This window comes from Eulemur rufifrons, chromosome 10 (genome assembly GCF_041146395.1).
Source record: "Eulemur rufifrons isolate Redbay chromosome 10, OSU_ERuf_1, whole genome shotgun sequence".
Taxonomy (NCBI): domain Eukaryota; kingdom Metazoa; phylum Chordata; class Mammalia; order Primates; family Lemuridae; genus Eulemur; species Eulemur rufifrons.
The window spans coordinates 13,144,330-13,258,604 of record NC_090992.1 but is presented as its reverse complement, the minus strand read 5'-3'; the positions used below and the strand labels follow the sequence as shown (position 1 = coordinate 13,258,604).

Genomic DNA, 114,275 nt, shown 5'->3' with positions numbered 1-114,275 from the left:
CTGCAAATGTCTGGACACCAACCGAGTATCTTCCAATTCAATTATAATGCAAACTCTCCGGAGTTAGTGCAGGCCCCAGAGTTCAAGGGCCCAATCCCACAAGATTGTGTCCCACTTCCGATGCCAATTGCAAGTAGTGCGTCCCAAGGTTACTCAGACTTCTGTCTGACTTAGCCACAAATTGGGAGCTCCCACAGTCTCCTCTGTTTTGATAATTTGCTATGACGGCACACAGAACTCCCGGAAACATGTTGGCTCATTTGCTACAAAGGAGATGATAAAGGATATAGATGAACCACCAGCTGAAGACGTACATAGGATGAGGTCCAGAAGGTTCCCAGTGCAGGAGCTTGTCTCTGTGGAAATGGGATGTGCCACCTTCTTGGCACATGGATGTGTTCACCAACCCAGAAGCTCTCTGGACCCCTTTGATTAGCACTTTTGTGGAGGCATGATAGAGTCAACCCTTGGCCTTTCATGATTAAGCCTGACCTCTAGGCTCGCTCCTCTCTGAAGGTCGAGGGATGGCGTTGAAACTTCCAACCCGCTCGCTCATCCTATGGTCGGTTTCCTTGGCAACCGGAAGCCCCCCATTTTTAGGGGCTTTCCAAAAGTTACCTCATTAACATAAACTCAAGTGTGTTTGAAAAGGCCTTGTTATAAATAACAAAAGGCACTCTTTTAATCTATCACAGAGTTTCAGGAGTTCTGTGCCAGAAGAACAAAGTATGTATTTCTTATTATATCTGCATATCACAGGTAGACTTTGAGTAAAGCAGATTGCCTTGCACAGTGTGCGTGGGCCTCATCCAATCAGTTGAAGGCCTTAAGAGAAAAATGATGGGGGTCCCCTTAGAAAGAAGGAATTCTGCTTCCAGGCTGCCTTTGGACTTGAACTGCAGCATCCATCCTTCCCTGGGTCTCCAGTCTGTAGGCTTGTTTTGCAGAGTTTAGATTTATTAGTCTCCACAGCAGTGTGAGCCAGTTCCTTAAAATTTCTCCCCCCTTCGTTCACACACACACACACACACACACACCCCTATTGATTCTGTTTCTCTGGAGAGAAAAAATTTTTTCTGAACTATTCGAGAGAATGATGCAACCCTGATTCTACATTTAAGATTTAGGGATTTAGGATTCAGACTCTTAAGTCTGACTGGCTGGGTTTGAATCCTGTCTCAGTCACTTACTTCATGATTTTAAAACATTTTTAATTGAAATGTAATCTACATGTAGAAATGTGAACATTTAATAAGGAAACAACTTGATGAATTTTCAAAACAGAACACACCAGTGTAACCATCACAATAAAAAACCAGAACATTAGCTCTGCACCTGTGGGTCCAGTTACGAGGGAGTCTGAAGGGGGAAGATCCTTTGAGCCCAGGAGTTCAAGATAGGCCTAGGCAACGTATCAAGACCCTATCTCTTTAAAAAACAACAACAACTGGAACAAAAACCTCCAGAACATTAGTAACACTCAAGAAGCTTTCCTTATGCCCACTTGCAGTGTTCCGACGACTACCCATACCCTCAATTCAGTAAAGGAAACTATCATTCTGTCTTCTAAAAAAGTAAGCATGTCTCACTAATTTTGTACTTTTTATGCAAGGAAGCATACAATAGGTACTTTTTTGTATCTGTTGTCTTATGCTCAACCTTTTGTTTGTGGGATTCATTTATGTGATTGAAGTTGTAGTTTGTTCGTTGTTGTGTAGTATTTTTATATATTATCTCATTAGGTGACACTATAATTTATTCATTCATGAGTAGAGCTACCATGAACATTCTAGTGCATGGCTTCTGGTGAGCATAGGTAGGCGTTGCTGTTGAGTATATAACCAGGAACGGAATTGTTAGTTCATAAGGGGTACATATTTCAGCTGCAGTCAATACTGCTAAACAGGTTTCCGAAGTAGTTGTGCCAATTTACGAGACCATCTCCAATGTGTGAGAGTTCCAGGTGTTCCACATTCTCACTCACATGTGACATTTCTCCATCTTTTTCATTTTCTGTGTTCTTGTTCTTTTTTCTACAGCTTTATTTTTTTAAACAAACTCTTTTGAAATCATTTTAAATTTATAGAAAAGTTGCAAGAATAATATGAAGAATTCCTATATCCTTCAACCACATTCCACACTTGTTAACATTTTGCCACATTTGTGTACACTCTCTGTATATATGTGTTGTGCACAGGTGTATGCACCATGCAACCATTTTCCCAGATTTATTAAAGTATGATGTACAAATAAAAATTATACATATTCAAGGTATACACTGTGATGATTTGATAAACATATACATTGTGAAATCTGATTACCACAATTAAGTTAATTAACACATCCATCATCACACATAGTTACCATTTTTTTGTGTGTATGTGAGGTGAGGGCACTTAAGAGCTACTCTCTTAACAAATTTCAAGTAACCAATACAGTATTATTAACTATTATCATCATGCTGTACATTAGATTCCCAGAACTTATTCATCTCATAATTGAAAGTTTACAGCCTTGGACCAACATCTTCCCATTTCCCCTACCTCTAAGCCCCTGGCAACCACCATTCTATTCTGCTTCTGTGAGTTCAGCTTTTTTAGATTCAACATGTAAGTGAGATCACACAGTATTTGTCTAGCCATTCTGGTTCTGGTGAGTTTGTTTGTATTTTCCTGAGGACTAGCAAAGTGGAGTACCATTGCATGTGTTTGTTAGACGTTTGGATATCCTCTTTGACAAAGAGTTCTTTTGTACCTTGTTAAAACTGGATTGTCTGTTTCTTTCTAGTTTATTAATAAAATGTGGACACTTAGACTATTGTTTCAGGTCTTTTCTGATGCAGATATTTAAAGGCATATATTTCCCTTTAAGCATTGCTTTAGCTGCATCCCAAAAATTTTGATATGTTTCTGTTTTAATTGTGTGTGAAATGCTTTCTAATTGCTCTTGTGATTTCTTCTTTGACCTATTGGTTATTTAGAAACTTGTTGTTTATTTTCCAAACAGTTGAAGAATTCCCATATTCCTTTTTGTTGTTGATTCCTAATTTAATTCCACTGTGGTTAGGGAACATACTTTGTATGATTTCAGTTCTCTTACATTTGTCAGGATTTGGTTTATGGCCTAGCAGCCTAGCATCTGCATCGAATTTTGACTCCCAAAAGCTTTCAGCTTAGCTCTTTAGCCTCCCATACTCCTAGCCTTAGGATTCAGTGAAAGTCTAGTGAGGAAAATCAGGTGTGTCTGAAGCTCCTCAACTTCTCAATTTTGTCACTTGGTACCTATGCAATAGCAGAAAACTCTGATGGTTTCTCTTTCCCCTACTGGTGCCTGTCTGCCTGGGTCAAATCCCAACCCCAATTCTCAGCACAGATTTGGCAACTGCCCCCAGGAGAAACTATCAGCTGCCAATCTAACAATTCTCTGAACTATACTCTCCTCTCTGGTATCTTTAACCCATCCAGTGCTGCCTGCTTCCATAGCCCACTGACACCTTCAAAATGCAATTTCTAGCCACTGTGACAGACAGGCCTGGCCCTTTTGCTGTCCGGGTTGACTGTGGTTGGATTCAGGGTTGGGCCTGGGGTGACTGATGTGCTCCTGCACATCTTCCTTTTATTGGTGATCTTCATCCCAATTTTGAAGTGGTGTTTCTCCCCCCAAACACCACCTCTTTGATCCGACCAAGGGATCAGGGAGTTGGAGCAGCTTTTAAGGCCTACATACTACCTGAGCAAGACTTTTGCCCAGGCTATTGCTGCAAATGAGGAAGGCACTGAGAAGACACTGGTGCAATTCTGGAAGGATTACAACATCTATGACTGCATCAGGAACCTTACTTGGGCTTGGGGTGATGTCACCAAGGCGTGTATGGCATATGAATGATGTCTGGAAGAAGACACTGAAGAGCTTGATCCATGGTGTCAAAGAATTTGCCAATGATGAGGAAGGAGTTTATGAAAATCAACAAGGCTGTGGTTGAGATGACAACTTTAACCTGGGCGTAGGTGAGGACTCCTAGAGGTGGTTTTCCTGAGGAATTGACTAATGAGGAGGTGTTGGAACTGGAACAGGAACACATAGCTGAAGAAGAGGCAAGAGACAGAGAAACAGCAGGAGAGGAAAAAGAACCTGCAAGAAAATTAACAGTGAAGGGTTTAGCAGAAGCTTTTGCAGACCTCAACAAACACCTTAAAAAGTTTGAAAGCACGGACCCCCACACTGAAAGGTTTTCATTAATAGAGAGGAATGTTCATGGTATTAGTAGATTATCTGCTTACAAGCAAATCTATGATGAAAAAAGGAACAAACCAAGGAAACTACCCTAGGCATATTTGTATGCCAAAGAGCGGCACCTTCTCGAGAAGACCCTCAGGCAGGTTTTTCAGGAAGTATCCAGAAGAGGGCGTTGCTATCGTAGGAGATGACTGCTCCATGCCTGCAGGAACGAGGTGTTGGGGTGGAAGACAGTGATGTTGATGATCCTGAACCTGTGATGGTCTAGATTAATATATATGTTTGTGTCTTAGTTTTTACCAAAAATAAAAAAACAGTTAAAGTTCTTTTTTGAAAATAAAAAAGCTTACAGAATAAGGCTATAAAGAAAGAAAATAATTTTGTACAGCTCTACAAAGTGTGTTTTAAGCTACGTATTATTCCATAAGAGTCAAAAAGTTAAAAAAGCTGAAAAGTTTATAAAGTGAAAAAGTTATAGTAAGCTATGGTTAGTTTATTACTGAAGAAAGAAAAATATTTAAAAAATAAATTTAGTATATGCTACAGTGTTTATAAAGTCTACAGCAGGGCCGAGGCCTTCACATTCACTCACACTCATTTATTGACTCGCCCACAGCAACTTCCAGCCCTGCAAGCTTCTTTCATGGGAAGTGCCCTATAAAGGTGTACCCTTTTTTAAAAAAAAAAAATCTTTTATACCATATTTTTACCATACCTTTTCTATGTTTACATATGTTTAGCTACACAGATACTTACCATTGTGTTGCAATTGCCTACAGTATTCAGGACAGTAACATGCTGTACAGGTTTGCAGCCTGGGAGCAATAGGTTGTACCACACAGCCTAGGTGTGTACGAGGCTGTGCCCTCTAGGTTTGTGTAAGTGCACTCTACGATGTTTGTGCCACAACAAAATCACCTAATACTGCATTTGTCAGAACATTTCCCTGTCATTAAGTGATACAAACTGTGTTATAGTTATTCAAGGTCCTTCTCTGCCAATTCCAATATTTAACTCATCTTTGGGTCATTCTCTTGTCATATTTCCCTGGGTCTCTGTATGCTAAGTCACTTTTGGTTATATGTTTATTGTGTGTAACATACTCTATGGAGTCTCTGGATTCTGTTGGCTTTATATGAAAAGTATTAAGTTCTGTCCTAGCAGATGTTCAAATCATTGACAGATCACGTTCGTCCTGCGGAAGCTTAGTTTTAACCTTTATTGGAGTGAGTCTCTGTTTTTTCCTTATTCTCGGGGTGCAGACCTTAGTTGTAGGATGTGGTCCTTATTCCTAAGGTGTGGGCCTGAAAGTGTTTCAAGGAAAAGGCCAAAGCCTCTCCAGCTTGGCAGGACTTGAACTCCAGGCTCTCCGCAGCCTTTCAGTCTTATCACAGTTGCTTTCTTCTGGGTAACTTAGTGTCGCGCCCTGCGTGTGAACCATTTAGCAGTCAGCCAAGGAGGTGAGGAGCGTTGGTACACAGACTTTAGGGCACCTCTGTGGCTCCCTCACTTAAAGCATTTCCCCCCAGAGTTCCAGTCACTCTCTCCCCCACGCACAGTGTAACGGGGACACGCCTTCAGGGGAAGAGCGAGTTAATAAGGGTTCCTTTCGAGGGTGGATCCCCTCCATTTTGGCCTGTTTGAGTTGCTGTCTGGTGCTTTAAAGCAGTTGTTTTTGAAGCTATTTTGTCCAGATTATATAATCGTTACATGTCAGAGGGCTGGTTTGATATAAGCTGTTCTGCCGTCACCAGAACCGGAACATCCCCCTCACTCTCACCCTAGAATCTCAACACCAGTGGGTGCGGGGAACTGGCAAGTCAGAGCAGCAGGGGTGAAGACGCCTGGGGGATCTCACCAGAGCTGGGAGGAAAGAGGCAGAGCGATATCACGCTTAGGAGTTTAGGCTTTGCAGGTGATCTTGGGTTTCAATCTCAGCTCTGCTCCTTATCAGCTGTGTGACCTTAGGAGTGACGCATAGCCAGTTGGGACCCTGCGTTCCCATTTGTCAAATGGAAATGATAACACCATTTTCATGCTTTTTTGTAAGGATTAAATGAAATGCCTGGCACCAGACTTGGCGTCCAGTAAGGCTGTAACCCAAGGTGGTCACTACTGTTATTAGAGAATCGTCTGTGGCCAGACCACGCTGAATGCGCCTGATCCCCTCTGACCTCAGAAGCTAAACAGCCTTGGGCCTGGCTAGTACTTCCGTGGGAGACTGCTGTTATCAGAGAACGATGTGTTCTTTCACGGGGCCTTGATGGAGCAGGAAACAGGGCTAAAGGACTCTCATTCCCAGACCACAGGGGGTACCTTCTGTTGGGGCTAGAAGTCTGTGTCTCCAACTCTGGACATTCACAATTGTCTGGAAATAAGCAAAATCCCAAATGTCAGAATTTCCTTCTGTTCCAGCTAAGGCTTATCAAGGGCTGGAGGGTCTGAACTAGATATATCAAGAATTTGAAAAGAGAAGTGACAAGATGATGGAGTTAAACAAGAAGCTGTCCTGAACTGCATAGTTAAGGGCAAAGGCTAGGAGCCGATCCCTACCCCCTAACGCTGCTTCAATGTAGATTTCTCCCTTGAGCTCTCCAACCAGAGATAAAATGGTCCTAATGACCAAACTCAAGCACATCTGGATTTTATGAAATAAAATGCACATAATTCAGCACCTTAACAATGACGTAGTATAAATTCAGTGACTTCCAGGACACTCATGATGTTGTACAACCATCACCATTATCTAATCACATTCTCACCATCCCAAAAAGAAATCCTGCACCCATTAAACAGGCACCCCATTTTTCCTTCCTCCTAGTGCCTAGAAACCACTGATGTACTTTCTGTCTCAATGGATTTGCCTATTGTGGACATTTCATATAAATGGAATCATGTCAATGGAGCCATACAATATGTGGCTTTTGTGTTTGGTTTCTCTTAATGTTTCCAAGGTTTGTCCATTGCCTGCAATTTCTCAGCTCTTCATTTTTTTTATATAAACTCTTGTGTCTTTTTGGCTTTTCCAAGTAAACTGTTTCCCAGTTTCCTGAAGAGGCCAGGGAGCCTTGATGGAGTGAGGGTGTGGGATGGGTGCAGAGAAGAAGGGGCCCTGGACAAACCTCCGCCTGACAGCTTCCGTCTCTGCAGTCTGTTGACAATGCTCTTGAGGCTCTGCTATGTAGCAGAGTCTCAGTTTTTCTACCCGACAGTCTCCTCACCCCAACTGCAGTCAAAAGATTCATGTCTGTCTAAGACACCGACTAAATCCAACAAGGTACTGTAGTGTAGGAAGAAGCACCTGCGCTTTCAAGTCAAGTGTGGACTTGAATCCTGCCTCAGAGACTGCGTCTAGTGTTAGGGTGGAGAGCTTAGTAGGTGCTCACGGCGCGGCTGGAGAAAGATTTCTCACGCAGAGATTAAGATATAAAAGTAAAATTTATCTTATCCTTTAGAAGGACAGAGAGAATGAGAGGGAGAGAAGGGGGAAGAGAGCAGAGAGACAGCGTGGCATCCCAAAGAAAGAGCAGGGAGATGCCAGCAGCGAGGCCAAGTGGCTCGCTGATTTTAATGGGCACGAAGAGAAGAAAAAAATAGACGGCTGTCAGTTGATAACAAAAGCGGCAGCAGGTAGATAATGAAAACTGCGAGGATGTCAAAGTCCAAGCGTCGGTTTCCTGCCCTTCCTTGGAGAAGGGGTCAGCACAGGAGATGCGACTCTGTGGTTGAGGCTGCGGCTCCTTCTGCTGTTTACTCGGGAATCTGTAAAAGCAGATTCTCAAAAAAACAATTTTGAAAGAGAGAGCTAGATACCTCTTTTCTGTTCATTCAGCTTTTTCAGAAGTTGTGCAAAACGGAACTCCTGCAGGGTGCCTGTTAGTGAGACACCGCAGAGGGTCGATCTGTAACCGTTGCTGGGGAAATTGTAGGGTTAGGTATTTCCCTATGTGGGGTTAGGTGTTTTCCTGTTGTTTTTGCAAGGCCGCCCCTTTCAATAGGATCAGGGAATCCCAGAGTAGAGCACACCTGTGCCCCTGTGGCCGGTGGAACCTGGGAAAGGGGGAGATACTCGGATCTCTTCCTGGGCCACAACATGACATGAAAAAAGTGGGGTAGACATGGAGGCTGCATCCTGTGTCTGAGTCCGTCCCGAGAGTTCCCAATACCCTGGGTAACGCGGGAGCAGTAGAATGATCTGTGTGTCTGGGAGTAGCAAGCGAGTGGGAGAGCAGCCTTAGCTCCACCTCCTTCCTCATGGGGTCAGCATGGCCTGGGCGCCACCGCGTGCTTCCAGACACCCGGGGCAGCAGCGTGGTGGCACAGGGCCTCCCCCCAGACCTGGAGAAGACTTGCTGGAGAGACAGGCAAAGGCAGTCTAGGTGTCCAGCTGAGGCTCAGGACATCTCGGCAGCCGGCACGAAAGAATACGTGACCGTGGCAAGGAGCAAACGTCTTCATAAGACCCGAGACTGGAATTGAGGTGAGACCCTGGAGAAAGGAAATGGCAGATGCTGAAGATTATTCAGTTTTTGCTATGCAGCAGGACGGGGGCTCAAACAGGAATTAAGTGCAGTTTAGAAATGTACATTTTTAGCCCTTCCGAATAAGTAGGCTGAGAATCCTACATTAAAAAAAATACATGTTTTCCCCCACTGTGCCTCATGGCACTTCATTTTTTTCTGATACTGAAATAGGTGGGGCCTCTCCCTTTAAAAACATTATCAGGGAAAAAAGTCCAAGATTGAGCTGATGACTGGAGAGGCGGAACTTTCTTACCTTCAGGGGCCGCCCAGCGGGCTCAGGGCGGGATTCCTTGGCTGAAGCTCCCGGGGAAGCTGCTCCCTGCATTGAGCCTGCGGCGTTGGCTTGGCAAGGGAGGGGTTCGTTTAGAGCAGGCCCTGTGCTGTGTCTCAGCCAGCTCGGCTGCAGGGCTTCCTGCCTCTTCCCACCTCGTGCTGCCTTTCCCCTCTTTCTTTCTTCTCTCTTTTTTTTTTTTTAAATTGGGGTGAAGTTCACATAACATGAAATTAACCATTTTAAAGCACACCATTCAGTGCCACTTAGCACATTCACAATGCTGGGCACCTATTACCTCTATTTAGTTGCAAAACATTTTCGTCACCCTCAAAGGAGACTCTGTCCCCATTAAGCAGTCACTCCCCACTCCTCCCCCAGCCCCTGGCAACCACCCATCTGCTTCCTGTCTCTATGGATTTACGTACCCTGTGCATTTCACACAGACGGGATCCTACAACATGTGGCCTTTGGGTCTGGCTTCTTTCTTCACCCCTTCTGTACCCTTCAGTCCTCCATGTCTTTGCAATTGTGAATTGTGCTGCTATAAACATTCGAGTGCAGATGTCTTTTTTATAGAATGTCTTTTGTTCTTTTGGGTAGATGCCCGATGGCACCGTCTAGGGGATGGACATGCTTGAAGCTCTGATGGGGGCGGGGGAAGAGCAACATACATAACATAACCTTCAGTCCTATCTCTTCCTCCAGAAGCTTTGGGGCCCACCCAAGCAGTCCCCAGGCATTTCCAGACTCCATTTTCCAGGAATGAGGCCAGAGAAAGAAAGGAAACAAGGTTAGAGGGCTTGGGGGTGGGAATTAAATCGGTTTAGGGAAAAAGAAACCCAGCGGTTTCTGATCAGACCCCGGCAGCTGAATGTGGTTTGGAGGCCAATTATCTCGGGCCACGAGGATTTCAGTACGTGGCTGGGCCTTCCGCGGCCGGCCCCATGGGCGACAGGCTTGCCTTGGCTCTTGACTGGAAACCGATGCTCTATGCCCAGGAAGGAAAGTTGAGTTTCAAAAAAAAATGCAGCTTGCCTGAGACTGTGGTGGGCTGGATTTTTCACAAAGCTGTATTTATAATCGGGAAGAAAAGCATGGAGAAACAGCTAAGGATCAAGTTGCCCTTAAATTCCTAGTGGCTACACCTGGCCCTGAGAACCGGAGTCATTTCAGAGACGCACATCATAAACTGCAGGCCGGACCGCGCTTCGCTGCTACCACCACAGGGCTGGAGACTGTAAGTGGGAGAGATTGTAGGGGGGAAGGGGGAGGCGGGAGGCCTTTCTCAAACTGTGTGTCTGGTTAAAGAGATGGCTGGTGACACACTGTTGACGCTCTGATTTCTTTCTCCGGTTTCGATAATTTTCCTGTGGTGCTAGGTGCCTGCCCTCTTCCGCCCCTCGGGAGGGAGAAGTATGGGTTGGGTCTTAGAGCATATTTTGGGCAGGCTTCCTCTGGACTTTGTGCAGGGTGGGCTTGTTTATCTGGGTCTATGAAGGCTTATTCTCTGATACATGGTCTCTGAAAAGCCAGACCTGCCTCTTTGCTCTTTAATAGCGTTTATGCGCGTGGCACTGTGTAAAACCGGATGACGCTGGGCAGCTCGCTTCCCTTTGCAAGGCCTCAGCTTCCTCAGCTGTAAATGAAGACATTACATTACATGGTGGGTCGAATAGTGTCTCCCCCAGAATTCACATCCATTTAGAACCTCAGAATGTGACTTTCTTTGGAAATAGGGTCTTTGCAAATGTAATTAAGGTGAGGATGGAGATGAGATCATATTGGATTTAGGCTGGGTTCTAAATCCAGGGAAAGTATCCTTATAGACAGAAAGGGTTACAGACACGTGGGGAAGAGGGCCACGTGAAGACAAGGTAGGCAGAGCTTAGAGTGATGCAACCACAAGTCAAGGCCTGGCAACCCTCGGGAAAGAAGGTGGGAGAAAGGCCCAGGTGGCTTCCTCCAGGAGGAACCGGTTCTGCTGGCACCCTGGCTGTGGACTTCTGGCCTCCTAAACTGCGAGAGAAGAGATTTCTGTTGCTTTCAACCAGTGTGTGGTACTTTGTTACGGCAGCCCTGAGAAACGTATACAGACTAGATATCGTTTCTTGGATTAATTCATGTCTTTATGGTGCTTATAGTTTTTGCAAAGTATATTCACATAAGTTTATCCCTCATGGCAAGTTGTTGCCAGGTAACTTTTCTGGGATGCAAGTAGATTTTTATCATTCCAGTCTCCTTTTTTTATTCCTTCTTTTTTTGCATGTGCTCAGAGATGACACATGTACTCATGTGACATAGCAAGTCAGTGGCAGCCCCAGGACTCCAGTTCACGTGCTTTTTCTCTAGTGCAGGAGGGAATAGGGGATAACATTGCATTGGCCGCCATAAGCTGGAAAGTTCTAATTGTCCACAAGGGTGTGTGTGGGCAATGCCCCTGGTGGGCATGAGCTGAAGGCTGGCCTTACCAGCTGTGCCTGGGTGATCATGGGCTGAGGCCTACCTATGAGACGCAGGCCACTGCCCTGGGCTTCCACGGACTCACAGTCTTCCTCATTCTTTAGAAACACTTCTTGCCGCCCCTCGCCCCACCCATGAACAAGGTAGACTAGAGATCACTGTTCCACCACCAATGGTGGGGCAGAATGGCAGAGCGGAAAAGCTTGTGCTTTCGACTCAGCCGGCCTAGGTTTGAATCCCAGCTCTGCAGTTTGGTAGGTGTAGAACCCCAGGCAATGACCCTCTTCTCCGAGATTGAGGATCTTTATAAGATGGGGATAACAATCCCTACCTTGCAGAACTTTTACGAGGGTTGGGGATAAACTTGCCAAATCTCTGGCACACAGCAGTCACTCTGTAAAAGAGCTGTTCCCGTTACTTCCCCCAATAGTTGCGTTGGCTTTACTCCAACACTTACGCCAGGTCTGGTTTCAGGCTTCCAATTAATTAGCTCGTCAGCTTTCCTTAATCCCATGAGCTCCAGCATCTTACACACGACACCCTGTAAGTGGGAAGGCGTCCGACAGCAGACATTCATCAAGGGCTTGTTAGGTGCAAATCATGGTGTTACAGTGGAGCAGACCTGGCATTGGGCTTAGCCCAGCCGGTTCAGATCACCCCTCTGCTGTGTCTTCGCCATGTGATTCGGGTCTTTCCCAATCACTGGTTAAATGGGGACAGCTGAACCTGCTGGCAGCTTTGCTTTGGCCTTTCAAGAAAGGACGACCATCATTAATGACCATCATATTTTTCACCTCATTCTGTGAATTTACCCTCTCACCTGTAACTAGGCAAGCTTTTACTTCTCCAGTCGCTACATCCAGTCAACCACAATCAATAGGATACGGAAGACGAAGTCATTTTCATACCAAGGTCACAGAGCGGAGTCACCCTGAGATACACTTGAAAGGTGAATGAACCTCTCTTCAGCTAATTAGATTTTATTCCAGGACTGAGCAGGGTTTGGCAGCTGTTCTCTTTCTCCCCTTTGTCCTCCTCCAATTTAGGTGAAGAGATACATTTTAGGCTGCACTTTTAAAATTTATTTTATTTTTCTGAGACACGTTCTTGCTCTACTGCCCAGACCAGGGTGCAGTAATGTTGTCACAGCCCACCGCAGCCTCAAACTTCTGGGCTCGAGAGATCCTCCTGTCACAGCTTGGGGAGTAGCTGGGACTACAGGCATGCATGACCACACCTGGCTAATATTTCTTTTTTTTTGTAGAGATGGGGTCTTGCTCTTGCTCAGGCTGGACTCTAACTCTTGGCCTCAAGCGATCCTCCTGCCTTGGCCTCCCAAAGTGCTAGGATTACAGGTGTGAGCCACTGTGCCTGACTCTAAATTTAATTTTTAATTCCAAGTGAAAATAGCATTTTGAGTCCAATGAAGAAAATCTCATAGATTTTCAAGGATGTTGACAGGAAACTTAGTGTTGTTTTTCAGTTGCTAACATGATAACATCTTTATATGTCACTTATGTATCTGGTGCACTGGAGATTCTCCAGCCTCGTCACATCGTATCCGTGTCATATATTTTCTAGGTAACTACCTATGGTGAGTAGTCGTCATCTGCCATTTTTGCAGGCTTAGCCTCTCGTCCCTCATTTCCTTGGGAAACCTCCTCCACCCCCCTCGACTACCTGTTTCTCAGGTGACACAGGCTTGGCCAATCAATTCCGTTTAGTCTCTTGACTATAATGTTTCATCCAGTGCTGAACGTGTGCCCCAAGCCCGGCCCGTCAGAGCCAGGGATACTCAGTTCTGGTCCATCGCGTGCAGGTATGGAGATAGAGAAGCTCTCTTTCCCTCTAGGCTTGAGGTTAGGAGCATCTACTGCTTTCAGTCTGCAGCTGCTGGGAGCCACTTTGCCACCAGCTCAGGAGAGGCTTCCTGAGAGTGAAGTCAGGGCGACAGAAGGCCACGCACGAACGAGACCCCTGAGCCCCATCACACTGCGTGAGCTCCAGCATCCAAACACTCGTGCCTGCTGCAGTGAGAACCACCCTCGATTTTCCAGTTACTTGCATCAACACGTTCCTTTTCTGGCTTAAGTCGGTTTGGATTACTTTTTGCCTCTTATAATTTACAGAGCCTTGGTTATGTCAGGTCTTGCCGTCCTTGTTTTCTCCATGGGGAAACTCTAGTTCATAGTGATGTCACCAAAGTCAAGCAGCAGGGTGGGGGGAAGGATGGGGGGATCTCCAGGCAAGTGGAGCTGGAGGAGATGAGGACTGTTCACAGAGACCCTCCCTAACCCTGCTCTCAAGCCCTATGGCCTGCTCATCTCCCCTCCCCCTGCAGGGGCTGCTAAACACGGTCATCTACAGAGTCTAGTTACACAGCCCTAGTGGGGAGCTGAGAGCATCTCCCGTCCTCGCGTCACCTTACAAGGTCACTGAGAAAGCAGGGTTACTCTGACAGTCAGTCCTACTGTCAGTTACTGAGAGTTCACCCAGCATCCCTCGCTGCAAATTGCAATTGGGCTGCTCATGCCTTTTGAACCACGATTTCTTCACTCGCCTTTGACAGACCACAAACAAATCCTCAGCCCGCATGTCTTGATTTAACCTGATGACCTTTTCCTGTTTCTTCTGCTAGGGACTCGATGAAGGGTAGAGTTCAGAAAATAGAAACATAGCATTTTAATCAATTCTGTTCTTTATTTCTCTGTCACTAGCAGGTCCAAAGGTGAGTGTCACATGCTCCACCATATTTTATGTCATCCTAGTATGTAAAACCCAAGACCCTCTGCTCTGCATGCATTTGCAGTGCCGGAGTAGTCAGGGCAAAGAATGGCAGAAAGGATCACGGTGGTTCCCCTGTTGCCAGAAATGTCGTCTTGGTCCCAGTTTCTCACCGATAATGGTATTCTACATACAAGTATAGACGACCAGCCTGCAGTGTGTTCCAGTTAGGGCACCCAAGGAGCTCACTGTTTGTTGCCTTTTTTGCACTCCTGCATCCTTCGTCCCTTGTAAATGATTCCATCCAGGTATCTAGCGGAGGATGTGGTCAGACTGAGCCAGGGCAGCTTAATCTTAGCACTACAGGCATCTTGGGCAGGGTAAGTCTTTGTTGTGGGGGCTGTCCTGTGTACTGTAGGATGGGTAGCAGCACCCCTGGTCTCTAGGCTTCCGGTCTAAATGTAGGAGGTGGACACCGTAGGTTCCAGGTAGGAGCTCCTGCTGGCAGGGACACGCGGGCTGTCTGATGCTATGTGTATCAGCACCAAATCCACCCCCTCCCACATCAGATTCCTGCATGCTGAAAGGTATGAAACAAATGTCAAGGGCATCTGTGATGGAGGCTCAGGGACCCTGGCCTGTGTGGTCCGGTCTGGCCCCCTTTGCCACACTTGGCACTTTTGCTGCCTGCCAGTGTCTTGCTCTCAGTGGGTCTCGGAGATGAGAGGCCATCTGCCAGGGAAGTGAGGGTGGCCTTCAGCCAGCCTCCAGACCCTTAGCAATCTTCCCTCTGTGAGTCCACAGCCTCTCAAGGATGCCCCAGGGCTGAGGGTGGACTCCGCCTTCCCTCCCGCACTCGCAGCCTGTGTAGTGCTGTCTCGCCCAGGCCATGCTCTGGCCTGCTGGGATGCCTGGGCTACCCCACTCCCTTGGATGTCACCCCTGTGAGGGCAGCTGTCTAGTGGGTGCTGCATGGCCGGGCTTCCTTCTCCTTTTTCTTGCTACTTTCCCCTGCCCCGTGTCTCAGTTCTTCATGTATAAAGCACCCACTGAGCCAAGCTGGCATGTCTATCCCCTCTATAGTGTTAATCTAAAGTGAATTTATCACCCTCTGACGTTATTTGTTTGTTGATTGGCACACTTCTGCAGTTAAAGTTTAAACTCCTAGAGAACAAGGACTTTGTCTTGATCCTCTTTGGAGTCCTTGATGCCTAGAACAGTGCCTAGCACATAGTAGATGCTCAATAAATCCCTGTTGAAGGACTGAATAAAGAAGACACGTAATTAGGCAGTGGAGAGAATCTTCCTTCACATCTCAGTGTTCTCTTCCTCTGAACTGGAGTGGCCTCCTCCCCCGTGTCCCTTGGCACCCAGTCTGTGGCCACATGGACCACATCCCCTGAGACCCTGCATGTGTTGAGTCTCCTCTTCCACCGCTCTGGGGAACTTGGGATCCATCTTTCTCATTTCATGGCCCACAAAAGTGATTCTTTCAACCAATTCCACACTGGACTTGTCCCAAACCCCATGAATGCAATCATCTTTGTCCCGGGGTGTGAAAGTCAGGGGTGAAGATGAAACACACACCATGGCGCAGGGCTGAGATATGGCATTCACAAGAGCCTCCAATAGCTCTTCTGTGACTCATCTGTTTATTTTAATGACATCAGAATATGACAGTCTCTTTTTTTTTTTTTTTTTTTTTTTTTTTTTTGAGACAGAGTCTCACTCTGTTGCCCGGGCTAGAGTGAGTGCCATGGCATCAGCCTAGCTCACAGCAACCTCAAACTCCTGGGCTCAAGCGATCCTACTGCCTCAGCCTCCCGAGTAGCTGGGACTACAGGCATGTGCCACCATGCCCGGCTAATTTTTTCTATATATATTTTAGTTGTCCGTATAATTTATTTTTAGTAGAGACGGGGTCTCGCTCTTGCTCAGGCTGGTCTCGAACTCCTGACCTTGAGCGATCCACCCGCCTCGGCCTCTCAGAGTGCTAGGATTACAGGCGTGAGCCACCGCGCCCGGCCCAGTCTCTTCAAAAAAGAATGCACATTATTTATTTCATACTGGGGAAGTGGCACTACAACATTGTTTTTAAAAACATCTTTAAAATTTTCCTACTAGAACCTATTGTTGAGTTAGAGAAACAAGCTTTGCCAAATGCCCAATTCTGTTTTTACTGGTCCTGCTAGCTGGCATCCCTCACCGTCTGTTCCCAGGTGTTTCCAGGGCACTGTTTAACCCAGACTAGAAAATATAAATAAGTGCCACCCCACAAGGCCATGCCCCCAGCTTCCCCACCATCTGAGTGTGCACGGGGCGATGGCTGCAGGGGAGGCAGGGGACATTCGCCAGGCCATCAAGAAGGGCCTGTCTCTATCTGGACACCCATTGTGGGGTAGCAGGAGGAACTTTGGCCTGGGAAGACACCTGAGTCTGTCCTGCCGCTGGCAGCAATTAGCTGTCTGACTTTGGTCTGTGGTCTGGTCACTTCATTTCTTGAATTTGCCCCTCAGTTCTCCTGCCTACCAGTAACCGCCTAGGATTCCTCCAGCTCTGAGATCTCGGATCCTGAGTCTTGAAGGACAGGTCATTGTTGCTTTGGACTTTTGGTCCCAGCAAGGGCAGTGGGTGACTGCTTGGCCTTTGGGCTCAGTCTGGCCACAGCCTGGTCTCTGGTGTAGGGCAAGGTTAGCTCAATCTCAGTCCTGGCCATTCCTGCAGGGCACCCTGGGGGCTTTTTGCCTTCCTTTCTCTGGCCCTGGGAGAGCTCCCTCTTCTTGCCCCTCTCCTCATCTTTCTGCAGTATCAGACCTGGGCTTCTTGCTATGAAATTGAAAAGGCAAAGCCGTCTTCTGAAAAGGGCCTTTTGGCATATCTATAATAGCAACAGCAACAGAAATAGTAACAACAGCATCTTACATTTAAGGTTTTTAGTTTACACTTTACAAAGAGCTTTTAAATACACCATTTCATCAGCCATTGTAGGTCCCCTTGGTTGAGTCAAAAGGAGACCCTCCTTCCCCTTTCCTGATTCCTGCTCAGGGGGAAACAGATGGAGTGGCATCTTCTGTACATGCCTGTCCCCACACACAAACGTTGACCATATTTTTTTGTTTGTTTTTGGTTTTGGTTTTTTTGAGACGGAGTCTCTCACTCTGTTGCCCTGGGTAGACTGCAGTGGCGTCATCATAGCTCACTGTAACCTCCAACTTCTGGGCTCCAGCGATCTCCTGCCTCAGTATCCCGAGTAGCTGGGACTATAGAAGACACCATGCCTGGCCAACTTTTCTATTTTTTTGTAGAGACACTGCTCTTGCTCAGGCTGGTCTCAAGTTCCTGGCCTCAGGCGATCCTCCAGCCTTGGCCTCTCAGAGTGCGGGGATTGTAGGCATGAGCCCAGGCCTGAACCATATTTTTTAAGGTGCAAATTAACCATCTAAATTCTTCCTATCCTAAGAAACTTTCCATTTCTAGAATTTGGCTGCTCAAGGAGAGAGTTTTAACCTTCACTTATTAGGGAAACTTGATTTTGGGGAGAATTTTCTTAATGGTCCCTGCATTTGGCATTTCTTAAAGTCATGGCTTCCAAAATTGAGGAGGAAGGCTCAAAATCCCCGCTAAGCCACGCTGACAGACAGGCCCGGCCCTTTTGCTGTCCGGGATGACTGTGGCTGGATGCAGGGTTGGGCCCGGGGTGACTGACAGAGGGAGGTCTTGGGTTCCTCGGGGAGGCAAAGGGGAAGGCCTGCAGCCCAGTGAGTCCTCCCCAAATGCTAGTGGCCCTGGACAGGCTCAGTGGGCTTCACGCTGGGTGGGGAGAGGCCGGCCAGGGTGTTGGTGGTGGGCTAAGGCTCAGGTCCACCTGCAGGGGGTTTGGGGCTGGGAGGGGTGTCAGCAGATCCCGGGACACCCCTCCCAGGGCAGAGCTTCTGAGCTGCCATAAAGACTTTTGTGATCCCCGTGGAAAGCAGTGTTTTCTAGCCACAGAGTGAACCCCTGGGAGCCCCCAAGACCATTTTGGGTGACAGAGCCCTATCTGTCTTCTCTTCGAGGCCTTTGTCTACATTGCCACAGGTCTCTTCCTAAATCAGAGCTTGTGTTACTAGTCTCCTCAAACAACCCCGCCGGCAGGCTCTGGCCTCGCTTGGCTCGCGCAGCTCTGAGGTCTCACATCTACCTTGGTCTCTCTGCTCTCCAGTGTGCGTCCTGCACTCCCGCCACCCTGGACCTCTGACTGCTCCCCACACCTGCCAGGCTTTTCCATGGTTCACTGCCTTTTAATGGGCTATTCCCAAGGAGGTTCAATTCCCTTTCCTGCCCCTGGCAAACTCCTATTCATCCTTGAAGATCCAGGATTGGCAATTCTGTCCTCTGGCCAGCTACTTTGTTTACACTGCCGTTCGAGAACTCGCTGTGTAGTAAAGCAGTAGTCCATTTTCATGACAGCTTCTGCTCCAACTGTAGGATCCTTAAAGGCAGGACTTGTTTCTCTCCCGTAAGAAGTAGTATGGTTTCGTGGGTAAGTGAGCAAATTTGGAGTCAGACAGCCTGGGCCCAAATCCTGGCTCTACAATTTATTAGACATCTACTCTTGTGCAAATTCCTTAACTTCTCTATGTCTTACTCAACTGTAAAATGGGTAAATAATGTTTTAACTATAGGGTTGTTTTGAGAATTCAATGAATACACACACACATATATATCACAATTAGGTATCTGATGTATAATGTAAGTACAAAATAAATCTATTAATATTTGAAAATAAGCCATCATAAGGCACAGTACCTGGCACATAATGTATATTAACATGCATATTTTCAGGTAAATTCCTCCACCATCTCCCTCCCTCCTTCATTTTTCTATTCCTTCCTCCCTCCCTTCTCTTTCCCTCTATCCCTCCCTACCTTCTACTTGCCTTGTGTCTTTTTTTTTTTTTTTTTGAGACAGAGTCTCACTCTATTGCTCAGGCTAGAGTGAGTGCCATGGCGTCAGCCTAGCTCACAGCAACCTCAAACTCCTGGGCTCAAGCGATCCTCCTGTCTCAGCCTCCCGAGTAGCTGGGACTACAGGCATGCACCACCATGCCCGGCTAATTTTTTCTATATATATTTTTAGCTGTGCATATAATTTCTTTCTATTTTTTTTTTTTTAGTAGAGATGGGGTCTCACTCTTGCTCAGCCTGGTCTCGAACTCCTGAGCTCAAACGATCCGCCCACCTCGGCCTCCCAGAGTGCTAGGATTACAGGCGTGAGCCACCGCACCCGGCCTGCCTTGTGTCTTTATCCCTTGAGTCTTTGGCCACCATTGGTCCTCACAGAGCAGCCAGGCTCCCCTGGGGAACGTCAGAGCTGACAGCGCCACTGAGTTCCAAATCCTTCTCTCTGAAACCTCTGCAGTGGAGGCGGCTGGAAGGAGGGCTGGGTGGTGAGCCTGAACGGCTGAGACCCTGGGGGATGCGCACTAGCCCGATGCTGGGGGGGGGGTGCGGGGTGCGGGGTGCGGGGAGAGTCCCCTACAGGGGTGGAGGCAGAGGCTGGCTGCGCTGCCTCTGCTCACATTCCCTACATACCTAAGGCCCTGCCTCTGGAATCTTTCCAGACTGGGGTGGGGGAAGAATGAAACAAGGCAGAACAAGAACAGAAAAAAAATAGGAAAAAACATCCACTTTTCCTTTTCTGGTAGGGCTTTGCTGGTGAATTTAAATGGCCCGAATCTCCACTCTGGAGAAAGAATCTAGAGCTTTGAGTCTGGACCCAGGTCTGGCTCTTCCAATGATCAGAAGTGTGGCTTAAGGACACTGAGGCCCCCCTTGCAGGCTCTGTAACTTGCCTTATCTATGAAATGGGCTGTGCAGCCTCTACCTTTCCCAGGGAGGCAGGGGTTGCATAGGTAAGGTAGCAGACAAGAGGTACTTTGTCATTATGATGGTGGCCCGGGGGGTCAGGTGGCAGAGGCCTGTCCGTCCTATAGCAGGACCCTCCAGGAACCTTCCAGAGTGGGACGTCTAACTGGGGCTGTGGGTGGGCTTGGCTCCAAGGCCTTCCTCCCCCCGGCAGGCCTGGCTGCCGGCCCTCCCGGCCCTGCGGTCCAACATGAAATTGGCTGGAGGGAGGGAGGCAGCTCGTGGGGCCTGAGGAGACGGCGTGACCTCTCTTCCTCTCCTGGGGAGGGGCAGAAGAGCAGCCGTTTGAAAAACTGGTGCAACAGTCCCCGATTAATCCTGTAGCAGAGTTCAGGTAGTCAGCGCTCGAATGGGAAACAGGGCCGGCCAGGAAGGAGAGGGGATTCCCAGTGGGCTCAGACCCCGCAGCGAGCCCTAGGACAGACAGGCGGCAGTTGTCTGGGTAAGGGCCAGCTGTTCCTAAAGAACTGGGCATCTGACAGCCAGGACTCTTAAAAGCTGGGTGCTTTTAGGGAAGAAAAAAGGGAGTTAAAAACAAGAAGAAACAAAGAGAAATCTTTTCCTTCTCTCTTTTCCTCTTATCCCTCCTTTTCCTGAGCTAGTTAGCAGGCCGTGGTGTCTGCCACCAGGATGGCATTTCATAAATGCGAAAACCTCCTCCTGCCTCAGACAGGCTATCATTTTTTATTCTTATCCTTTTGTTTTAAAACATTTTTATATTAGTCTTTTTTTCCCTTAAAACTTTTAACAGCTGTTTATAAAAACACAACAAATACACAACACAAAACTCGGTAAAAATAACTCACTATTATGATATATATACTCAGACGCTGTGATATATTTATATAATAAAAGATGAAAATAGTCACTTTCATAATAAAAATAAGTTCTATTTTTTGTTTATTTTACAATATACTTAATATTCTCTTCTTCTGTTTCCTCTCCAGCTTCATCTCCTTCACTCCGCATTGCAAGGGGGTCCCGCGTGGCTGTCCCAGCCCCACCGAGCTCGAGTCTGAGGGGCTGCGGGGCAGAGGCTTAGGAGCAGGCGCGGCAGCCGCACTCCGAGTGTCTCTCCACCTCCTCCACGAACGACGAGCCGTCCGTGCACTGGAAGACGTATTTCCGCCGCTTGCTGCGGGTGGGCTGGCAGCACTGCGGCCCGCAGCCCCCGCGACACTCCATCACGGGCACCTTGGAGGCCGTGGCACATGATGCATAACCTTTCTGGCAGCGGATCACCTCTCGGACCACCTCCCCCAGGCACGGATTCTCTGCAGAGGGCAGAAGGGGCAGTGTCAGGGCCCTGGCCGTGTGGTGGCTGTCGGGACCACGAGCAGAACCCAGGTAGGCTGTTCTGGAACACTTGGCATGTGAAGACCATGAGAACTTATCCATCCACCCATCCAGCTAACTAGTTCATGACTGTTAGGTGCCTTTTCTGTGCTAGGCTCTGTACTGGGCTTGTAACTGAGCCCCACGGATAAAACGGTAATACAGACAGACTGTTCCTGCTTTCAAGGAACTTAACGTCCAAACCAGATGAGGCAAACTGGCGGACTGTGGGCTAAGTCCTGTCCCCAGACAAGTTTTGATTCCCCCACACATGCTTAAAACCTAAACCAAATGCCAACATTCAAATGACAGGAGATTTCACCTAAGTTTGGCTTTCTGGCTGCTTTGAAAACCAGGAGGTCTGGTACAGCTAAGCCTGCATCCCTGCATTGCAAGGATGAGCCGAGTGCCGTAGGTGGGGCAGGAGAGCTCCCGTGTGTCCTGGTCCCCACCCCTCCCAGTAGCCTTTCTCCCTCGGTCTGGAGTCTAGACACTAATTATGTAATAATGTACGTGATGTATTTGTAATGAGACGGGTAGATGCTACAAAGAAAAGGAAAGTTCATGCAAGAGCATGTAGCAAAGGCACTTGGCGGCAGGGAGGTTCTCTGGAAAGTGGTGCTGGGGTTGAGATCTGAGTAAGCGGCAGGAGTGAATGAGACAGAGTGTTTGGGGAGGGACTTTTCCAGAAGTCCTAGGAATAACTGGAGGGAGGGAAAGGGGACCCTGTATCTGCTTGGATGCTCTTGATCCTGACCTAACCCTCTATCTCCACCCCCTGCTGTCCTTGCTGCACTGAGGAAGGGAGCCACGGAACGGAGCCAGGGTCCTCGGCCACACAGCCTTGGTAGGTCACTCGTCATCTCTGAGCCTGTTTCCATGTCTGGAACATAGTGACACATTTGCCTTTCCTTCCAGCTAACTCACAAGCTGTTACGAGCACCGAGGAGACTGTGAAGGAGAAGAGGCTATATGCATTTTAAAGCTTTAGGTGTTTTAAAATGACATAATGTGAACTGTATTAGGATTGAAACAAATCTCTAAACTTGTGAGATTGCTGCAAGGATTGGATCAGAAAGAGGCTAATGCTGATGGTGTGTGCGCACGTGCGTGTGATGTGGGGTGGGGGAGAGTGCAGATGTGGCAACATGTCACGACTGGGGTAAAGGGGTGATGAGAGCTGCTTATGCTGTCCTGATAATTTTTCTGTAAGTCAGAAATTATCTGAAAATAAGTTATTTAATCCAATTTTAAAAAATGAGCAGTTTTGGTTAAGAAGAGTATTTCCCTTAGGTATAAAATGTGGAAGAGCCCTCAAGTGACGGGGTGGCCTGCCTGGGACTCTGGTGGCATGGAGGAAGACTTCTCAGTGTCCATGCAGGAGAAAAAACTCCAAGGGGACATAGAACCATTTTAATGTTAGTATAATTTAATTTTAATTTTCCTTTTTTGAGCTCGTGTCAAAATTATACAATACAGGGGCCACTCACTGAGATAAATTTGATGTTTCTGAGACCAGATCAGACAAGGAACTGGGTTCTGCTGACCCAGTGGCAGGAGGGCTGGATGAAGACCGGTGCACCAGCTGCAATGTCACTGCGCATGCGAATCACCGGGGCCCTTGACAAAATGCAGGTTCTCAGGCCTGGGGTGGAGCCCGAGGGTCTGCATTTTTAAGAACTCCCAGGTTACGGGGATGGTTCCAGTCACGGGCCGCCCTGCACGGCTGGGGTATGAATCAGTTTTGAAGGCACAGCACCGCCTGGGCCCACAGCTGGAGGAGAACAGGAGCGAAGAGACAAGAACCATCCAGATGGTTCCTGCTTCCTCCCCCAAAGAGCCACTGATGGTCATTTTTGACACTTCACTCGTTTCATCTTTAGTTTTTGTTTATAAGTTATTATTCATGGGATGTTAAAGTTCACAGTTTAAGAATCTTAACTTCTGATGTTTTATTTACTAGGCCCTCCCTTCATCCTCACAATAAACCTACGGGCAGAGGTGCCATGAGTTATTTGCACTTTTGGACGAGGAAATGTGAACCAAAGAGGTAAGACGTGTTCTTCGAGGTCACACGGGTTCTAAGTGACAGAGCTTGGCCTTCGTCACAACAACCATGGTGCCTCTTAAGAATCTTAGTCTGGATTGTTCATGAAATTAGGCTCTAATGTAGTTCAGCTGCCAAACTCTCAGCATGGTGCCAGATACTTTACAGCCTACGTACTCCTTCCAACGACCCTACTAGGCCGTGTGGCAGCCAGCCTCCAAAACGCTCCAGTGACCCCTGCCCCCTGGTATGGATGTGCTCTATGTGTCCCCCTCCTGCAGTGGACGTGCCTGACCCAGGTACCCGAAATGGTGGTGTGACTTCCAAGGCACTATGTCATGTAAGACTTTGTGCTTCCTCCTTGCTCTCTTGGGTCCTTCCCTCTGAAGGGAGCCAGCTGTCCTATCTCAAGGACCCTCCGCCTGCCCCTGCAGCCACTCACATGGGGCGGGATGGAGGCCTCCTGCCAGCACCATGGGGGTGTCCTGTATGGGGAGCAGATGCTGCCGCCTCAGGTTCGCCTGCAGGTAAGTGCAGCCCTGGTTGTGCTACATGCAGCCTTGAGGGACCCCAGCTGAGTTGCTTATGAATTCCCAACCCCCAGGAACTGTGTGGGATAAAAAATGTTTATTGTGGCTTTGAGCTGCCATGTTTTGGGACTAGTTATGCAGCAATAGATAATTGATATAGAAGGCAGAGTATTGCCCCCATTTTCAAGATGAGGGAATTGAGGCTCAGAAAGTGACAGGACCAAGGTCGTGCAGCCTCTCGGTGGCACAGCCAGAACTGGCGCTAGGCGGTATGGATGTGGCGTCCAGCTCTGACCCTGCTTCCTCCCCAGCCCTCTCCCCTGTGCGCCGGCACACCCACCTTGGCGGCAGTGCTCCCCGCTAAAGCCAGGCCGGCACACGCAGTAGGGCTCCCCTTGGTCTGAGACGTGACACTGCCCATGGTGACACTTGAAGGCTGAGCAGGCGTTGGCGGAGTCATTCTTGTGGTCACACAAGGCCCCTCCATAGCCCTCGGCACACGTACGAGGTCCCGGTTGCCACACATTTTCCATGGCTGCAGCTGGGGGAAGAGGGGAGCGTGAGAAGGGAACCACATCGGAGTTAGTGCTGCCAGAGGCTTCCCCTCTCCACCCCAGCCAGGGGCCAGGCTGGGGACCTGGAGCTGTGGGGCCTGGTGCTGAGTGTGGCCAATAGGCCTTCTCCATCCTCCCCCCAGCCCGTCTGTCCTCTGCCAGCCCAGTGGCTGAGCGTCTGTCTTTTCTTATAGACCCTGTCCCAGGGGCCAAGCAGCTGGAAGCTCGTGAGCATCACCCACTGTCCACTGCCAGCTGTGACCACAAGAGGCTGGCTGGCTGTCTGACACGCACCAGAACCCACATGGCCAAGTGCACATCACTGCCTGGAAGAATCTAAGCCTGCACTCAATGTCTGCATTGCTCTACTCAATTAAATGATAATAAAAACACCACTACTGCTGCCATAACCACGAGCAGGTACCCCTCGCTATGTGCCAGGCATTGTGCTAAGTGCGTCACACCTAGTGTCACTCTTAATTTCCGTAACAGCCTCTCCTCTGCTGCTCCTATGCAGGAGATCGTCTTATCCACATCTCATCCATGGGAAAACTGATGGTAATGCCTATGTTCTTAATCATGATGCATTCCTGCCCCTGTGCGGATGACAGAGCCAGGATTCATGTTAATTATAGTCACTCACTCACACACACGTATGCTCAAGAGCAACATAGGAAGCTCAAACCCTTTATATTAATAACTGGCTCTCATGCCCGATGCAAAATATCAACTCCCAACTTGTACAGCCAACCAGATCTTAGCTCCAGTATTACTTTCGGCTGACTCAGAGCTCTTTTTTTTTTTTTTTTTTTTTTTTGTTGAGACAGAGTCTCACTTTGTTGCCCAGGCTAGAGTGAGTGCCGTGGCGTCAGCTTAGCTCACAGCAACCTCAGACTCCTCGGCTTAAGCGATCCTACTGCCTCAGCCTCCCGAGTAGCTGGGACTACAGGTGCGAGCCACCACGCCTGGCTAATTTTTTGTTTCTATTTTTAGTAGACACGGAGTCTCGCTCTTGCTCAGGCTGGTCTCGAACTCCTGACCTTGAGCGATCCACCCGCCTCGGCCTCCCAGAGTGCTAGGATTACAGGCGTGAGCCACCGCGCCCGGCCAGACTCAGAGCTCTTAACACTGAGAATACTGGATCTCTATACTTAGCATACAGCCTGGCCCTCAATAAATACCTGTTGAATGAATAGCTGATTAAACTATTAAGTGTGGTTTGGCTGTGTGTGGTGATACACACCGGGTGTCTGGCACAGGCGCTGCAGTCAAGTTGGGGCTGAAGGTCACCCTTGTTGTACGTGCCAAGGTGAGTGCCACCCCAAGGGTTACCTTTTCCAAATTCCCACAGGGGCAGCGCGGTGGCTCACTGGGGCTCTGGACAGGGTCTAGAGCAGGGGTGGGGAACCTGCAGCCTTAAGGCCACATGTGGCCTTCTAGGTCCTTAAGTGGGGCCTTTTGACTGAGTCTACATTTTCCAGAACAAATCCTTTTCTTGTGGGTGGAGACAGGTGTTCTGATGCCCGAGTGGACCTGCTCCTTGGAGGTGGACGCTCAGCCTCTGGAGCTTTTAGGCGGTTGTACTCACACAGATCCTGTCTACCTGCAGCCTGAGCACAATTCCTCCGGCACCTGCCCGTGCCCCCGTCTCAGCCATACTGGGAGCCCCAGGGGGTAGCCTGGGGCTCTTGGGACACTGACCTGTGGCCGAGGCAGGGGTCCCGAACCTCTTGGTCACACAGTGGGCCGGTCCAGCCGGGGTGGCACTCACACACCACACTGTCCTTCTCCACGGAGCGGCACAGGCCGTGCTTGCACACGGTGCAGGACTTGCAGCCTGGCGAGACCCCCAGGGACTGCGGCGGGAGGGCCTTGAAGTCCTGCAGCTCGTTGTTGATGCGCACCTCGTGGATGCAGCCGTGGAAGCCACCCAGCGGCCGGTCGGTGCCCTGGCGCAGGGCGGAGAGGCCCGTGGAGGTGGGGATGCCTGCGGGAAGGGAGCCAGGACGGCGGCCTAAGGACCCTTCTCCTGCCCACCTGCAGTCCCTTCCTCAGAGCGAGAATGTGCTCTGCACGTGTTCACACTTACGTGTTCAGAGCTCCGGGCTCTGCTGTTCAAACCAAGGTAACGTGCCAAAACCCGGGGCCCTGTCCACGCGAGGACGTGCATCCTTGGTCCCACATTGAGACTCTTTAAAAAGACTTATATTCATTGATAATATTTAGATATAGAAAATATCCCATAAAAAGTTGTATTTTGGGCTTCCCTAGAAAAAAAATGAGACCATCTGGTCACCCACTGCCATGTGGCCCCCTGGGCTGAACGGGGGAGGACCACCCCTTAGGAGTGGTGCACAGAATTACCCCCGTCCCCACCAAGCCCCCTCAGCCCTTTGCTCCAGGCCTCACAAGAGAACCCGGGCAGGCGAGCTGGAGTTTGGGAGAGAAGATGGGGTTTCAGGAAGCGCCTGATCACGGGAACTTCGAGGTTCAAGGTGGCTGGACCACTTTGCTGCTTCATGTGCTGCGGCCCCCTCCTCCGTCTTCAGGAGACCACTGGGAAAAGCACTTTGCTTTTCCATGAAGTCCGATTCGTGTTTCCTCTCCCCTTCCACACCACTCCCTGCCCGCCGCTGCAGTCGGGAACCCGGGAGCAGCCTGGGCGCTGGAAGCAGAGGGCCCAGTTTTGTTCCAGCTACAACTGGGACAGGTAAAGGGAGGGGGCAAGAGCCCTCCTGGGGGGCGGGGGGGAAGCTGTGCCCTTCCGGGACTGCTCGGGGCCAGACACAGCCCTGGGCACCCTGCATCTGAACTGCCAGCAGCCCTCTGGACAGGGACTCTTTGGGTGGAAGGCTCAGGAATCTATACTGAACACGATGCTCTGGTGGCTTTTTTTTTTTTTTTTTTAAACACACAACCCTTGAGAACTATTGACCCTGGGGCTGCATTTCAGGCCTAGACTCTGCCAAACTGGTGGCCACTTCCCTTTTTGACCTTCAACTAAATCTCCAACTTGCTCTTCTGCCATTCATCAACTGACACAGTGTCCAAGGAGGTGGCAGAGCAGAGGGAACGTGACCTGAAGCTGGCAGACTTCAGCAGAGCTTGGACCTGCTTCCGTAGCCCATCCCCCCCCACCACCACACAATTTGTAGTTCCCAGAAGGCATCCCACTCTGCCTGCTTCCCAAGCATCTGTCCAAAGTCATCTTCTTTTCCCCATGGCTAATAACAGACTTGGCTAATGCCTATTCATATATTTAGGGGTCAGCCTGGTTGTCACTTCTTCCAGGAAGCCTTCCCTGATTGGCTTTGGTAGTGGGTGCTGAGAGGAGGGCAGGGGAGTCCCTGGCAGTGGGCCTGACGGTAGCAGGGGAGGAGGGTATTACCTCCAAGGTAGCGGGGCTGTTGATCCCCACACTCCTGGCTGCTTCTGGAGCTTCCCCAGGCTCTTGGGCACACCTTTGTCCACCACCAGGTTCAGGGTCTGGTTTAACATCACCAGCTCCATGCTGTGAAACTGCCCATCATTCACGGTCTCCACGCTGGGCAGGAGAAAAAGGGAGAGAGCCAGAGAGTTCACTTGCTGCCTTCCGTGGCTGGGCACTGGGCCTGAATCTGACCTGCGTTACCTGCATTTTGCTTTACTTTTCATTTGGAAATAACACAGAACTTCAAACTTACATAAGTTGCAAAAATAACAGTACGGAAAATACTTGTCACCCAGATTCTACCATTATTATCCCCATTTGCTTTAGGATTTATCTCTCTCCATTACATACACACACATATACATACACATACATGTGTACGTATGCATATACATACGTTTCTGAACCACTTAAAGGTAAGTTACATCTTGACACTTTATCCGTAGATACCTCCGTGTGCGTTTCCCAGGGATAGGGCTGCTCTCTCACACAGGCACAGCAGTTGCCAACTTTGGCAAATTAACACTGACATTATACTTTTATCTAGTTTATCATCTGTATTCTAATTTTTCAGTGGACCCAATGTCATTACAGCATTTATTTCCTGCCAGCACAAGATCCAGCCGAGCGTCAGGCAGGGCGTTATCACTGTTTGCATTCTATTCCGCCATCCCATAGAGCTCAGCAAACCGCATCCTCAGACCACTTCTCAGTTTCTGCTCTGCCTGCACACCGCCTGGACCATTATTTACTCACACATGTTTTCATTGGCCCATTTCACCCTTAAGTATCAGTAAAGCTATAAGCTTAGCAATGTTCTAAGAAATAAAAAATGTTTCGATGTGATTTTTATGTATTTTTTCCAGTATCTATGAAATCAACTTTTTCATAGTTAAAATTTCAATAGTTTGTCACACCTAAATTCATCTCATGTGCCACCAGTGGTGTGCATAGCACATGGGGAAATGATGGCTTGTCACACTCCCGCAAGGTGGGTTTGTTCTCCCCACTACAGAAATAGGGAAGCGGAGGGGCTCGGGGAGGTTAAGCAATTTGCCCAAAGCCCCACAGTTAATAAAGGATGGAGTGGAGGGACTGGAACCAAGGTCCAGGTTTCCTAACGTGAAAATCTGAAACGTTCCACAATCCCAAACTTTTTAAGCACCAACACGCTGCTCTAAGGAAATGCTCACTGGAACATTTTCCAATTAGGGACGCTGAACTGCTATGTACAATGCAAATGTTCCACAATCCAAAACACTTCTGGTCACATACCTTTAGGATAAGGGATGCTCCACCTGTATATGCCCCTTCTGCAGGGCAGTCCCAGCTGCCACGTGCTGAGGGCTTAGGCGGGCCAGGCATGGTGCTACATGGCTCTTATATGAGCCTCATGGTAATTCTATGAAGTCGGTGCCAGATAGCCCATTTCACAGATAAAGATACTGAGGCCTAGAGAGGTTGAGTGATTTGTCTGAGGTCACCCAGCTGGTACTAGCCAGAGACAGAATTTGTAGGCCAAACTTTTGACTCCAAAGTCCTGCTCTTTCCAGTCCTCTACCGTTGGCAGGGCTGGGAGGAAACTGGTGAGAGATGACACGAGTTTGGGGATGCGACAGCTCCTCCTTCCCTGAAGAAAGGAGGTCTCTGAGGAGTAGGCAGAGCTCGGTCTCATCCATTCAGGTGTGGGAGGTAAATACAGGGGCTCCCTCTCTCCTTGAAATGTCCCTGGTCAATCTCTGTTGGCTCCAAAAAGAGGATCCCAGCAGGGAGGGGGCACTGATTATCCAGGCAGGCAGGGACAGTGTCAGTAACTGACTCAAAGTTAGAAATTTCAGCAGCCAAAGGGGCCAGGGAAATGCTTAGGAGAAGACAGGCGAAGCTGGGGTATAGTGGAGAAAGGGTGAGACCACAGCCAATCACAGGAACAGAACCCCCTGTTTTCAGTTTCCTCATCTGTGAAAGGGGGAGAATAACTCACAGAATTATCGTGATGACCAAATCAGAGAAGATACACGAAAGTGCTTTGTAGCCAGGTGTGGGACACGTGTCTGTAGTCCCAGCTACTTGCAAGGCTGGGGTGGGAGGGTTGCTTGAGCTCAGGTTTTTGAGTCCAGCCCAGGCAACATAGCAAGATCTCCTGTCTCTAATTAAAAAAAAAAAGTTCTTTGTAGGCTAAATTACTGGGAAAATATGAGTAGTTATTACTGTTAGTGTTGTTGATATTAACATTCTAAGTAAGAACCTATCATTGCCTCTAATGCTGAGTAACAATCTCTACCACGGCCGCCCGGCACGTGCCCCGTCCAGCCGGCCCAAGCCGGCTCTGTGTCCAGACCGTGGCTCCTTACGGGGGATGGGAACCCCCTTCCCCACCAGGGGGTCCTTCAACAACAATATTAGGAGACATTTCTCACTGTCACTACCGAGAGCACTGTTGCCACTGTCACCTAGTGGGTAGAGGGCAGTGACACTGCTGACCACCCTACATAGGATGGCCCCACAGAAACTGGCCCCAAGTGCCAACAGTGCCAGGTTGGGAACCCCCACCCTGACCCCCCACCCAGGCAGGCTGCTGTCCTTCCCTCTGCCCTCACCTTTCCAGGTCCACACCACCCTCTACCCCAGGCACCTCAGCACCCCCAGAAAGGCGGCCCTGCTGCTTTGGTGGGAATGCAGGTTACAACACCTGAGCTGCCCAGAGCCGCTGGGTTTGCAAAGCTCCTTTCCAGGTGGAGTGCCCGCCTGCTCCTTCCATACCCCAGCGAGGTGGGAGGGTCGCCCGTGCCAGGATGGGCAAGCAGAGTCCCGGGGAGGGAAGGGACTACTGAAAGGAGATTCCAGATGGGAGATGCATGGGGTGGTCCAAACCCTGAAAGCCACCACTGCGCCATTCTCTCTCATGCGCTGAGCAGACTCTGCCCTGGGAACGCAGGCCGAATTGGGCCTCATTGTTCCTGGGGTCTGTCCCTTCCCTCTCTGACCACAGGGCATGGGGGCAGGGCGCGGAGGGCAGCAAAGCAGAGCCCAAGTGCCTCTGATCCCACAGCCTGGGCTGAACCCCAGGAACATCCCCAAGCCTTACTTTTTCCAGCTGTGATGTGGGAACCACAATAGAAACCACCTGCTAGGACACTGTTTTAAACACCGGTCACATGAGGTCACTTTAGAGACTGGCTCATCCTAATTAACACTCAGGGAAATGGGGTGGTCAGCCCCCTCAAAGAGCTGCCAGATGTCCCTCCCTAAGACACAGACCCGATCACGTCCCCTCTGCATTGAACTACTCTGTTGCTCAGGCCGCTGCAGAACACAGGCTCAGAGTCTGTCCTGGGATTCGTGCCTTCCCAGCCTGGCCCCAGTCCCACCTTCAGACTAGTGGCATCCCTCCTCCAGCACACCAAGCTCTGTCGTCCCCAAGCCCTCATAGAGGCTGCCCTGCTGCCCCTATTCACACCTTAGGGCTCAGCATTCCTGCCTCCAGGTGGCCTCTGTGTCCTCTCACCCAGTGCCACCCTGTGGTGCAGAGAGCTCATCTTGATGAGCAAAGCAGGGCCATTTAACCACTTTTGCCCAGCTGGTGGGCCTGGGTCTGCTCTGGCCCCAGATCCCCTGCTCCTACCCACGTCTCTTGTTCACAGCCAGCGAGACTCCGCTGTGGGCAAAGCAGGCCACCGCGCGTCTTGCCAAAGACTTTTCCGTGGCCAGCCCGGAGGGAAAGAGTTGTGGGCAGGGGCTGCGTGTCCGGGAATTAACACTTGGAGGACTGTGGTTCCCACCTTCCTGTCTAATTCCCTTCCCTCCCAGGCACAGACGTGACCTGGAACCCTGTGCCAAGGAGACGGGTCAGTGACCAGTGATCAGCAATGCTACTGGAGGACACGCAGGAACTGTGACAGCCCCACAGTGGGTGTCAAAGCCCAAATGTCCCCACAGCAGAGCTGAAGAGTGGAGGGCCCCACGCGCCTCAGACAAGTCTTCTCCTCTCTGGACGTGGTGTCCCGGGTAGCGAAACAGCAGACTGGGCCTGACCCCTGAGACCTCCAGTGTCGGCAGCTGGTGTTTGAAAGACACAGAACCTACACGCCTCTTCACAGCGACACTCGCACTCAGTCTAGATGACACGGCGGAGCCAGAGAGGCTGGACAGTCGGAGGTGAGGGCCCCGCTCACACCTGCTTGGCCCAGAGCCTCCAGGTCAGAGTGTACAGTCTACACGGACACCCATGGAGTGAAGGAGCCAGCTGGGGCCCGCAGACTCATGCACTTACGGGCTTGCACAGTGACCCACAGGTGGGACAAGGCAAGCCAAACATCTGCAGCAGACAAACTGGGGTTGGTGACAGCGGCGGGAAGTAGGTATCTGGCAAACACGAGTGCCCCATGGCCAAGCAGATGGAGTGGTCAGGTGTAGTCTGGCTCGGGGAGGGCACAGCAGCACCTGCAGAGGGATCTGAAGATGGTCTCTCTCCCGAGTGCTTGTGTTCAAGTGACTTTCAAGACACGCATGTTCACCTCCCACGCCAGCTGCAGGGGTCTGGTGTGCTGAGCTGACACTGGCGCTGCCCTGACTGCACTGGCTGCTCACTGCTGCTGGAGAGCACCCAAGTCCTACGACATCACTCAAAACCCTCCTGCCCCTCAGCGGGGGGAACCTCCACAGGCTCAGCTGTCCCCCTGGAGCAGGTACAACACAGGGCCTCGAGTGCCCCACCAGCCAGGCACCCTGCCCCGGCTTCTCCTGCTACTACTTTGTTCATCCTCCACCTGCCCCCTGGGACTCGTGACCTCCACCACGCTCGCTGCAGCTGTCCCAGAGCCTGCTTCCCCACAGGCTGGCAGCCTCCCAGGGCAGAGGGTGGGACTCTCCTTAGATCCTGTCTCCCAGCCTGGGCCTGGCACCAACAGTGTCCACGACTGTCTGCAGAGTGAACTGATGCGTGCACTAGCAAACACAGGGTGCAACCGTGACTGTTAGCTGCCCTCCAAGTTCCCACACTCCCCTGTTCCCTAGGCAAAGACACCCGGTTTTTTACAGGGTGTTAAACTGCATAGAGAGAAAACATTTCCCAGTTTCTCTTGCAGCTAGTGTGGCTAATCAGCAAACTTCTGATCAATGAGACGTAGGTGGAAATTATTCTTCTAAACTTCTGATAAGGCTAATAAAGGAAACTAGGTCAGCTGAGAGGTGAGCACTTTCCCCTTCAGGCTATGTGGAATCCAGATGTGACAGCTGGAGCTGCAGCAACCATTTTGGACCATGGGGGGGGGGGGGTGGCGACCTAAAGGATGCAAGCCACATAATAAAATGATGAAGTGGAAAGACAGAAGCCTGGATCCCTTATGAATATAGACCAGCCAGACTAACCCTGCATGAAACCTCATGTGTGACAGACAAATAAACTACTCTACTGGTTAAGCTCCTGTCATTTTGGGTTTTGTTCCCTATCAATTACCTTGATTTCAAGGTATTTATGCACTGCTATCTGTGCATAAATAAAAACTAAATGATATGAGACCCACACTCATCTTTCTCTATCGTTTGTCCAATCAGGTAGCCACACTGCTAAGGGACATGTTTACCATTTCCTCAACCTTACAAGCCAGCTCATGACAGTGAGCTCAAGCATTGGCCTCTGCTGCTCCAGCCCAGCAGCCAGGAAGGGCCCTAAAGAATCTCGCCGCCCCCCCCCCCCCCCAAGGCTCCCGGTGAAATGCTCCTTCTCTTAGAAGGAGTGGCAGGGGGTCCCCAAGAATAACTGCTGTCCTCTTGGGGATTTCTGTCACCTCCACTCTGCTCTCAGAACACTTGCACCTGCTCAGGGAGGGGATTTGACCTCCTCATTTTAAACTGACTCCCCCATCACCCCGGCATGCTTTCCTTTCTCCATTGCCAGCAGAGACAAAATACATTAGTTCTTTAGGTCGTTTACGGACCGACTCTCTCTCTCTCTCTCTCCCCCCCTGCTTGAATGTCAGGTTTCTATGCGTTTTCTGCTCTGCTGCATCTCAGGCCTAGAGCAGGCACTGGCACAGGAAGGTGTCATAGATAGGTGCTGCGTGACTGGATGGCTGGAGCAGGAGGGACAGGGCAGACACCTGCAAGACTTGCTGTGTTTGCTCTGGTGGTCAGGAGGCCTTGGTATGAGGCCTGGCTGGGTGACCCTGGACACATTCCCTCACTCATTCATTCTAAACAAAACCACGCTTGGTTGGTATCTGCTCTGTATCAGGCACGATGCCCAGGGCTAGAGGGGCACAGATGGAAGATCCTAAGGTCACTAAGCATGCTTCTGATGAGAGAGAGGGAAAAAGAATATTACAAACTACGGGGACCAGCGCCGTCTGCGAGGTTGACCCTGGGTGGCAGGGAAATGTGAGGGCTGCCTGGCCCAGCCTGGGAGGGTAGGGGCTCCTCTAGGAGCAGGAACTCCCCACCAACTAACCCGCTCTGGCCTCTTGTGGACGAGGCGGGGTTCAAACACAGTGACAAGTGCATTCAGCAGCCCACTGTGTGTAGCCCTTCTGTGAAGCCTTCACAACCACCCTCGGAGGAAGGCCAAGTTGTTTATAGTCATGTTTTACTAACTAACCCTTGCTGAGCGTGGACTCCCTACCAGGCTGCTTTCTAAGCCCATTCCATTTATTAGCTCAGCTCACCCTCAGCACAACCCTATGGGGCAGGTGCTGTCCAGCCCCATTTCCCAGGCAGGAATGTGAGGCCAGAGAAGTTAAACGAGCAGAGTACACAGTGGCTGTGCAGCAGCCCTGGACTCAGGCTCGGGAGCCGGTGTGGAGGCTGAGGCCGTGTGCTCCACATGCACACGCTTCGACTGCCTCCCTTCTCAGGTGGGAAGAGGGATTCACAGACATCAGGGAAGTGGCAGAATCCACCCCGCACACAGGTCCCGGGAGGGCCTGGAATCGAACACACCAAAGGCCACTGTCCCAATGCTGCACACCTGTAAGGACTCTGAAGGGTAACTCTGGAGTGGGCCACAAGCGCCCCTGTGCTCTGAGCCCTGTTGCAAACATTTCGAAGCCTTTGAAGCCCACGGTCCTGCCTTCGTCAGGAGAGCCTGGCAGGTCAGAACCCTGCCACGCCTGCCAAGCGCTGTCTCATGTGATCACATGGGGGTCAGCAGCCACTGTCCCCGTGGGGGAGGCTCTGCTCCTTCTGCATCAGTTCCTGCTTTCAGCCGGAAGGTCACAGGGAGACCGAGTTATGCCAAAAGCTACTCTGAACGATTGGGTTTTCATACAGATTTGTCAGAGCAAGTGAGTGATTCCCATCAGGGAAGGAATGGGCAGGGTGGGTGGTGAAGGGCAGGGCCCCTGGCTCACCTTGAGGGGCAGGTAGGCCCCGATGGCGATCCTGGCACGCAGGTGGACGTGGCCCTGTTTGTAGCTCACCAGGAGCGTGCTGGAGCCCTGGGCCTTGGCTGTCACCATGAAGATGCTGCATTGCTTAGACCCCGGTGGCAGCCTCTCCGCACCAAGAGGATCACACGGTCACTGTGAACTTGCTTTTGCTGGGGAAGGCAGGACAGGCTGAGGGTTCCTCTTTCATCCTGGGCTTGATATGCAATCTGATGTTTTTAAATTAAAGATTTTTAATTTCAGTATAATTCACACAGATATAAAACTGACAATAATTTTTCCCCACATATTGAACACATCCTGTACCCAGATCAAGAAACAGATTATCAGCACCCCAAAATCTCCTGAAGCCCCATCTGATGTCTAGTCCCTGCCCCGGGGAAACCACTACCCTGACTTCTACCAGCAGGGCTCAGTGTTGCTTGATGCTGCACTTTTCTATAAAGGGAATCACTGAGGATAAACTCTTCTGTATCTGGCTTCCTCCGCTCAGTGTTGTTCACGAGATTCCTCATTTGCTGCACACTGTGCATCCTTTACCCACATTTCTATACATTGTGCCATTGTGTGAATACAGAGCAATGGGTTTGCCCCTGCGACTGTGCACACGTCGGCCCCTTCCAGTGTGGGGCTCTGATGCACAGGGCTAAGAACATCTCTGCACCTTCCCTTTTGGGGACACACTTGGGCATTTCCTTTTGGTGCATTCCTAATGAGACTCCTAGGCCATGGGGCTCGCATCGTTACTGCAAATATCTTTCCCAAAGTGGTTCCATCAATTGAAACTGCTACTAACAGTTGCCCTACATCCCTGCCTTTATTTTCCATTCATGTTTTAATTAAATTTTTGAAACCTTATTTGATTCTCATAAAATACACATAGCAAAAAACCTCCCACTTTTGCACTTTTACATGTAGCGTTCGGGGGCGTGAAGGACACGCACACTGTTGTGCAAGCATCGCCACCGTGTATCCACACAACTCAGCTCAGAACCTGCAACTCTGTCCCCAAGAAGCAATAACTCCCTCATTCCCATCCCCCGGCAACCACCCTTCTACTTCCCATCCCCATGAATTTGACCACTCCGGGTACCTCAAATCAGTGGAATTAGACAGTATTTACCTTTTGTGACTGGTGTATTCACTCAGCACAATGTCCCCAGGTTCATCCACGTGGTAGCATGCGTCAGAATCTCCTTCCTTTCTAAGGCTGACTAATAGTCCACTGTGTGTATGGACCACATTTGGTTCACCCATTCTTCACTGGTGAACACTCGGGTTGCTTCCACCTTTTGGCTGTGGTGAAGAACACAGCTATGAACGTGAGAGGACAAATACCTCTGTGAGATTGTGCTTTCAATACCTTTGGGTATTGAATCCCAAACCCAGAGGTGGCATTGCTGGATCACAGAGTAATTCTATTTAATTTTCTCAGGAATGACTATACTATCTTCAGTAGCAGTGACACCATTGTACATTCCCTCGACCAGTGCACGAGAATTCCAACTTCTCCACATCTTCACCGACACTTACTGTGTTTTGTTTTTTTGAGACAAAGTCCCACCCTGTTGCCAGGGCTAGAGTGCCCTGGCATTATTAGCCTAGCTCACCTCAAACTCCTGGGCTCAAGCGATCCTCCTGCCTCAGGCTCCCAAGCAACTGGGACGACATGGGTTTGGCTAATTTTGTTTGTTTCTATTTTTAATTGTCTGGATAATTTTTTTTCTATTTTTCAGTAGAGACAGGGTCTCGTTAATGCTCAGGCTGGTCTCGAACTCCTCACCTCTAGAGAGATGCTCCAGCATTGGATTCCCAGAGTGCTAGGATTCCAGGTGTGAGCCACCGTGCCCGGCCAGGCACCAGTTCTTCTCTGTAGGTCTGGCACAATTCCTGTGTGAAACTGTCTGGTCTGGGAATTTTCTTTTAAGGAAGGTTTATTATTGCTGCTTCCATTTTGATACCTGATATTGGTCTGTTCAGGAATTCTATTTCTTCCTGATGGAACCTAAGGAGGCTGTGTGTTTCTAAGAGTTTGTCCATTTCCTCCACATTTTCAACTTTATGTGCATAGAGGTTTTTATAGTATTCATAGACGATATTTTATATTTCCGTGACAATAGCTGTAATTTATCCTTTCTCATTTCTGATTGAGATTAGAGTCCTTTCTTTTCTGCTTCTCATTAATCTAACGAGACGCTGTCAATTTTATCTTTTCAAAGAACCAACCCTTTGTTTTATTAATCTTCCATAGATTTTTTTTTTTTATTATTGATTTCATTTAGTTCTGCTCTGATCTCTGTTGTTTCTTTTCTTCTGCTGGGTTTGGGGTTGCTTTGCTCATCCTCTTCCAGTTCTTTGAGTTGATTCATCAGATTCTTGATCTGTGATCTGTCTTTTGGATGTAGGCAGTTATGGGTATAAGTTTTCCCCTCAAGACTGCCTTATCTATGTCACACAGACTTTGACAACTTGTGTCTTATTTATCATTTAGTTGAAAGTCTTTGATTTCCATCTTAATTTCCTCCTTAACCGAAGAATTTTTCAGCAGAAGCTTGTTTAGTTTGCTTGACTTTGTGTAGAGATGAGAGTTCATGTTGGAATTGATTTCTAAATTTATTCCACTGTGGTCTGAGAAGATGCATGGTATAATTTCTATTTTTTTAAATTTGTTGAGACATGCTTTGTGGCCTAGGATACGGTCAATCTTAGAGAATGTCCCATGAGCTGATGAGAAAAACGCATATTCAGTGGTTGTCGGGTAGAATGTTCTGTAACTGTCAGTCAGGCCCATTTGTTCTAGAGTTCTGTTTAAGTCCATTGTTTCTTTATTTTCTGTTTGGAGGATCTGTCCTGTTCTGTCAGAGGTGTGTTGAAGTACCTGGCTATTACAATGCTGCTGTTTATCATTTTGTTTAGATCAAGTAGGATTTGGTTTATGAATCTGGCTGCAATTGACTTAGGTGTATAAATAGTTAGAATTATTATGTCTTCTTGTTGAATTGTACCCTTCACGGTTATATAGTGACCATCTTTATCTTACATTACTTTTGTTGAAGACTAAGTTATCTGAAATCAGAACTGCTAAGCTGGCTTTCTTTTGGCTTCCATTTACGTGGAATATTTTTTTCCATCCCTTTACCTCGAGTCTGAATGCATCCTTGTGGGTTAGATGTGTTTCCTGAAGACAGCAGATACCTGGCTTGTCCATATTTATCCATTCGGCCAGGCTATGTCTCTCTAGTGGGCACTTCAAGCCATTCACATTTATTGAAGGAATTGGTAAGTGGGGCAGATTGAGTTGAACTCATCCTGTTGAGTTGAACTTTGCAACTTTGTATTCTCTCTGGAGCCATTGTGGTACCTGGCCTTTGACCTTCACCTTTTGGACGATTTTACACTGGTAAGTATTTATTGTGCCGATCCGTGTGTAACGCCATTCTCAGTACTTCCTGGAGGACAGGTCTTGTCTTGATGAATTCCCTCAGTCTTGGCTTATCTGAGGTCTTTATTTCTCCATCACATAAGAAGAGCTGCTTCAGTCTTGACACTGCTCCCTCCTCTGCAATTCCTAGGACATCCCTCTCAGTGCCCTCAAATTGTTTGGCATTAGGTGAGTCACTGGGTCTCTGGCACAATGTGGAGAGTGGTAGCTTGTCACTTTGGTTTGGCTTCCTTAGTCCAGCAAAAAACCCGGCACCTGGGTCTACCACTCAGGAGGGTGGCATGGAGGGATGCAGCCTAACCACGGATTCCGGGGGGGCATTGCCCCCGTCAGTCTTTACCCAGACCCAGGGATGCCAGGCTAGGGAGAAGACTGCAAGGGTACAATCTGAGACATAGATGGGACGCCCATTCTCTGGCCCACATCACTAGGTTTTAGTCTGACTTCAGATTTTTGGGGACGTCAGATGTCTGATCAGACCTTCAACCGTCATCTGAGTCGGGGTTGCCCCCTCAGACTTCTGGCAACATATGACTATGCTTAAAAACGTCCATCGTGGCAACGTTCAGTTGGAACTTTGGCACTCATCGAGCCCCATCCCAAATGTTCAGTGACTAAAGGACCAGGAAATTTGGACCAAGAATGAATCTCTGCTTGATGCTACTTGAACTTCCATCACCGCTGGCAGCGAAGAGTCTAATGTCCTCTACTTTCAAACTTTCTTTAAACTTGTTAGACTTCCTGGTCTTCCCTCTGCCTGCCTCGTGTCACTTCTGACCCCTGCATCTCTCTCACTGCCTCACTGTCTGGACGATGTTTCTCTTTTGGATCCCTCCTTCCTCCTGCTTCCTCTCTGTCTCCATCTCCCTCACCTGAGCAGCCGTTCCAGAACTCCCCGCCCGCCTGCACCCCTGCTCCCCTTTCTGGGAGGCTGCAGGGTCAGAAGACATTGCAAACCAGGTACCCACATGGATGATGCCAGCATGAAATGCCACCCCTTTCCTGTCTGAAGTCATTCTCCTCTTTACTAATCTACATCCTGACACTAGGGAGGAACAATGCCTCTTAGCGATGGACTTCATCTCCCAGTCAGCCCCACTGTTTGGCACAAACTCCAAAACTTGAGAAGGGGCCTCAGGCTCCACAAGCGGAACTTTAAACCTGGCCCTCACGGTCTTTGATAACCGGGATGGGGAGAGGTGAGAGGAAACAGAGCGGCACTGACAGCGGCCCAGAAAGCAGAAAAAGCTTTTCAACTGGTGGCTGCCACTGTGAAAGGGTTTTCACCAGAGCCACAGTTACTGAGAAAGGTCCCAGGCAGGAAGAGGACAAGACCACAGCCTTCTACGGGAACTGAGCCCTGCCTTCACCACAACTCTGGCTCCCTGGAGTAAAAGTGCCCCAGGAAGTAGGCTGTCTGGCTCTCTCTGGCTCTCCCCCCTCCCCCTCCCCTGCTCTGACATCAGAAACAGCCAGTGTTACAGCATTGCTAAGACCTAGGCTGAGCGTAGGTGTTAGTAAAGCCGTAAGCAGTGCTTATTGATCAGGAAGGTGCTAGAGAACTGGCAGTCTGACCGCAGCAACACCGTTTCATCCTCGTTAGTCAGCAGTGCTGGTGTGGTCGGTGTAGTCAGTGTCGTCGTCAGCAGTGCTAGCACAGTACAGCCAGTGCTGTCTGTCAGTAGTGGCAGCAGGGCACAGTCGGTACGGTTCGCTAGCGGTGCTAGCACAGTACAGTCGACTGTCTATCAGTAGCGACAGCACAGTGCAGTCAGTATTGTCAGGACAGTTAGTATTATTGGTACCATTAGCCTGGTTCATGTAGCTGGTACCACAGTATTGTCAGTGTTCCCAGCCTAGGTCGTGTAGCTGGCGGTGTTCGCTAGTTACCTAGCACAGCTAGGGCAGAGTTCGCACGGATACACGTGACCAAGCAGCAGGGCGCCACCTGCGATTTGTTCAATGAGGGACTAAACAATGACACCCTCCTGAAGAAAAGTGGCTGGTGCAGCGCTGGATGGGACAAAGGTAGCCATCAAAATAATGTCCAATCAGAGCCTCCGTAGCCTGGAACTTGTCAAAATGGAGGTCAAAGCCAGGGGCACCTGACTCATCCAAACATCCTGAAGTGGGGGGATGCCACTGAGGCTGAAGACGCCCGCTGTGTAATGACAGAATAATCCCAGCTGCATGCAGTATTGCCATGAGAACCACATTACATCCTACAACCCCAAAACATCCTACTTGATGACAATTGCAAGATGAACCTAGCCGAGTTTGGGTTTGCCACATTTAGTGGCACATTTGTGGAAGTCCTCGTTTTTGTGCCCAAAAGTTCCCCAACGAGGACTACGTGGGACCCGAGGTGGACATATAGAGGCTGGGGTCATCCTGTACAGCATGACAGCCAGGTCTCTGCCATTGCATGGAGAGAACTGGGGGAATCTTCAAGCAACATCACACCTGCAATGTTGAGATGAAAACATTTCTGAAAAAGATCCTGACCCTTGACCCCTGGGAGAGGCCCATGCTCCTTCAAATGATGAGGGGCATGTGGGTGAATGGGCAGCAGATGCCAGAGGAGACCAGGAAACCACAGTGACTGCCTGCACATGAGTCTCTGTCCTAGCACGGTGCCCTGCCGACATGGCAGAGAGCCAGGAGGAGGGACCTGTCCCCAGGAAACATCCAGGGAAGACGACTCCCACCAGGCTGGATGGCCTGAGGGGAAGACCTCAACCTTCCCTCTGAACACGGGCCGCAGAAGCTCACCAGAAGACTCACCGATGTCACCTTGAAAACACACCCCTTCCTGCCAGCCCAAAAGACCCACCGCAAACAGGCAAACGAGGTGGTGGTGGCGGCCAATGCTGAAGCAGAGAGCAAGCGACACACTCACAGGTTCGGGTGACAGCGGTGGGTGGGAGCTGTCAGCTGTCAGTCCACGCCCGGCCGACCTCCCGCTCTGTGTTGGGATCCGGGGAGCTCAGGGTCGGTCGTCTTGCTCTCCATTCTAAAGGCAAGGAGACATGTCAAGGGGACACTCAGGTATTCTGAAATGTGCAGGACATTCTCATTGACTCTTGCCCCCTGCTGTGCCGCACATGTCAGGGCTTCCCCCTCCCGTCTGTCTGAAACTCTGTGCCTGTGACCAACTACCCGTGCCCTCCCTCTGCCACCCCCAGCCTCTCATCACCATCAAACTACTCTACTTCCATGAGGTCAGCTTTGCAGATTCAGCAAGTGACGTCACGCTGCGTTTGCCTTTCTGAGGTCACGGATACGTTAATCAGCTTTATGTCACCGTTCCCCATAGCGCACATATACCTAAACTTCACATTGTACTGCATACATGTATACATCCATGACTTTATTAAAAATAATGTCAGCAAGACCATATTAAATAACATAAGATGCAGGAAGGGTGGCCAGACTGCCCCAGATACTTGCCCTTGCCGCTTCAGCTAAGTCTTCTTGCACTGGAACCACCTTGTTCGACCGCCGGAAGCAGGTCTTTCTGGGCGGCAGGATGCAGCACATTCTTAATAAAAAATTGCGAAGTCTCCTGGCAAGCCCCTTCCGGCGCTGGCCCTCTTCCGAGGGAGGGGTCTTGGTCTCCCCAGCCTGGACAGAGCTGTCTCCTCTTTGCTCCGCTTTGTCTCCTCTTTGCTCCGCTTTGTCTCCTCTTGGCTCTGACTCAAGGGTGGGGTAGTAGCAGGCGGACGGGGAGCTGTCATACAGTTTGACTGTCTTATAATGAGGCTTTGTCCTCACTGGGGAGATGATGACTGGGTCCTCCATCTGCACCCAAGCATCCTCCATGAGCTCAGTGACGGTGGGCCTCAACTTACCGTCAAGGGTGAGGCACTTCCTCACCAGTTCTCTGAGTTCGTCAGAGAAGAATTCTGGTGTTTCGTAGATTCCCCCAGTGATGTTTTTCTTCATTTCCTCCCAGTTGTCGCCAAAAAACGGAACAGTCCCGGCTACCATGTTGTAGATGACCACGCCCAGGCTCCAAACGTCCACCTCCGGTCCCACGTATTTCTGACGCAGGAACATCTCTGGGGCACTAAAAGCAGGAGTGCCACAAAATCTCTTCAGGTAACCCTCCTCAGTGAAAGTCTCGGCGAGGCTGAAGTCGGCTAGTATGATTTTCTCATGCTTTTCGTCCAGCAGGATGTTGGCCGGCTTCAGGTCGCGGTGGACCACGTGATTCTTGTGGCAGTGTTGCACCGCAGCCAGCAGCTGGCGAAACAGGGGACGGGCGTCGCGCTCACTCAGGCGCTCTTGTTTCCTGAGAAGCCTGCCAAGGTCCCTGCCACCGGCATATTCTGTTACCAGGCACATACTTTTTTCATCCTCGAAGACCCTCATAAGCTTCAGTATATTAGGATGTTGCAGGGCCCTCAGGAATTGAACCTCCTTGCGGAATCTCACCAGCGAGCTGCGGGTCTTCTTGGACTTTTTGATGGCCACCTTGGTGTTAGTTAGAAAGTAGGCGCCCAGCATCACCTTGCCGTGCGCACCGGAGCCAAGTTCCCTGAGGAAATCATAATAGTCTAATTCTTGCATGGGGAAACTGGGGGCCAAACCCTGCGCCATGGCCCCTCTATGCTAAGGCTGCGGTAACTAACTAATGAACACTCTCAACCATATTAAGTAGGGTAAGGATATGAACAGTACTAGCTACACTAATGATAATAGGTAATATTAAGTAACAATACTAATTATACTAACATAACAAAAGAACAATACTAAGTATACTATCTTAATAAAAAACAATATTAACTATGCTACGTGAATGCTACTAACAAACAAGATTAACTATACTATGGTAACAAACTACTAACTATCCTACGCTAACACAACTAACCAACAATGCTAACGATACTAACTACCACTGACAATGATCAATAACAATGAAAACCCAGTAGCGCTACGGTCAAGGTCCACAGGTCACCAAAAACAGCTTCCTGGGCAATAAGACCAAAATCCTAGGCCCAGCCAGGGGCTTATATAGGGGTTGGGAATTTGGTGACAATGGCGCTATATGAGGTCAGAGCAAGAAATGGGCCAATCATGGCTGGGTAAAACCTACAGTGGTTTTTTTCAGTTTTTGGTCACGAGAACATTTTCCTCTTTAAAGGGAACAAGTGTTTTCTGCTTACATGGTTATAGACGCTGATATTTACTTTATTAGAAATTTAAACCTGTACAATTCTTAAGGGACCTTTCCATCTATAGTTTGAAAACCTTTAATAAGTTTAGGCTTTTAAAGACCTCGTCATGTGTGTCATTGAAATAATCAATTTCTTCCTCTTGAAATTCTGACTGGTGTCAGGGGAATGCTACAACATAGCTGACGTCATGATCCCCCTTTAAGTGACACTCCTGGGGCAGTAAGAAGCATGTGAGGGCCAGCCCTGCAGCTTAGGGCCCAGCCAGCCTGGCCTTGAAGGAGGGAGAGTAAGTGGCAGACACCACAACCCAGCACTAGGCTGCAGGTCGAGCCAGGGCTGACTCGGGACGGCTGGGACCCAGGTGCAGCAGGAAGCTCCACGAAGGCACGGGCTGGAACTGTTCTGGTTCCTGTCCTGGCCTCCTTGGCCTCGACTTGGATGAGCACTGTTGAGCAGGGCCTGGGGAGCTCCGCAGACCTGGAACCTGGGTGTCAGGGTGGAGTCCCTTCCACGGCCACACCAGCATGTTGGTGTCGTGCTGGCCCTCGGATTCTCTTGGTCCAGAGGGATAACATGGCAGCCTTCCTGGGGCAGACTTAGGGATGACATAGGGCAGCAGGACTACCCACTGAGGGCCCTGAGGTCGGGCCCAGCGCTGAGTGTGCCACAGGACGCATCTCCCGGACCCCGACAGCAGCGCACGGTGTGGCCTCAGCTCCACCATGCTGGTCTCCCAGCCTTGCATCAGTTAGGCTCCAGCCTGCGGGACAGCCCTTGACTATTTACTAAGGACACGCCGGCCACTTCTCACTTGCTCCGCGCAGGCAGGGCAAGGCCCCATCATCCCCATGTGAGGAGAGGAGGCTGGGAGGGGAGCAGCCTCCACCCCCAAAGGCAGAACTGCAGGGACAGCAGAGGAGGACTCTGACCCGACCGGGGTTTTCCGCTCTGAACTCTGCATCCTTTCCCATGGGTGCAGGTGGTGCTGAGAACAGCCATGACCCAGCTCAGGAAGGCCAACCCCTCCTGGCGGCCACTTGAAGCCTCACAGGCCAGGACCCTGGGTCAAACCGCTGCTGGACTCCTGACAACCTCTGCTGCTCCAGACAGATGGCTGCTGTGAGCTGAACATGCAGCACACCCGACATGTCCACAGGGCAAAGACCCTCTGCAAGTCCATTTCACTTTCCACTCCTGGCAAACTTACCCAGAGCAGCGTCAAAGCCTGGCTCCCCGGTGAGAACATCACGTGCTGGGAAATCGGAGACGGCTGGCTGGAACTGCCGCTGGAGCTGAGGAGGGACTCTGGGTGCAAGGTCTCCACGACTTCCCTCTGGGCCGGGGAGCACTCACCTAGAGAGGGGGAGGGAGACAGGGTGTGACCAGGCCTGCCGGCCACCACACCCAGGCCCAGGAGACCCAAAACCCAGAATGAGAGCAATCCAAGAAAGCCACCTGCACCCACTTGCCTTCCACGCGGAGGCCCAGGGCTGCCCAGAGCTTGGGGATAGAGCCACAGTTGATAAAAGCCACGGATGAATTACACAGAGGAGGGGTCATTCTGAATCACGGGGAGTTTCAGATCAGAATTTCAGCGTTTATTCTACAGTGTGCATCCAGGGGCACGGCACACAGGCCAGGCCCACTGATGCGTGTCTCCTGTCCCTGTCAGTAGGGGACGAAGGCACGTTGACTCTGCACACTAGGAGGGCACCTGTTCTCCACTGATACACTGAGTATCACTGGCCAGCAGCAGAGTGCTGTCCCCTTGCCCTGATGCAGGAAAGGACAGGTCACCAGGAAACAAAAAAGCTGCCCCACGCATCAGAACAAGAAGAGTGGTATTTAATTCTACAAGGTGTGTAAGTGGTTTAGAAAAACAGCCTGTATTAACTTGTTCATTTCTGGCAGCTGCTGTCCAGGGCTGTCACGGGCAGGGGTGGGGTTCAATGTGTTAGGCACAACTTGGGAGAGCAATTATAAAAATCAAAATCAGTGACTAGTCTGCTAAGTCATTAGTTTCTGGGATCAATGGTGATAAACTGTGGCTTTCTTTGCTCTGGTGCTCTAGGGCTGAATTGCATTTCCAGTTCCGAAACAGGCAACTTCCGGAGCTGGGCTCTTTTATGACGATTCCTTTCCCTGGCTGGGCTTGTGGAGGACTCAGATTTCTAAAAGACTGAAAGGCTGAAAGGCACGGAGGAGGTGGGTTAAATGCTCTCTCTGGACTTGGTGTGAGTTTGAACCGGAAAAGCTGATAAAACCCCCTAAGAAGTCCCTGAGAAGCCACCTTTCTGCTCTCTGGAGCCTGGCAGGTTCTCTAAAGACCACGCGAGCCCCCTCATTGTGTACCGCGCAGGGTAGAGCTTCTGTCTCCCACAGCGACAATTACTTTGGAGCCTGTGGCCTCCTGGAAGCTGGTATGGATGGGTGGATTGACAGCCCACGATCCCCTAAGGGACACCAACCGCTATCTGGGGAGGCAGCCAAGGCAGCTGATTGAGTGCCCACTGTGTGCTGTGGCACAATGTTACCCATTTCACAGGTGAGAACACTGAGGCTCAAAGCCCAAATGCCTTGCTGGAACCTGGCAGAACTGGGTTCCAGTGCAGGCGGGTCAGACATCGCTGCCCGGTGTTCTCACACTGAACAAGCTACTTCTCCCAGCAGCAGACCAGGGAGCTGGATTCATTCATCGGGCTGGGTGGGCTGAGGATTTTGTGGACTTTGGCTTCTGCCACAGCCATGATCTCTTCTTTGTTCATGAATTTAGTTAATTAATCTCCCAGCCAAGAGAGAAGGATCCATTCTGTTTTACTGTCACTTAATCACAATGGGTCCACATGAGCAAAATGTGAACTCACACAGCCCAGGCAGTGGGGGCCCCAGGACAGAGCCTGCCCAGATTTCCCAGCGGGTCCCCCGGCCCACCCGAAACCTCCCCAGGATGTAGCCCTCCCTGTGTCCCCTCTGCCGCACCCCCCCAGCCTCCTCTGCAGAGCCCAGCAGCGTCCGCCCTTCAGGCTCAAGGCCACCTCCTCCACCTGGAAGGCCGCCACCCTCTCTGCAGGCACCAGCACTCCCTGCCGCCCACGGGTCTGGTTTCTACCAGGATGTGAACTCCTGGAGAGCAGGGTTGGGGTCTTGCTGCTCCCAGAGCTCCCGCAGCTCCCAGGGCTGCAGCCGATGCAGAGCCTTAGGTGACTGTGCCTCCATCACCTCCGAACTGCCCCAGGGCTCCTGCTGCCAACGCACCTCCTCCTCCTGTGGGTTACCACCATGTATCCCTAGGGACCACTGGAGGCTGCACCCCACTCCCCTCTCCATCTCTGCCTCTCCTGTCCCAGGGTGTCCTTTCTCCTCCTGACTGCCAGCTGCAGTCTGCTCCCAGCTCCTCCTCCCCTCCAAGCAGTGGCCCAAGGCCTTCCCCCACCCTCTCCTGCCCTTCACAAGCCTGGGTGCTCCCCCTAATCCCAGGGCTCCATCTCTGGGCTGGAGGCTCCACCCCATGTCCCACCCGCCTCCAGCCTTCCTCAGGGAGCTCCAGACACCCCTGCACGGTGGGCCACCCAGCCTCACCCAGAGAGGCCACAGCCACCTCTAACTCCCTGGGCCCAGATTCCTCACCTCCTTCCCCCCATGCCGGCCCCCACCTCTGTGCTCCACACCACAGCGAAGGACCATCATCAGTCTGGTCACCCCAGCCCTCCCGCCCCTCAAGCCCCACTTCCAGAGGGTCACCCGCCCCGCCCAGTGGTCCTAGCCAGGTCTTGTCCTCAGTCTGCTGGCTGGTTCCCCTGCACTGACCCCCTTTCTCTCGAGCTCCACCTCATGCGGAACAACCTTTCCAAACACATGGCTCACCTATGTCACTCTTTCCTTAAAAATAAAGTCCAGGAAGTCCAGCATGGGCTTCAACCTCTTTACTGTGAAATGGCAACAGGAGCAGATAGTACCTACCGAGCACTGGCCGTGTGTGAAGCACCATTCTAAGTGCTTCACACATGTTATTAATAACTCATTTAATCTTCACAACGCTACTGTCTCCATTTTACAGGCAAGGAAACGGAGGCACAGAGAGGTGCATTAAATTGCCCAAGGTCACACAGCCTCCAGTTGGCTGAGCTGGGAATGGACTCAGACAGCCTGGCTCTAGAGCCCACACTCCTTTTTTGTTTTTTTTTGAGACAGAGTCTCACTCTGTTGCCCAGGCTAGAGTGAGTGCCGTGGTGTCAGCCTAGCTCACAGCAACCTCAAACTCCTGAGCTCAAGGGATCCTCCTGTCTCAGCCTCCCGAGTAGCTGCGACTACAGGCATGCACCACCAGGCCCGGCTAATTTTTTCTATATATATTTTTAGCTGTCCATATAATTTCTTTCTATTTTTAGTAGAGATGGGGTCTCGCTCTTGCTCAGGCTGGTCTCGAACTCCTGAGCTCAAACGATCCGCCCACCTGGGCCTTCCAGAGTGCTAGGATTACAGGCATGAGCCACCGCGCCCTGCCAGAGCCCACACTCTTAACCTGCACTGAACTGCCCGGAATCCGGTGCATTTCATGATCTGATCACAAAGCCAGACCCTGCTTCCCCAAACCTCCGTTCCAGACCCCCAGCCCCCACCGAGGCTCTGCCTGCCCCTGAACCTCACACATCTCTGCCCGTGCCATCCCCAACTTGCCCACTCTCAGAGGCTCCTTCCGGGACAGCACAGCATTATTGTCACAGTCACAGGGTGCATCTGTCTGCTCCTCAGAACTGACCATGTCCCAGGCACGGGGCTGGCCCAGGGCAGGGGCCCCCCATCGAGGTAATGTCAGTGGCCAGGCACGGCAGGCGGAGCCCCGGTACACTGGTCAGCAAGCTGCGGTGCCAATCCCAGCTCTGTGACCTTAGGCCAATCGTGGACCTCACTGGGCCTCAGCTTCCCCATCCATAAGACAAGGTACTTGGAATCAATGATCTCCAAGGATCTTCGCCTCTGTTGGCCAGAAATTGCTGTGAGTTTTTATCTTTCTAAGACCTTTGCCCCTGAGTTATTCTTACGTATGTTCCTACCTCAGATTTCTCAGCTGGAAGGTGAATATATTCACTTTAACATCTGAGAGGGAGGAAATATCACCTCAGTGCCATTGTTTTTATTCCTCAAAAATGGGGAAAACATGATCCTACCTTGACGCCAACAATGATGGCTTGGTTGGTCCCAAAAGGCTCTTGTGCAGTCACTTCAATTGTGGACGTCCCCATCACAGACCCTGGTACCAGGCAGCCCTTCTCATCAACGTGCACGACAGGAACCTTCTCGGGCCCATCCGGGACACGGTAGCTCAGAGTGGCCGCACCATCCCTACAGAAAATAACACAAACCTGTTTTTACAGATGGCGGCGGTGAGGAGCCCGGGTACAAGGGCAGAAGACCCAGCAGTCTGTGGTTCCCTGTCGCTCCTGCGAGAGGACGAAAGCCCAATCTCGGCCACGCGGGGCCCCAGGACCACGTATGGTCAGCTCTCTGCAGCCTGGTCGGTCACCCAGGGAAAAGTCATTCGGAAACCCCCGGTCCCAGGACAGCGAGGCTTCTCATGCTTCCGACACAAGCATCTGCTGTGGGTGCCCAGCAGGGAAGGAGGGACCGTGAGGGTGGAGTTTCTTTCCTCAGCGACATGGCACCATTGTTGTCAAAGACTGTTTCTGTGGCACATTGTTTTCCGTTTCCTGAATCGAGGCAGCCGGGGGTACCGGAGACAGGACGGGGTTTGAGGTGGACGGGAGCCAAGGCCAGGCCCAGCACTCCATGCCAAGGGCAGTGTGCACACTGTGTGCCCTCCCTGGGACTCTGTGTCCTCAGGTGTGAAAAGGGAGCTCATTAGGATAAGAATAAGCCACGCCCTAAGAGGGGGGTTTAATAAACCATTGCTGCTGTGCTTGGGTGGGAGACAAATCATGCAGTACATTAACATCCTTTTACACGTTCATGAATACTATAAAGAAACACAAGGAGAAAAGGCCTCCAGCTCCCAGGGCCGGCCCCCCTCCCCTCTCTCTCTCTGGCCAAGCCCCACACACCCTCTCTGGACAAGTGTAAGCAAGTGGTATTGCCTCCGCCTCGACTTGCTCCAAGCCCCTTGACTTGCTCCAAGCCCCTCCGCTTAGCCCGAGGAGCCGCTCTCCAGCCTTCAGACCTCTAGTTCCGGCTGCTCCATCTGGAACTTTCTCCCCTACATCCTCACGGAGCACCCTCCTCTGGGCTCTGGTTTAAACACCACACCTTGCTCTCTTGCAGCGCTTCTCACGCTCCCCTCCTGCAGGGCACCCCGTGTCCCTCACCTCTGTGTTCCCGGAGCCTGGCACGTAGTTACTTTGGGCTGAATGACCGCTGTGCGTGTGTGTCACACAATGTGTCAGTGCTCCTGTGGCCTCTACAGTCCTCCACTAAGCAACTGCCATTCCAGTGCAAGTCGTCCTGACTAAAGGCAGCGCCTTTGAACCAGCTGTAGGAATTACCTTTGCAGACTTGCCTTAACACCGCGTTTCCCAAAGGGTGCCCTGCACCAATTGCCTGGGGACACTGTCAGGCACAGCTTCCCCCTGCGCAGCTGTGGGGTGGGGCGGAGATCTGCATTTCCGTCCTCCTAGGTGATGCTGACACTGCCGGTTCACGGACTGCACTTTCAGTGGCAAAACCTGAAAACACAGGGGCAGCGTTTGGAAAATTTAACAGTTTTGGCCCTTTTAAATACTGAATGTCCGTAGCTAGCATGAAAACACTTCTAGGCGACAGGAAGGAAAAAGGCGCCCACGGCATGGGTTGGAGGACTGTGCAGGAGCAGAGGGGTCCACAGTGAAGGGACGGACACAGAGGCCACCCCTCTCCAAGTGCATCACCGACAACGATTCCCGTAAAGCCCCCACGGCTCCCGACAACTGCGGCACGTGCGCTGCTGGACGCAAGCGCAGCGTCACAGCCCTGCGGAGCGCGAGAGCTGAGCCACGCACCTGTCTGTCTGGAGCTTCATAAATGAGCTGGGTGCCATTAAGATTTGTCCTGCTTCTATTCCGGGGTGAGCAGCACCAGCTTGTCAAATACCTGGAAAAGAGGACAGGTTTCATTTCCTGTGTGCCCTGCAGTCACGCCTAGGCCAGGTGTCTGCTTCTCTCCTAGCAGTGAGAGCCAGGGGGAGAGACAAGAGGAAGGGAGCCTCCCCACCTGCCAGGTGGCTGGTGACATGAGAGGAAGGGTTGACCTTCACAAGAGGCCCCAGGAGTGATGACAAAGGCAGGCGGGCTCACGTCTGTGCACCGCGATGGGAGCTGTTCCACGGAGCGAAACGCAGGCCTCTGCCCCATTCCCAGTTAGAGAGAGCCTCACCTGCAGGCCCTGTGCACGGGGCAGCACGCAGAACTACAGCGCCCAGGGCCTCGCCCAGGTGTCGCTCTGCCACGACTGAGCCTGGGGAAGGCACCACCTACACTCTCCTTTCTCTCACAGAGATACCCTGCTCCTCACTGCTACCGTCTCAGAACAACCCCTCCCACCGCATGGCCCTATCTGGCTCCCTCTGTCTTGTCATACTCTTGCAGGCTCCACACGGACCACACGCACGGGTGTGTCATGACCTCAGTGCAGCCAAAGTTAAACCTCATAACGACAGATCTGAGCCCAGGACTCCCAAGTGCTCCGAGGCCCTCGCTGGCTCCTGAAGTCCATGGTGGCAGCACTTACCTGGGAACTATAGACCCCTTCTCTGCGAGGCTCCTGGTGAGCTCACCCGCTAAATCCCCTTGTCTAAGCTTCTTGGGCTGCTGGCTTCTATGGCCTCCCAGCCTGGCTCAGGGGCAGTCACCTGCTGGGCAGGTAAAGCTGTGGTTAGAGCTCCCCACTGACTTCTGATAAGTCCAGGAGGACTCCTCTAAGGGCCTGAGCCCTGGGCCGGTGTCTAATGTAATCTGAACTGATGGATGATTTTCCAAGAGGAAACCGGCCTGTCTCCCCTCCCTCCAACACCTCTGTGTTCTATCTACAGCAGCCTAGATTTCTTCATCTGCAAGATGGGCTTAAGCCTAATAATCGTGGCCAGGTGCTCGAGGCTCACGCCTGTAGTCCCAGTGCTTTGGGAGGCCGAGGCGGGAGGATCACATGAGACCAGGAATTTAAGAGCAGTCTGGACAATATGGTGAGACCCAGTCTCTACAAAAAAATTTAAAAATTATCCAGGCATCGTGGCACATGCCTATAGTCCCAGCTACTTGGGAGACTCAGGCTGGAGGATCACCGGAGCCCAGGAGTTTGAGGTTTCAGCGAGCTCTGATGATGCCACTGCATTCTAGCCCAGGCAACAGTGCCAGACCCTGTCTCAAAAAACAAGACAAAAACACAACTAATAATGCTTGCCAGGCCTGTTTCAAAGAGCTGTGGGATTCACGTGACGTGATTCGAGCAGCAGCACTTCCTCAACAGTGAATGAGAAACAGCCCTTGGGAGCCAGGGTGGGTTGTGGTGTCAGGTGAGACACAGTGGACTCAGGTATCACCTTCTGCCAGCGTGTGACTTCGAGAGGGAAGCAGCCTTACTCACTCTGACTCAGAGGCACTCACTGCACAGCAAACACATTCACAATAGGTTTCCTTCTGTTTTTCTTAAAACATGTATTCTTTGTCCTCTGTCTTTAGATGGAGGCAAAGTTATAGGCTATTTCCCACTTTCCTGTTAACTTATCAGCAAAGCGATAGTGCGAGCACTATGGTAAATGGCAACTGACAGTGGACATCGCTGTCAGGGAGACAACAGGGTGTGGTGCGGACTGTGGCAAAAGGGAGAGCACAGCTCTAAATAAAGAGGAAGCTGCTTCTTGTCTCCCCCTGATTTTGCAAATGCCGTATCTCCGGGAGTAGCTGCCTATTAGACAGGCAGATAGAATCTTCCAATTCTTAAGTGTTGGCAACAAATAAAAGTTGTTTCAAAGGCCTGAGTGAGCCAAATAAAACATATCTGTGGGCTGGATGCAGCTTCTCTAGTCCCTGATATATTCAAACTCAATCTGAGGTCAGGTAGGGAAACTGAGGCACAGAGCTGATCAGTGACCCAACTGAGGTCACAGAATTTGCAAGTTGCAAAGCCCTGTCTTTGTTTCTATGGTATGCTCCACAACGTACTGTGTGTTATTTTTAACTAGAAGCACATGTGTTTGTGTGAGTGTGTGGAAGCATGTCTGTATGCATCCCTGTGTGCCCGTTTGTCTGTGTCTGTGTCTGTGTGAAGGAAGAGGGGAGAAATTTTAAGGAACTGGCTCACACTGCTGTGGGGACTAATAAATCTAAACTCTGCAAAACAGGCCTACAGACTGGAGACCCAGGGAAGGATGGATGCTGCAGTTCAAGTCCAAAGGCAGCCTGGAAGCAGAATTCCTTCTTTCTAAGGGGACCCCCATCATTTTTCTCTTAAGGCCTTCAACTGATTGGATGAGGCCCACGCACACTGTGCAAGGCAATCTGCTTTACTCAAAGTCTACCTGTGATATGCAGATATAATAAGAAATACATACTTTGTTCTTCTGGCACAGAACTCCTGAAACTCCGTAATAGATTAAAAGAGTGCTTTTTGTTATTTATAACAAGGTCTTTTCAAACACACTTTAGTTTATGTTATTGAGGTAACTTTTGGAAAGCCCCTAAAAATGGGGGCTTTTGGTTGCCAAGGAAACCAACCATCCAGGTGGTGTGGCTCCAAGAGTCTACATGCCTGTTCCCTTCCTCCGTTTTGTGCATTGATTCACTCATTCAGTCATTAAATATTTATAGTGTCTTCTTTGTGTTGGGTGCAAGATTTTAGAGACCAACAGATGACCAAGAAATCGCATCATGGCCGTCTAGGAGGAAACGGCCAGAAGTAATTAAGGGAAAGGGAGAAACATAATCATTCAGCAGACAGGTACTGACACCTACTATATGTTAGCTCTGTTTTAGGCATGCAAATCAGAGATTTAAATAAGACACGGTTTCTGCTTGTGACGGCCTCACATTTTGATGATGGAGGGAGAAGAGTGAATCACTGTACGTAAACATGGCAACATGAACTGGATTTGGTAGAGGACTGTGGGCCCCAGAATAGGAGGTCTAAGAATTGGGGGGTTGGTTTGTATGCGTGGATGGCTGAGTGGTAGGATGGATGGGTAGATATGCGGATGGATGGGTGCTGGATAGATACTGGAAGTATAGACAGGTACATAGTATTTGGAAGGATGGTTGAATGAATGGTTATAAGGATGGATGGATGGATGGATGGACTGGTGGTTAGGTGAATAGCTATTAGCAGCTGTTTGGATGGATGCTTGGCTAGTTGGATGGATGGATGGGTGGATGGGTGGTTGGGAAATGTTGAGCCAATGTTACTCGTGATAGTAACTAAAGTAGCTCTTGCCAGATCTTCTTTACTAACAGACTCTTGCTTCTCCTTATAAATCATATTCCCAAAACTACAGAGAAATGAGAAACAAACAAAAGTCAAATACACTAAGAAGCAACATTTTATGTATTAGCAGATATTACCTATAACCTGGACATTTTTAATAAAATTAGGATCAAAAGAGTAAAAACAGAAATAGGATCAAAACAAACTAACAAAAATCAATACAAGGACAAAATAGGTTTTGAAGAATTACGGTTAAAATTTAGTCTCAAAGAAAAAAAAAAGCAATTAGTGGTTACAAGAAAGCAAAGATTACTAAAATATTTTCATTTTTAAGCCTGATCCAAAACAAATTAAAAGGCTATTCTTTTAGGGAAGCCAAGAAAAAACAGAGAAATATATTTTTGGTTTACTTTAAAAAGGTCAAAATCACAAAATATTCCCAAAGACATTTCAGCTTCAAATTGAAATTCCTTTTCATTCAATCACAACAAACATTTATGACATACCAAGCATTGCGCTGGGGACACAAAGGAAGTCCCTCAGGCAGTGAATTAGTGTAGTGTAACACTGTCCAAAAGACATAAAACATGAGCAACATGTAATTTCACATTTTCTATTAGCCACATTAAAAAAGGTACAAATAGCCGGGCACAGTGGCTCACATCTGTAATCCCAGCACTTTGGGAGGCCAAGGCGTGAGGATCACTTGAGGCCAGGAGTTTTGAGACCAGCCTGGCTAACACAGCAAGACCATGCGTGTCTCTAAAAAAAAAAATTTAAAAATTAGCCTGGCATGGTGGCACCCACCTGCAGTCCTAGCTACTTGGGAGGCTGAGGCAGGAGGATGATTTTAGCCCAGGAATTTGAGGTTACAGCTTATGATTATGTCACTGCACTCAGCCAGAGTAACAGAGCAAGACTGTCTCTTTTTTTTTTTTTGAGACAGAGTCTTGCTTTGTTGCCGTGGCCTAGCTCACAGCAACCTCAAACTCCTGGGCTTAAGCGATCCTACTGCCTCAGCCTCCCGAGTAGCTAGGACTACAGGCATGCGCCACCATGCCCGGCTAATTTTTTCTATATATATTTTAGTTGGCCAGATAATTTCTTTCTATTTTTAGTAGAGACGGGGGTCTCACTCTTGCTCAGGCTGGTCTCGAACTCCTGACCTCGAGCGATCCACCCGCCTCGGCCTCCCAGAGTGCTAGGATTATAGGCGTGAGCCACCGCGCCCGGCCTAAGACCATCTCTTTATAAAAAAAAAAAAACAACATAAAAATAAACAAGTGAAATTAATTTTAATTGTACATTTAATCTGAGCCAATATATATATCATACAAATACTGTCATTTCAACATGTGGCACTAACCACACTCCAAGTGCTTGATGTACACATATGGCTAGAGGCTGCCATAATGGACAATGCAAGCCTAGATAGAGGGTAAGAGATGGCAAGAGAAGTGCACGTAGCAGGAAAAAACTTAAAACCCAAATCATATGCTAACCTAAGGAACACAATGGAAATCTACATCATCGCTGTGGTAAGAGGGAAAAAGTTAAGAAGGTGTGAGGGAAGGTATTTTCAGAGTAAAATGACCAGAAAAAGTTGGCCAGAAAAAAAAGAGAAGGAGAATCTTAGGCAGAGGCAACTGAAGGCTAACGGCACAGAGAAATGAGAACTGAAAATATCTATGAAATTACAAGTAACATCAAATGGTCAGATGGAGGGAGAGGCTTGAGATGTTACTGAGGAGTTAGGCAAAGTCTACTATTGAAGGGTACTGGACACCTTAACAAAGAACTTGGGATGCTCAAACCACAACCAGTTAGAAAGCATAATGAGAGACCAAGATTGATATACGAGAACAAAATATATAAAAATACTTTGGAATAACTTAAAAAGCAATGTACAGACATATGAAGAAGCCTTTAAAAATATCTGAAAGGCACAAAGGTAGCCTTAAACAAAAAGACAAGCTAAGTTCTTTGACAGCAAAACTTATAAAGATGTCATCTGTCCCTAAATTAACATATAAGCTTAAAGAGATTCTAAAACAAAGGTTTAATTTTTTCTATTAGAGAAAACTGTTTAATGTTCATATAAAATATTAAACAAGTTGGAGACTAACCCCTCTAAATATCAAAACATACTTTTATGCCTCTATACATCTACAAGTGTAGTGCTGGTACATCAACAGAATAATGAAAAGAAGCCAGTGTAGGATAAAGAAGTCTTCCCAAATCAGTGGAATAAAGATGGACTATTAGATATTACGGCCTTCTGAAAAAAACTGAAAAGCTAAAACTGGATCTGTACCTCACAATAAAACCCCAAGATAAATTTTAAGTAAATCAAAGATTAAAATATAAAACAAGGGTTTATTCCCTTTATATATTTGGAATGCAGAAGACTGACTTACTATTAATATGAATCAATAACCAGAAGCCATAAAAGAAAAGACTGACTAAATTCAACTGTATAATAATACAACAGGAAAGTAGAACATAATGACTCAGAAAAGAAAATGTTCAAGGTCTTAACCCCACTGTTGGTAAGAGAAATGCAAATAAAAGTACACTAAGAGATCACTTCTCCATCAGATTAGCAAAAATTCAAAAGTCTGACAGCATACTACTTGTGAAACTTTAGGGGAACAGGCACTTTCATCTATTTCTGGAAAGGGTGAAAAACAGTAACCACTTTGGAAGGCATACTTAACAATACTGCAAACATGCATTAGCAATCATACGTTTAAGAATTTATCCTACAGATCCTACAGTTAAGCCTAGACATGTACAAAATAAGGACAGAACAACAATATGGAAAAATATCTAGGATATATGGCTATTTTAGAGTATACATAGTGTGCTACATAATGGTATATTACCTTTTGTATAAGAAAAGGGGAGGATAAGAAGGCTGTATATATATTTGTATTTGCATAGAGAAACACTGGAAGGATACTCAAGGATGACTATAAGTGGTTTCTTACAGGGTACACTCAGGGTAAACTTCTTAAGGTGTATTTAATTTTTTAAAATATATCAATGTTCAAAACTTAGAACATAAAATGGGTAAGAGAAAACACCCTTACAACTCTGTGATGGATTGCTCTCCAAAAACTAAACAATTTGAATTATACAAATTCAGTAACACAAATGTTAAACTTACCTAGATGCTACAGCCCAACCTGTCAGACCAAATCTTTCATAATCTCCTCCATAAATATCACGGACCAGCTTGTCAGCTTGGGTGCTGTCACCTTTGGATGCCATTTCAAGAGCCTCTTCAAAACTTTCACAGCCAGTCAATAAACTGCATAAACCCAGAAAGGTACCCCCTCCAAGGCTAAAGAAAAGAAAGAAACTTGCTAAGTTGCATTTACACACTGTGTTTTCTCCAAAGTAAAAGGGTAGATCATTCATTTATTCAATAAACACACAGAAAAAAACATACTACTAATGCTAAGTGCTAAATTAATCACATAATGAACAAAGGCAAGAAAAACTGTTTGGTAAAATCAAACTTGTCAGATCAAATACACCAAAGGAAAAAAAAAATCACTTGATGGAAACATGAGGACAGGAGGGACCTTTTAAATACCTTCCAAAGCCTTCACCCAATACCTTACACTTTGTAGTTGCTAAAATGTATTTGTGTGAATTAAAAGGAATAAATGTTAAAAATTAGTACCATATGAGTTAAAATCAGAAAATCTGTAATTTTAAATGGCTTCCGGGAAATGATTTTGTGAAAGGCTTAGTCACTTGGCCTGACATGGCTGAAATAAATTCAATGCGATGCACTAATGTTTAACATGACCTTGACATAAATACGAGAAAATTTATATCCAGTTGTTCATCTTGTTATGACAGAAATTTACCTGGTTCTATTCTTCATTCGGATATGTTCATAAAATGAAATTATGTCTTTCTAATTCCTAAACTCAAAACCTTTGCTCACTTGCCTCACCTAAACTGCTAGCAGGTTCTATCCCTGAATCACTGCTGGATTTAGTTAACAGACTAGTCTGTCTCTTAGAGTTAACTGAAATAGGTAATACTTGTGTGTAATTCTTTGGCATAGAGTTACAATGGAGGTGGACTTTTAATCACCATAAAAATAAAGTACTATTTAAGTATCCTTTAAACAGAAGTACTACTTTAAAATTGAAATGATTTTATTTTACAAATCAATCTGAAGCATCCCAAAATCTTTCTTCCTTATTAATTCAACAGAAGTCTCCACCTCTCCTTGCAAGTTTATAAAGTACATAAAAGACTCACAAGGAAAAGTTTTAAACCTTTTCACATTTATATTTTAGTTACTACAGAAAATTTTATGTGCTATTTGGGAACATTAACATTAAATTCATCCTGTAAGAATTACAGTATCACCCAATACTGCAGTTTAAGTGCAGATCTATTCAGCACATGGCAAGCTTTAGGCTTAAATATATCTATTAATAGGTGAAAGACCTCGTTCTCTACCAAACATAGAAAAAATTAGCTGGGCATGGTGGCCCATGCCTGCAGTCCCAGCCTCTTGGGAGGCTGAGGCAGGAGGATTGCTTGAGCCCAGGAGTTTGCTGCAGTGAGCTATGTGACACCACTGCACTCTACCCGGGGCTACGGAGCAAGACTCTGTCTCAAAAAGTGTAATATAAGGAAAGAAGAAAAATGTTTTGGAAAATTAAAAAACAAATTATAAACAGATACTATAGTTTTGAAAGCAGAACACTGTCGCTTCCAAGTAAATGCTCTTCCGTTAAATTCTGGAAAAACTGTTGTTGGAATCTTTCTAGATAAAAACTCACTCTTACAATTACGGAAATTTTTCTGGACAGCTAAAAATATATACAGAAAAAAATTAGCCAGGCATGGTGGCGCATGCCTGTAGTCCCAGCTACTCGGGAGGCTGAGGCAGTAGGATCGCTTAAGCCCAGGAGTTTGAGGTTGCTGTGAGCTAGGCTGACACCACGGCACTCTAGTCTGGGCAACAGAGTGAGACACTGCCTCAAAAAAAAAAAAAAAATTATGGAAATTTTGATGCTAACTGATGACCAATAATAAGCATTTAGTTAGTTTGAGTCTTTACATACACATCTTATAAAAAGATATTATCTGCAACATTTTAACTCACATCTACATTTTTTGCTACTGCACAAATACATGTTATTTTCCTTGGAAATTAGCATTATTAATTTCATAACTTCTGTGTATAAAATAATGTGAATGCTGCAATAAGGCCAAACGTTACTACCTTGTCCCAGTCACTCATTTATAGCTGTCTTTGGAACGGACTGCTAAAATACTGACTCCGGAGTGGAGCCAATATTCACTACCAGCAGCGGATAGGGATCGTCTAGGTTAAAAGGCATCTTTTGGCATCACTCAGGTTCTGAGGCATTAGCAAAATAATAGCACTCTGCTTGTCCATTGAAACTGACAGAATCTATACACAGCAAGCCCTTTACAAGGCAGTCAAGTTCATCCAGTTTGTGCAGGTGGAGGTTTCCAATCTGTTAAAAAACATTTAAGAAAAAGGACAGCATTCAAAATACTTGACTCAACTGTACTATATAATTTTCACGTAAGTTACAAAATTTAAAAATCATCTATAATCCCCACATTTTTACTTGTTTTGTTTCATACCAAAATCTCTTACAGATTTCATTTAGTTCACTGGTTCTCAGTGAGGGTGCTATCACCTCTAGGGGCATTTTAGCTTTCAAACAACAAGGAGGGAAGGATCAAAATGGTATTTAGTGGGCAGGGATTTGAGATGCCAGACTTCGGTAATGGGTGAGAGAGTTCTGCAAAACAGACAATTATCCCATTTCTGCATTATCTTTGAGGGTTCTGCCAAACATTTTTGTAGTGACAGTGAGAAAATTTGTTTATAATTATCTGAGCCTAAGAACAAAGTAACTTATCTACCTCTATGTATAAACACAAAGTACTCTTCACATGGTTTTAATATATACTAAATTTGCTAGGAATTCAACCACCATACAACCCAAGAGAATACTGTGCTTTTTACCATTTAGAATTTTACCAAATGTGTGCCACGAGCAGCAATCCCACCAGCAGTATCTGATTTTCCAATAAAATATACATCAATCTGGCATTTGTAGCTTTGGTATTCATGAATCTATGTAAAGGTGCAAACATCTAACTGTTTCATTATATCCTCTGAGTATGAGCATACCAGTAAATCAACCTATTGGTATGTAAACACCTTAATATCCTGCCTTTATATTATACTTTGCTTGTTTGAAATTATTAAATTCTTTTCAGGTTAATAAATGGTGTATTATAAAATATTTCTTATAAAGATTTCAGTTTAGATATCACTTCCTCTAGGAAGCTCTTCAATTCTCTATGAGTTGTCAGGTACCACTCTGTGTTCCTATGACACCTTTTTTTCATTGGAATAGTATTCATTATAATGCACGGTACTTGTACTTATAATTTACTTATCTGTGTGATCTAGAATATCATACTCTTTGAGAGCTAAGTCAGTGTCTTAATCCCAGCTGTGTTCTTCCAGTGTTTAGCACAATACCTGACATGTGCTAGATGCTCAAATATTTGCCTAATAACTATCAACAAAAAGAATTTACAGAACTTCATCATTAGAAAATACTGTTACATATTTTAAAAAATTAGAAGCACATTTGGATACCAGTATCTTCAATGGCCAGATGAAAGCTGGCTTCCAGGCAAGAAAACTGGCAGTCTCATGTCCAAACTGGTCTCAAATTCATGAAATTTGTGTTCAAATTGCTCAAATTAAATACAAAGCAACAGTATCCATCAAAACCAATAACATTCAAATAAAAATTGCATTTTTAAACTACCCGAAATTATAAAGGGCTCACTTACGTGAACAGTGATTACTTATATTCTATTAACAGAATTTTCTTAAATGACTTTCAGGATTTATATTTTCAAGGAAAACAAATTTTAGTAGCTTCAAATACCAACTTTGAATCTTTACTCTAATGGAAAAGACCAGAAGCTTGGCAAACCCCTAACAGCACATAACTGAAACCAATACTCACAGTCCTCTTTCCATATTCAAATCACCCCTTTTGAGACAGGAACATGGTAGGGTTGATGGTTTAAAACCAGAAAAAAAAGGGATAACAGGGATTTTCATTCAGGTATCTAGTAACCAAAAGACACTGGCTTCCAAATTTGGAGTTTGGGAAGGAGATAGCCCTGGAAAAAAATGACCATATAAATAATATTCAACTGGGCCTGGTGGCACATGCCTGTTGTCCCAGCTACTTGGGAGGCTGAGGTGGGAGGATCACTATCAAAGAGTTCTAATATAGCCGGGGCAGAATAGTGAGACCTCATCTATCTCTCCTTCTCCCTTTCTCTCTATCTAATTAATAAATAGATAAATAAATAAGTAAAACGATGCAAACATAGGATGACACTAGGGAAAATAATTCGAAGTCAATTCACATCTGGCTTTATACACTGCTAAATTCACTGAAATCTCCCTTTTAGGCCATGCATGGTGGCTCACGCCTGTAATCCTAGCACTCTGGGAGGCCCACGAGGGAAGATCACTTAAGTCAGGAGACCAGCCTGAGCCAGAGCGAAATCTCCGTCTCTACTAAAAATAGAAAGAAATTAGCCAGGTGTGGTGGTGCATGCCTGTAGTCCCAGCTAGTCAGGAGGCTGAGGTGGGAAGATCGCTTGAGCCCAGGAATTTGAGGTCGCCATAAGCTAGGCTGACAACACGGCACTCTAGCCTGGGCAACAGAGCGAGACTGTGTCTCAAAAACAAACAAACAAAAAACAAAAACAAAAACACAAAACAAAAACAAACAAAAATAAAAACAACAAACAAACAAAAAAAACCCAACCCTTTTGTTGTAGTTTTGTAGCATAGCCCTAAACTTAGCAGGTTTTACCAAATATTATATGCAATAACATGACCAAATCTGGGCAATTTTTAGTCATCCCATAAAGATGTTTAAAATACCCTAAATGAACACTTCCTCTGCATCTGCAGAGGCATCCTAACAATATGCTAGATGGAAACCTATCCTCATATTTAAAAACTTGAACACAATGGGTGTTAATTTTTGGTTTTGAGTAACAGATACCTACTGTGTGAAAATCTTTTTCAAACTTGTAAGCACCACCTGCTGCAGCGCATAGCACTCTTTGTAATGTTGAGAAGTTTTTATCGCTTACCATTTGGATAAAAGTAGGTAGGTCCTGGGTTGGAAATCTGATAAAGTGCAAGTTCCCTCTTTGGCCAAAAAGTGTTAAATCCTTAAGTTCAAGGTGTACATCCCGAATGCCAGTGGATCCATATGCTACATTAGAAGTCAAATATTTCTGAATAACTTTTTAAGTTCTCAACTTCTTGTTCTTCCTCTGCTGTGGTATCAATAGACTCAAAATATGAGAGCTTTACCAGAGTTCCCCCAATGTCCATGCCAAACCATGGAAAGCTGTGAATTAAAAACATGTATTTACTGATTTTAGAATGCAAATTAGGAACTAATTAGCCATAAATTTCATTTACCTAAACAATGCATTCAGTCAATAATATCTACTGGACAAGACACATCTTCTATGTGCAACTCACCTTTTCCCCTTCAAAGTTTTATTTGTATGTTTTCTAAAAATGTGTAAGATAGGATGCTTAGAGATGGCCAGGCCCTTTTAATTCCTAGTCTGGTAGGCACTCCTTTTCATTTATTAAATACCTATCATGTGCCCCAGGGAATGGGAAACATTTGGACCAACTTTGCTTCAATAAATAGGTCATCACCTAGGGCTTGAAAATCTTTGTTTCTATAAAGACTTTAATAAAATTGGCCTATAATCACTTCAAGTAACCTAAGGGAAAAGTTCCTCCTTAAAAAGAAATCTTTTTCTTTGCTCATTAAGTATATTAAAGTTTCTTTGGTATATCTGGCTAATGAAATTAGCTGTTAATAATGTTGAAGGTAAGTCTACTCAGGGACAAGCACATTCTAGCAGACAGTGTCTTTTGGGTTTGGAAATTGGCACTCTCTCACTAAACTGGGCTATATGACTTTGGAAAAGCCATTAACTTCTCTGGATCTTAGTTTCCCCAATTCCCTTCAATAAATACTTCCTGAGTACCTTCTCTACACCAGGGAATAGGAATGTGGGTGAAGGCGATAAAATTATTGCCCTGAAGGAGGTCAATCTAGTAGGGAAATTTAAATACATAAGAATGAGATAAGCAAAATAAAATTACATACAACATATAGATTAACAGAAAGAATGCTAAAACCCTATGCCGGTGTTTGACCGTAGGGAATACTAAAAACAAAAATAGCCTACCCAAAGGCAAACAGGCGTAAGTCAATATAGTTGGGAACTAAGAAAAAGAGTAACACTGAGGAAATTGAGGGCCTTGCACACTAGGATAAGAGATTAGGCCTGAAGTGGTTGGGCAATGGGGCACTACTGATTTTCTCAGCAGAAGAGTGGCACAGTCTACTGCAAACTAAAAAAATTCCTTAGTGGCAGTGTGCAGAATGCACAAGAGCTCCTTAAGATACATCTGTAAAGTAAGGCTAAGGTACCCTAAATCTAGTAGAAGATCAAAATCACCTAGGTATCATTTTAAAAAATACAGATTTCTGTATTTTTAAAATATAGGAAATTCCTATATTGTCCAGTACCTCATCTCAGAGATACTGGACAATAATCTTTAAGAGTAAGATCTGGGACCCTATTAAAAATTATATACTGTATAGATCCAGAAGATTCTACCATAGCCAGATCTAAATGGAATTTGAGAAATCACTGGCTTTGGCCACTTGATTCCTTTGTGTTATGACACTCAATTCTATAATACAATGTGATATCCTTACATTCATTGGCCATAATCTTTACATAGTTACAAGATAGTGTTTTACCATTGTTCCCAAGGCTGGGGGAAAAAAATCAGTATGGTAACAATATAAATTACAAAACTCTAATTTTTTGAATTAAAGTTCAACTAATTCAGTTTCCATAGAACTACAGCTAACATTTACTGAGGGCTCACTGTCTGCCAGAAATATATTAATCATATGTGCCAGAAGTATGGTAATCATGTATTGGCTCATTCTATCCTTAATATTCCTATAGTAGGGGTTTTTCTATTGAGTGTACCACTTCACAACGAGTAAATGAGGCAGAGAGATTAGAAATTTGCTTAAGGTCAAAATGTTAGTAAGTGACAGGGACAGGATTCCATTCTAGAAAGTCTATTTCTATTCTCTGGGATCTTAACCATTATGATAGATAATACTGAAGATACATGGATTATAAAATGCCTGGCAACAAAACATGTATGACAGTTTTTATGTAAAATTTAAGGAATATTCTCTCTAAAATCCTACTTTATTTTGTTAAGTATTCAGATTTTACTTGATTCGTGTGTACCATCAGAAAACCAGGGACATAGTATTCAACGAGAAGGGATTCTAGACATTTCTCCATTTCAGAATTTACACATTTACTAAAATTACATGATTTTAAATATGAGGAAGGAATAATTCTCATTATCTTCTTTTGGAGAAATAGTTCATTTGCTTTTATATTTGAAACCCAAATTGCCATTCTTAAAAAAAGAAACAGTTTTTTAAAAAGTAAAATGACTTTGGACCGTAATTTGGGAAACTAGGGCCAACAAGACCCCAAACAAGCACTATGTATTTATGTCACCTTTAGGCTGGTATAAATAACCAGGAAGCAACAGAAGCAGAAGAAACTAAATTTTCTCAATTTTGTTGGGTGGTTTGCAATGGAGACCATCTTAAATAAGCACACACTATTCAAATAAATGGTAAGGCCACTTACAGAAACCATACAATAACATACCCCTATGTAAAAAGATGGTGGTATCAGTAAGTTTTGCTTTCCATTTATTCATGAATCTGGAATTTTTGCTTTAAGAAATTCATGCAAAAAGTTATAGATCGCCTCCTTGCCTGTGTCGCCCCCTGCCCCTCAAATCCCCTTCATAGAAGCAAGCAGCAATACTACTAATAGTTACACAGGAAATTTACACCAAGTGTTTGCTTGCACAAACACACTCAAAGAAAACAACAGGAACAGATTTACTGATCCCATAACCAACGAGATGCCTTCAGAAATGTCTCAGTCTGCTGCAAAAACATGTAATTAGGACACTTTTCAGTGGACATTAGATAAAACAAAGGAATCCTTCTGATATTATATAACCAAAATGAATTCACCTATGCTTAATTCTACATTTCCTGGGGAAGGGTGGAAATCCCTATTGCCACATTAAGTATGTTCTGGGATAGGAAAATTTGTACAAGGTGAGATTTATTAAACTAAAAACCTTTATCATCCAAAATTCAAAATACATTAGGAAAAAACATAACCTGCAAGTTTTCTTTCAGTGTTTAGTGTCAGACAAACATAGGTGTCAAAATATACATACAAATATAAAAATGTTATTCGGGGAGCAAACTACAAAGCTAAAGCATTACCAGGTGCAAAGTTCATGCCATTTTTATTTTCAGCCAGAAGCAACTCCTCCCAAGGTTTCTAAATATCTGAATACAGCCATTTCTTTGACTCACATAGAGTGTTTAATGCTTACACAAAACCATGAATTAAGTTTCAAAGGAACCTTACTGGCTAGCAAAACATTTCAAGTTTACAGATAAAATATTGCGGAATAAGAAATCATTTACTTTTCTAAAGCTATGAAGGAGTACCAAGGTTTCTGACTCCAAAGGTATACCAACAGCCAATTCCAAAATACATACTCTGGCCACTCTGTAACGCGTGTAGTGAAGTGTTAAAGACACATGTATAAAAGGTGATAAAAAAATATATATAGGCTGAATGTCCGTAATCCAAAAATCCAGAATCCCAAAACCAAATGCTCTAAAATCTGAAACTATTTGAGAGTTGACGTAAGGCTCAAAGGAAATACTCATAGGAGCATTACGAATTTCAGATTAGGATGCTCAACAGTTAAGTATAATGCAAATATTCCAAAAATCCAAAAATATCTGAATCTGAAACACTTCGGGCCCCAAGCATTTCAGATAAGGGATACTCAACCTGTATTTACACACACACATTCTGGAGCCAGCAGTATAAAGGCTCATTTATATGTAGTAGTCCATCCTCCACTGCCGGAACTCCTGTTTTTAAAGTATGAAGTACACAAAAGTGTTAATGTTTACTGAGTCGTACAGAAAGAAAATCACCGTTTAGATATAAGGTATAATTGTCACTAAAATGATGAAGAAAAACAAATAAAAACTTTCCACAACTTCTTTAAAAGGCTTTTTAGGCATGCTACTTGCATGAAACCATCAAACAGTTAAAAAAAAATCCTAAACAAAACTATACATTATCACAACATATTAAATCTCTCATTTATGTTTTTTAAATTATATCAAATGCTGAGCACCTGTAGTCCCAGCTACTCGGGAGGCTAAGGTGGGATTGCTTGAGCTCAGGAGTTCCAAGCCAGCCTGGGCAACATGGTGAGACTCCGTCTCTTAAAAAAATAAATAATAAATAAAATAAAAATTTAAGGACAACCACAGGTCCACCTAATAGCTCCATGAAGTAAGAAAAATACCACAGTTTCCTAAGAAATCAAGCAAGTATCTATACCTACAGCTTTGTTGCTTCTGGCAAGGGATAATTAAAAAGTAGGTCACCAGTGCATCACCAACCTACTTACTGCACACAACCTACACATTTCTTATCACTTTCTTTGAGAATAAACATTCACTGCCAAGGTGAAAAGGAAAAAAACCAAAATATACATTTAAAAAGAGAAACACAGGCCGGGCGCGGTGGCTCACGCCTGTAATCCTAGCACTCTGGGAGGCCAAGGCGGGTGGATTGCTCAAGGTCAGGAGTTCGAGACCAGCCTGAGCGAGACCCCGTCTCTACTAAAAATAGAAAGACATTATATGGACAACTAAAAATCTATATAGAAAAAATTAGCCGGGCATAGTGGCGCATGCCTGTAGTCCCAGCTACTCGGGAGGCTGAGGCAGTAGGATCGCTTAAGCCGAGGAGTCTGAGGTTGCTGTGAGCTAAGCTGACGCCACGGCACTCACTCTAGCCTGGGCAACAAAGTGAGACTCTGTCTCAACAAAAAAAAAAAAAAAAAAAAAAAATAAAAAGAGAAACACATTCCATAAATATAAATAAGCACTTTGATGATGGCAAATATACAATACCAGACTGTGAGAATTCCCACAATCTCTCATGATCTGTTCATTCAGCCTTCAAAAAGTTAATAGGTTATAGAGTGCTATCAAGAATTATCTTCCTTGGCCAGGCCAGGTGGCTCACGCCTGTAATCTTAGCACTCTGAGGAGGCTGTGGCCAGAGGATTGCTTGAGGTCAGGAGTTCAAGACCGGCCCCTCCCCGCTACTAAAAATAAAAGAAATTAGCCAAGCAACTAAAATTAGAAACAAACAAAAAAAATTAGCCAGGCATGGTGGCAAGGCAGCCAAGGCGGGAGGCTGAGGCAGGAGGATCACTTGAGCCCATGAGTTTGAGCTGACACCATGGCACTCTAGCGCGGTCAACAGAGTGAGACTCTGTCTCAAAGGAAAAAAAAAAAAAAATTATCTTCCTTACCAGGTAGATTATGTACGCAAAAGGAGAAATCTGCATGTCCAGTCACCTTTTCAAATGATCAAACAGCAGAAGATATCTTGCCATAAGAACAGAATGTTAATTTCTAACAAGGTGTGTTAAGCATGGTATTTTATTAATACTAAGTGTTGGTAAGGAAGTGGTGGTGAAGTACTAAAGAGCTATTTAATTGCTATTGGTTCCACACAGATTTCAGCCCAAAGGGATCCTATCCCATATGAAGATTTAATTGTTCTTTAGGCAAAATGCTGAAAATAATTAAAAACATTATAGGTTATTTTTAGGAACAAAATTCTAAAATGGGTACATACACTGGTAAATTTCAGATAGGTGTCAAGTTCTTGGCCAAGACGTTTTACTGTTTTTGGTAATCATTACAAACAAACATGGTGGTGTTCTGAAACAGACTAAGAAAATAACCATCTTCACACCTTCAGTATTATGATTCCTTAGGAGAGGGCTGGGTAAATATTTTTCTCTTTAATAAATTAGTTATGTCTAAGGAGAGCTATATTAGAAACTATTCCCTCCAAATATACCTTAATTATCTACTGAAGTGATAATAATTCTTATGTAGTAACTAAATTTACAAGCAGGCCAGTCAAATTATACCGATGCAAACTACACAAACACGCTATACAGTTTTCTCCAGTCCTAACAAAAACTTCAAGTATCTTATTTAGGTTAGAAAAGCACAGACTCAAAACCCCTATCACATCACATTTAAATATATATGTATGTCATCTTTTAGCATCAACTTGTTAATCCAGTTGTGTGCCAAATAGGTAGGCAAAGCACAAGCTGAAAAACCTATACCTTAAGAAATCATGTTAGAGTATGGAGGAACACAAGATTGATTTTCTCCTTCCCCTTCCCCTGGGGTTGAATTAACACATAATTTCAAATGTGATTCTTCTAGTAATACAGTTTAGAGCATAAAACCAATTCCTTTTACAATTTTCTGGTTATATGCATTTGGTTTATAACCTGGTAATATATTGGTGAGATATCTAAAAGCCATGTTTTCTAACACTTGGGTGAATAATGTAAGAAAATGTGTGAAGCCAAGGTTACTTGTTCATCAGTATGGTATGCAGCTGCTTCTAGTACTGCTGTTAAGAGTTAAATGATGCAATGCATAGGAAAGACACTGCCTTACATATACTAAGAGGTCAATAAATGTTATAATTATTCCAAAAAAACCTTTTAAGAGAAAACATATCTTTCACTAAACTTAATTGTTTAAAAATTGAATAATTATAGTATTAGAAGTGCCCATGAAAAAACAAAACAAAAAAATTAGAATACCACTTTCCAGTTACAAATATTTCCAGGGCAGTTCATGGTTGAAATACCTTCTTTTACTACACACACAAAAAATGAGATCCTCTTTATGTTTTACTATAATGAATATAGTAAGCAGTAAAGTCATCTTTTAACATACAAAAACCAGAAATATTATTTTAGGCTTCCAAATCATATTAACTGACTGGTTTTTTGGCATGGCCATTTTAAGATTAATAGTCTCACAAAGTACCACAATGTAGTAATAATCAACTTACAAAAAAAAAAAAGGTGGGGTTGGGCAAGGTGGCTCACACCTGTAATCCTAGCCTCAAGCACTCTGGGAAGCCAAGGTGAGGCGGGAGAATCGCTTGAGCTCAAGAGTTCAAGATCCGCCTGAGCAAGAGTGAGACCTATCTCTTCCAAAAGCAGAAAAATTTAGCCAGGTGTGGTGGTGTGCACCTGTAGTCCCAGCTACTTGGGAGGCTGAAGCAGGAAGATGGCTTGAGCCCAGGAGTTTGAGGTTGCTGCGAGCCAGGCTGATGCCACAGCACTCTAGCTCAGGCAACAGAACAAGACTCTTGTCTCAAAAAACAACAACAATGCAGGTGGTATTCATACCTGATTAGGACAATAGTTTGCTCAAATCTACATAATCAAATCACTATAACAAAAAGAAAATAAACACCATTATTAAGAGTCACAATGAGTTTGTCATAAACTCTTTCGCCAAATGAAATTCTAAGATAGCAAATGTATGCACTGAGGGAAGATGTCAAGTGTTCTACATTACTAAACCTGTTCAAGATGCATTAGCTTAATTCAGCAAAGGTAAAGTAAATTAGAGTTATTTTTGCATTACTTTGTCATTTAAGCCTTTGCATCAGGGTTTTACGGAGTCCTTTAACAACCAACACAAGAACACTTCATTTATCACAAGAAATCACTATGAACAAATTTTTTTAACCAGCCGATAAAACTACCAGATAAAAAAAGGTTTCTCTACATATTTAGACTACGCTCTCTGAGCACAGAAGAAAGAACACTGGACTAAGTCAGCCCACCTGGGGCTCTGAACCTCATTAACACACAGCTGGTTTCGTGCAGCCTTGGAAAAGTTACTCTGGGCCTCGGTAAGTTCAATTTCCTCATCTGCAAAATTAAGACCATGTTACCTCACATTTAACTAACAATTAGCAGCTTTCAGAGTACTTTGGCTTGCTGCCTTTCTGGTGAGGTTTTCAAGAAATCTGATGGGCTGGCAGTCAGTGCTCTGTTTCATAGCTGAAGATTTCTTACAACATGAAACACTATAAAAACTGCAAAATATCAACACAACTCTAGGACATGAGCAGGAATCTCCACATTTCTAGTTGTTCTGAGAGATTATACTTAATGGATGACAATCACAATGGCTGAGTAATTAAATAAACCAATGACAGGAATAAAAGGTTTTTAAAACGCTAAAAAAAGGCAACAAATTAAAGTTGACCTTCTATTTTAAAGCATGTTAAGAATGTCTTTTTTAGAAAAAGTAAACGCATATACAGTCACGGAAAAATCTCTACACCTATTCACCATAATATTTATTAATAGTGGTTGGCTCTGGTGCCGGGAATACAGGTGATTTTATCTTCTTTTTGTTTATATTTTCTAAAACAAACACTAACTAGTTGATATTCTAAACAAAAACAAACCAAGGCAATTATCTATACACAGGTTACATGCACGTGCGTTTAAAAGCTCCATTGTAACAACATTGACAACTCCCAGGAACCCAGTGGGATTTCAAAGACATAGGCAGGACGCCCAGAAATCAGTGAAAATGGGTGATAACTACCCCCCACGCAATCAGACAGCCAGGACCACCTCTTTTCAACCTGACTTCAAAGGAAGCTGGGAGAGGGAGCTGGCAGCTCTAGTCTTGTTTGACAAAATCCGAATCAAAAATTTCCTCTTGCACCTCCCATATCTCCAGGAGGAAGTGGGAGGAAAGGACCAGGGGGCGGCCGGCGCTCACCAAGCATGTATAGGGGGATGCGGAGGACAGGTGCCTCGAATCAGGTGCTGAAATGGTCCCTCCGCCCCCATCCCGGGTCAGGCGCCGGCGAAGAGCCACGGACTCGGAACCAAGCCGCTCCGCCAAGAGGCTTCCAGACCCGGCCCAACGTTGCCCTCACAACCCGGCGGGCCCGAACCCTCATCTTACAGGGTTTTTTGGCATCCTTGATCTTCATGGCGTCAGCTGAAGGGCGAGAGGCAGCCTCGAGCCCGGAGCACGGAGAGCAGTGGCGGCGACTCCCGAGGTGTTGGGGCCGCGCGGTGAGGCCCGGCGGCTTCTTCCCCTCAGGCCAGGCGAGGCGGCGGCGCCCGGGGCAATGCCCGGCCCAGGGGGTGGCCCCCCCAACCCCGCGAGGGACCGCCGGGGCCCAGCGAGATGGGGAAGGCCGCGAGCCTCGCCGCTCCGGGACCCCCTGCAGCCGCTCCAAACGAAAGGCCCAGGTTCCCCGAGCGGCTGCCGCTGCCGCTGCCGCCGCCCTGAGAAATAGCCCGCCCAGGCCGAACGCCCACATGACGCCAGCCCCCCTCACTCCGGTCTCCGCCAGGCTGCTGGGGATTGTAGTTCTTCGTACCCTGAGGCTCCGCTCTCCGGCAGCAGCTGGGCGGAGGGACTACAAAGCCCAGGATGCATTGCGGCCCCTCCGCCGCCTGAGATCGCCTCAGAGTGGTCCCAGCGAGAGGAGGGCGGGGCCTAAGTCTCGCCAGCGAGGAGACGGCCAATGGTGACCGAGGTGGGCGAGCTGGGGAAGTCTCGGGCTCTCGCCTGGCGGGGCGGCGGGAAAGGGAAGTGAGCGTTTGGCGGCCACTGTTATAGCTGTTTGTGCCAGTTGCAGCCCTCCACTTGAGGCAGAGGCTGTTCATGCCATGGAAAGCGCTAAATTCAGGACTCTAGAGCCGCTCTTTAGGTAGGCCATCGAGCACATCTGTGAATTAAAGTCATTCGCAAAGGATTCCTTAAGGCAGTAACAAAGGTAACATCTATTGAATGCTTCCCATAGCCAAGGCACTCTGCTAAGCACTTTTTGTGAATTATTTTTAGTTCAGCAGCCTTGTGAACCACGTACAACTACTCGTTTTATTATCTTTTCTTTTGAAGATGGGGCAGGAATATGAGAAGTTAAATCACTTGCCAATCACATTGTTTTTGCCACTGACCCATGTTCCCCTCGGGACCTCCAGCCCTGCTCTCTCGCTCCCAAAGGGAAACTGACTTCCAGACAAGAAAATGAGATGCTCCAGTTCTCACAGCAAACCCAGGACAGCCCTTCGCCTATGGCTGGAAGAGCCCAAGGCCTCCAGTTGGAACAGGAAAAGATGGCTTTGAGGATGTTCCCTTGGCCTCCTCTCCACTTTGGTCCCCCAGTTAGATGGCTAGGAATTCAGTGACTTTGACAAGAGATGGATTGAGAGTTGGCAACGGAGGACTGAGCATTGCAGGCAAAGAAACCCTCTTCACCAAAGAGCCTTACTATCCTTTCCTAGTAGATGATAAACCAAGGGATGTGAAGAAGGTCAGGAAGGGACACAAACTATCATTTAAGGAGCACGGACTAAGAGCTGATGCTTTGCAAGGTGCTTTACTTTAAAATTTTTAATTTGAATTTAATCCTCCCGACCACCCTTTGAAATATAGTGATTAAGAACTCAAATTTAAACCAGCACAGTGGCGAGTAGTGGTCCCACCTACTCTGGAGGCTGAGGCAGGAGTATCCCTCTAGCCTACGAGTTAGAAGCTGTAGTGCAGCAGCGATGACGTCTGTGAATAGCCACTGCACGCTAGCCTGGGCAATATAGTGAAACCTGTCTCTAAATAAATAAATAAATAAATAAAATTTTAAAAAAGAACTCAAACTTGAATTCAAGTCTTGGTCCTACAGCTTGATAACAAACATGGGCAAATAACTTCATCACTCTGATTTTCATGGGGAATAATGATGCCTACATTTCATGGGATTGAGGTGGGGATTAAATGAAAAATGCAAATAACGTGCTGGTATGGTTTGTTTGTTTCCTCTAAAATTCATGTTGAAACTTAATCTCCAATGTGAGAGGTGGAGCCTTTAAGAGGTGATTGTGTCCTGAGGGCCCTGTACTCATGAATGGACTAATCCATTCACAATTAATGGATTAATTGATTAGGTGTTAGTGGATTAATGGGTTATCAGTAGATTGGGACTAGTGTCTTTATAAGAAGAGGAGGAGAGACCTGAGCTGGCACACTCAGGTCCGTTGCCATTTGATGCCATCTGATATCCTGTGCCGCATCAGGACTGCAGAGTCCCCACCGGCAAGGCCCTCACCAAATGTGGCCTCTCAACCTTGGACTTCTCAGCCTCCATAACAGTAAGAAATGAATTTCTTTTCTTTATAAACTACCCAGTTTCAGGTATTCTGTTATAAGTAACAAAAAAGGGCTCAACATATTGCCTGTAGGTAGTGATCAGTAAGTGATGACTATGTTTATTATTAATATTTTGATTGTTACTGTATGTGCAAAGAAGAAAGGTTAAGTATGTAGACTGTTTGTCCAGCCTTCTGAGCTTCTAGGTATGGGACCTGGCAACTCAAAACCCTCAGTAGTAGACTTAACCTTCTCTTCCTCTTTTATTTACTCTTGTTACTCCATCCCACACATTACCCTAGATATTCTAGAATGGTTCTGTTTCCTACCATTTTATTGGGTAAGAGTCCTGATCTCTGATCTGACATGGCTTCAAAGAGTATTCACTATCTAATATGATTAACTCGCTGGTTCTGTAAGTCTTGTGGGCACACCTAGTTCTAACAGATATCTTTGATTGTTTCCAGCCTCTTTGATAGTATCAGCTTGGGAGTCAAAGGCAAAGTGAGACATATATGTTGTGATAGGCTGGTCATGGTCTGAGAGGAGGGAAAGCTAGAAATGAGAAGCCATGGGAATTTAGGTAAGGTTTGGACATAGGGTCTTCCTAGTTTCTGTCGCCACAGAAATGACTGTACACGTGGATGACTTAGCTTAGAAGTTAGGTATTATAACTGTGATATTACTGAAGTTAATGATCTATTTGCTGTTTGCTCAAATATGAGACTACCCTTTGGTCTATGTTATGTGCCAGAAAAACACTGAACTTTGAATAGTGAGAATTCTAGTCTTAGGTCAGCCATGGGAATTGCTGTGTGACCCTAGGAAAGAAAGTCCCTTCTCCTCTTTGGGCTTCAAATTATCCATCTGCAAGATGAGATGATTGAGATTTCTTTTATCTCTGCTTTTCTTTTCTTTCTTTTTGAGACAGAGTCTCACTCTTTTGCCCTGGCTAGAGTGCTGTGGCGTCAGCCTAGCTCACAGCAACCTCAAACTCTTGGGCTTAAGCGATACTTCTGCCTTAGCCTCCCGAGTAGCTGGGACTACAGGCATGTGCCACCATGCCCGGCTAATTTTTTTTTTCTGTATATATTTTTAGCTGTCCAGATCATTTCTTTCTATTTTTAGTAGAGATGGGGTCTCGCTCTTGCTCAGGCTGGTCTTGAACTCCTGACCTCGAGCAATCCTCCTGCCTCAGCCTCCCAGAGTGCTAGGATTACAGGCGTGTGCCACCGTGCCTGGCCTTCATCTCTACTTTTTGAGGTTCATTAGCATCTGCCCCTTTTTCAAGACCAATGTCAGATGGGTTCAACCACGTTTTCCCTTAAGTTTTCACCAGTGTGATTGAAACCGATAGGTCATCCTGCTTCAGCTTCTGGCCCATCTTTTTTCTACGGCCCCCTATTCGCTCTCAGCCCCAGTTCTTCCCCCTAGCACTGTCTGGTTAATTGCATTTTCTCTCTTTTCTAGCCTGTCCTCAAGACCATTCCCGGCAGAGTGAGTGCTGGAGCTGGAAAGAACATCTAAAGGGGCCAAGAGACTGTCTTCCTGTCTCATATTTATTGTCTACAAAATGCAATAAATCCAGCCCATCATGCAAAGTAATAGAGGAAACCTGACACATCTTTGTTTGGCCTTTACCGAGTGGGTATCCATGGAGATCGGTGGTGGCTTGTACGTAATGATGACTATGAGGTCTTCCGGGTCTGGAGTAAACACATACTTACACACACCCCCCCCCCCCTTTCAAAGCCTACACCAAGAACCAGACTCTTAGTTTGAAGTAACCTTTGACATTATCCAAGGATTGCTATCCAAAGTATATGCAGAGGCCCAGCTGCACTAGCATCACTTGGAAGCTTATTAGAAACAAACTCAGGTCCCAGCCCAGAACTTCTGAGTCAGAACATGTATTTTCCCAAGATCCCCAGGTGATACTTCTGCATATTCAACCTTGAGAAACACTGACATAACTGGCTGCCCTCAACTAAAGAGTGGTATCACGAACGCTTCAGAAGAGGAAAGGAACTGGCTGTCCCATCTAGCTACACCTATTAGCTTTAGGGAGAGAGTAGTTCCAAGTTACGAGGGCTGTCCGGAAATTATCCAGCCACTGTTAATGTAACGAAACCAGCTACATGGCTGGATACTTTCCGGACAGCTTGCATGTATCTACTAGTCTTCATCACCGTTAAATCATGCGCTGTGCACAGGAGTGGCATATAGGCAAAGGACAAACGTCATCCTTCACGGACCTGGGGTCTAAGATTCAGTTGAAGCTTCAGACTAAGGGTATCAAATGATTTTATTACAAAACTTAAGCCATTTATTGACCATTCTAAAAAACACAACCACAACAATAAAGTAAACAAAGCCCAGATCACTAGCTCTTGCAGAACAGGAAGAAGCCCTGGACAGAGAGCCTGCAACTGTTTTCCTTACATCCAATGTCTGAGCTTCCTCACATATTCCAGGGTTCCAAGTTTTGTCACCTCCTATAAGGGAAAGGAAACTGGCTAGAAGATTCATGTACAAGAAGGTCAGAACTTTAAAGCTATCTGATGCTAGAGGCTTGCACATTCTAGTTTGCAACTCTGAGAACAAAATCAAATAAGCATTGTCAAAGACCTACTCCAAGCTACCCTACTGTCATTGTTCTTTGAAATTATCTTTGGGACTGGTTATGTTCTTTCACTGTAGCTTGTTTATCCCAGAGCACAAATCCTAAAGTCCATGCACAGTCTCCATGTTCAAATATAAAAGTCTGTTTCAGGACAACCTCAGGGGTTGCTGTAGTGTTTCTCTCTGTAGTGTCTACTGGTATCACACCCTTGGACAGGCTGGTCAAATGGCAGCACAGTGAGAGGGCAACACAGTCAACTTTCCCATTGCCAAACTTGCTCAATCTGGACACTGCCCACGGTCAAGGCTGAAATCTTGACATCATTGATGACCTTGGACCTATCTTCATTCTGAAGCTGTACTCTTACATAACTGAATCCACTTCTTCACCATTGATTAAATGGCACTTTTAAAACATGTCAGGCATATTCTAAAAAGAAAAGATCATATCAAATAAACATAATCATATCAAAAAAGATAATCATATCAAAATGCTACTTTTTGATAATTTTATGTTTCTAAAGAAATTTACAATTAAACCAGAAAGACTTAAAATGAATGTTTTACACACCATAATGGACTCGAGGTCCTCTCCCAAGAGGTACAAAAAGACCATCCCTCTCTTGAGTGCTCCACGTGAGTCCAACGCTCTCTTCCACCGTTCACTCACTGATCCTCAAAATGCCCCAGTCAAATCATTTCACTTACCGATTTACTAAGAATAAAAGGCGTCTCAAGGAATCTTAAGAACACACTAATAGCAGAATGAAGGGATAAGGTACACCCCAATGGCCACCAACAATGGCCAAACATGCACTGTAACTTCATCATTGCTCATGTTTACTAATGTTTCCCAAGCATTTCTGTGCATCTACAGCTGTTAAATTTAATTCCAAATTCAATTTAAAAAAAAAAGGGAGTGCTTATAACAGAAGAATCCCAAAGTAACTGATAGGGGTAAACAAACCCCTTCTAAGTACGTGGAAATCCAGCAGAGCTCAAAGCAGACCCTGAATCCCATTTAGGATACAACTTTAGAGTGCACTACTTGATTCTATATTAAAATTGCAAACCCAAGTTAACTCATTTAAACAATTAAAAAAAAAAAAACGACACAAGACTTTCACTTGAATTTCCCTTGTGCACACCATCATCCCAGTTGGTTTTTAATGAAGCACCTATTCATGTTTCAGCTTACGTGTTTGGCTCTGGTGGCACAGAAAAGCATACATTCCCTGACACAGGAAAATGTCACTAATTAGTTCTCAGTAAAAAAAAAAAATGAATCATGACAGGAGGTGAAGTGCTTCTGCAGGAAATACTTTCTGAACGATCCCCAATTATGGCCTACCCCCTTCCTATCCATTGTCGTATCTACAAGCCAGAGATGTGTATTCCTGGACAAAAGATGGGATACTGGACCTTAGGAAGTGTCCTGGGATGGAGCTGCAGGGTCCTGGCCTTCAGGCTCTGGAGGGGGTGCTGGCACAGCTGCTTTTTTCTGGGCTGCCAGGAACTCATGAATTGCTCGTTCTATTTGCGGCCTGAAGATGTGGTTTAGTTTTGGATCCACCACCTGAGAAATAATCCTGTCTACTCCAGCTTCCAACATGCCTGACCTTGTGGAGACAAACAGATCATTCTGTTATTTAGTTCCTTTGGGATTCATCTTTAGCTCCAACAAGCATCATGTGGGAGCCCAATAAATGTCCCCCCAGGCAAAGCTACAGCCCTTCTAGGGACTTCTTTCAGAGGGCAATCCACTTACTACATAGAATTCAAGCTATTGTATTTTCATTTTTGAGGTGCAATCTACAACCAGCAGCTTTCATTTCTAATTCACTGTCTCATCTACCACCACTTCAGCCTTGTACGAGCAGACTGCCCCAAAGACAAAGAACTAGTGACAACATGGCAAGAAAGAATTTGATAACATGTGTAGAGCTGAAAACCTTAACCATACTGTCAAAGTCATGAACCTTGAACCTGACTCCATTTCCTTCAATATTCTCGTAATAGCCAAAGCAGAAAGCCTCCAGCTGCAACCTGGTTACCCATCCTCAAACCTTACACAAGGCACATCAGTCAGGGCTGGCAGTGCTCACATCACCAGCAATTCGACACGGCTTTCAGCCGTGGCCGTTACCTATAACGTACAATAAGCAAGCTGGAAGCAAACAAGGAAACAGACAAGAAACAAACTGGTTCTAAGCTCCTATTGGGCTAAATTACACCCTTAAATCCTTTTTGAAGTAGTGCAAAAATCAGTCAAAGTTAACAATGTCTGTATTCCAACACTTAGGGCAGGGTAATGAGAAAGATTATGGTGACAGGAAACAAATCACATTTGAAGAGTTTAGAAAACAGCCCATATAGGTTCAAACTCAAGTACTGTGAGAAGTAAACTTCTGTTGTTTATAAGCCACCTGAGTCTATGGCACTTTGTTAGAGCAGCCCCACTGACTGAGACACCTGATCAGCGAAAACAAAGTACCAAGAAGGTGTAGCTCACTTTCCTGGAGATTCTAAAATCGTTTGAGTGGAACGTGGAATCTTGTCAGGAGCCTAAAACAGAAGATGCAATGAACAAATATTATGTAATTAAAGTACTTATTAGTCATAGTTCTGTTCTCCAATAAAGACTGATTTCTTGGTAAGCCTTCCAGGATGTAGCACAGGGTTATAGCATCTAGGCCTAAGCCGCCAGGCCAATGCTCTGAAGCCCTCAGTGTCTCATGTGGGGAGAGCACTCCAGGGGCAAAAAGCAAGTCTTCATTTCAAAGCTCCAGTAGAGTCTGCCTCAAATTCAAAATGTTAGCAAGAATCATGGAGAAATGTCCCAGTATTAAAGCCAAATTCATGTTTTCAAGTTAAATACATTCTAAATCAAATCAAAAAGTGCCACATGCATACCTCTAGAATGACATCAACGCTCATTAGGGAAATTAACATCATAGTGACAGCCTTTGTAACACTGATAGCAGCTTTCCTTATATTTCAAAATATTCAGTGTTTTGATTTACTGTCTTAACATGCTGGCCAATCCTTTAGAAGGTAGAGTAAAACACGTTTATCTAATTTGTTGCTTCAGCCGTAAAATGGGCTTTTTGTGAGGATGAGTGCCAGACATGCAATAAACAGTTGCTCGGTAAGGGTCAGCTACTGTCTGATTCCAGAATGACAAGGTACCGGGCATCTTCTGATATCATGCTTCTTCCCTAAAGCCCAGCCATAGTGAAAGTGCCGACTTGTTAGTAAAAAAAAAAAAAAAAAAACCTTTTTCTACTTTTAAAAACTTTTTAATTTTGAAATCACTATAGATTCACAGGAAGTTGCAAAGAAAAGTACAGGGAGCTCCACGTACCCTTCACACAGCCCTCCTAATGTCAGCACCCTGCGTAACTACAGTACAATGTCAAAACCAGGAAAATGACACTTATTTAAATTTCAGTTATACCTCCACTCATAAGTGTACACGAGTAGCTCCACACAACTTTATCACATGAATTGTTTCATGTAAGCTCTACCACAATCAAGATACTTCACTGTACCATCATCGCAAGTTCTCCCCTTGCTACCACTTTCAAGTCAACTCACCCTCTCCTCCCATTCCTGGCCCCAAGCAATCACTCATCTGTTCTCCATCTTGGTAACTGTTAGCTCATGAATTTCAAGACCAGATTCCACAACCCACCTCCACTTTTGTGCCCAGTGACACTGAAAAGCTATCAATAGTACCTTTATTAACTAAAGTTCAGTTTGTTACAGTGAAGGATGATGCTTTAATAAGACTATGCCTTCCTGAAAGCTGCCACTACACTTTAGAGGTGGTAGCCATGGTGGACTCAAAGAATTTACTTAACTCACATTCACTGGTGAGAATAAGGATCCACATACTGATATCTTGGTGTAAAACTCACATGTATGTTCAGACTACACTGAAACTTCAAAGAGCAGGGAACGTGTCTCACAATTTGGAGCATCTTTCAATGTACCCACTAGAGATGTGCAACATGGGAGGCCTACACAGGCTGGATAAACTAAAATTTTAATTGAGTGCTTTGCTTACTTTGACCTTAATTTTAATAAAGAGCAGACTGCTGCAACTCAAAGTGATATCTGACATAACGTACCATCAACCTTGACTAAACAGTGACTTAGATCAGCCTTCTTGTGCATCGTACTTGTGATTACTGTCTTTTTAAAAGCTCTAAATTCTGCTTACTTACTGAACCACACTCTGCCTCAGACCATTTCGCAACTGGTTTTTGTTCATTGTAGGATTCCATTCCTGCTTGTCCAGATGTGTTGACACAAAATTATCCACTTTCTGCCTCAGGTTTTGGTAAGCTGGCTAGAATATTAACAAGAGGAGGCAAGGTCAGAAGTTATATGCACCAAAGTTTTGGAACACAGTTATTCAGAACACTGGTTCTTGTAGAAGTGTGCTATTTTCAACTCCAAATACATTTCCATTTTAACTTTGAAGATCCCCATACAGCATGGTAGTCATAAATCAATTGCTAACATGAGCACCCATTTTATGGGGGGTCACAATGCCAGATGCTTTACTTACACATCATTCCATTTACTTTTCAAGTAACTATGAGAGAGATCCTATTAGTGTTCTCCTGCCCCCATTTTAGAGATCAGAATTTTAGGCTTAGAAAAAATAAACAACTTGCCCATGTGGCTAAAATGTAGCAAAGCCAAGGTTAGACCTAGGCTGTTTCTGAATCAGAGGAATTGGCTTCTAGCCCTGGCTCCATCACTGACTTCCATCAAGTCACCAAACTTCTGAGTCTGTTATTTCCATCTGTAAAACCGAAGTATTACTGCTCTGCTTATCTCGCAGGGGTGTTCTCAGCAACAAACAAGGGCTCAGCAAACCCCCTGCATTAAAATGAAGGGCCACCCAAGAATGTAGACTGAAGTCAAAGCCTATGGAACACTGTCAAAGGCCGTTGGGGAAGCAACAAGTCAGTCCAAAAGAGAGCTGAGAGGTACTTATTGGTCTCAAATGTTCTAGACCCAACTAGGATCAGGTGAATAATATCAGAAAGTAACTCAGTGAACCCAAGGCAGCATAAATGTTCTGAGCCTCTAAGACCTTTGGTGCTATCAGTTGCTATTCTCCAAACCAGGTGTAACAGCGTGGACTGCTGTTCGGCACTTCAGTCCTCTCCCCTCCCTCTGTGGGCAGAGGATACTTCCCACCCTAGTGACATAGAGTTTAGCAATGTGATTTTCTCTAGCTAGTGGAGTGTTAATGACAAGAGGCCCTAAATGTGGTTGTGCTACCTTGTTTGGTTCTTGTGCTCTGCTGATCCTCTTTGAAGGCATGTTGTAGGTAGCCCCTGCCCCTAGGGTGGGTACATGTGCAGCAGACCTAACACCAACCCACAGCCTGGACCCAAGCACAGGCAACGTGCAGCCTACAGCCAGCCAAGTAACCCAGCTGAAGCCTATCTAGATCAGATGAACTTTGGCTGACCTATAGACCCATCAACGTGAGAACAAATGCTTATAAGCCACTGAGATGTGGTTTGTTATGTAGCATTACTATGGCAAAGTTTGCTAACAGTCACGGAAATGAAATTGACAAAGGAGCCATCAGGCCTCAACCCCATGAGTGGACCTCTTCCAAAAGGCCAAGAGCAGACTCACAAATACAAAGACTCTCCACTAAACCTGGAAAGAGCTCTGGGAGGCCGAGGCAGGTGGATCGTTTGAGCTCAGGAGTTCGAGATTAGCCTGAGCAAGAGCGAGACCATGTCTCTACTAACAACAAAATAGAAAGAAATTAGCTGGAAAACTAAAAATATATAGAAAAAATTAGCCGGGCATGGTGGCGCATGCCTGTAGTCCCAGCTACTTGAGAGGCTGAGGCAGTAGGATTGCTTGAGCCCAGGAGTTGGAGGTTGCTGTGAACTAGGCTGATGCCACTGCACTCTAGCCCGAGCAACAGAGTGAGACTCTGTCTCGAAATAAAATAAAATAAACCTGGAAAAAGGAAGGGAGGGAGATGGGTGAGGAGGAATAAAATTCAGATACCATGTACCATCCACCTAGTAACTCCTCCTTCCTGGTAACTGTCTTCCCCTCTTTACAAGGGTAAGACAGAGGGTGCCGTGTTCTCCTGGCCAAAGGGTGAGTGCCTGAGCCATGCTAAGACAATGCAGGCATTCCCTGAGGTTTTCTGAACTACAGCTGACAGTCTCTAAAGGAAGAAGCTGTAAGATGTAATCAAGAGACACTAGTAACCAAACGGATAATCTGCTCTGTAGTGCCAGTAAAACATATGAATAACGGAGATGAAAGACATGGCAACAGTGGAGACTATCTGGTTCTAAATTCATCCCTACCCTTCTGACACAGCTTGTTCATTCAATCCTTCCCTGGATTCTGTAAGACAACAGATTCTCCTCTTTGCTTAAAGCAGTTAGAATCAGATTTACCACTTGTAACCATGAATCCTTATACAATACCTTCTACTACTCAAAATAACTCACCTGGTTTGAGATGACAGAATCCGTTTACTGAAAAAAGGCAAAGGACAGTGAACATTATCACCAAACCTTCACAAACCCAGAAGACAGAAAATAATCCTTTCATTTGGAGACCTAGTGTGCCTACCCCTAACATTTTACTGTACTATCTGCCCTTCCACCTGTTCACAGTTTGTTCTATTTATTTGGTTTTGAATGCACTACAAAGTAAATTACAAATATCTGTTCCATTTCTCCTAAATACTTCAGTAGCCTGGAGTAGGGTCCAACAATGTGCATTTCCAACAAGTTCTCGGTGCTAATGTTGCTAATCCAAAGACTACACTTTGAGAGCCACTGGGCTAAAGCAACAAAAGGTCTCAGGTAAGATATGCCTGAAAACACACCATCTTCAAGAATTAAAACAACCTGGCAACTACCAGAAAGACCAGCTAAGGAGCTACACATGAGAAAGGCTCTAACCACTCTCCCTCAACAGCTGTTCAATACCCCTTATCCTCCAGGGATACGTTCTAAGACCCCCAGTGGATGCCTAAAACCGCAGATAGTACCGAACCGTCTACACGCATTATTTTTCCCCCTTTTCACAACGTTGTGGATAGAAGATTCGTTCTTACTGTAGATCTCGGTAACTTCAGCTGATGTTTTTTTCCTCCCCATTAAGTTGAAAACTTTCACCATTTTTCACTTAAAGGAAGCACTCTGCAGCTTCTCTTTGGCATATCTGAATTGCCAGCATCACTACTCTTGCACTTTGGGGCCAGTGTGAAGTAAAATAAGGGTGATTTGAAGACAAGCACCATGATACTGTGACAGTTGGGTAACTGAAGCCTTGGGAAGCAAAACCACAGATAAGGGGGAACTACTGTAGTTGTTTTGTTTGTTTTAAAATCAGAGGCACTGAGAGCCACACAAAACCTAATGGAACATAAGAAATACAAATGGAGAATTTGTCATGGGAAAGGGAAAGGCTCTGTTGATACCTCCCTGAGACTCTTAAAAAAAAAAAAAATTAAATACTTTCTTTCAAGAACAGCACTCCTAGGGTAGAAGCTTTGAGGATGAAATAGTGACTTCCTTGTTCCTGTATCCACATAGCTTGGTAATTATAGGCCAATAAATGTTCAATGAATAAATAGACTAGGTCTTGCCCTATCTTAAGGTCTACTCTTAACTTCACAATTTTACTGTGAGGTAAGCAAAAGATTGCCACGATAGGCTCTGGGAGGAGAAATCACTACCCTGAAGAAGTCCAGGCAGTCACAGAGCCTTCCAACCCTACAATCATAGTCTTGTTAGAGGAGTTTTTCAAAGGGAAAAAAATTCCAGCTCTTAACACAGATTGCTTCAATGAATCCAAACAACCTTGACAAGCAGGTCAAGCAAACTAGCATTTTACTGGGAGTACTGGGCAAAGGCATTAGGATCTAAAATAGGCACTGAATCCCGTTTAATCAATGATGGAGTACAAAATCAGGGTGCCGTTTCTAAAACAGTTTGTTCTTTTCTCTAACCCAGCGTACTGGGTTAGAGAAAAGGAACAAATAGCTATAATATGCTGATGAGTGTGCAAACCATTCTGTTTAACGTCAGCTCCTCAATGGCGAATAGAGAATGGGTGGAAACTCTAAAGCATTCTTGCTTACTGAGGTTTATTTGTTATTAAGGAGCTTAATGAGTTCCATCTTGGAAAAGATAGGCTCTAGGCTCCAAAATCTGTATTGAATCCCCAAGTTCAGAGAAGTGACTGGACTAAAATCACAACTAGTAAGCAGGTACTCGAACCCACGTGTGCATCACTCAGAAAGCTCTCTGTACTGCCCCAAGCGGTGTAATGCTTCTTTGCTGAGATTTTTAAACTATCTTTTGTTTTGCGCTCGGCTTTGGAAAATCAAAGCCGCAACCTCAGCGGCTTTACACACAGCTCCGCTCCCCTCGGCCAGGTGGCCTCAACTACCTTGGTGTCCACGTCGGCCAGGCAGTCCCGGCGGAAGCTGTCAAACAGGCCTCGGCTCTTGAGCTGCTCCACGATGAGAGCGATGAGCTGAGGGTCGCCAGGAGGCAGCGAGGCCGGGTTGATGGGGCCGCCGCTCCCGCCGGCCCCAGTGGCGCCCGTCGCTGCCCCGGCCGAGGCCTGGCCCGCTCCGCCGCCGCCCACCGCGCCCGCTCCCCCACCGCCGCCGCCGTCCGCCATGGCTGCGGCCCGGGACTGAGAGGGACACCGAATGCGGCTTCTTCTCCAGGACAGAGGGCCTGGCTGGGGAGGAGGAGGAGGAGGGCCCCAAGGAGGCAACAGCGGCGGAGATAGTGGTGGTGGTGGTGGCGGCGGCGGCGGCGATGGTGGCGGAGGCGGAGGAGGCGGCGGCGGAGATGGTGGCGGAGGCGGAGGCGTAGGTGGAGGTGGCGGCGGCGGTGACGGCGGCGGCGGACAAGGCAGGCTCTGAGGTAGCGGAGATGAGCCTAGAAGCTGCAGAAACCGCCGGGTCCATTCCTGGCGCGCTCCAGATGGCGTCACCTGTGACCTTTGCATTGTGGGGCAGGGAGTTTTCTGCAGCCATCTCCGGCTTTCTTAATATAGAGGCCTGGCGGAAGAAAACTACAACTCCCGGGTGGCACCGGGCTCATTTGTCTCGAGTTCGCGGAGCAGCATGGGCATTGTAGGCGCAGGCCCTCGTGACGGTTGCAACCTGGCAGGCCTTCCCCGCCCACTCCTTGCAGCCCACCCACTAAATCGGCACATTGGTTATAAGAATCATCTGCGTAGCTGATTAAACGTATAGTGTACCAGGCTTATCCCTTAAAGATTTTGATTCAGTATTTATGGGTCGGTGCCTAGGAATCTGCCTTTAACATGGACTCCACGTCTTCCTGCAACAACATGATCTGGAAATTTTGGAAAACAGTGAACTGGTTAAATTTCCACGATTCAAAAATTTGTGGCTTTCCCCCCTGTTGATTTTAATAGCAATGCATACTCATTTTAGAAAACTGGAAAATAACAGAAAAGTGTGAAGAAGGAAATAAAAGTCCCTCTTAAGTCTCTGTGTGTGGATTTCCTCCCAAATATTAAATATTGTCCTTAATAATAAACCAATGATGAGTAATTGGAATACACCAGGCGTCATGCTATGCACTTTAACACACTGCTTCACAACAATCTGAAAAGCATGTACATACTACCAAGACCGTTTTCTTACAGACACAGAAATGGAGACACAAGAGAGTCTGTTACCCTGATCACATACCTGGAGGCAGAAGAGTAGGATTTAAATCCAGGTTTCTGGAATCCATATCTTGTATATTTCACCTCACGTATAGTACATCCCAAGAGCTAGCTGGTATTATACTATAGGTAAAGCTTTATATCCTGATTATTTTTATAACTACAATTCACCATTGGAACCCCATAGTTGCCACCACTATCCTCTCCTCCTTTCATCTGTTTGCCCATTATTACCTCAACTCCTGCCCCCAACCCTGGCAATTATGTCTGCTGTTATTATTTCCTCATCTTAAATAAGCAATGGAGGGCTGTAAATAATAAATTCTGCAATATCCTTGGCTCCTGGGAAAATGCAGAATAGGCAGAGATCCAGGATGCTCTCCATGCTGATGTTTACAACCCAGAAGAGTTTAAATTAACCCTCAAAATATTCAGGTGTTAGATTATAGTCATCGTTTAACATCAGCTCAATCATCCTCAATGGTTGAATTAATGACAAACATTCTTAATAGCTCAGCATCCTTGAGGTTATCTAATGTTTATTCTTATTAGTTGATCCCACAATGATCACTTACCTTTAGCCCCAGGAGAAGCCCAGTTTAAGATGCCTTGGCCTCAGGTTCATTCTTCTCCAAGATCCCGATCACTCTGACTAGCCTCCTCTCCATTTTTGGCACAACACACCTTACTTTCTTTTCTTAGGGAAGACTTTTCTGAGGCCCAGACTTAATCTGATCTTTTCTCCCTGTTATAGAGTCTCAAGGCCTGCCTCATTCTTGTAGCAATCATTATAATTGAAAGTGAGCAATTTATAGGCTAATTGGCCTCCTGTTTCCCCTACTAGAGTATAAGGTTTGGAGTAGGGACCATGATTTGTTCATTGCTGTGTCTCTAGCTCTTAGCACTATACCTAGATCAAAGTGAATACGTAAGTTCCTGTCTGTTTCCTATAGCTGTGGGATGTGGATGTGTGTGTATGTGTGTCGGAGGGGGTGGGGGTCATTTGTAGCCACAATCTTCAGAAAAGAGAGTTATAGCAGGAGATTATGGATGAATCTGTCATGACCTAATAGGTAAGTGATCCAGGAGATTGGCAGCATGTGGTTCACGTTGTGACAATATCAAAAATGTCTGTCATAGGAACCCGTGTCCTGGTTGCTGGAACTTTGAATTGTGATAAGCTGCTGCACCCTATGTCCATGACCTTGCCTCTGGAATTGATATAAATGTGGTGGGATGAAGGCCTCAGCTATATCCAAAATGTGTTCCTCCTGTCAAGGGACATGTAATACACAATAATGATCATCAGGGGGCGTCATTGCTATATTAATAATCCAGAACATTTGGAAATGTCTGTGCAGAATATTGTTTTACTTTGGCCTAGAGGTGGCAATCTCATTTTCAGGTATCCTTCGGGTAACAACCCGTTGTTGCTTCTCAGTGTTAAAACCCATTATATTAAGTGAAGTATCCCAAGAATGGAAAAACAAGCATCACATGTACTCACCAGAAAATTGGTTTCCCTGAACATCACCTAAATACACATCGGGGAATGACACCAATCGGATATCAGACTGAGGTGGGGGGTGGGGGAGGGGATGGGGGTATGCCTACACAATGAGTGCATTGCACACCGTTTGGGGAATGGTAACACTTGAAGGTGGTGACTCGGGAAGGGGGGGTTGGGGAAGGGAGAGATATATACCTTCATGATGGGTGCAACACGCACTACCTGGGGAACAGACATGCCTGGAGCTCTGACTTGGGGGGAAAGGCGGTACAAGGGCAACGTATGTAACCTGCAATTCTGCATCCCCCATAACAATAAGATGAAATAAAAAAAAAAAGAAAAACTTGTCTGTAACAAGTTGCCTGAGCCCAGTGAATTACACATATTAGGTGTAATGAAAAGGTGTAACCTCCACAAGCCCAAATCCAGACCTTACAGAAACCAGAAAAGAAATGAGATCTTAGGTTTGCCAGGGAAGATATGAAAAAGTAGTCCAATGCATGGGCTTTTGGGGATACAACTGGGAAAGTTGTATCACTTCTCTGAACCTTACTTTCCCCAAGAGAGGACTAAGTGCCATTTTGGAATCTATTTTAGCACAATTCCTGATCCTTAGCAAATGTTTGATAACAGTTTACCATCATGAATTTATATTTGGGTCAGGAGGCTATCTGATTAACCTCTATTTCCCCCACTAGCCTCTAATTCCATGCAGGCAGGGATTGTCTGTGGCTTCCATCAGCACATCCCAGCACCTAGCACAATGCCTCATACATCAGGCTCTCCGTGAACATATGATGGGTGAATGAAAAAAAATGAGTGAGTGAGAAATTTGCTCTTCTAAGTATAGGATAAGGCCGTTTAAGACTTTCAGTACGCCCTGGACTAAATGTCAGAATATAGTCAATATTCAGAGGTATCAGGTATTAACACAATCTAGTAATCTGTCCATAATATATGACTAAACTGGACTTCTGAGGCTAGGACTGGGAGCAGGGCCAAAGGTTAGAAGATAGTTTGTGAGTTGCCTTAGTGACCTTCCAACCTTCTAATCTAAGATCCTGGTCCTTACGCAAGAACATTCTAGAGCCCTAAGACTGAACCCAGGGCTGCACTTAAATACCATACCCACTTGGGGTAAACTAGTTGTTGGTCCTTATTCCCGTTCATGGGTGGCTCTTTTTCTTCTTGCCTCCATATAGTTACCCAAGGAGACTTGCCAGTTCTTAGGCTGGACAGCTGTTCATTTCTTAATTAACAGCATCCAGAGTTTCTTGAGATTGCCTGTCTACATCTACACCATCTGATCTCTGCGTCTTTTGTTTGCTTGTTTGTTTCTTTCTGATGTTTTCCAGCATCTCTAATGACAGACTGGATCCAATACACATTAAGAAATTAGGGCTTAAATAAGCAGAAGTCCTCAGCACCAATCAACACTACTACCATCTCTCTGACCAAATATATATCCTGGACAAGATTTCAGGCTGCAGCATTTCAACACGTTGTTGCTTCAAATTATTATTACCAAAGGATGTCAGGTGAAAGAGGCAACCTGGTATAATATAGAGAAAAGAGTGACAAATTTGGAATCTGGTTTGGGTTTGGATCCAGCACCTCTGCTTATCAGTTGTGTGACCCAGGGTAATCCATTAACCCATCTGAGCCTTGGTTTGCACATCTGTAAAATGGAGATAATAATACCTACCATGCAGGGTTACAATAAAAATTAGAGATAATATATATGCAGATCCTAGCACACAGTAGGATAATAGCTAATAATATGGCCTTGATATAACATCCCAATGTATTCAATTGTGGTATATTATTGGGCAGGAATCTTGAGTAATGTGTATCTAGAGTTAACACTAGTAAATATATTAATATTACTCTGATAGTTTTGATTTTGTGGTGATGTAGGGAACCACCAGCCAGTTTCTAAACTGGTGGACTCAGTGACTTGGCCAAGTTCATAGCCAAGCCCTGTATGCTGTTGCTGCTTGGGTCTGGGTCCATCCTCTACCTCTGTCTTCACACTTCCACATCTCTGTCCTCCTCCAGTGACACTCCCTATGCCCCCAGTTACTTCTAGTTGCCTACTTAATATCGGTTTCCCCTTTATTAACAGAATCTAATTTTGTTCGGGGTTGCAGCATGTCTGGTTAAAGTATGTACATCTCCGGATTCCCTTGTTGGTCAGAGTGACCATGGGGCCCAGTTCTGGCCAGGGAGAGAGAAGCTGAGGGTTTCTGCGAAAACTTTGCCTCACTGATAAACGCCCTCTCCTTCCTGCTGTAGCATCCCTTCTTCTTCCTGCGTGGAGGTATGGCAGTCATGAACCAACACCCTAGGACTTAGCTGGGCCGTGTAACAAGTTCTGGCCAATGAGTTGTGAGCAGAAATAACTTGTGTCACTTCTGGGCCAGGACATTTGCATATCAACCTGATACCCTCCAGAACTCTCTTTCCATCTGTTATGGTAACCAGGAATATTTGCGATAATGGCTGATCTATCACCCTGGGCCTCAAAGTGAGGAGAATGTGGAGCAGAGGCCCCTTCCCATCATGGATAGGAAGCCTGAGTGAGAAATAAACCTTTTGTTTTATGCCACTGAGACTTTGGAGCTGTTTGTTACAGCAGCACCACCTAGCCTGCCCTGACCACACTCCTCCACTAAACCCACCATGTGGAACGACCAAATAAATGTGAAGGCTAATGAGTGAACTAATGCATGAGTGAATTAAATTTATTCTCTGGGGCCCAGACCTTCAGATAATTTCTAGGAATGACTTTAAATCAACCTGGTTTACTATGTGTCATTTTTTAGACACCTTAGGTCAGTCCTCCTTCAACTTTGGTGTTTATCAAAATTCCCTGAGGACCTCATTAAAAAACGTATATAGTCAGTCATCCCCCCAAACCTACAGAATCAATCTCTAGAGATGGGTCACAGCCATCAGCATTTTAAGACAAGTTTTCTAGGGCTGTGGTCCCCAATCCCCAGGCCATAGACTGGTACTAGTCTATGGCCTGTTAGGAACCGGGCTGCACAGCAGGAGGTGAGCAGAGGGTGGGTGAGCAAGTGAAGCTTCATTCCCCATCACTCACAACACAGCATAATGTGTGACTGTTCTGCTTCTAAGATGATGCAGGAATCAATATGTACTGTGCATAAAATTCATGTGTGCCTCGTGCCCTGTGGGGTGATGATGGGACAAAGTTTAAAGCTGTGGACAACTGTCTTCTTTCTTCCTGCCCATGTTTCTCTGAGACTGCATGTTTAACCTTATGTGGAGAGAGTATCTAAATTTGAAGACTCTGGACCATGAGGACCAGGAGATGGCCCTCCTGACACCTCACTGTGCCCCTCTCCACCTACCTCCCATGTTCCGATGGGTCCAGGAGAGGCACAGAGAGGCCTGGCTCCAGGAGTGTGGTGTGGCTCAGGTGCGGCTGGTGGTGTGGCTGAGGTGCCATTTTTCTGTAGCCAGGTCTTGTCCGGGGCAAGTAGAGGTAGCTGAGCTACTACTTGCAGGGGAGTCCCTTCCATTTCTGAGGGCAGAACTGGCCCCAGAGATTCCTAGAGATTTAGGGGAGCAGGATGGGCAGAACAGCAGGTAACGCCCAGACAGGGGAGGGGAAATAATATTGATTAAGCACCTACTGCATACCTGACGGTAGTTGGGGCAGCGGCTCTGCGAGGCAGACCGATATTATTCCCATTTTACAGATGAGAAGACTGAGGGACAGAGAAGGAAGTCACTATCTTGGTGTCAAATCCACAGCTCAGACCTGACCTGCTTGGTGCCTAAAGCCCGAGCTCCCCTTTCTATGCTGTATTAGGAGGACTGTGGCCTTTGGAGAGAGACCTGGGGTGGAATCCTGACCCCACCACCATGCACTGAGTTAGTGAGTCATCTTGCTCTCCTTGGAGCCTCAGTTTCCTTGTGTGTGACATGAGGATAATAGAACCTACATCATAGGGATGCAGTGAGAATTACATGTGATGATGCCTGGCAGGTGCTATGTTCTAGATCTGTGCTACCTATGATTATTCTAGAGAGAAAATGGACTCAGGTAGGGTGGTTTGCTGAACAGGGAAGGGGCCATGCAGGGGTGAGAAGGTATGTGCATGGAGATTTTATGACTCCTAAGTTTCGAAAGCTTTCTCAGGACACAGGTGGCTGTTGTTTAGTGTGGTCTGGCTGCTCAGTCCAGCCCATGACAACCTGCTGCACTCGCCCTCCCCCTGCCCTGGCTGCCCTGCCGGGCATTCCAGGCTATGCTGGGACATTCATATCCTTCTGGGTCAGGGGCAGGGGCGCAGGGGAGCAGCTGGGAGCTGCCCACCCTGTGTCTTTACCCTCACCCTGAGACAACTGGGGCAGGAAGCCTCCAGAATGTGTCCATGGGCTTACACAGAAAGTGAGTGCTGGGCCTGCCCTGACTTCCTTCCATTGCCTTCTCTGGCCAAAGCTATGATGTAGCCTTTTAGTTTAGATACCAGTCCCTGGAGCCAAACTACTTAGGTTTAAATCCTAGCAGTGCTACCTGAATACCTTGGGCAAGTTATTTGATATTTCTAGCAGGCCTCAGTTTCCCCACCTGCAAAACAGAAAGGATCAAATTGTACCTATTTCCTGGAATTTTGGTGAATAAATAAAATATTGCACATAAGAATCTAGCATGGAAATCAGTGCTTAGAAAATGCTCAATAAATCATATTTTTATTACCCCTTGGTGACTGCCCCTTTCTATACACATACACACCACCTTCTTGCAGTTCATATCCTAGATAGTAGATCCAAACCACTTGCTTTTTCACCTAAAAAGAATGGGTTCTCTCTTCTCTCCTGGGTACAGAGGGATGTAGGGAGGAGAGATAAGATGCATGTATCTACTCTGCCTTGGCCCTTAATCTGGAGGAGTTCAAAGTCTGGAGAGAGGTTGTCATTACAACATTGCCTGAGGATGAAGGTGGGTACAAATATATAGGGGGTGCAGCTCCAGGCTGCCTTGGGGATGTCATAAAGAAGGTGGCATTCAAGCAGGTCCTAGCCAGTGCAGTGGGCATTTGCCCTTCTTTTTAGAAGTGTCTATGAGCACTCTTCCTGTATGTGGGCAGTCCCCAGCAGGAGGTAGAGACTCATTCTACCTTAGAGCCCAGGGACTAGATTTCCCAGCTCCTCAAACGTGTGGCCTTGACTCCACCCATCAGAGGCTGCTCTGGCACTTTGACATGGCAGGTAGGCAGGTGAAGAAGCAAGCCCCATGCCAGGGGGTGGAGGAGACCAGCCTTCCCAGGGGCCAGGGTGGTGTCCCGTAGGGGTGTTTAATACTTGCGTGGGCAGCATCGAAGGCACCTGATCTTGTACCTGTCTCAGCATTGGGACAGTGACGTCTCCATGGGATGTCCGGTGGTGAGATTGTAGGTGTGGCTCCTGCCCATGTGGTCTCCAAGCCTGGATGTCTGACCCTCCCAGAGATCCTGAGAGCCACCCATATCCTATCCTACAAACTTTTTCTAACTTTTCTGCCACTAATTAATTTGTTATGACTAAGAACCTTACCTGGGTAAGCAGGTAGAGAAGGGAGTGGCTCGGGGTCCCAGGAAGAGGGTATAGTTTGAGCAAAAGCTCAGAGCCTTGAAGAGCATTGATGTATTCTGAAAAGGGGGCCAGGTCCCACGAGCTGTGTGGGGTTGCAAAGGATGTATTTGGGGTAGGGTGGGGACCAGCAGGAGAGAAGCTTGATGTAGTCTGGGATCTCAAAAGCTACCATTTCAGAGATTGAACTTGACCTTGGGTTGGAAATGATGGATTTTAAATAGGGCAGGAGCAACATCAGATGCAAAATTTACAAAGATTTCCCTGGGACAGTGTGATTGGGCTGGGTGACATTGGAGGCAAAATTTACAAAGATTTCCCTGGGACAGTGTGATTGGGCTGGGTGACATTGGAGGCAGGGAGACCGGTGAGGGGCTGCAGGGATTATCTCACAGGGCAGGTGTTGGCTAGGGCATCCCTGTCCCTTGAGATCCAGCCAAGACTGCTCACTCCCTCCCCAGCCCACATTTCCCCACAGCCGTCCTAGGCCCTGCAGAAAGCCACCCTGACCCCCTCCACGATTTCTGCAAATGCTCCACCTCTCCTTTGGAACTACTGCTTCTGCTATATTCGTTTGAATTCATGAGCTTTCATGTGAAACTCAACACCTTGATTCTTTGGTACTGATTGACGTTTGTGGGGTGTCAGAGGGAGGGACCAACATTTCAGCAACATTAAAAACAAACAAACCGCAAATTGCATTTTCAACCTTCTTGTTCTTAGAGGATGTTCCATGTCCCCAGGGATCCATGGTCAGCTGTCTCTCCTCACGGATGCACAGCCTCCAGCCAAGTCGTCATCCGGCTCAGGCTGGCCCACATCTACCTGGGGACACACTCTGGCCTGTCATCTCTCGGACATGGAAACAAAATGTGGGCTCAGCAGGCCCGTGGACACTCTAGGCATCCTGGTCTCTGCAGCCCATCAGGCAGTTACAAACAGAGGACTTATTTCTAGTGGGAACCTGGGGTGACAGAGAGGTGCCCATCTTCCTGGGGAGACAGTGCAGTGGCTACAGGCTCCGCAGGCAGGAGTGAGGCTGCCCACCTGAGCTGCAGAGGCTGGGCTCGGCTCCTGGCTCCCACAACCCTCAGGCCCTCCAGTTCCTCATTGGCGGGCTGCTTTGGCAGCCTCCTATTGCCATGTGCAGTTTGAGCAGTGTCTCCTGTGACCACACCCCAAAGTCGGGGGTCTCCTCCAGCCCCGAGGTGCTGCTGAAGGAATATACAGTTCCCGGGGGCTCCACCAGGAAGGAAACTCAGCTGTCCTGCCTCCATTGCAGTGCCTTTGTCTTCTACCCCCTCTCCGGCTGGGCTCGGATTCTCGGGCTGCACAGAGTGCACTCTGGGCAGCGGTAACACTGCCCGACATCCCCAGCTCTCTGCCCTTGAGGCCCCAGGCAGAATTGCATTTGCTGGCCCCAAGGCAGGGCCACGTGCCTAGCTCTGGCCAGTGAGCCTTGCGTGGAGGTGATGTGTGTCACTTCTGGGATAGAGCCTTTAGGAGCTGTTGTAATCTCCCCGTCCCTCTGCCCCATGGCGGTGGGCAATATTTGAGATTGGGGGAGCTCCGTCAGCCTGTGGTCCGGGGTGAGGACGACCTGGAGCGGAGACCTCAGCTGACCCCTGCTGGACATGGAACATGAGCCAGAAATACCTCTGGGGTGTTATTTCAGGATTCAGATTGAGATGTAGTATTTTTTTCTGTTATCGCAGCCTGACCTAGTCTAGCCCTATGAGTACAGGCACATTTGCCATCGGGTCGCTTGCCCGCATCTCAATGCCCTTCCTATTTGGGGGCAATTCTTTATCCTCTGAGACTTTTTAGGAGGCGGAGCCTTCCTATAGATGGTGAAAATGCCAGATACCCACTTTCCAGCCTCCTTTGCAGCTTGGGCACATGGCCAAGGCCAGCAGAGATGGTGGCACAGCTGCTGTGCCACAGCTCTGTGTTTGTAGTCGCTGTGACAGTGACCTTGCTGGGCTGGCTCTGTAGTGAGAGTTTTGGCTGTGATTCTGGCTGTGTGATCTCCCCTTTTTCTTGCCTACTTCCTGAGCTTAGTGCTTGGGCCTTTGGGTCTGTTCTGTGAGCTACCCAGAATCCTTTCCATCCCTTTCAGCTTACATCACCTAAAGTCAGTGTACGTTGCTTATGACTACGAGCCTTTGAGCCAGCCAGCCAGTTAGAGGTCTACGTGAAGCTGCAAAGGAGAGAAGAAGCTGGCAAGATGCGCCTGACTTCCCTCCCCTTGACCAGCCTGTTTCCCCCGGAGCAGCGCTCGGATAGCCCAGCCCAGGCGCCGGGCAGGGGTCTTCTGATCAGATTCGGTCAGCCTCTGGGCATGTGAACCTCCCTTTCCTTGTCTGTAAAATGCGGTGAATAATAGGGCCTCACTTCTAGGGTGGATGTGAGGGGTGTATTTGAGAGAGCGTGTGTTTGGGGGAGCTGGAGGAGTGAGAAAACAAAACCCCAGTGCATGTTTACTACATGATTGTTGCAAGGGTTCACTTGCACAAGTATATCCAGCTGGGGAATCTTGTTGGTGTAACAGGGTAAAATGGCATCTTGAGATCCTTTCTAATGTCACTGTATCACTCACCTCCTTGGAGGTCACGGATTATTCCTCTCAGCTCAGACCCATCTGAGGTTTTGCTCAAGAGACCAAAGATCTCAGCCTTGAGGTAATGGGAGGATTCCTGGTGGGCCTGGTAAAAGCAGAGAAGTAGAGATGGGAAAGGAGATTAGGGACTGTTTTATTCAACAGTCAATTTACAGAGTTCAGAGAGGGAAAGCCACTCACCCACAGCCACACAGCAAGTCTGTGGTGGAGCTTGGGGTTGGGATGTAGATCTTTTCCTTCTAATACTGGGGCTAATCTGGAGGTACAGTTATGCTGTAGTCCAGGTTTGCAAAAACGAACTGGAAATAGGACAATTCTCTCTCAGATTAATGACCCCAATTTCATAACAACCTGTGACCACCTAATCCTCATTTCCTCCTTAGAGAGAGGTCCCTAGAGGGCCCCTTCTCTTTTTCTTCCTCAGCTATCTAAAATACTTCACTGAGGAAGGGTGAAAAATTGCTGAATTGATCTTTTTAAATTAACACAGGTCTGAACCAAAGAAATTTGGAAGGAGAGAACTTTCTCATCCAAGTGGCTGCCAACACCTCACCCCCAGCTGAAGTGCTCCCTTGTTCTCCCCTGCTCTGCCCCGGATCCACGGGCCACTCTCCGAATGGTTGGCAATTTTCTCTGCACTGTCCTGACAACCTCCAGCCATGAAATTAAAAAGCTAGTTACCGAATCTTGCTCCCAACGGCTTTGTCCTTGCCAGCGATTCGACAGAGAAGTCTGGAGGAGGGAGCCTCCACTGCGCCTGGCCTGCAGCGGGCGAAATGCTGCTGAAATAACAATGGGATTCGCAGTGGGAGGAGGCGAGAATGCGCAGTTTGGCAGGAATGAATGAATGAAAGAAAGAGGGAACTTTGGGCTTCAAACTGAAAAATTCCAGTGTCTCAGCAGAAGCCCTGATGCCTTCACTCCAAAACCTGCAACGAAGTGCTGAGCAGGCACATTTCCCCACACCAGCGCTCTCCGGCCCTCAGCCTGGGTCCAGACCTTGGGCCTGGAAGGCTGGAGAGTTGAAATTTAGGAGAAGAAGTGGCTCCAAACTGGGGCCAGCCCTGGGAGGCCAGCCCACCTACCCAGCCTGCTGTCTGACCCAGTTTTCCTCCCCCACCTCATGTCCCCTGAATGCAGACATCAACCCCTCCCCCAGGGGATTTTAAGAAATCCTCAAAAGCCAAGGAATTTTAATTGCCTTTAATTAAAAAAAACTGTTCTAGAAGACCATTGTGGTGTGGCTCACTGTGACATGGGTCCCTGAGCGGCAGGAGGGCTTAGCCTTGTTGCTGTCTGTGTCTCTGCCTTTGGCCTTGGGACCCACGCAGAGCAAGGGGCCAGCAGATACATGCTGGATAAAGGAATAGGAATGACTGCATTCACAGAGCTCTTTTTCTGCCTTTGCCCTGTCCGAGCACGGACTTACAGACTGATCTCATGATGTGCAGGGGACAAGGAAGAGAGAGGCCTTTGAGCCCTCAGTCCCCAGGGTCGGGCAGAGTGAGGCTGGAGCCTCGGCTCCATAACTTCTTAGCCTAGAGACCTTGAACAAGTTGCCTAACCGCCTGAGTCTGCCTCCTTATCAGTAAAATGGGAATCACCATGGTGACCGCTCCAAGGGTGGCTGGAGGATTAAACAGAGTCTTGTATGTAAAGTGCTTGTCATATAGTCAGTGCTCAGGCCCCCATGCATCTAGGAATTAGTCTCATTGCTGGTATTGAATGGTCTTGGGAGGCTGTGTTGGTCCTCACTCTAACGGAGCCTTTGCTCATTTATTCATGTAAATATTTATTCAGCGCCTTCTATGCACTCCCGTGTGCTAGGGATTGGGGCAAGAAGAGCAAGGCAAAGGCAGCACAGTTTCAGGACTCGGAGCTTATGGGCAAGCAGCAAATAAGCAAACACACAAATCAAGATCCAAATCATCTCGGGTACAGACAGGTAAAAAGAGAAGGCTTCTCTTGGGAGGTGCCATTTGAGCTGAGACCTAACAACAAGAAGGAGCCAGCCATGCTCAGACCTGTAGGAAGAGGGTCCCAAGGCAGAAGCAATAGTACGGGCTTGGAGGTGGGAGCAAGCCTGCCTGTCAGAGGGGCAGCCAGGGGCCAGTGTGGCCGCAGTGGATGGGCAGCAGGGCGGGAGTAGCAGCTGAGGTCGGAGGGAGGTCCTGCAGGAGTTTGGGCTGTACCCTAAGGGTTCCAGGAAGCCAGTGGAGGAATGACTTCATAGTGCTGGGAGCAGGAGAGGCAAGAGGTCTGCCTGGAGGATTGTGGCTGGAGCCCAGAACGCGTGCTGGGCATGGTTTGTCCTCACCAACGTCTTCCCAGAGGATGTCTCCGGCCCCCTCTGGGCCCTGCACCTACCATGACTCTTTGTGAAGGGGCAGGTCTTTCACAACGGTCATGTCGTGCTAGCAGATGCAGCACTATCATGTAGTGTCAACCTGCTCAAAGGTGCATGCCTCCCCAACCTCGAGGGCACACCTGCGTGGGAGAACGGCCTCCCTGCTGCCCCCACAGTGGGGAGCACATACTGGTGCTGCTGCAGGGCCCACGCTGGGCCTGACGGGGGCTCACCCTCCACAGCTCCAGGCTGAGCTCGCTGTCACGACCAGGCAGCCCCTGGTCCACACTGGCCAAACAGAGACCCTGCGGCCACCTTAAAGGCGGCAGTCCTAAGACCATGTGAGCAGACCAGCAAGTCACAAAGCACTGTCCACTCGGGGTCAGGCAGCCAGGGCCTGTGTTACGGAGCCCGAGATTCTTGAAAGGGAGCCAGGAAGTTCAGAGGCATTTAATCCGGCCTCACCCATCTATTCGTTCATGCAATAAATGTTCATCAAGCACCTACTATGTGCCACACATTATATTAGTGCCAGGTTATACACTAAACGCGGGGCACTACATGTGAACGAAATAGAAATGATTCCGGTCCTCGTGGACGGCAGTATTTTTAGAAGGATGAACAGACACAAAACAAACCTACAAATACATAATTCTGAACCACGACAAGTGAGAGAAAAGACAAGAACAAAGCATGTGGCGTACGTTTCAGATGCGGGTGTGGGCGAGCCTGATTCAGCAGTACCGGTATGAGTGGCTCAGGTAAGATCAGAATCACAAAACGCCATTTTGAAGCATGCTTAAAAATACCCAGAATGCTTCTGTCACATACGAATTTCATTATTCATAGTCCATGGCAAAATATATAAGTATGAGAATTATGCTGTAGAGAAAGTCTGAGGTCTGGCTAGTATTGAGATTAGCTGGCAAAGCCTGATGTTAATGAAAGTTCTTAAATGTAATGATCTGTTGACTGCGTCTGTCAACACAGTGAGAGCAGATGACATGTTTGTGGAGCGTCTCCTGTGTCGGGCCCCGTGGAGGGCCCTGGGGGCTCCAGGCACGAGCACCCTGGATGCTCACTGTTACCTAGAAGTAAAGTGCTCCCACCTGCATGGCAGGAAGCCCCTCCCAGTGACTGCCACACTGTGCCCAGTGAGGGACAGCCAGGCTGCAAATTCCTGGGCCGTCTATTTTGCTTTGCCTCAAGATTTGACCTTGTCGACAGATTTCTGTCAAGATTAACCTGGCAGAGTCTGGAATGTAGTTCATTCTACAGCGAGTGAGGTTTTCACACTGAATGAACTCAGTTATACCCACGTCTTGGTGGAGCAGGCCCAGAAGAGGAGGTTTGCGTGGCAGAACCGTCTCCTTTTAGATTAGGAAACCAGAATTCATGTTTCTGGAAAGAGTGCTATTTCTGTCTCCAGTGGGATTTTGTACCCATTTCAGCTGTGTCCCACTCAGAGCAAAATCCTTCTCCCACCCCGCCCTCAGCCCCTTCCTCCTCCCGATTCTCCCACCCCATCTTCCTCGTCTCCCTCCCTTCTCCTCTCTCCTACCTCTTTCTCCCTCTCTTTCCTCTCCTCCTTCTCCTCCTTTTAAAATCAATCCACATACGTTTGCCTTTGATTTGGGCGGCAGTAGTGATCGGAGGATGTAATGTCAGAGGAAAATCAGGTGACCGGGAGCTGCTGACCTAATTTACAGGAGTTCCCGTCGCCTCTGTTTTTCTGTAAAAATGGGAACAATTCAATACCCCGAGTATTCATCTGGGCATGTATTTACCTTCTCCAGTCTTCTGGCTTCCGTGAGGAATAGAACAGGGATGAACAAGGCAACGTCCTTCGTCTCAGTGCCTTCCTATCTCCATGGGATCCTCCTGTCTGATGGGAACTTTCTGTGTCAAGACACCGGAGACAGCCGCAAGGAACTGAGAACACCGGCTCTGAATGCTAGAAGCTCAGGCTCAACGTGGATCGGACAGAGGCTCCGTACACAATGTGGGGCTTTAAGAAAATGAAACACAATGAAATTTGGAAAGATCTGCAATTGGAGGGCTAGGCATTTCTGATTCTGATAAAGGGAGAACAGGCGCGGTCATAGCACCAAACTGTCCCTCCCCCCGCCCCACCCCGAAGTCTCTGTTCCTAACGCTAAAGGGACCAGCCTTCTGGTTTCCCGCCTCTCTCCGCCCGCGTTGCAGCCCCGGACCTCCAGCTGGCTTTAGTATCACACCTTTCCTCTCGCTGAAACTGACTGGGTCTCTCAACCTTGCTCATTGTCGGGGAGTCTCCTTCGGCATTCCAGGGAGGACCAAACGTCCTAGGTACGTTCGCAAAGCAGTACACATGGCAGAAGGGCCGTGGACTTTGACGTCATGCTGACCTGAGTCTGGCCCCTGGCTCTGCTCAAGTCATGAGTCAATCGACAAGTTGAGCAGAGTGTCCAAGTCCTCTCCTCCCATAACTGGGGGTGACAATCCTACCTCATGGGGCTGCTTTCAGTGTTAAATAAGGTCATGCAGATAGAGGCATCCTGGAAATTAGTTCTCAATTTTCCTCAGTTGGTATCAATTAAGCACAATGGTGAAGAACATCAACCAGTGAGGCAGAAGGTGAAAGCGTTCACACCTGGAATCTGATCATACTGGCTTGGTCTCCGGTTCCTGATTCCAGGAGAGGTGTTTTGGACAAGCAACCTGTCCTCTCTGAGTTGCAGTCTCCTCATCTATAGAACAGAGATATGCATAGTGCCCTGGAGGGCTGTGCTCAGCATGAAACCAGACAATGCATGCGAAATGTTGAACCCAGTGGCTGGTGTGGAGAAGGTGCTAGCATTGCCACCATGGCCACAGATATGGGACCCCTTGGTGGCATTGGGCAAGACCTCTACCAACCTTAGAAAGACAACTAAACAAGTTGGAAACGATGACTTGTCTCTCCCAGGTCTTTACACGGAGTTTGCCATCACTAATAAAGGTATCTGCAGACAGGAAGCATATTTGGAAATAGGACCTGGGAGCCCCAAAGTGACTGATTTTCTTGAGTTGCCTTTTGGAACCTGCACACCACATCCTGTCCTCCCTAGAATTCACACACTGCCAAGAGCTAGTCACGTATCAAGAACAGAGTAATCAAACCTGGGGCAGCTGGCCTTCTGAGTCGCTTTGTTTGCTAACTTAAAAACAAACCCAGTACACTGGCAATGACCCATCAGCCTGCTTCAAGCAGGTCAGAGCCGGGGGACAGGAGAGCTTGCCTTGTCTGCTTTTTAGAGTGACAGCCACAGAGATAAAAGTTTAATGTGCCGATTGTCTTTCTGTTTTCAGGTGCCCAGTAGGATTGAATGGGCTACCTCATTCTAATGAGCCCATGGAGGTTGGGTGTGGGAAATTGGAAATGGAAGGAGACTCGGTTGATAGGATGGTGACACCACTACATTTTTCGAGCCACCACACTTGGCCCTCTCCACTACATTTTTAATCAGGGCTCCACGGGCCCCGGGCTTTCCCCAGGACTCAGCTGTAGGGCCTGGTTCAGGTATTTTCACATTTCTTAGGTCCATGTTAGGCATAAGGAACAGAACAGAGGGACCGGACTGGAATTAGCCCCCAGGAATAGAACCTCTTGCAGGAAAACCAAAGGAACACATGTCTGAACATATCTTCATGCTTCTCGGTAGGATTAAAATGAGTGATGCTAACAGAGCCTGCCCTTATTATGATGAAGTGTGCCAGGAAACTGGTGTGGGGCAGGAATATGCTCATCTTCCCCCAGATATATTTAACAACAACAAGAAGAATAAAAGCAGCTCACGCCAATTGAGTGGTTCCTATGGACCTGGCAGTTTTCTAAGCACATAATTTAGTGCATTTAATCGTCACCACAGCCTTATGAAGTGGGGTGCTAGTATTCCCATTTTACAGAGGGGAAAACTGAGGCTCAAAGTGCAAGAGCAAGAATGAAGAACCAAGAGGTAATATTCACATGGGCGCAGCTATCAAAGAGCCCACAGTCTGGTGATGGGCTCGGTGGGTTGGGGATAAATAAGTTGATTGCCAGCTTCAGGCAGACATGATGCATGCCCTCACCGCAACACAAGTAGTGACGCTGAAGACAGAGACATGGGGAGAGGATGGGGAAGAAGGGTGTGTCCGAGCCTGAAAAGATTGGTAGGATTTGAACAATAGATCAAGACGGAGGGAGAAAGGGAGAAGGGACTCCCGGTGGAGGACACTGCTCCGGCAAGGACACAGAAGCAAATTTGGATGGCAGGAAAGAATTCCAGTGTGGCCAGACTGGGCATCCGCAGAAGGCAGGGCTAGAACGAGGAGGCGGGGCTGAGATGGGAAGCCTTGAATGCCAGGTGGAGGAGACTGGGCTTCATTTGGTCAACAGCAGGAAACAACGACAGTTTGGAGCAGTGTGTGGCTGGCATGCTGCTCTGCCTCTTGGCCTGGGGAAGGAAGGAGACAGAACAAAAGTGGGTTTCGGAGTCAGACACTTCTGGTATTTATCCTGATTTTCCTCATGTATTTGTTGTGTCCTTGAGAAAGTTACCCATCTTCTCTGAACAAAGAGCGTAATTACAAGCATTTCATAGGCTTTTGGAGAGAAATAAATATGACAATATATGTAAAGTGTGAGGTATGTGGTAGGTACTCCAGATGGTGGCCAATATCATATCATTCGTTAGTAATAAGAACTCTCTAATTTCACATTTTTGGTACTTGTTTTCAAAAGCCTTGCTTTTCTGGGATCTGTCCTTCTGAAACTGGAAATATAAAGAGCCACCTCATCTTTCTACATGAACTCCTACGCAATCTTCAAGACCCATCTCAAAAGTTTCCTACACTGTGAAACCTTTGCCAGCACAAAGCAAGTCACTCTGTCGGCCATGACTCCAGCCTGGCCTTCATCACATCTATGGTAATTATGGCTGTTTATGGGCTGTCTTCTCAGCCAGATTGGGAGTTTCTGGGGGCACAGAAACTGCGATGCTCCCCTCACTTAGTGGTTCTCCAAGCGTGGTGTGCAGAACTCCGGGCAACCCCCACCCTAGACCCTTGCAGGGGGTCCTCGAGGTCAAAACTATTTGCACAGTAACTGTGGGATGTTATTTGCCTCTTTAATTGTGTTGTCTTTTACACTGGTGCTGGTGAAAATGCTGGCACCTTGGTACCAATCAAGGGAGTGGCACCAAAGTGTACAAGTAGCCATTGTATTCTTCCCTGTCACACACTGGCATTAAAAATGCATGCCAATTTCACTTAAGAACATTCTTAATGAAGCCTTAAAATTTTAAATTTTTAAAAATCTCAACCCTTGAGTACATGTCTTTTTAATAATAATCTGTGTGAAAAAATGGAAAGTATGCATAAAGCACTTCTGCTGTCTACCAAAGCACGATGGTTGAAGGTAATGTCTAGGAGAACCACGTGTGTGATTGTTTGAATTTGAGCTGAAATAGCCACGTTTTTCATGAAACATCGTTTTTACTGGAAAGAACTGACAAATAGTGTTTATTCAGATTTGGGTATTTAACAGATGTTTTTCCCAAAAGAAACAAAATGAACCTGTCACTTCAAGGAAAGCAATTGACAATATTCGTTGCCAATGATAAAATTCAAGCTAAGTGAAAATTAGAAGTTTGGAAAATTTTATCTGCCACTGTGAGCTTGGCAACTTCCCATTACACTTCTCTGATGAGATCTGTGGTAATATTGATGCATATGATTTTTTGATACTGTATAACGACATGTGTCAATATTTGAAAGATTTGTATGAGTCAGTGAAGCAATAGTTTCCAAATGAACCATGCATGAAGCTATCAAACCATGTGTGGGTACGAGGTCCATTCAAAGGGCAAGACCAGCGGTGGGGAACCTTTTCATGTTGGAAGGCTGCATTAATTTAGCTGTAATCAAATAAGTTCACATTCAAGAAACTTCAATTAGAAATACTTTAAAATGTACATTATTTTGTAAAAATCTAACTACTATGTAGTTAATAATTTCAAAAAAATGAAAGCTATTTGTTAATCTTAAAATTAATTCACCTTTTAATGACTTTGCTGTGTCTGCTTTTTGTTGGAAAGCATTTGAATATTTGGTTGCAGCATGGAGGTCCGCAGTTTCAGTTGACCCTCTAGATGGGTGTCAGTCATTTGTGCCCTTAAGGATGTCTTGATTTGGGTTAGATAGGAGAATGTAGATTCATAGCAACAAGTGGTTGAAAAGCAAGAAAGCATTTTTCGGGCATGTTGCCAAAGGTGTGGGTATTCTACTGCATTTTTCCATATTTCAATTGGCTCTTTCTTAGCATCAAACAATGACTTTAAAATGTCATCTACTAAGAGCTCAATCAATTCCATCTGTAGTTTTTTAGGTGCCTTGGTGATATCAACTAGGTGAGGCTGAAATGCTAATTTGAGTGTTATGACATTATTCTCAAAGTCAGTGAACCTTTCCTCGTGTTCTCCAATTAATGGGTCCATAACAGCTGCATATTCTTCAAATGATTTGCATGTATCATCCTGCTCAATCGATGACCTTTGCTAACTGGGGAAAATGTTCATCCAAAATTTCCTTTCGAAGAAGTGTTTTGAAAAAAGATAGCTTCTTTTGAAATGTTTGGATTTTTTTTTTTTTTGCCACATATCATATATAGATTTCATTTTACCTTGCAAAGAAATATTCAAGTTGTTTTGATTTGACATGATATTACACAGAAATGCTGCATTCCTACAGCAATTTTCTTTCAATAATTCACATTGCTGATTCCATTCTTCATAAAATTTAACTATCTGTTCTCACAGAGATAAAATTTTGGCTGACACCTGCCCCTGTGATAGCCAACACACTTTAGAATGATATGGCAAATCCACACTGAATACCTCATCATTCAACTTTAGTGTGTTACAAAACTGATGATGCCATGTTACATATGCAGGAATATAATCAACAATACTTATAATTTGTTGCAAAATGTCACTTAAAATAGTAGCTTTAGCACAGAGATTTTGCTGATGCAAGATACAATGAAAAGAAATAAGAGCATCTGGATCTGTTAATACTTTTTTTAAAATTCTGCAATAAACCCTTCATGTTTTCCTGTCATGGAAGGTGCACTGTCCATACGTACACTCACTAAATTTACCAAATTCAGTCCAACTTCAAGACATTTGTCTTGAAATTTGTTGAAGATATCTATTCCCCGTGTTCTGTTTGCAAGAGTGCCCAAAGGGAGTAACCCTTCATAGCAAAGAAAATCTTCTGTTATGACCCGAATGAAGTATAAAACCTGCACTAAGTCAATAGTATCAGTTGATTTATCCAAAGCGATTGAATAATATATATTTTCCTTTTGAAGTATTGCATGAAGTTTTGTTAAGTTGAAGGCTAATTCATGCTGCCAATCAGTTATGGATCTACTTGAAAGAGGTCGTTGTTTGTACTTTGAAACATTATCAGGTTCTAAGCATCCTGCAACTTTGACAATGCAATCTTTCACAATTTCTGCATCATTGAATGGCTTCCCTTTTCCCCTGAGTTTATTAGCTACTTTTTTTCATTATTTATTTATGTTTATTTCAGAATATTACGGGGGCACAAATGTTTTGGTTACATGGATTGCTTTTGTACTGCTTGAGTCAAAGTTATAAGTGTACCCATCACCCAAGTGTGTTCATTTTACCCGTTAGGTATGATTTCACCTCTCCCCTCCTCCCCGCCGCCACCCTCCCCACTGCCTTAGCTACTTTATAAGTTGCTTCAATGACATTATTTCTAGGTCTTATTGATGCTTGGAAGAATTGTCTTTGCTTTTGCTTTTCATCTTTTAATTTCTGCAATACAACCTTTCACATCTCTCCCTCTAATTTAAAATATTCGTGGTCCCTATGAGTGTTATAATGCTGATAAGCATTGAATATCTTTAATGTTGATATTGCAGTATCACAAAGCAAGCAAATCATCTTATTTTTAGCTGAAAGAAGATAACATTGCAATTCCCAACCCTCATTAAAAAATCTGTTTACTTCCTTCAGCATTCTCTTGGTCTTCTTTGACATGATAGGCTGTTAAGCACACAGAATTAAAAAGAACTATTTAGCTGTGCAACTATTCACAAATTCCACTTCAAACAGAAACACAGTGCACCGTTATCAAAAGCTGATAACAGACTGGTGTACTCAACCCCCTTAAACTCTCGCCAACCAGCCTCGTGCGGTGGTGGCACCAGCCAGGCGGGGAAGTTACCACTAAATCATGAGCGTAGCAGCCATCAATTAGCCTTCATGGTTTACTAATGTTCTACTTGTGCTGGTCAATCTGGGAGGATTATGTTGTTGAAACTTATTTTATTCTTTGGTATTTTAAATATGTTCATTTTAAAAATAAAATAAAAATGTAAAAGATAAACCAAAATGTATTAAAAAAAGTAAAAAGATTTGTTCTGTAAAATTTGGATTTAGGCAAAAGGCCACACTTAAGGATGTAGAAGGCCACATGTGGCCTTAAGGCTGCAGGTTCCCCAGCCCCTGGGCAAGACAGACCAATGCCCTTTAACGTGACAGAATAAATAAAGTTCATTAACACGGTTTCAGATTTTACGCTGCAACTACCCTTAATCGCTTGTCAAGTTTTGATGTAGTATCAAAGAAGAATATGCATAATTATCTCAAAAGGCTGTTAAAATACTTCTCCCTTTTCCAACTACATACCTGCGGAAGGCCAGATTTTCTTCATCCATGTTAACCAGACAAGATATTGCACCAAGGTGAACCTAGAAGCAGACATAAGGATTCGTCTGTGTTTAATTAAGTCCAACATGAAAGGGATTTGTAAATATGTACCACAATGCTGTGCTTTTCATTAAAAGTCTTCATTCTGTACAATATAGTTTATTTTCATAAAAATGTGTTATAAGTTAACATGTAATGGATTTGTTCTTGTTATTTTTAAATGACTGAATAAATCAACATTTGTGTAATTCTTAAGTTTTAATTTCTTATATGGAAGCAAGAAGCTCTTTGAGGTCTTCAGTAATTTCTAAGTATAAAGGAGTCCTGAGCCCTGATAACTGGACAGCTGTTGGCCTAGCTTATGGCCTGGCACATAGTAGGTGCTCACTAAATAGGTGTGGTGTCCAGGCCTTTGGGGTGATGACAGGCCCGGCTGCGTAGTCCTAATGTCACTCTGGTTCTCTGTTCTTCAAAGGACAGTGTCTGGATGGCCTGGTTCCCCCTTGACTCTAAGCAGGGGCTGGACTTGGCCAGCCTGGAGCTCCTTGGAGCTGAGTTCTGTTGCCTGCTTCACGCTAAGTAGTATCACCCCTGTGCCCTCACATCCACATCCCAAGTTGCTCCTGCAGACTGCAGGGTCTAATTCCATTTGTTTTCTGCCTTTATTGCTGGGTTTAGGCCAGACCGGGAAGCCCACGGAATTGCTGAGACAGTAATTTGCAATTAAATTTAAGAAATGTTAGGGTGAAGTCTGGGGCAGATGTAGGCTCTTTTTAAAGATGGACCATTTCAGAATAGAGCAAAGGTGGACCACTCACCATGCGGGCCTTCCTCTGCTGCCTGCAGGAGGGGAAATGCTGATCTCCCTCCTTGCTCAAAAGCAGAAAGAGGTGGGGGAGCAGTGACCCTTCCCTGACACCCCGTAATCCAATCTCCCCTCTCCTTCCTCTCTCCTTCCCCACTGATCCCTGCGGGCCTGAAAGAGAACATCTTCCTGGCCGGGCTGAGTGGCTGCCTGTCATTAGAGCTGAGGCCATGATACACTTGAGGAAACAGTAATGGGGCCAGGAAAAGAGCTCGTTAGCTAATGTAGGAAAACATATAAACGGAGAAACCCAACAACTTTCGAGGCTTTCAGGGCTTGTGGAGGTTGAGGTGACCCTGGGGTTTGGTGCCACCAAGGCCCTTTGTGAGGATTTGATGTGCCCAGGCTTCCGCTGCTTGGGTCTCTGTTGGGAAGGGGCTGCAGGGGAGACGTGCTGGTGGCAGCTCTGAGTGGGGACGAGTGCCTTTGGGAGGTGTCTTAGGTTGAGTTTCCCAGGAAGCAGATTCTGAGACAAGCAGTGTTTTGGAGAGTGGGCTGGGAAGCAGGCCTGTGGGGGGGAGGGAGAGGGGCCGAGGGGCAGTTGGGCTGTGATGCAGCTGTGACAGAGGCCTCAGCTGGCCCCCGGGGAGCTCAGCAGCTGGGCGGCCCTGTGGAGGTGGCTTAAACAGAAACAAAGGGTCTCAGTTTTTTTCCTTCCCAGTGATCAGTCCCTGGTCACCGACTGCCCCTTGGGCAGGGCCAAAATGTAAGGCCACACAGGTCTCTACAGCCTAGTGCAAATCCCAGAGAAGGACTCCGCCAGGGCCATTGGCAACTAACACTCTTGGAACATAGAGGATTCCGGGTCCCAAGGCCTGCGTCCCTGTGGGGATCTGGGTGTGCACCTTAGCGAAGCCCACACAGGGCCATCGGAAGGCATCTGAGGATGCAGGGAGAGAGGGATTTGAGTGAAAGCATGAAGGAGCCTGGAAATAGCAGAAGCTTCAAGTTTCATTTTCAAATGCGGTAAGTATTGTTTTACTGAACTCAAAGGAAACATAGAGGGCACTCAATGCATATCTGTTAAATGAATGTCTGAATGAAAGAATCACTAAATAAACGAAGTAGGGTACGGGAATCCAGTATATACAAAGGATAGAATTGCTCTTGGTCAGGCATTAACCATGCTGTGCCCCAGTTTTCACTCATCTGTAAAATGGGAACAATAACGGCAACATCATCATTAATATTTTTGTGATGATTAAGTACTTTAATACAGGTAAATGCCTAGGGCGGTGCCTGGCGTGTAGGAAGACCTCTCTAAGTGCTGGCTGCTCTGGTGGTTGCTGCTGCTGTCGTGGTGCTTGCTGCCATTGCTATTACGCAAAGCACTCACCCACCATGGCAGCCCCTAGATAACCGCAAGTCACGGAGCTTAAGGTCTCCAAAGAGCACAGTGCTGTCACCGACAGTGTGACAGGACCACAACCACACATGTAGTTGGGGGTTTGGTCTCAGGTTTTGGCTAGGACTCAGTTTCCCGAAGTGGGAGGATGCTAGTAATATCTAGGGTTTCTTTAGGGGGGACACAGATTAGACACTAAAGAAAGTATTTCTGTTATTTTAGTCCTCTCCCCATCCTTCTCAGGCCGGCGCTGGGGGGTCCCTCACGCCTCTTAACACTCGTGATTTTCTCCGCCAGACGGAGCGCAGGCTGCGCGCTCAGCGTCTCCCTGGGGCAGAGAACCTGGCTGCCTTTCAGTGGCATCATTTTGCTCGCAGCGTTCTTATTTTCATGGAGACCGTCTATATATAGCAAGTGCAACCTATTTTCCAATTACTGCTGTGAGACAAAGATTCTTCTTCACATCAGTTTTACAAAACAAAAATCGATGAGTTGACTTAAAGAAAATGGTGAAATAAATAAGGGCTCAGGTGTGCGTGAATGTGGCAAGCACCAGGAGGGGTTTACGGCCATGACGGAGGTTCGGCAAGAGCCAGGCTTACATGGGACAGACGGGAAGTGCAGGGACAGAGAACTGGCGGGACTAACTAGAACCCGCTCCCTTCCTTCACCTCACAGTGTCTGTCACAGAGAATGCCTTGACTTGTCATCTCTGAGTGGCGCAGATCTGACACCCCTTTCCCACCCAGCTCCAGGGCTACCTCCTTCACAGGGTTTGCCCCGATCCTCTCCAGGTGAAGGTCACCTCTTTCCTGCTCTATTCCCCTGGCACGTTGGGGCAGCAAGCCTTTCTGATTCGATTAGAACAGTGCACACCAAATTCCAGCCATGCGAGCCTTGAACGGAGCAGAGCAGACAGTAGGAACTCAGTGCAGTTCACTCTGAATCTGCACCTCACTAAACCGTGGCCAGATGGCGCGTGTGTGCACAGATTGACCCAAATATAGTCAGAGAGATGGAAACCACAGCAAAGTGCGAAGGGACCCTCAGCTGCCGACGGCATGGGCTCCCTGTGATTTAAGACCTTGCAATTATAATGCCGAACTCAAGCTAAACTTGCTGGGCAGGGGGGATGGGGGCTGTACGGCAAAGGACCATGTTTCTGTGAGGTGCTGTGGGCTCCTCATGGCAGGTGGGAATGCATCAGAGCTGATGTCAGCTGTGGTGGCAGTGACTCTTGTCCTGTCCCCAGGAGCCGTCCGCTTTTATCAAATCTCTCCTGCTCCCTCTCCCTCAAGACGCTGTGCATCGTCTTCCTCCATCACAGAGGACCAGCTGCTCCACTCGGCTCTGCGCTGATTGCAGGAGTAGAGAGCAGCTCAGGACCAGCAGTCTGCTGTCAGCGTGGTGGTTACCTATCTCCTCTTTCCAGTAGCGGAGAGGCAGTTGGCTCAGTGGAAACGTTCCCAGGGGGCTCTGCTGTTGCACATTCTGGGGTTTGAACCCCAGCTCCTCCACGGACAGCTTTATGACCTTGGGCAAGTCACCTCCCCTCTTGGAGCCTCAGGCTTCTCATCTGTGAAATGGGTATCGCAACCCCTTCCTTTCAGGTTGTGCAGACAGCTGGCACAGGGGTGGCGAGGTGGCAGGTGCTCCTGCCCCACAAAGCTCTGGTCCCTTCGCCTGCTAAGCTCTGAGGTCGTGGAGGAGGGGTGCTGGGGGTGGGATGGTTGGGGAGAAATGCTAAAGGGTGCTCCCATCCCCATTGTAATGGGTGCAAATGGAGGGTGAGACTCTACTACAATGGAAAGCCTAGAATTTGCAGTTCTCACATTTTGGTGTGCATAAACATCATCTGAAGGTGTCTTCTAAAATGCAGATTCCTGGGTGCTGCTCCAGAGGTTCTGGCTGGGGCTAGAGAATCTGCATTTTAAATAGCCCCTCAAGCATCCCACTGCAGGTGGTTCCCAGAAAAACCTTCGAGAAGTCCTGCACTGGGTTGCAATGTGGAACCACCACTCAAAATTGAGAGATTTTCCCATAAATATCCAAGTTTCTTGTTCTTTAGCAGTCCTAGGCTTGCTCTCCTGCCTGACAGCAAAGGGTAAGAGCTGAGTTGCCCCTGTTCCCTTTAGACGAGGCCGCTGACTCTGGGACCCCATGTCTCTAAAGTCCTAACACAAACCCTAGTGGTGTTTGAGTTTGCAACCTTTGTCTGTTTCAGTCTTCTAATCCCACAGATTAGGAAACTGAAAACTGGAGCCAGAGTGGTGCAGGCGTGGAGAACTGGCTTTGGACGGCCAGGTCTGAGGCAGCCTCTGAAGAGCTGCGCAAACAGGGGCCGAAGCTTGGTAGGCAAGGGCTGCCCTGGGGCAGGGCCGGCTGGGCGTGGAGCAGGATGGCAGGGAGACAGGCAGGGGGGATGTCTCCTGAACACCCAGGAGCAGGGAGCCCCTGATGGCTATTTTTGTCCCTGCAAGGAATGAGCCTCCCTGAGGCTGCAGAAAGCAAAGCCCAGAGACAGGAGTCGGGGAGAGAGAGAGAGAATCCTCATGGTGTTACTTGAGCTCCTGGGTCCAGCTCATTTCATGAGTTAGTAAGTATCTGCCCATCTAGGGTTGCCAGAGAAAACTCGTTGCCCAGTTAAATTTGAATTTCTAATAATGAGTATTTTTTAGTACAAGTATGCCCCGTGCAATGTTTCGTATATACCTATACTAAAAAATATAATATTGGTTCTTTCTCTGAAATTCAAACTGGGCATCCTATATTTTTATTTGCTGAATCTCGCAACCCTCACCTCACCCCTCCTTTGGGCTAGGGCCAGCCTGCTTGGGTTTCCAAGTCTTGCAACCAAAGTGATCTCAATAGAAGCAGTTGTGCAACTGGGGCTCAGAGAGGTGACTCAAGTTGCCCAGGGTCACAAGGCCACACCTCACAGTGGCCATACTAGAACTCAGGTCTGTGACTTGGGACCATGTGATCCCTCTGCTACCTGGTCTCCAAGAAGAGAGGCCTTCTGACCCCAGGCAGAGAGGAACTGAAGCTGACGCAGCAGACCAGAGTGCGGTCTGAACAGAATATGGGGCAGGGAGGAGAAAAGGGGACTGCGCCTCATAGCTTTGTTGACTAAGAGATGATGTTACTTTTTTGTAATATATTATTTGTTAATTCACTCACTAAACATCATAAAGCACCAGGTGCAAGGCCCTGTGCTCATTTCTTTGATATCTGAAACGGGTTGATAGCATCAGTATTTACCCTTCCCATTTTACAGAATGGAAGAGTGAGGCTCCGAGCAGCCACAGGCCTGGGGCCTTGGGCTGGCATTGCATGCTGGGCCTGCTGCCCGGGCTCCAAGCTGCTGCCTGCCAGCCCACACGGAGGCCTGTCTGCTCCAGCGCTTGCTGCATATTCAAACCCAACCCCCCTCCCCCACCTGACTAAGCAATGCAAATTGGAATAGCTCATGAATGTTCAGCCTGTGTCCACCTTTGGCAGGTGTGTCCGTTGTGACACATGTGATGTTTTAGCCCTGTGGCCGGCCCTGTGCCCTGCACCCTGGCCACAGGCCTCTTTGCAGTGCCCCAGCCATGTCTCCTTTCCACCATGCAAGATGAAAGATGCTTAGGGGGGGACCTGGGGGGCCATGACAGGAGCTCAGGGCCTCAGCAGAGCCGGAAGTAGGATCCAGGCCTCTGGTGCCATGGCGACGGTTGCTATAGAAACACACCAGCTGCACTCAGCGTGCCTGCTGGGATCTGTGGGGGTTTTTCATAGACTGGAGCCAACAGCGAGGGGGAACTCTGTAGTGGTTAGAGCCCTGGCATGAGAGCCAAGTCTCGTCTAGGGGCTACCCCTCCATGAGTCTCCACCTTCACCCCCTGCCACTCCCTCTACCATCTCCTCTCCTTACCCCTGCAGCTGCAAGTGCTGGTGGCTCGGCTGCCGTGCTGTCAGCCTGTGATGCCCTTTCTGGCTTCTTCACTGGGCTAATTCCTATTCACCTCCAAGCCTCCTCTCGATGCCTGCTTTCATTCAGCAAACACTTACTGTCTACAAAGACAGCACACTGTTCTGGCCACTGTGGACACAGTGGTGACCCAAGAAGACCAGGTCCCTGGTCTCATGGAGCTGTCAGTCTAGGTTGGAGGGACATGGCATCACCGGAGCACCCAGGCAAATGAATGAGGACACATTCAGACAGCGCCAGGAGGAAACGAAGGAGGGTGACGGGACAGACACTAGTGGGGATTTGGTGGTCAGGGAAGCTGTGTCCAGGGAGCAGTCTCTGTCCTCCTGAGCCCTCTGGCCCTCCTCACCACCGTATCTGGTCCCACTGCATGGCTTTCACCCGACTCACAGCACTGCTGACCCTATAATGTCTCTGCCTGTCTTCCACCCTAAACTGCTTCCTCTTTGAAGGCGGGAGTGCAGTCTGATTTGTCTTTGTGTGCCCCGTGTGGCGGATAGCAGGAACTTGGTAAGGCACACACATTCACCGGGTGTGTTCTGTGGGTCAGGCAGTGTCACAGATGGGCTCTCATTTCCCATCTGCATTGATTCCGTCGCATAACTATGATTTGATCACCTTTTGTCACGTAAGAGATTGAGGCACCAGGGCTCAGCCAGGGTAAGTGACTTGCTTCAAATCCCGGAACGAGTGTGTGGAAGAGCTGAAATTCACACCCTACACTGTGCTCTCTATGCGCCTGGATGTACCGCGGTCACACCTGTACTGAGTTACCATTCACATGCCAGACAATTCAGTCTTTTATAGTTTACATGTGAATGCCTTTCAGTCTATTCAGAGTTGTGCAAACATCAGAACAATTCATTTTAGAACAATTTCATCCCAAAACAAAACAAACACCCCCCTCATTTCTGTAGCCAAAACCCCGACCTCAGCTTTGTGGGAAGACTTGAAGTTCAGAAGTCGGCTGCAGCTATAAAATCAGAGCTGAAGATTTATGCGTGGGTCGCCTGCCTCTCTCTTGGCATATCGATAATCAGCTTTTTGCTCATTGGCATTTTAAATGTATAAACTCAGCTTCTCTGAATTAAGACCCCAATTCTCCACTGTAAATTTCAAAACAACCTACGGGCAAATAATTTG

At 46.9% G+C, this 114,275-nt stretch overlaps 2 protein-coding genes across 5 annotated transcripts; both read right to left on the bottom strand.

Annotated features, from left to right (window-relative positions):
* Positions 1 to 28,048: 28,048 nt before the first annotated feature.
* Positions 28,049 to 72,080, bottom strand: LOC138392934 (serine/threonine-protein kinase MARK2-like). Of its 4 annotated transcripts, XM_069483852.1 has the most exons (14): positions 71,578 to 72,080; positions 62,639 to 62,901; positions 59,682 to 59,940; positions 57,591 to 57,767; positions 51,737 to 51,857; positions 51,010 to 51,100; positions 50,518 to 50,697; positions 49,189 to 49,363; positions 45,228 to 45,373; positions 42,291 to 43,380; positions 41,625 to 41,853; positions 36,522 to 36,712; positions 35,363 to 35,607; positions 28,049 to 28,133 (listed from the first exon to the last, which is right to left on the bottom strand). In XM_069483852.1, the coding sequence occupies exons 10-11, from the start codon at positions 43,347 to 43,349 to the stop codon at positions 41,827 to 41,829; spliced, it is 1,086 nt and encodes a 361-aa protein (XP_069339953.1). In that variant the 5' UTR covers positions 43,350 to 43,380; positions 45,228 to 45,373; positions 49,189 to 49,363; positions 50,518 to 50,697; positions 51,010 to 51,100; positions 51,737 to 51,857; positions 57,591 to 57,767; positions 59,682 to 59,940; positions 62,639 to 62,901; positions 71,578 to 72,080; the 3' UTR covers positions 28,049 to 28,133; positions 35,363 to 35,607; positions 36,522 to 36,712; positions 41,625 to 41,826. The 4 variants fall into 4 exon arrangements, with proteins under 4 accessions (XP_069339953.1, XP_069339952.1, XP_069339954.1 ...); XM_069483851.1 differs by lacking the exon at positions 51,737 to 51,857; XM_069483853.1 differs by lacking the exons at positions 51,737 to 51,857; positions 57,591 to 57,767; positions 59,682 to 59,940; positions 62,639 to 62,901; positions 71,578 to 72,080 and adding an exon at positions 54,928 to 54,944.
* A 3,941-nt stretch (positions 72,081 to 76,021) lies between these two features.
* On the bottom strand, positions 76,022 to 85,186 carry BOD1 (biorientation of chromosomes in cell division 1). The gene is made up of 4 exons (XM_069484180.1): positions 84,859 to 85,186; positions 80,622 to 80,746; positions 77,815 to 78,011; positions 76,022 to 76,822 (listed from the first exon to the last, which is right to left on the bottom strand). The coding sequence occupies exons 1-3, from the start codon at positions 85,093 to 85,095 to the stop codon at positions 77,816 to 77,818; spliced, it is 558 nt and encodes a 185-aa protein (XP_069340281.1). The 5' UTR covers positions 85,096 to 85,186; the 3' UTR covers positions 76,022 to 76,822; position 77,815.
* Between the last annotated feature and the right edge of the window lie 29,089 nt (positions 85,187 to 114,275).

Excerpts from the sequence above, each read along its gene's own strand:
- BOD1 (XM_069484180.1), bottom strand. The coding sequence starts at position 85,095 with ATGGCGGACGGCGGCGGCGGTGGGGGAGCGGGCGCGGTGGGCGGCGGC. Across the intron at positions 80,747-84,858 it reads TGGCCGACGTGGACACCAAG|CCAGCTTACCAAAACCTGAG; the intron begins GTAGTTGAGGCC and ends TTAATATTCTAG. Across the intron at positions 78,012-80,621 it reads CTGAGGCAGAGTGTGGTTCA|GTCAGGCATGTTGGAAGCTG; the intron begins GTAAGTAAGCAG and ends TGTCTCCACAAG.
- LOC138392934 (XM_069483852.1), bottom strand. The coding sequence starts at position 43,349 with ATGCTGGGCGCCTACTTTCTAACTAACACCAAGGTGGCCATCAAAAAG. Across the intron at positions 41,854-42,290 it reads ACTTAGCTGAAGCGGCAAGG|AATGGAGAGCAAGACGACCG; the intron begins GCAAGTATCTGG and ends CCTTGCCTTTAG.